Source organism: Enhydra lutris, unplaced genomic scaffold (assembly GCF_002288905.1).
Source record: "Enhydra lutris kenyoni isolate GAN:26980312 unplaced genomic scaffold, ASM228890v2 scaffoldscaffold2, whole genome shotgun sequence".
Lineage (NCBI taxonomy): Eukaryota > Metazoa > Chordata > Mammalia > Carnivora > Mustelidae > Enhydra > Enhydra lutris.
In genome coordinates, this window is record NW_019154086.1 from 25,033,452 (window position 1) to 25,177,630 (window position 144,179).

The 144,179-nt window shown below is 33.0% G+C and overlaps 1 protein-coding gene across 2 annotated transcripts; it reads left to right on the top strand.

Moving 5' to 3' along the window:
* Nucleotides 1-26,222: 26,222 nt before the first annotated feature.
* On the top strand, nt 26,223-120,086 carry LOC111149399 (sucrase-isomaltase). 2 transcript variants are annotated; one of them, XM_022506437.1, is made up of 48 exons: nt 26,223-26,340; nt 27,590-27,732; nt 32,939-33,056; nt 33,350-33,459; nt 34,392-34,543; nt 35,748-35,919; nt 37,569-37,668; nt 38,840-38,952; nt 41,533-41,658; nt 42,809-42,940; nt 43,029-43,148; nt 44,832-44,945; nt 50,264-50,348; nt 51,294-51,411; nt 53,033-53,204; nt 56,641-56,757; nt 58,701-58,855; nt 59,763-59,847; nt 60,631-60,687; nt 62,232-62,356; nt 63,995-64,083; nt 67,212-67,261; nt 67,992-68,162; nt 70,221-70,376; nt 72,024-72,031; nt 72,653-72,848; nt 75,548-75,702; nt 77,370-77,538; nt 79,323-79,419; nt 79,514-79,626; nt 79,720-79,845; nt 81,605-81,733; nt 82,463-82,573; nt 84,817-84,879; nt 88,417-88,533; nt 96,099-96,186; nt 97,105-97,243; nt 102,488-102,621; nt 103,648-103,682; nt 103,768-103,884; nt 107,051-107,199; nt 109,194-109,278; nt 109,363-109,419; nt 110,023-110,147; nt 112,979-113,067; nt 116,348-116,397; nt 116,606-116,773; nt 120,018-120,086. In XM_022506437.1, exons 1-48 carry the CDS (start codon nt 26,223-26,225, stop codon nt 120,084-120,086), a joined length of 5,487 nt encoding a protein of 1,828 aa, XP_022362145.1. The 2 variants fall into 2 exon arrangements, with proteins under 2 accessions (XP_022362145.1, XP_022362136.1); XM_022506428.1 differs by lacking the exon at nt 72,024-72,031 and having other exon boundaries at nt 72,642-72,848.
* The last annotated feature ends 24,093 nt before the right edge of the window (nt 120,087-144,179 follow it).

Consider the following 144,179-nt stretch of genomic DNA (forward strand, 5'->3'; position numbering starts at 1 on the left):
TGAAAGTAAATATTGTGACTCCTCAAAATTCTATTTGGAAAACAAAGATGTAAACATAATTATATTTTAATTACTATACTGGTACAAATAAATACTTCATTTATAGATCAGGTAGGTACATTTTTTTTCCTAACGTGATTTTCACCCCAAATACTGTATCTCTTTAGTATAAGAAGTCTTTGAGGAACAGAAATGTATGTTTATTTTTTAGAAATGTCCACTTTATGAAAACGCCCAAGGGAAACTTAACACAGAGAATGTGTTGGTTTCATAGCCCTAAATTATAACTGAAAATAAATTTATTGGTTTGTATACCAATTTCTGACAAAAAGCTATACTGAATGCAGATGATTCCATCTTTTTTTTTTTTTTGTAAGATTTTCTTTATTCATTTGAGAGAAAAAGAGAGAGAATATGAGAAAGCACAAACTGGAGAGAGGAGTAAAGGGAGAGGGAGAATCAGGTTCCCCACTGAGCAGGGAGTCTGACCCTGGGCTTGATCCCATTATCCCGGGATCATGACCTGAGCTGAAGGCAGACTGCTTAACTGACTGAACCACCTAGACTCCCTGATGGTTCCATCTTCTTAGAGATTTTTATTTAGCAGTTATTATTAGGCACCATATTTATATTCAATCCTTGTTCATAAGACAAGTTGTGTCATTGAAATGTGAATACCATGAAGATTGATATAATCACGTTTCATTCATGATTAATTATTTTTAGGTTGCTGAAATAATTTTAAGATTAGGGAACTAGTATATATACATATATATTTATTTTTTATGTCTATTAATAACTTTGACTATTTCCTAGTTTAACACAAATTCTTTATATTTCTCTTTTTCATAATAAAGTTACTTGACTCAATGTAATATTTTAGGCATCTTTCCTATCTAATAATTAGTTGAATATATATATTCTAATGAATTTGTTTTCTAGCATACTTGCCTCATATTCTCCCAAAATGTCTGTTTTAAAAGAGAAGAAAAAATACTCTGGTTTCTCTTCAGATCGCATAAATCTTTCGCCTTTTAAAAGAGAAGAAAAAATTGATTGCTATGTAAGAAGAAAAATTCAGATCTAGAATCTGAGTACTTGAATTTTTTTTTTTTAACACACACACACACACACACACACACACACACACGAAATTTTTTGGGCTATATGTGGTTGAATTATTGCCACTCAACTCTATCAACCCTTCACTTCTGAGATGAAAAAAACAAAAAACATAAAACAAGACATGCACAGGAGAGTGGAATTCAGTTACATTCTTGTCAGCTCATTTACTCTTGCAAGAAGTTATCAAGGAACCATCTTTCAGCTGACGATTCAAGTACATGAAAAAGAAAACCACTGGAGGTGCTTCTTGGGGAGTGTAACCAATGTCATTGCCAATTAATTCTCTTCAAGTGGAGAATTTAGTGAGGCATTGATACTCTGAGAATGCATACAGTTTTTTTCAATTTAGTAAATACAGAGAGTATCCTATTTTAAGACTGAAAATGTAGTCCTGATAATATGAACTAAAGTAAATTTTCTGGTTATAAATGATTTCTGTTTCCAGACAACTAAACCATTTTAAAAGACCCCAAATAACATTTTGTTTTTTAGATTCAATACTTTTATTACTGGGATTTTGTACATATTCACATTTGAAAACACAATTGTTTTACTGAAATTCATTGAGCGTCAGATTGAGGGAAATCTTTGCAACTTTGATCATACCTAAGGGTATCCTGATTATAGGAAACTTATACTTTGTTGTAACTAATAAGAGAACTTTTTTTTTCCATTTTCCACTATTTTTATTTAAAAGAGTGGGTAAAATTTAGGAAAATACCCAAATGCAGTAGTTGCACAAACATGGCTTTACCAACAGAAATAACAATGCTGCTCAAACTAAATTGAAAGTTATTGTCCAGTAGCATTTGGTATCTCAGTTTATGATTGCTCAGAATGTTTTTTCATCTAGTGATACCCAGAGGTGTAGATTGTAATACACAAGTGGTTTGGGGTGTCAATACTTATCAAAAGGTGTAGTTGGGTCAAAAATTGAAAACAGGAAAGTTAGGCATTCTAAAATATATACTTGGATTAAGGCAGATAAGCAAAAATTTAGTTTTTGAAATGTCATGAGGTTTTTATATTATTTATGGATTAAGATTAATTATATTAAACTTTTTCATTTTTTCATTCAGCGTATACTGAGGAGAAGTAGAAAAAACAAACCAATGAATCTCATTGCCTTAGAAAATCTAAACAATGTGATGTGACTTTGATTACCTTAGTCCTACACAAAAATGCATCTGAAATAAATACATCTATACTTTAAGTATAAGAAATTGGTGTAAACTTCCTGAACATATGGCTTTATTTTATCTAATAAACACTGGAAAATACATAATTCTGATTTCATTTGGTATAGGCTACAAGAGAACATAGAACAAATTTTATGGTCATTGATCTTAAATATTCAGGGAATTTGACATTATCATCAATCCTGATTTATTCTAATTATATTTATTGTCTTATTGCCATTCACTAATTGTAAAAATTATATTCTGTGATGTTTTATAGATTTATATAAGATCTCTTAAGTTCTTTTGTTATTACTGAGAGAGTTATACATAACAAATAAATAGGGCTACTTGCTAATGTATTCAGTGATATTTACTGAGTATTTACTATTTGATGGGCCACAAGCTAACTAGTATGAGGCCATATTCTAAGTGGTTTGGAACATTGAAGGATTCTTAGTAAGTCTATTGGCAACTGTATGCAAATATTTATAAAACAAATTAGAAAATAAAGACATGAGAGAAGATCATAAGGTATCATATGGAGTTTCAGAAATAACAGAAATTGCTAACAGCTAGGGTAAGAAAAGAGGTGTGGAAAAGTTAAAAAAAAGTTTTCATAATAGATTATCAGACTTGAGCTCTAAGAAGTAGTAGGATTTAAATATCAGAACTGTGTTATATAGCATAAAATTCTTGTAAATAAGTTGAAGTGAGTTTATTTCTAAAAATGTTGACTTACATTTCTTACAGATAGCAGTCTGTCCAGGTTTAATAAGCTAAATGAGAGAAATAAATTTCTCCTTACAGGTTTTGGCAGGATAATCTTTCTAACAGCAGAGAGAATATATTATTTTCTTCTTTGGGGTTTTGTAGATTTTATTACTTAACTTCATCTAAAATTTATTGATTTCCTTCTATGTGACAGACATGGGGTTCTCCAGTATGAAGGATGCAAATATAAATTAAAAAAATAACCAAATGGTAAGTTACATACTATTTAGTCTTCTTTGTCTTAAATACTTTAATTAAAATAATTGAAATAAATCAGGAGGAGGGGCAGGATGGCAGAGAAGTAGGAGACCCCCTTTCAACCAGTACCCCAAAGTGAGCTAATTATCTACCAGAACAGTCTGAACACCCATTAAACTGACTGAGATGTAGGATTATACAGTTCTGGATCTCTATGGGGGCAGAAGATGCCAGTGGACAGGTGAGGTGTACTGGGAATAATCAGACTGATATCAGAGGATAAGCAGAAGGAGGAGGGAGCCACCAGAAGCAACCCACTGGAAAGTAATAACCCAATACAAAAGTGCTGTGATTGGGGACCAACATTGACTTGGAGTCTGGTTAAAAGCTCTCAAAAAGATCTAAAAGGGCAACTGGTGGAATCAGGCAGTCACAGGCACGGGCCTAAGCCCACAGACCCAGGACAGCCACAGCCGGGGACCATCCGTGCCAGAGAGACTGAGGCGGCGGAGCCTCCAGTTCCTGGTCCTGGAGCCCCCAGGGTTGTGCAGCTTGAGGGAGACTGGTGGGCGCTCTGAAGAACCACAGCCTTTTGCACTCTGTGCTCACAGTGCGACCAGGGTCTGAATCGCGTTCCCCACCAGCACCTGAGAGTGCTCCATGCAGGCACCAGCTGATGGTCTCTAGGACCGGCCAAGGGTCTGAATGCTCCCAGCACAGACTTGAAGGAACAACTCCAGACAACAGTTCTGGCAAAGGCAGCCACCAGAAGTGGGCTCCCTGGACCAGTATCACTCGTGGTTTTGGCACAGGGGTGCAGAGCACAGGGGTGCAGGTGGCTTCGGGTGACCTCTGAGGTGGTGGTGGGGATGTGCTCTGCCTGTGGGAGGTCACATGGCTCTCAGCCGAGTTTTCAGAGGGCAAGAATGTGTGTTCTGGACCATCCAGAAGGGAGAAGAATGAAGCTTCTCTCTGAAGTGGAGGTCTGGGTGCAGTTTGCTTTCCACTAAATCTTAAAAAAGCTGCAAAAAGCTGCAAAAGAAAACCTCCAGAGAACAAAAGCCTGAAAAACCGGTTTCCACAGAGCTCAGCCCCTTGAGCAGGAGGACTCAAACCCAGGCAAGACTGACTGAAAAACAACGAGGCAGACCCCTCCCCCAGAAAGCTAGTGAAAAGAATGAGAAGACAACAACAACAGGGTTTCCATAAAACTGTAAAACCCCATTACTGAATTGCTGTATGAGTTCTAGTAGTTTGGGGGTGGAGTCTTTTGGGTTTTCCATATAAAGAATCATGTCATCTGCGAAGAGAGAGAGTTTGACTTCTTCCTTGCCAATTTGGATACCTTTTATTTCTCTTTGTTGTCTGATTGCTGTTGCTAGGACTTCTAATACTATGTTGAACAAGAGTGGTGAGAGTGGGCATCCTTGTCATGTTCCTGATCTCAACGGGAAGGCTGCAAGCTTTTCCCCATTGAGGATGATATTTGCTGTAGGTTTTTCATAGATAGATTTGATGAAGTTCAGGAATGTTCCCTCTATCCCTATACTTTGAAGCGTTTTAATCAGGAATGGATGCTGGATTTTGTCAAATGCTTTTTCTGCATGAGAGGACCATGTGGTTCTTCACTCTTCTCTTATTAATTTGTTCTATCACATTGATTGATTTGCGAATGTTAAAGCATCCTTGTAGCCCAGGAATGAATCCCACCTGGTCATGGTGGAAAATCTTTTTAATGTGCTGTTGGATCCTGTTTGCTAGGATCTTGTTGAGAATCTTAGCATCCATATTCATCAGTGATATTGGTCTGAAATTCTCCTTTTTGGTAGGGTCTTTGCCTGGTTTAGGGATCAGGGTAGTGCTGGCTTCATAGAAAGAGTCTGGAGTTTTCCTTCTGCTTCAATTTTTTGAAACAGCTTCAGGAGAATACATGTTATTTCTTCTTTGAAAGTTTGGTAGAATTCCCCAGGGAATCCGTCAGGTCCTGGGCTCTTGTTTTTTGGGAGGTTTTTGATCACTGCTTCAATCTCGTTACTAGATATCGGTCTATTTAGGTTGTTGATTTCTTCCTGGTTCAATTTTTGGAGTTTATAGTTTTCCAGGAATGCATCCATTTCATCTAGGTTGCTTAGCTTATTGGCCTATAACTGTTGATAATAACTTCTGATGATTGTTTGTACTTCCTTGGTGTTAGTTGTGATCTCTCCTTTTTCATTCATAATTTTATTAATTTGGGCTTTCTCTCTTTTCTTTTGGATTAGTGTGGCCAATGGTTTGTCGTTCCCTATGACCCTGCAATTGCACTACTGGGTATTTACCCCAAAGATACAGATGTAGTGAAAAGAAGGGCCATCTGTACCCCAATGTTTATAGCAGCAATGGCCACGGTCGCCAAACTGTGGAAAGAACCAAGATGCCCTTCAACGAATGGATAAGAAAGATGTGGTCCATATACACTATGGAGTATTATGCCTCCATCAGAAAGGATGAATATCCAACTTTTGTAGCAACATGGACGGGACTGGAAGAGATTATGCTGAGTGAAATAAGTCGACTGAGAGAGTCAATTATCATATGGTTTCACTTATTTGTGGAGCATAACAAATAGCATGGAGGACATGGGGAGTTAGGAGAAGGGAGTTGGGCAAAATTGGAAGGGGAGGTGAACAAAGAGAGACTATGGACTCTGAAAAACAATCTGAAGGGTTTGAAGAGGTGGGGGGTGGGAGGTTGGGGGAACCAGGTGGTGGGTATTAGAGAGGGCACGGATTGCATGGAGCACTGGGTGTGGTGCAAAAAACAATGAATACTGTTATGCTGAAAATAAATTAAAAAAAAAGAAAAATAATAAAATAAAAAATAAAAATAAATAAAAATTTAAAAAAGATTAAAAAAAAACTAAAAAAAAAAAAAAAAAAAAAAAAACCTGTAAAACCCCAATATCAGGGGAAAACAATATATTATGCTCCAGGTATTGCCCTAAAACCTATATATTTCATAGATTTAAATTATATTTTTAATTTGTTCTCATTATTCTTGTTTTGTTTATTTTTTTAATCTACTTGCCATTACAACTAGAGGTTTAATACAACATATTCCATAATAACTTTTTAACTTGAATTTTTTTCCTACATATACTGTTTTTCTTTTTCTTTCATTTTTTAAAAATATACATATAGATATAAGCTTCAAGGTAATCCTCTCTCCCTAATCAGTACTACCCCTATATACAAACCAGTTTTAATCTCCCTTTATCTCTAGGAAGTTGAGTCCTTTAACAAAGATATCAAGACACACCCAGGAAGAATCAAAATAACCTTTCTCACCCACATGAACGATTTATAACCACCCTCTCAACTTTTTCTTCTTTCAGTGTTCCTGTGTATTTGTTTTTGTTCTGGTATTATATAAATCTTATACATATACTTGGGGTTCATTTTGTCTGGGTTCTTTTTTTCTTGTCATTTACTTTTATCTATCTTTTTTTTTTTTTGTCCATTTTTGTTTGTATAGCTTATAAATCTTACCTTTGGGGCCCATTCTGGCTGGGTCTTCTCTCTTTTCTCTCTCTCTCTCTCTCTCTTTTTTTTTTTTTTTTTCTTTCTTTTTGGTGACTAGTTATTGCTCAGAAGCATTCCAGATGCACCTTGCCTGGATCGTGGTTGATATATTCAGCTACACATCCCCTCAACCAGCTCTCACTAAAATGACTAGGAGGAGGAACACACAATAGAGGAAAAATTTAGACTCTGCCCTCTCCATCAGAGCTATTGGATATGGACATAAGCAGAATGTCAGAAAGGGAATTGAGGGTAACAATTATCCAGGCAATAACTAGGGTGGAGAAAACCATTAGTGGCCACATGGAATCAATTAGGGCAGAAGTGAAAACCACCTGGGAAGAAGTTAAAAATGCTATCAGTGAAATCCAATCTAATCTAAATGCTCTAACAGCTAGGGTAACTGAGGCAGAAGTTAGAATTAGTGATCTAGAGGATAAACTGATAGAGAAAAAGGATCAGGAGAAGGCCTAGAACAAACAGCTTAGAAGCCATGAAAACAGAATTAGGGAAATAAATGATGCCATGAAAACGTTCCAATGACAGGGGCGCCTGGGTGGCTCAGTGGGTTAAAGCCTCTGCCTTCGGCTCAGGTCATGATCCCAGGGTCCTGGGGTCGAGCCCCGCATTGGGCTCTCTGCTCAGTGGGGAGCCTGCTTCCTCCTCTCTCTCTGCCTGTCTCTCTGCCTACTTGTGATCTCTATCTGTCAAATGAATAAATAAATAAAAAAGAAAACATTCCAATGTCAGAATTGTTGGGATTCCTGAGGGGGAGGAAAAAGAAAGAAGACTAGAAGATATAATTATATCTACTAGTGGAGAACAAATTCTCCATGAATATTTTCCCATTCTGGGGATGGAACCAGTGTTCCTGTGCTAGAGGCAGAAAGATCACCCCCCAAGATCAGCAAATCTAGAAAGGCCCTGAGACAGTTGATTATAAGACTGATGGATCATAATTTTAGACAAGAGCTTTTGAGAGCAGCTAGGGAGAAGAGATACCTTACATACAGAGGAAGGTCCATCAGAATAATGTCAGACCTGTCCACACAAACCTGACAAGCCAGAAAGGGCTGGCAAAACATATTCAGGGCACTAAATGAGAAAAACATGCAGCCAAGAATACTTTATCCAGCAAGGCTGACATTCAGAATGGAAGGAGGGATACAGAGCTTCCAAGACTGGGAATGTTTAAAAGAGTATGTGACCACCAAGCCGGCACTACAAGAAATAATAAGGGGGGGTTCTATAAAAGAAGAGACAACCCAGGAGGGTCATAGAACAGAAATTGACAGAGAGAACCTATAGAAACAAGGACTTCACAGGCAACATGATGTCAATAAAAACATATCTTTAAATAATCACCCTCAATGTGAACGGCCTAAATGCTCCCATGAAATGGCACAGGGTTGCAGATAGGATAAAACGACAGGACCCATCCATATGTTGTCTACAAGAGACCCATTTGGAACCTAAGGTTACATCCACACTAAAAGTGAAGGGATGGAGAAGCATCTTTCATGCCAATGGGTCTCAAAAGAAAGCTGACATAGCAATTTTCATATCAGATAAATTAGATTGTAAACTAAAGACTGTAGTCAGAGATAAAGGACACTACATCATTCTTAAAGGGTCTATCCACCAAGAAGATCTAACAATTGTAAATATTTATGTCCCCAATATGGGAAGAGCCAAATACATAAGACAACTGTTAATCAAGATAAAGATCATATTGATATGAATAATTTAATAGTAGGGGATCTTAACATGCCACTCTCAGTCATAGACAGATCATCCAAGCAGAAAATAAATAAACAAGAGCATTGAATGACACATTGGGCCAGATGGACCTCATAAATATATACAGAACACTCTACCCTAAAACAACAGAATACTTATTCTTCTCAAGTGCACATGGAACTTTCTCCAGAATAGACCACATACTGGGTCACAAATCAGGGCTCAACTGATACCAAAAGATTGAGATTATTTCCTGCATATTCTCAGACTACAATGCTTTGAAACTGGAACTCAACCACAAGAAAAAGTTTGGAAGTAATTCAAACACTTGGAATCTAAAGACCACCTTGCTTAAGAATGTTTGGATCAACCATGAAATCAAAGAAGAACTTAAAGAATTCATGGAAACCAATGAGAATGATGACACTTCAGTCCAAAACAATGGGATACAGCAAAGGCGGTCCCAAGTGGGAAATACAGAACCACCCAAGACTCCCTCAAAAAAGTTGAAAAATCCAGAATACACCAGTTGTCTTTATACCTTCAAGAACTGGAGATTCAACAACAAATTAAGTCGACCCCACACACAAGAAGGGAAATTATCAAGATTAGAGCAGAGATCAATGAGATAGAAACTAGAGATACAGTAGAACACATCAATGAAACTAGGAGCTGGTTTTTTGAAAGAATCAATAAGATCGATAAACCACTGGCCAAACTAATCCAAAAGAAAAGAGAGAGGTTCCAAATTAATAAAATTATGAATGAAAAGGGAGAGATTGCCACCAATGCCAAGGAAATAGAAACAATTATCAAAATTATTATCAACAGTTGTATGCCAATAAGTTAAGCAACCTAGACAAAATGAATGTATTCCTGGAGACCTATAAACTTCCAAAACTGAATCAGGAAGAAATTGACAACCTGAATACACCAATATCTAGTAGTGAGATTGAAGCAGTGATAAAAAACCTCCCAAAAAACAAGAGCCCAGGACCTTATGGATTCCCTGGAGAATTCTACCAGACGTTGAAAGAAGAAACAATACCAATTCTCCTGAAGCTGTTTCAAAAGATAGAAACAGAAGGAAAACTTTCAGACTCTTTTTATGAAGCCAGCATACCCTGATCCACAAACCAGGCAAAGACCCCACCAATAAGGAGAATTTCAGACCAATATCCCTGATGAATATGGTTGCCAAGATTCTCAACAAGATCCTAGCTAATAGGATCCAACAGTACATTAAAAAGATTATCCACCATGACCTGGTGGGATTCATCCATGGGATGCAAGGGTGGTTCAACATTCGCAAATCCATCAATGTGAAAGAACAAATCAATAAGGGAAGAGAGAAGAACCATATGGTCCTCTCAATTGATGCAGAAAAAGCATTTGACAAGATACAGCATCCATTCCTGATTAAAATGATTCAAAGTATAGGAATAGAGGGAACATTCATCAACTTCATAAAATCCATCTATGAAAAATCCACAGTGAATATCAACCTCAACGGGGAAAAGCTGACAGCCTTCCCATTGAGATCAGGAACACGACAATGATGTCCACTCTTGCCACTGTTGTTCAACATAGTACTAGAAGTCCTAGCAACAGCAATTAGATAACAAAAAGAAATAAAAGATATTTAAATTGGCAAAGAAGAAGTCAAACTCTCTCTCTTCGCAGATGACATGATACTTTATATGGAAAACTCAAAACTACACCCCCCAAACAACTAGAACTCATACAGCAATTCAGTAATATGGCAAGATAATAAATCAATGTACAGAAATCAGTTGCTTTCTTATAAACTAAAAATGAAAATATAGAAAGGGAACTTAGAGAATCAATTCCATTTACTATAGCACCAAGAACCATAAGATACCTGGGAATAAAACTAAACAAAGAAGTAAAGGATCTGTACTTGAGGAACTACAGAACACTCATGAAAGAAATTGAAGAAAACATAAAAAGATGAAAGAGCATTCCATGCTCACGGATCAGAAGAGTAAACATTTGTTACAATGCCTATACTGCCTAGAGCCATCTATACTTTCAATGCCATCCCAATCAAAATTCCACTGGCATTTTTCAAAGAGCTAGAACAAACAATCCCAAAATATGTATGGAACCAGAAGAGACCCCAAATTGCTAAGGAAATGTTGAAAAAGAAAAACAAAACTGGAGGCATCATCTTGCCTGATTTCAACCTTTACTACAAAGCTGTGATCACCAGGAGAGCATGGTATTGACACAAAAACAGACATATAGACCAGTGGAACAGATTAGAGAGCCCAGATATGGACTCTCAATTCTATGGTCAAATAATCTTTGACAAAGCAGGAAAAAAATATATACAGAGGGAAAGACAGTCTCTTCATTAAATGGTACGGGGAAAACTGGATATGTGTAGAAGAATGAAACTCAACCATTTTCTTACAGCATACACAAAGATAAACTCGAAATGGAGAAAAGACCTCAATGTGAGGCAGGAATCTATCAAAATCATAGAGAACATAGGCAGTAACCTCTTTGACATCAACTAAAACAATTTCTTTCAAGATATGTCTCCAAAGGCAAAGGAAACAAAAGTGAAAATGAACTTATGGGACTTCATCAAGATCAAAAGCTTCTGCACAGCAAAGGAAACAGTCAACAAAACAAAGAAGCAACCCATGGAATGGGAGAATATATTCTCAAAATGACACTACAGACAAAGGGTTGATATCCAAGATCTGTAAGGAACTTCTGAAACTCAACACCCTACAACCAGATAATCATGTCAAAAAATGGGCAGAAGACATGAACAAACACTTCTCCAATGAAGACATATAAATGGCTAACAGACACATGGAAAAAATGGTCATCATCATTAACCATCAGGGAAATTAAAATTAAAACCACATTGAGATACCACCTTACACCAGTTAGAATGGCCAAAATCAACAAGACAGTAAACAACAAGTGTTGGAGAGGATGTGGAGAAAGGGGAACCCTCTTACACCATTGGTGGGAATGAAAGTTGGTGCAGCCACTTCAGAAAACACTGTGGAAATTCCTCAAAAAATTAAAAATCGAGCTACCCTATGACCCTGCAATTGCACTACTGGGTACCTATCCCAAAGATAGAGATGCAATGAAAAGAAGGGTCATCTGTACCCCAATGTTCAAAGCAGCAATGGTCACAGTTGCCAAATTGCAGAAAGAACCAAGATGCCCTTCAATGGACGAATGGATATAGAAGATATGATTCATATATACAATGGAATAGTATGCCTCCATCAGAAAGGATGGATACCCAACTTTTGTATCAACATGGGTGGGACTGGAAGAGATTATGCTGAGTGAAATAAGTCAAGCAGAGAAAGCCAATTATCATATGGTTTCACTTATTTGTGGAGCATAAGAAATAACACAGAGGACACGGGGAGATGGAGAGGAGAAGGAAGTTGGGGGAAATTGGAGCGAGAGAGGAACCACGAGAGAGTGGACTCTGAGAAACAAACTGAGGGTTTTGAAGGGGAGAGGGATGAGAGGTTGGGTGAGCCTGGTGGTAGGTATTATGGAGGGCACATATTGCATGGAGCACTTCGTGTGGCACATCAAAAATGGATTTTGGAACACTGAAAAAAATAATTTAAATAAATCAAATATAAAGTAATAGACAAAACATTTAATTGGCTACAACTCCAAACACAAAACACCTCAATGTCTTTCCATTGCAATTAAAATTACAAAATAAATAGAAAATAAGACTCAGTCACTTTCTTATTTTTTTTTTAATATAGAGCATGAGACACCAGAAGTTAAGAGGAGAAAGTATTAAAACAAGAAAATGAAAATCAAGCAAACAAAACCATCTGCAAAATGAAGATTCATCCTTAAAATCTACAGCATTATCATGTCCAATGATAATCAGATCCTATTGTATTTTATTTTCCAATCACTTTGCTTCTTAAATTCCATTGTAATATGTTTTGATTTGGATTACTTTCTTAAATTATGATTGGTTTTTGTTTTGAAGGATTTTTTTAAAATTTTTTTAAAAAAATTTACAAATCGTGTGTCAGAATTTGCTGCAATTGCCTAGATTATATACTCTTAGCCACTTAAGTGAGAAAAATACATTTTTAATGAATTAAAATAACATGGAATGAAATTATTTCTTTATGCCTTTCTAAGAAAAGAAGACAAGATAAAGGACACAGAAAGTCACTCTGTATATTTCTTATTTTAAAACATGTTTATATTTAAAAAATGATACTTTGATTGGTTACATTGTAGTTGTGGAACTTGGTTCTTATTCTAAATGGTAAAAGAAAAGTTAAATCAAGTTACAAGTATTCCCCATACTTTTTTTTTCTAGAATAAGAATAAATAAAACTTGATGGTTCACTTAAGAAGCTTCAAGCATATATGATTTTACCTTATTTTGAAGGTTTCAGTAAAAATATTCAAAGTAAATGTCATACCCATGACAATTTCATCACACTTCCCAGATGTATTAGCAACCTTGCATTAATGAGGGGAATATCATTTCTCTAAGAATGTAGCACAGTATTGCCAGAAAAAATGATCTCAATACATTTCCTCCTATGAACCTCAACCCTTGATATACTCTATTTTATTATTATAGTAGTATGGAGTTTGATGAAAATTAATATGTAGGAAAAAAATGTAGGTTTTAGTCAGCCATGAAGGAAACTGGAAGTTGCTAATTAAGCAAAAGCTCTATGGGAACTAGTGCCAAGGTATGGAAACCTCAACTATAGCTGATGAATTGATGGGATCTCAATGTGCACAAATCTGAGAGATAATAACTGGGGGCGCAGCCATCGAGGGCTTCCACACTATTTTTTAGTTTTACCTCCGGGAACGTGACCTTTGCATATTTTTCCCACTGAAGACCCAAGGTGGAGAGCCTAAAAAACTAAGAGCATGTGTGAAGTTAACAGTCAAGAAGCACTAAAAGACTGAGACCTTCTCATGGCATTGTAGAATTCTTCCCTTCTCCCTATACATTACCAAAAAGTTAATAAAAGACTGTTTACATTAGTGTTTTCTTTATTCTAAATACATGACATCCAGCTGTCAAGAAAAAATTATAAGAATTAATAAAAGCCAAAAAAATAAATAAAAGCCCAGTTTGAAGAAATAGAGCATGATATTCTCAAATAGAGAATCAGATATGGCAGGAATGTTGGAACTATCAGACCTGGAATATAACAAACATATTAGAAAGCTATGTCTCCAATGGATAAACCTGAAAGCATGCAAAATCATATAGATAATTGTAGAAAAGGAATGGGTAGCCTAAGGAAGAACCATAAATAATTTCTAGAGATGAAAAACACTGTAACAGAATGAAGGATGGCTTTATGGGTTTGTTGATAGGTAGTAAATGGCCCAGGCAAGAATCTCTTAGCTTGAGGGTATCCTAATAGAAACTATACAAACTGAAAAACAAGAAGAGTGTGGGGAAAAAAAGATAGAACAGGATATTCAAAAAGACTGTAGGAAAACTACAGAGGAATAACATACTCATAATGAAGGAGAAAAAAGAAAGAAAAGAACACAAGAAATATTTCAAACAATAATGGCTAGAGTTTCCCCAAATTAATGTCAGAAACTAAACCATAGATCCAGGAAGGCCATAAAACTGAGTAGAATAAGTTATCAAAAAACCCCACATCCATGAATATCATTTTCCAACTATAGGAAACTAAGAGGAAAAAAGAAACTAAACACACACACACACACAAACACACACACACACACGCTGGAAGAAGCCATGGTTTAAAAACAAATTACTTATATAGAAGCAAAGATAAGAATTACAACCAACTTCTCAGAAACAATGTAAGCAAAAAGAGAGTAGAGTGAAATATTTAAGGTGTTGAAAGTGAAGAAATTGCCAACCTTGAATTTTGTTCCAACCAAAAATTGTTGTTCAAGAGTGAAAGAAAAATGTTTTCTCAGATAAATACAAGTTGAAGGAATATGTTGAAATAGACACAACTTGCAAGAAATGCTAAAAGAAATTCTTTAGAGAGAAAGAAAATAATAAAAATCAAAAACTCAGATCTACATAAATGTTGGTAAGGAATAGGTGAAGGCAAAATAAACATTTTTCTTTTCTTTATTTTTTTAAATTTAATTCAAATTAGTTAACATATAGGATAGTCTTGGTTTTAGGAATAGAGTTCAGTGAATCGTCACTTACAAATAACACTCAGTACTTATCCCAACAAATGCCCTCTTCATTGCCCATCATCCATTTAGTCCATTCCCCACCCACCTCCACTGCAGCAAATCTCAATTTGTTCTCTATAGTTAAGAGCCTCTTCCAGTTTGTCTCCTTCTCTATTTTATCTTATTTTATTTTTCCTTCCCTTCCCTTATGTTCATCTGTTTTGTTTCTTAAATTCCACATATGATTGAAATCATACAGTATTTGTCTTTCTCTAACTGAATTATTTTGCTTAGCATAGTACACTCTAGTTCCATCCACATTGTTGTAAATGGCAAAATTTCATTCTTTTTGATGGATAAGTAATATCCTATTATACACCTCTTTATCCATTCATCAGTATATGGACAGCCAAATTAGGCTGTTGTTGATAGTGCTGCTATAAATATTGGGGTGCATGAGCCCCTTCAAATCAACATTTTTTTAATCCTTTGTATAAATACCTAGTAATGCAATTGCTGGGTCATAGTGTAGTTCTATTTTTAATGTTTTGCAGAATCTCCATAGTGGCTGCACCAGTTTGCATTCCCAACAGTGCAAAAGGGTTCCCCTTTCTCCTCACCCTCACAGACACTTGTTCTTTCCTGAGCTATTTATTTTAGTCATTCTGACAAGTATGAGGCATTATCTCATTGTGGTTTTGGTTTGTATTTCCCTGTGATCAGTGATGTTGAGCATTTTTTCACATGTCTGTTAGCCATTTATATGTCTTCTTTGGAAAATTTTCTGTTCATGTCTTTAGAAAATATTCATGGTATGATCTCAATCTTTTTGTAAGGTTGAGGCCTGATTTGTGACCCAGTATTTGTTCTGTTCTGGAGAATGTTCCACGTACACTTAAAAAAAATGGCATTCTTCTGGTTTAGGATGAAATATTCTGAATATATCTATTAAGTCCATCTGTTTCAGTGTGTCATTGAAAGATATTGTTTTCTTGATCTGCTCAGATGATCTGTCCATTCCTTTAAGTAGGGTGTTAAAGTCCCTTACTATTACTATATTATTATCAATGAGTTTCTTTAAGTTTGTTATTAATTCATTTATATATTTAGCTGCTCCCATGTTGGGAGCATAAATATTTACAATTGTTAGATCTTCTCATTTGATAGACCCCTTTATTATAATATATTTCCCTTCTTCATCTCTTATTATAGTCTTTGGTTTAAAATCTAGTTTGTGTAATATAAGTATGGCTACTCCAGCTTTCTTTTGATGTCCATTAGCATAATAGATGGTCTCCACCCCCCTCATTGTCAATCAGGAGGTGTCTCTGGGTCTAAAATGAGTATCTTATAAGCAGCATTCAGTGGGTCTTTTTTTTTTTTTTTCTTTTTAAATTCATTCTGATACCTTAGGTCTTAAAAAATTTTTTTAAAAGATTTTATTTATTTATTTGACAGAAAGAGATCACAAGTAGGAAGAAATGCAGACAGAGAGAGAGGAGGAAGAAAGCTCCCTGCATAGCAGAGAGCCCAGCATCGGGTCTGACCCAGGACACTGGGATCATGACCTGAGCCAAAGGCAGAGGCTTTAACCCAATGAGCCACCCAGGGGTCCCACCCTATGTCTTTTGATTAGAGCATTTAGTCTATTTACATTCAGAGTAATTATTGATAAGTATTAATTTAGTGTCCTTTTATTACCTGTAATTATCTGTTCCTGTAAATTATCTCTTCCCTTCCTAGCCTTTGTTGCTTTTGGCCTCTCTTTCCCACTCAAAAGATCCCCTTTAACATCTCTTGCAGAAGTGGTTTAGTGTTCACCAACTCCTTTAGTTTTTGCTTGTCTTGGAAACTCTTTATTTCTCCTTCTATTCTGAGTGACAGCCTTTTAGATAAAGTATTCCTGGCTGCATTTTTTTTTTTTTTCCATTTAGAATGTTGACTATATCCTTCTACCTTCTTCTGGCCTGCCCAGTTTCTGTGGACAGGTCTGATTCTAACCTTATGTGTCTACCCTTGTAGGTTAAGGATCTTTTGTCCCTAGCTGCTTTCAGAATTCTCTCTTTATCTTTGTATTTTGCAAGTCACACTATCGTATGTCTTGGTGTTGATTTTGTTGATTATGAGGGGAGTTCTTTATGCTTCTTGGACTTAAATGCCTATTTCCTTCTCCAGACTAGGTAAGTTCTCAGGTATAATCTGTTCAAATAAGCCTTCTGCTTCTTTTTCCCACTCTTCTGGGACTCCTATGACACAGATATTGTTGTGCTTTATGGAATTGCTGAATTTCCTAGGTCTATATTCATGATCTAAGAGTTTTCCTTTCTTCTTCTTTTCAGCTTCATTAATTTCATAATTTTATCTTCTATATCACCTATTTATTCCTCTTCTTCCACCCTCATTTTGATTTCATCCAGTCAGTTTTGCATCTTGGTTATAGCATTTTTAAATTTCACACTAACTAGCTTTTAGGTCTTTGTCTCTCTGGTGTCTTCTATGCAAGGGTTTCTCTGGTGTCTTCTATGCTTTTTCAAGACAAGCTAGTATTCTTACCACTGTTGTTCTAAATTCTTTTTCATATGTATTGTTTATATTTATTTTGAGAAAACACCTGGCTGTGATTCCTTCTTGATCTTTCTTTTGGGGAGAACTCATCCATCTTGTCATTTTGTCTAGATTTCTGTCTTTTGCATGTTACAAGAGCTTGTTATGTTTCCTGCTCCTGAGAGTAATGCTGTATTGAGAAGAGGTCATATACTATCCATGGCCTGGTGCTTCAGGAAGTGTTTTTGGCACATGCTGTGTGCATTCTGCCATTGTGTTTTGGTTGCTCTTTCCCACAAGTTATTCATCTATAGAGTTCCTCCTTGCTTGCAGTGGTGAAAGTTGGACTTTTAACTAGGTGGGCTTTAATACATTTGTTAAAATAAGCCTGATTAAAAAAAAAAAAGTTTAAAGCCTTATCCAGAAAAAGAGAAAAGGAAAAGGAACAAAAAAAGCAAACAAACAAACAAAAAACTGTAAACCAGATTACAAGGAGAAAGAAAGAAAGAAAGAAAGAAAGAAAGAAAGAAAACAAGCAAGCAAGCAAGCCTGATCTAAAAAATGAGAAAAAGAAACAAACAAATGAACAAACAACGATAAGCCTGATTCCAAAGAAAAAAGAAAAGAAGGAAAAAAAAATCCTGGTCCTATTTCTACTAGAACTGAAGCTGGTACTTTGGAGCATTCTTTGATTAGTAGACTTGGTACAGGCAGGAGACCTGTATTTTTCCTCTGGGTGAGAGACCCAATGCATTGGCTCACATTCAGACCTGCCCTGGTAAAGATGCCTCTACTGGGAGTCTGGCATTTGGTATAGTGGTTCCAGCCTCTACGGGGGGTGCTGTGTGGCTTGCTGAAATCCTACTGTGCTGGTGGGTGGGGGTGGAAAATGGCATCACCCTGCCCTCTTGTGCCAGGGGAGAGGAACTCACGTTTACTGGTGTTCAGGAAACCCTAAAAGAAAACCAAACAACCTCCCCTCCTTTATCTCAGGCTACCATCAGGTCTTTGCCCTCAACCTGTCTGTGCCTGGGTTATTGGCACATTCAGCACCACAGTACACGATCTATCTCTAGCATGGGGCTGGGATACAAAACTGCAAATCTTAAAGGAGTTGGCAAGGCATGGACCTAATCCACTGGAGGAGAGTCTTGCAGTTTGCACCAGGTGTTGTTCTGACCCAGAAAAGCAGTTGCATGGCCACACAAGTGCCTGGAGTCTATGGTGAAGCACAGTGAAAAGCTACTACCTGGTTATCTACCCTCTGCACACCTCTGTCCCTGCTTTTGAGTAGCAACTCAATGGTACCCATGGGGTTCCTTGTCATTGGAGAGGCAAAATACCATCTTCCAAATGTACCACAGGAAGGGAAATTTTCTCTCTCTGGGCAATCCAGGGGATATCCATGCCACACAGACCACTCCTATGCCTCTACTCTCCCTTTCCAGAGCAAAACTGCCTGTCTGACTTGACTTTGGCAACTGGTGTGGCCTTCTAAAACCTCAGAATTTGAGCTCCACTGCTTGCAAAAAAATTGCCGTAGTCAGTTTCTCTCAATTCCGCAGTCAATGATCTTGGGGCAGTGTTTTTCTTGTGTGATCCCCATGCACTGCTCTCTCTTCCCATCTTCTTTTTGCAAAAAGGGCTCCGTTCCCTCTGCAGCACCAGGACCTTTCTCTCCCCCAATTCATCTCTAAACCTTACAGCTGCTACATTCTCTTCATCTAAATTGTGAAGATTATTCTTTTAATCCTCAGATCAATTTCCTAGTTGTTCGAAATGATTTGCTGTTGATCTAGCTGTGTTTGAGAGACAAGGATGCCCAGAGTCTCCCTACAGCTCCACCATTTTAACTCCTCCTCCTTCTCTCATTTTATGGTACTGAGGAAGGTTAATGATAAGTAGTTCTTTTCTTGTCTGTTTCAATTATTTAGTTAAACTCTAGTTAGTTAAAATATAGTGTAACGTTAGTTTCAGGAATAGAATTCGGTGATTTATCACTTACATGTAACATTCAGTTCTTGTTAACAACAAATGCTCTCCTTAAAACCCATCATCACCCATTTAACCCATCCCCTCACCCACCTCCCTTCCTTCAACCCTCTGTTCTGTATAGTTAAAAGTCTCCTAAGGCTTGCCTCCCTCTCTCTTTTTTCCCCTATGTTTATCTGTTTTGTTCTTGTATTTCACACTGAGTGAAATCATAGTGTGTTTATCTTTACCTGACTGAATTATTTTGTTTAGCATGATAATACATGTTAGCTCCATCCAGGTTATTGCAAATGGTAAGATTTCATTCTTTCTTTTGGCTGAGTAATATCCCATTTCTTCTTTATCTAATCACCAGTAGATGGACATTTGGGTTGTTTCCATAATTTGGCAGTTGTTGATAATGTTGCTATAAACATCAGATCATGTATCACTTCGAATCAGTATTTTTGCATCTTTTGGGTAAATACCCAGTAGCACAATTGCTGGGTTACAAGGTAGTTTTATTTTTAACTTTTTGAGGAACTTCCATACTGGTTTCCAGAGTGGCTGCATCAGTTTGCACTCCCACAACAGTGTAAGAGGGTTCCTCTTTCTCTGCATCCTCGCCAACATCTGTTATTTTCTCTGTTGTTCATTTTAGCCATTCTGACTGGTGTGAGGTTGTGTCTCATTGTGGTTTTGATTTGTATTTTCCTGATGACCAGTGATGTTGAACATCTTTTCATGTGTCTATTAACAATTTGTATGTCTTCTTTGGAAATATGTGTATTTATGTCCTCTGCCGATTTCTTAACTGTATTATTTACTTTTTAGGTATTGAGTTTGATGTTCTTTAGAGATTTGGGGCACTAACCTGTGGAAATACATAGTGCCTAGCCAGAAAAGATTTAGTAAACACAAGCCCTGGATGAGACTAGTTGAAAAGCAAAGGAATATCCAGAAAACTGGGCAGTTTATGGTTTCTGGTCTGAAAACAGCCAGATTCTCATTGTGGCTCAGGGCACTCATCCAGGGAGTAAATGCATGACTTAGAAGAAACATTTCTTTGGAGGTCTGGTATTCCCTGTTTGTACTCCCTTCATGAGCACAGCTTGTTCTAGTCACAGGATACTCCCTATGCCACTGTCTTGATTATTACAGCTTCACATCCCTTCTTGTTTCTCTTATTCCCTTGTTGCATTGATAACATTCACAATAAAGGTGGAGGCAGAATCTTACTTAGGACCTTTTGCCACTAGAATATCTGGTCCCCAGGCCCTCTCCTTTCTCCTACTAAGGTGTCTGGAGTAATCTTTTCATTTACCATCTCAGGGTTTGCAGGCCAAGCCTGACACTAACCCTTTACCAGATATGTCATTTGAAAATATCTTCTCCTATTCTGTTGATTGATTTTTTGTTTTGCTGATCATCTTCCTTGCTGTGCAGAAGCTTCTTATCTTGAAGAAGTCCCAATTGTGTATTTTTACTTTTGTTTTTCTTGCCTCTGGAGACATATCTAGAAAGAAGTTGTTATGCTCAGTGTCAAGGAGGTTATTGTCTGTGTTCTCCTATAGAATTTTTATGGTTTCAAGTGTCATACTTAGATTTTTAATACATCTTGAATATGTTTTTGTGTTTGGTATAAGAAAGTGGTCCAATTTTATTCTTTTGCATGTTTCTGTCCAGTGTTCCCAACACCACTTGTTGAAGAGACTGACTTTTTCCCATTGGATATTCTTTCCTGCTTTGTCAAAGATTAATTGACCATATAATTGTGGGCTTATTTATTTTTTTCTTCAGTTCCATTGATCCGTGTGTCTGTTTTTATGCCAGTACCATACTGTCTTGATGACTACAGCTTTGTAATAGAGCTTGCTGTCCAGAATTGCCATGCCTTAATCTTTGTTTTTCTTTTTCAAGATTGCTTTGGCTATTTAGGGCCTTTTGTGGTTCAGTACTAATTTTAGGATTATTTGCTCTAGCTCTGTGAAATATGCTGTTGGTATTTGGATAGGGATTGCATTAATTGTGAAGATTGCTTTGGATAGTATAGACATTTTAACAATATTTGTTCTCCCAGTCCATAAGTGTGGAATTTTTTCCATTTCATTGTGTCATCTGCAATTTCTTTAATAAGTGTTTTAGTTTCCAGAGTACATGTCTTTCACCTCTTTGGTTAGATTTATTCCTAGGTATCTCATTGTTTTAGGTGCAATTGTAAATTGGATTATAAATTATATAACTTTTAACCCAAAGTGGATGTTTGATGTGTATGATTTAACTACCATATGTTCAAAATTCTGAAATGCACATTACAAAGTCTAAAGAGAGCAATTTCCATAAAGAGAATAGTTGAACACTAATTTCTTCTGTTTAGTAAAAGTGTCAGTCACTAAGTGTAGTTCAATGTCATTGCTAGTGTTTACAACTTTTTTGGTCTATTGCCTACCTAACTCAATTTTTGTTAATTTACTTCATGCTGTTTTAAATTTTTATACAGTTTTTATATTAAGTTAAAAAAATTAAAACTCACAATTACTTTTAGGTAAAAGCAATATGTTTTAAGTTGACACATTTTTTTCATTACTATATATAAGTTTGGTATGTGTATAATTAAATACCTTTATATTGCAGTTTTGTCCGAATTTACCTCTAAGCAATTCATGAGTACATTACTTCCCTGATCTTAAAGTTAATGAGTGGAACCAGAGTTAAGGTGGGAGGAGTATGGACCAAAGGGCGCAAAGAAAATTGTTCAAAGCAAAGGCCCTCTCACAGCACAAGACATGGAAACCTGAAAATGAAATAAAAGGCATAAAAATTTCAAATCTTGTAAAGCTTTTTAAATCAAGAGGACAAACACTTCTACACATAAAAGAAAATAAAAAAGATTATTAATTAAAACTTGACAGATTTGCAGTTTTAGTTCAAGGAGGTGAGAAACTGGAGTGTTTGATCTCACTCTTTTAGATTTTTTTTTTTTTTTTTATTTGACAGACAGAAATCAGAAGTGGGCAGAGAGGCAGGCAGAGAGAAAGGAGGAAGCAGTCTCCCCGCTGAGCAGAGAGTCTGATGCGGGGCTCGATCCCAGGACCCTGGGATCATGACCTGAGCCGAAGGCAGAGGCTTTAACACACTGAGCCACCCAGGTGCCCCTGATCTCACTCTTAAAAGAGAAAAAAAAGGTGGACAAATTGCTAATTAGTTACTTTATTTTGAACCAATCAGAAAACTTAAATTGCAGGGGAAACATCTAACTTCAGTTTTAGGGTTGATCTCATAATTGCAATATAGGTAAATATTTCTATTTCCTGTCTGAAAAGAGACTTACTCTTAAAAACATTCACAAATTTGCCCTCAGTTTCTTAGGAATATGTAGTACAGCTGGAATTTGTACCTAGGATTCTTCTATAAAATTCTTTGATCTTAAACACTACACTGACTTAAACCAGTAATGTAATTGATACTATAATTTTTACTGTATGAAATGGTGTTTAGTATATTTTTGATAACTAAATTTGTGTTCTAAATAAATATAAATAAAATGTTGATTTTATTTCTGGATTGCTTTTTTTATATATCTCTACTTTTATATTTTATTCTAATGGATTTGCTCAGTTCTTCATCCTTAAAGTTAATAATGAGACACAGGAAATAACTTTTATTTAATCATTACTTTTTATATTATCTTCTATTTTATATCTATCTTATATATATTCTACTAAATATTATCTTCTAATTGATAATTCCTGCAAATGTTTTTCAGATTCTAGCTTACCAATGTTTCTACTTTTCAATGACAGTTTTAATGTCACATAATTAGGTAAAACAATTTTCAAACAATGTCTAAATAATGAAAGAAAATTTTGAAGAAAAAAAGACAGAATAAATAAATATTTTTATGTTCTTGGACTAGTTCATAGGTACCAGAAATCAAAGACTATCTGAGGGCAGAATTATTAATTAACTTGGATTTCTAAACAGAAATATTTATGCAACTATTTTCAGGGCTAAGTCTTTTCCCACTGCATGTTTAACAGAAGTTTATTAAATACTGACAGGCTGGTGAAGATGCAATAAAAGTTTATGGGTAGCTCAGTATATAGCTGAGCAGTTTTCATGATCACTGCTTTGGGAGCCTTACCCAACTTTGGTACAACATAGTGAACAGAACAGGCTATGAAATAAGGTAAGTTGATTGATCATATTTCTTCATTTCTTTCATGTTTCCAAATAATTATTTATTATTTTAATTCATGTTAGCAATATTCCTGTTTATCAACACTTGCTTAAAATAGAAAAGATAACTTTCATTTGCCAATTTAAATATATATCTCTTGTACTAAAACAGGAGAAAACATTTTTAAATTTTTTTAAGATATGAGAATATTTTCTTTGCCCACCTCTTCATTATAATTTTTGTCAGACTTAGTTGACTCAAATCATCTTTATTTAATTTCTTCATATAGGAAAAAAGATTAAAAAATATTTTGAAATGTACAAGTACTCTAAGTATGAGTTAATATATTTTATTTAAGAAAATATATATAGGCAGAATAGAATACAACTGTTATAAAACATTTAATCTTTTCTAGCAAATCTTTTAAAGGTCAGTAATCAAGTAACCATCTAATAAACTGTTACTTATTTTGAAAATAAATATATACAAAAAGGACATCAATATATAATTTCCCCAAAAATGTTTTGCTTGAAATTACTGTGGTCAAAAATGTGATCACTGAAATTACCACCTACAGCATATGAACAATTTTAGTACTGATTGTTTATGAGTACTCACATGAGCAATTTAATTTTAATACATTAACTTTGTTCTAATTCTTCAAGGTAAAAGAAGGTTTGCTTCATAACAATATGCATTTACACTTTTAGACTTTTCTTAAAAATAGAAAGGCATAATCCTTATTGACTTCTCGATACCAAAGTAAAATAATACTTTGAGTGAGACAAACTTGTTTAAAGTTAAACATTAAATGCAATTGTGTTCTTTCTCACATAACATTGAGCAATTCAGTTTCATTTTCTTAATAGCTTCATATATCACCTGTCATTTTGATTAGATCCAGTTTACATTTAGGTTCTTTAAAGATTAGAGATGAAATAAACAGCTTAATATGTGTAATAGGAAATCATATACTGATTGGATGCTAATCTTTAAACTTTCATTCATAAAGTATATTTTTTTAAAAAGTGAGCTTGTGCTTACTTGTTGTCAGGCTCTTCACTACTTCTGAACTATATTGCATTAAGAGTATAAAAATTCTGGGATGCCTAGGTGGCACAGTTGTTTAAGTGTCAGACTCTCGGTTTTGGCTCAAATTGTGATCTCGGGTTGTGAAATTGAGTCCCTTGTGAGGCTCTGAGCTCAGAATAGGGTGCTTAAGTCTCTCTTTCCCTCTCCCTCTGCCCCTTCCTCCCACTCTCCCTCTCAATAAATAAATAAATCTTAAAAAAAATAACAATCCAATTAAGGATATTAACATATATATTAATAAGGACAATAGATATGTGGTGTGGTAAAATGGAAAAAAAGGATTGATTAACACTGCCTCTAAGAGTGGTAGGAAAGGACTCACCAAGAATATGGCATTTGAACTGGGCATAAATTAGGGCTAACTTAGAAGAGCAAATGTGGAAGGATTGAAGAAAGATTAAATAGCATGTACTTAAGAAGACATGTTACCCAAGAAAGATGTTACAGTGGTGGAGATAGGATGAAGTTATAATTCTGAAAGTACTTTGGAGATAGAACCAACAGGGCTTTTGAGTGATTGAATGTTGTAGAAAGATACAAAAGAGGGAAAGTGTTTAGGTTGGGGCAACTGTATATATGAACTATCCCAGATAATTACAGGAGAAGGTGTTAATGTGAGAGACCAAAAAAAAAAAAAAATTTAAGATCAGCAACTTATAATCATTATATTGTACACCTGAAACTAATATTATATTGTATGTTAACTAGAATTTAAATAAAAACTCCAAAAAATGAAATGAGCAATTTATTAAAGCGTTTACCATTGAAACTCTGAATTCCTATCTGGGTATATGCCATGGAATTAAGATTTGTATAAAAATCATAGAATACACAAAAGTGAGGGAAACTTGAAGAGCACAAGAGATGAGAGATATATGGTCAAAACTAAATTAAACAAGTAAAGTTTAAGATAATTACTGGAAGAAATCTTTTCCTAATCTATATTTAGGTATCCTCTGTATGCTAACTCACATAATGTTATGAGAAAATAAATACATATGTTTGATATGAGAGTTTAGTATATCATACTTATATTGTGAGGGAGGAACTTGAAGATGATTTAATTCAAATCTTTTTTTGAAGTGACAACTCCCAAATATATACTATATACCTATATCATTTTTCATAATATTTTATATCTGTATTCTCATATATTTATATTCTTTTCCACGGTATTGTTATAAGAAAGCAGTGTTAGTGTTCGAGGAACAGAATTTAAGGTAGGAAGAACTAGAACTTTTGATTTTGAGATAATAGCTTATTTCCTCTAAGGTTGAAGTTTCTAATGAGCAAAATGCGGATAACATTATCTCTTTAAAAAAATAGTGAGAGTTAGGGGACACAGGGTAGGTGTCATATTTCTTTTACTTGAGAAAGGTTCTAACATGAGAGAGCAAGGACATCTCCTTGGAGATCTTTTCTTCCCTTTATGTTTCATCTTAGTTACCTCAATAATGTGTATCATCAATTCACTCTCTTTATTAAAAATTACATGTGTTGTTTACATTTTGCCAATGTTTATTGTTTTAGATTATAAACAACTGTCTCTAGTTCTGCCTGTGTTTACTTAGGTAAAAAAAAGTGGAATGTAAATACTCTTACCATAATGACGGTGGCTTACTGTAGTTATATATTTTACATTTTAAATGTATATTTCTTTTCTTTCTTTAGATGGCAAAGAAAAAATTTACTAAATTAGAAATCTCTCTGATCGTCCTTTTTGCTATAGTTACTATAATAGCTACTGCCCTAATTGCTGTTTTAGCAACTAAGACACCTGCTGTTGAAGGTAAGTAATGTTAAAAATACTTGCATGTTATAGTTGAAGTTAAATAAAATTTACTCCATAATAGTTATGGATTTTCAAAAGTAATCTACATGAAATGAAAAATGTGAAGAAAGATTTCAAGTAAGTTACATAATTATCCCAAATCTTTCTATCCATTATATTACAGTTATTTCAATGAAGAGCTGTTCTAATTAAGCAATCTATGCACTTTGACATTAATGACCTTCCCCACATTGTGTTGTTTAAACAATTGTGAAGAGCCAAAGGATCAAGGTGTTAATGGAAGGTGAAATAATCATCTGTTTTTAGTGAGGTTTTTCTAATTAATAGGAAAACCTGGGTTTTTGCTCTGGCCTTGAAATACTTGCAAAAGTATGGGGGGCAGAGTGGAAAATCTGGGGGAATAACCTCTTTATTTTAGTCTCTCTCTCTCTCTCTTTTTTTTAAGTAAGAGAGAGAATTTGTAACAAAAACAGGTAGAGGGAAGGTGAAACAAAGCTTGAAGCATTTATCTTTCTTTCCCTGAATATTTCTGTCCTAATTTAGAGTAAATGCATACTACTCTGATCCACCTAACCTCTTTTTTCAATCATTCTTTCTGGACCAAATCAGAATTAGAAACACTGTTACAAATTACCTTCTACTCTAACAATAGTTAGTTTTCAACTGTTATTAGTCATTTGTTTTACCTGCTCCTAGTAAACTGAAAGCTCACTACATTGTGACACAATCATTTTATTTTACCCATATCTGATTGCTGGAAAGTTATTATACAGAATTGGAATTTGTTTTTCTTTGCAGTCCTTGCTTTCTCTTCTGTTCACTTCAAAGTATTGTTTTCCTCCTACTTTTCCCTTGTCTGCTCTAATTCTTGTCTCCTTCTCTATATTCCTTTCCCATCCATATATTTCCATCTTTTTCATCTATAAAACACATGTTTTCATAAATGTGGTAGAATGAACATTTTGCTTCCTTTTGAATCTACCTCAAGACCTTCTGTGAAAATATTTTGTTTTTCTGCAGAAACAGCCAATAGGGCTCTGCACAGTTTTTAAATATCATTTGGATATTTTTCTTTGGTGACTAGGACTTGAATTTGTGGGTCATTTATTAGTGTAAAACTTATTTTTATTTTTATTATATGTATAAATTCATTTGTTCTTTCAATGCAATGTATTTGTTATCCCCCAAATCTGAAAAAAAATAATTTAACACCATGTTTTATTTTACTAACCTCTTTCTTTCCTAGAAATTAGTAATTCTACTTCAACTCCACCTACCACTCGTACAACCACTGTGTATCCTGGTCCAAGTGATGCTAAATGTCCAAGTGAGCTAAATGATCGTATCAACGAGAGAATAAACTGCATTCCAGAGCAATTTCCCACACAGGTCTGCCACAAAAGACTTTAATATTTTTATGAATACACACACACACACACACACACACATATGTATATATATATAATAATTAGATTAAGATAATTGCTCAGTTTTGGAAAAATTCCATATTTTTAAGTATCTAGTAATCATTTATACTGCACTTATCTTTTTTATAGCTCCATATAAAGAGATGAGAGATAATTGAAATTGATGAGCTTGCTTTTCTGTATTTCTATTGAATAAATTGACAAGTTAATTTTTTTTTCGTTAAGCATTTTTCCATGCTTAACAAGCTATTGTTAATTTTAAAATCTTTATGAAATTCTGTCCTCGCAAATCTACTTCTTAAAAAAACCTAACCTTTGACGGTATAGAACATTTGAGAGAAAATATGAATGCTCCCTAAAATTATTTATAATGATGACATTAAGATGTGTCTGGAAAATAAAGTGATACTCATACTTTGGAAAATTATTATTATTATTTTTTAATTATTTAGTAGTTTAGGAGAGGAAGCTTAAATGAAGAAAATTAAGGGTGACTTAATAGCTTCATGTAACCCAAAGTTGACTCTTCCTTGGTCTTCATAATCTATGTGGAAATAAAGGTCAATGAGGGTTTGTGTGTGTGATTGTGTGTCTTCACATTTTATAATATCTACATATTGTATGCAATCTATAACATACTATGATATTTATATAATATAAATATATATTAATCAGTGCATTTTAAATATTATATATGTATTATAATGTAATATGCATATTCAGTATATTATGTGTTATTATATGCATGTAATATGCATATCTAATACATATTAAATCTAAAATAGACATATCTGAATCTTACTCCCTCCATTACAAGAAAAATTAACTATAAAATTTCTATTAGTCTTATCCTACCATTGTTACCTCATAGTTAACACATAATTTTCTGGTTAATTTGCTATGAAAAGTTGAAAAACAATGAGATTTTTCTTAGGACAACTTTAGGAATAGTAAGTCCTTATAGCCTACCTACTGATAAAACAGCTAGATAAATAGTGTTTACTGTGACATGTTAAGATAATTGGCCAGATATTCTCTTTAGGAAACAATGGCAGTTTAACATAAAATTCCATTAGGAACAATATGGGCTGCTAAAAGCTTAAAGGGAAACAACATTTCAAAGCCAATTGGTTAAGGTTTTGATGCCTACTATTTTTAATGTCAGCCTGTCAGGTTGCTAAATAGTGTTTTCAATGTGAAACAAATTAAACTTATGAACTTAACAAATTTCAGCTAACATGTATTTGTCATTTAAGAAAAGAAGGTGAGGGCGCCTGGGTGGCACAGTGGTTAAAGCCTCTGCCTTCGGCTCAGGTCATGATCTCAGGGTCCTGGGATCGAGTCCCGCATCGGGCTCTCTGCTCAACAGGGAGCCTGCCTCCTCCTCCTGTCTCTCTGCCTGCCTCTCTGCCTACTTGTGATCTGTCTATCAAATAAATAAAATAAATAAATAAATAAATAAATAAAGTTTAGAAAAAAAAGGTGAACTTAATTTAAGAGTAGCTGTAATTATAACCAGAGTTTATTAGTCAGCCTGGACTTCTATAATAAAATGCCAAACTGTGTGACTTAAAAAATAAGACATTTATGTTCTCAGTGCTGTGGAGGCTAGAAGTCAAGATGCCATCAAGGTTGGTTTCTAGTGAGACTTTTCCTGGCTTGTAAACAGCTGCATTCTCGTATCTTCACATGATTTTTCCTCTGTGCATGCCCAGATAGAGAGATGGAGTGTGTATGTGACCATGTCCAAAGTCTCTTCTTTTTATGAGGACACCAGTCCTATCAAATTTGCACCCCAGACCATGACTTCATTTAACCTTAATTAACCTCCTTAAATGCCCTGTCTCCAAATATAGTCACATTGGGGATTAGAGGGTTAGGGCTTCCTACATATGAATTGTGGGGGGGGGGCACAATTCAGTCAATAATACAGTCAATCCACTATATATTAATATACTTATTATTACATATATTTCTATATGCATACTCACATACATATAATAAAATAAAAAATGTAAAAAATGTGTTTTTATCTATCAAAGTTTACATCTACTGATGGCTATTTAATATGTTTTAATTTTTGTTTTTTTCAAATTAAGAAGAAAGAAAATTGAAATTCAGTCATATGTGGAATTTAAGAAACAAAACAAAAGAGCAAAGAGGGGAAAAAAAGAAAGACAAACCAAGAAACAGATTCTTAGCTATAGAGAGAGAACAGACTGATGGTTACCAGAAGGGAGGTGGGTGGAGTGATGGTTTAAATAGGTGATGGGGTTTAAGGAGGGTAATTGTGAAGAACACCAGGTGCTGTATGGAAATGTTGAATCACTATATTGTACACTTGAAACTAATATTATACTCATTGTATCTTAACTAACTGGAATTTAAACAAAATTTAAAAAATAGATTAAGAATTAAAATAATAAGGGAAAATACCAGAAATCTTGAAAAATAGGCAGAATGACTAAACATAAATAACAAGTATCAAAATCTATATGAAATAAACCAAAATTATTCATATTTTAAAAGCAGCAATGAGGATATACATTTTTGAACTAATATTTTGGTATATATATATGTAGTGGTGTGAGTGATGTCTTCCAAAAAATTCATGTCTACTTGTAGCCTTAGAATATGACTTTATTTGGAAATAGGATCTTTGCAGATGTAATTAAATGTTAAATGAGGTTATTAGGGTGGGCCTCAAATACAATGGCTGGTGTCATAAGAGAAGGGGATGACATACAGAGAACTACAGGGAAGAAAGCTGGTGTGAAGATGGAAGTAGAAATTGGAGTAAGGTATCTTCAAATCAAGAAATCCTGGATTACCAGGAACTATCAGAAGCTAGGAACAGATAAGGAAGCTGTCTTCCCTAGAGCCTTAGAGGGATTATGGTTCTGCTACACTTTGAAGTAGGATTTCTTGACTCCAGAATGGTGAGAGAATAAATTTCTGTTGATTCAGACAACCTGTTTATGGCTGTTATGCAGACCTAGGAATCCAATACAATATGTTTGGAAGAATTCCATGTAACTCCATTTTACTGTGCATTTTTTACTTAAGCAAAATATGATTGTAATTTACTTCTTTTTTCTTAACACCTTTATACCTTACAAAATCAGTATATCTACATCTAATTCTACCTTTTTGTTTTATACTAACATTTTCAAAATTCTTTTAGAAAGACTACTCTAGGGTGCCTCGGTGGCTCAGTCGGTTAAGTGTTTGCCTTTGGCTCAGTCATGATCCCAGGGTCCTGGGATCAAGTCTCACATCAGGGTCCCTACTTCTCCCTCTGCCTGCCACTCCCCCTGTTTGTGCTCTCTGTCTGTTAAATACATAAATAAAATCTTTAAAAAATAAAAAAGATAAATAAAAAGACAAAATTTTTATATAACTATCTCTTTGTAATTCTGGGAGTATTTCTATAAGTTCTATAACTAGAAGGTTAATTGCCTGATAGAAGTCACACATATTTTATATTCTGATAGATAATGACCCTCCAAAATGTCAGATCCAATTGTACTTCTATTTACAATATACATGTAAGTATGTGTATACATGTGTGTGCCTGTGTTTGTATATCTAAAGCCACTTTAATTTGACGTTAAAGTAGGAGAGAAGTTAACATGTCAGCTACTAAAAATGTAGGCTTTAAACTTCTCTTCAAGGCAAATAACCAAGAAAAAAAATCCCACAGATGTTCAAATTATGAAAGTGTGTCATACTACTAAATTCAAATATTAAGTAGATTTTTAATTATACCAATGATAAAAGACAGCATTATTATGTGGCTCCACTTTTTATATAAGCATATATAATTTTTTCCACTTCACACAATCTTTCCATACAGATCATAAAAACTACTCAAGAGTTCAGTGTTTTGCGTTATTCATTAGATGTAATGTCTACAACTAGTTGTGACACTGGGCACATGAATTAGTTTAACTAGTTTACTTAAATACTCAACTAATAAGTGTCTGGAAATAACTGCCTTAAGCACTTTATGTAGGCTTGAATTCAGGGCATGTCTTCATCTCTATAGCCTCACTTTCAGCTTGATACATAATTGATACACAAAAAATATTCCAATTCTTCTGGGTTGACTACATGACACCAGATTATAATTACTCATAGGGCAGGAACTTTTATTTATTATTTTTAAAAGATTTTATTTATTTATCTACTTGGTGGAGGGAGAGAGGAGAGGAGGGGAGAGGAAAAGAAAAGAGGGGAGAGGAGAGGAGAGGAGAGGAAAAGAGAGGAGAGGAGAGGGAGGAGCAGAATCTGCACGCTGAGGGTGGAGCCTGATCCACAACCCAGAGATCATGACCTGAACTGGAATCAAGAGTCCTGTGTTTAATCAGCTGAACCACCCAGGCACCCAGGGCAGAAACTTAAAAAAAAAAAAAAAAAAAAAAAAAAATATATATATATATATATATAGGCTTCGTAGTATATCTTGAACTCTGGGATTGTGATACCTTCAGCTTTGTTTTTGTTTCTCAAGATTACTTTGGCTTCTCTGGGTCCTTTGTGGTTCCATACAAATTGTATTATTATTTGTTCTGGGTCTGTGAAAAATATTAGTACTTTGACATGGTTGATATTGAACCTGTAGATTGCTTTGAGTAATATACTCCCCAAAATTAAAAAAGTTGGGACACCTGGGTAGCTCAGTCTGTTAAGCTTGGAACCACGTCATGATCCCAGGGTCCTGGGATGGAGTCCCACTCAGGATCCCTGCTCAGTGGGAGCCTGCCTCTCCCTCTCCCTCTCCCTCTGCCTGCTGCTCCCCCTGCTTGTGCTCTCTATCTCTGTGTCAAAAACAAAATAAATAAATAAATAAAATCTTTAAAAAAAGTAAATTTAAACAAAGAAAAACCATAGGTTTATAGTAGTGTGTATTAGCATGTTAATTGGATAAATCACAACTCAGAGCATCAATCTCTGGTAGAGTGTAATTAATTTAATTGATATTTCTGCCCAGGGAAAGGGACAAGAAAATAGGTGATATTTCAACATATTATATTCTTAAAGAAAGAAACTTGTTTTTCAAACATTTAATTCAAACATTTACTGGAATGAATGAATGTTTAAAAAATGACGACTGACACATGATGATAGTACTAATCCTACGATTCCTTCTATAAATGTTTCACCAGGCAGTTTGTGCCATGCGAGGTTGCTGCTGGAAGCCGTGGAATGACTCTACTATTCCTTGGTGCTTCTTCGCAGATAACCACGGCTATAGCGCTGACAAAGTGACAACAACAAGTACCGGTGAGAAATGTTCTATCATGGTGACCCAATATAGTATATTTTAAGTGGAAAACAAAAAATACGTTTTAAAATTTTCTTTGGAAAAATCTCTTAATAGAATCAAATGGGAAGTTTGTACACAAGAATGTTTAAATTGCTTATATCAAGGATTCATTTTTTGCATAATTATATATTCCATATAATAAAAGAAGTCATTATTCATGATAAGGGTAATATGATTATAAAATTAATTAATAATTATTAATCTTTATAAATAAAATCATCACTCATGCCAACTTTTTTCTTCCTTTAAGGACTTGAAGCCACATTAAACAGGATATCTTCACCTACGCTATTTGGAAATGATGTTTCTAGTGCTCTCTTCACAGCTCAAAATCAGACACGCAATCGTTTCAGGTTTAAGGTTTGATTTTTTATTTATAAAGAGGAGTTAATCATGAAAGGCAGCAATGAGCACTCCCTTCATATTACTCAGGCATTTTCCCTCTTAAGAAATATTTATTCCAAAGCAAAGGACTAATTGGACTAGTTATTCCATTTCCCTGAGACTGTTTACTGAAATGTAAAATAGGAAGAGTTCATCCACCAGTTATTTTTGAAGAATTTCATAATATAGTCAATGTAAAATATTAGATATAGTGTATTTAGAAGAATAAACCCTCAATAAACTTAATTAATTTTTATTATTTCAACAACAGACTATGATGAAGAATTAGTTCAAAATTTGAGAAACACATTAACTGTGCTGTATAAATGGGGCTTTTACTTACTAGTTCTTTTTACTTGTATCACTTTTATTCATGATTTTAAAGAAACCAATTCCTGCTGTTTTTTAAGCAAGTAGTTTATTTGTATGATCTTTTGGATTAGGAAGTGAAAACAACACCATATCCTTTGTATAATACTTCTTTAAAGCAATTTCACAGGGGTTAATAGGTTTTTTTTTTAGCAAAATATAAAATCTTTATGGAATTTCTAAGGGATGAACACTGAAAAGCAATAAGAGTAATTAAATTCACAAAATTATTAGTATTAAAGAATAAATATTTAGTAATAGTATCGTTAATTTCCCTGTATTTCTTAATCTATCAATAAAAATCTTTATATATTATATATATTACTTTTATAACCAATTCTATACTCTTTGACAATTGATACAATTCTGCATAAAACCATTCAACAATGTTAAAATTATGACTAAATTAATAGCTCCTCTATTAAATTATTAAATTTAGTATTTTTTATTCGGAACTTGCATTTGATCCTTATTTCAGAAATGGAAAGTGAAATAATGATTTTGAATCAAATAATGATAATTTCTTTAAATCTTTGCAGATTACTGATCCAAGTAATAGAAGATATGAAGTTCCTCATCAGTTTGTAAGAGAATTTACTGGAACTGCAGCCTCTGATACATTATATGAGGTGCAGGTTATAGAAAATCCATTTAGCATCAAAGTTATTAGAAAAAGCAATAGGAGAATTTTGTAAGTATCTTATTTTACATTTCTATAAGGTTAAATAACTGGTCAGTTTTATTCTATCATCATAGAATTAGGAAAATCTTATTTTTAAGGCATTTTCAGGAAAAATAATTTTCCTCCCCAAAGAGAGTGAGTATATATACTTTCAGAAATTATAATGGAAAAAGGGTTGTATTTCCTGTGGATGAAAACTATGAGAAGGTGAATGAAAATGTACAAATTAGGGCCAACCAAAGGTGAAGGTAAAGAGCACCACTGATAGAATTTTCGCCTTGCCTACATTTTTACATAGCTAAAACTCCTATTGTGTCCTTTCCCCATTGCTTATTATATTCTGTTGCCAGTTTATAGGATCAAATAGTTACTATTCAGAAAGGGGCTAATTCCCATAGCAATATTAAAGGACTTTGTATACACGTATGTGTGTGTGTATATACACACACACACATATGTATGAAACATGTGTATATATATATATATTAAATTAAATGTTGTATGAATGCCTACATTATGAATGTGTTTTGGGGGATATTTGTGGTAAGGGATTTAGTAATTCTTAAGACAAATGCTCTATGTCTCTAAGATGGTTAATTAAGCAGTTTTGTCAATATCAAATTTTAACAATTACTTTTCTTAAATATAGTTTAAGAATTTGCAATTAACATTATGTTAAATGATGAAAGTATTAAATACCACTTAACATTTCTTATAGTATATGTTTGATATTCATCAAATATACAGTCTTTTTCATTTTGGAAAAATCATTTTGAATTTAATCTTAATATATATGTTGGAGGTGTGAAATCCAGTATGGTACTGTATTTTGAAACTGTGTCTCTGGAGCAAGGCAGAATTGGGTTTGAAATCTGGCTCCACACTTAACAGTTTGTCACCTTAGAAAACATGAATGAATTTTTCCTAATTGTGTTATTTGTAAAATGGAATTGATAATGGTAGTTATGCTTTAAGTTTGTGATGGAGATTCAAAGAAGGAATGTGTACAAAAAGTCATATTGGTGATGATACAACAAATTGTGTCAATGGAATTAACAAATTCTGTTTATGATATAATTTGTATATTCCCAAGAAATGATTACAGCTCAAGATTGACATATTCAAAATGAAATATTCTGGATGATTACATAGCTCCTTCTTTCATAGGACATTTGTGTTTCTAGATTATTTATTTATTTATTTTATTGTTCAGGTTTGACACCAGCATTGGTCCCCTGGTATACTCTGATCAGTATTTACAGATCTCAACCAAACTTCCCAGTGAATATATCTATGGTATTGGGGAACATATTCATAAGAGATTTCGTCATGATTTAAACTGGAAAACATGGCCAATTTTTACCCGTGATCAACTTCCTGGTAATGTAAGGAACAATCTTTTTTTTTAATAAATAATATTTTTAATAAATAAACTATATTGGATCAGATGATAATTTTCATCTACTTGAAACCATAATTTATTTGATGTCAATGATACTTAATCCAGCAGCTTGTTTACTTAAGGGCTGAGGATTTACAGTAAAGTCCTAAATTAATTCAAAAAGTAACCAACGGATTTTATGAATGCTTCAATAGGTGTATCTAATTTATGAATATTTCCTTTTGATTCTGATTTTTATATTTCATCATTCCCTTTTCAGTCATTCTTATGCTTAAGCTTATCCATGGCAGGGCCCCTGGGTGATTCAGTTGGTTGAGCGTTTGAGCATCTGACTCCTGATCTCAGCTCAGGTTTTGATCTCACAGTTGTGAGTTTAAGCGCCATGTTGGGCTCTATGCTGGACATGGAGCTTACTTAAAAAACAAAAACAAAAACAAACAAACAAAAAACTATCCACAGCTAGGCATTGCACTAGAATCATTCTAAATACTAACTGTTCTATATCACTTTGTATGATATGGTCATACATATGATATGGTCTTCCTATCCATTGGACATCATATTGTACATCTATGCCTCTTTCTTCCTCTTCCATAATGTATGATCTTATCCCATAGGCTTAAATACTTGCACAGGGGAACAGTTCCCTTTGTAAGTACTGAAACATGAGGTTCTTTATCATTTGTACAATAAGTCACTAAGAGCTAATTTGAAGTTTAATTTCCCAAGAACTTCTCCCAAACTCTCACATGCAGAATTAGTCTTTACTTTCTAACCCTTTATTTATATTTTAGTATGACAATCATCTCAGGTTAGTATTTGTGTATATATTTGTTTATACTTCTAAAATATGAGATTCTTCTGGACAAAGACCCTGTCATTAAGACATTTATATTTATTGATTTATGATTGCTTTGAGTCAATTCTTAGTGACTTTATAAAAATGTCAGTGCTAATCATTTCATTCCCAAAAATGAATAAATGGATTGTTGCTTTAAAGAGCTTCATTTGATAGAGAACTACTACCAATGAATTACTAATAATGATTCTATCAATCTTTTTTTATAGCATCACTATCTGTAATGAATACTTAATAAACACTAGGTTGAGAACTTCATAACTATTTTCCATATATTCTTTCCTTTGAACTTCCATATCCAGCCAGGAACTGTTTTCTTTTACCTTTCAAGTGTATTTTCAATTGGTCTCAACTATTTCATGTACTCATTAGCTCTTCACAAACATATTGCAGAAGTTCTATGAGGATGGACATCACCTTGGAATTTCCTGAGGTGCCTCGGGCATACATGGAGCATAATGAATAAATGTGCCATTTTCTTATCATTACCTTATTAAAACATTCTCAATCATAATAAAACATAAAGATAAGTAATCTATTCATAGTCTGATGAATATATTATGTCATATATTTTATGTATTAACACATTAATCAAAATAAGTTAATTTTTTGCTATAGGGTTTCATATGTTAAGTATAGTGGAGAAAATTAGTATAGAGATATGAGAAGTAAATTACAGAAACAAATTATAATAGATAAAGGCCATTTTAAATATATAGTTTTTAAATTTTAAATATACCTCAAAAGTTAATTTTTAAATTTTTGCCTTACAGAATAATAATAATTTATATGGCCATCAAACATTCTTCATGTGCATTGAAGATAATTCTGGGAAGTCATTTGGTGTTTTCTTAATGAACAGCAATGCAATGGGTAAGAGTAATTTATCTGATAATATATTTAAATGAAGTTTAACTTGAAATGTTAGAACTGCTCTCTTATTTCAATCACAGATATTGTATGTCAGAGTAAACTCTATTGTTCATGATTTGCTATGTGAAATTATTACAAGCAGGTTTCATAGTCATTTCAAAATTCCATGACAATGGAATTTTGCATATCAGTACTTCTATTTTGGGGAGAGTGTACTGTGTTGTGAAATTCAGGTACTTTCTTTTCCCTTCAGAGCAAAACTGAAACACAACCATGAAAAGGCTTATTTCTATTTCCACAGCCTCACTTGTTAAGATAAGTTAATATACCACTACAATACAAAAGAGAAACGTCGATATAGGGAGAGAAAGAAGGAAGAATAATTTTTTAGTTTATCATAATTCAAGTAATGTAGAATATATTTTTTAAAGATTTTATTTATTCATTTGACAGACGGAGATCACCAATAGGCAGAGAGGCAGGCAGAGAGAGAAGAGGAAGCAGTCTCCCTGCTGAGCAGAGAGCCCAATGCGGGGCTGGATCCCAGGATGCTGGGATCTTGACCTGAGCCAAAGGCAGAGGCTTAACCCTCTGAGTTACCCAGGTGCCCAATGTAGAATATTTTTTAAATGTTGTGCATTCAATACTAATGTTTAACAGATAAATCAATGATAATACAAAACTACAAAATTAAACCGTGTCCCAGAAAGAACAATATGATTATCAAGGCAATTATTGTCTACATTGGGAAAAAAAAAAAAAAAAAACACTTTTATAGTTTTTTGTTTTTTTTTTTTTTTTTAGTTTTTTCTTAGATATTAACATGTGATAATATGATCTTTCAGAGAATCTTCAATTACAACAACTAATTGAAATGCAATTTTAGAAAAAAATATTTTTGTTGTAAAAGGACTGATCTCTTGCTATGCAGGGGATTCAGGGAAAGATTATGACAACATCTGTAAGAAGAAACATCTGGGATATCCTATCATAAACCTCGTATTTGGTGGCATTCTTTTTCTCCTATATTCTTCCTATTTTCAGTATCTTATTTTACCTTAATTATTTAGAAATCTGTGTAAAAATATATGGTTAATATGAAGCACTGCAATTATTTTATTACTGTGTATATTTTTATTACTTATATATGTTCTTTTAATTTTATTTGTAGAAATTTTCATCCAGCCTACTCCAATAATAACTTACAGAGTTATTGGTGGAATTCTGGACTTTTACATCTTTCTAGGAGATACACCAGAGCAAGTAGTTCAACAGTATCAAGAGGTATGTTCTACATCTATTTTATAAAATTATTTTCTACTATACATTTCTTTCATCTCATGTCTAATTTTATGTAAGCTATCTGGGCCCTCTTAGCTAAATGTATTTTTAAATCTTACCATTTTTCAGGCGTGGGTAGGTGGATTTTGTTTTTTCCAATACCATGAAGCTTATGCATATATTAAATGTCTATATTCCTGATATCAAATGGTTTCTTGCTTCTAGACAGCTGAGTTCAGGAGTTGGATTTCTTTGAAATGTTGCATAGTAAATCTTTACTTATTCATGACCTACTTTTATGGGATAAAGCAAAGGGAAGTATCTTATCTTCAAGGCTGAGGATAGGCAATGGATGTATAGGTTGTACACCCCTTTGATAAAAATCCTAAAGGCAAGTGAGTTATAAGTAAGCCTAGTGAAATTTGCTGTTAATGCACAGTAGGTAAACTCCAGGAAAATTGGATCTGATGCTTAGGCATAGAAGGGCAGATTCTGATATATAGTCTGAAGTCTTATATCTTCTGTCTAAGCAAATTTTGCTTTCCTATTAAGTAATGTGTTCATGAACCTAAGTCCAAGATGGGTCTTAGAGAGGTAACCAATCCAGTGTTTACCTTGAGACTGCTTCTAAAATATAATTCTGTATTTTTTCTATATAATTCTTTTATACAGTTGTTCTCTTGTGACTATTGGTTTATATAATTCCTGGTGTTAGTATGGAAAAGTAAGCATAAGATTTAAGGATTATTCCATTTTTTTAAAATCTTGTTTTATTGATATAGCTTTGACATACAATTCCCATTTGTTACAATGATGTTACAGGAGAGGTAATTACTGTAAAAAAACTTTCTTTAATTAGGGTCCAAAAATGTGAAATGAGAGTAGGTAGGGTTTTACACAAGTAAATAATTTACAGTGTCTAATAATTCCCAAATTGCTATTAATAAATATGAGTTTCAGAAAACCACACAAAATTTATAGTCTGTAATACTAAATCATAATTACAATGTTAGGCTGAGCTTTATGTAGACTTTGGGTATGGTTACTACAACATCTAAACAGTGGATAGCACATTTTTGAAAGAATTTGACATCAGCTTTGTGAGTTATTAGCTGGGATTGTTCTCTATTACATACTAAGTGAAGTCTGTGGTCAGCAGTAGTTGAGTTTGAGCTATGCATGATGTATGAATGCAGCATACATATAGTATAGTGGCATGCTTGCTTACATCATTTTATGAGTAGCCTTGCAGAGGCTTGAATTTGAGCAATAACATACAATTATGGTGTAGATAGAATATAGCGCAATTAATTACTGTGGCATCTAAGTGAGGTTTAAGTTATGTAGAGAGTAAGAAACTTTAATTCTTGTTTGAAGAAAAACAAATTTTTTTCTGTATAAGCTAACCCACAAGCTGTCTTAATATTTTAAAATTTAAAATTTACTTCATTTGACCAAATAGTTTTAAAAACAATGCTTATATATAAACTATAAGATAAATAATATATGAATTAATATGATATGTAATAATATTTTGTACACTTTTATTAAAAACAAATTATGTCATATACATGTATAATACACAAAGACATTTTAATTACATGTCCAAATCTTTAGTGAAATTCCGTGAAACATGAAGTGTTTATGAAATGAGTTTAAAAATGTTAATTTTTTTAGTTTTGATACTAATTTATTTTTAAAATAAATTTAATGTTTAATGAGTAGATTATAACCCAATATAAGTAATTTTTTTAAATGTTACATTGTGGTTTTTTAGACATATGTGATAGAGAAATCATGAAATATACATATATGCACCTAATTAAAAAAACATGCCACTAAAGCTTATATTACAAGCTTTATATAACCTAATACTCAGTGAAAATAATTACTATTAGTTACACCCATATTTCCATATGTAAAATCGTATCCTTTGTTAGGATGACACACTGGTATGCTGTTGCTGGTGTGCACTGAGCACCACATTCTTTGCGTCACAGAGAGTGAGAGGAGAAGAGACTCTATTTGGCCCATGGGGGAGAAGCCCTGCATGTGAATGACATAAGTGTACTTGATAAATTAAGTGGCTTGGAGACTTATGGAACATATTTTATTAATATTTAAAAATATTAATATTTTGAAAAGGAGAAAAATAAGCACGAAAATATAAGGGGATATAAATTATCTAGTTTTAAACATTTTTTCTAACATGAGGACCATTCATTCACTCATTCATTCATTCTGTTGCTACAGGAAGTGAGAGTGTGCTGGGACAATTTTCTTTTTCTCTTTGATGCTATTTTTATATTCTCTTTTTTAACTTTCCATGCTGGGAAAAATATACCTTTGCAAATGCTGCTTTCTTAAGAGCTAACTTTCTAATTTTTCAACACAAAATAAAGGTGAGTGACAAAACAAAGTTCTAACAGAATATGCAGGACACAGAATTCAGGTAACACTAAATCTTTGTTCAAAATATGTAATTTAACTTAAGTAAATACTAGTGATAACAAGATAAGAATCATATTAATAACAATTTTAATGCTCTTTATTAAAATTAATCAAATATCCATTTACTTCAAGCTCATTGGACGACCAGCAATGCCAGCATATTGGAGTCTTGGATTCCAACTGAGTCGCTGGAATTATAAGTCACTTGATGTACTGAAAGAAGTGGTACAAAGAAACCGGGATGCTGGCATACCATTTGTAAGTGGGATGAAGGGTTTGTGGGAATATACACCAAGTTAAATATTATCACACAATAATAAATGTATGGATTACTAAGCTGCATTTTAATGATAAAGCATTTTTCAAATCCATACATAAGACCAGGTCTTATTGAAATTCTAAGAACTGATTATGAGTTATACTAGAACAGAATACATAGTTAACTGTGAACATCACATTCAGTTTTTTAATATAGACTGTTTTTTACAGACGATAGACTTTTAAAGGTAAAAAATACTTAGGGGCATCTTGGTGGCTCAGTTGGTTAAGTGTCAGACTCCTGTTTTCAGATCAGGTCCTGATCTCATAACTGTGGGATTGAGCCCCATGTCAGCCTCTGTGCTCCATACGGGGTCGGCTTCAGAGTCTCTCCCTTCCCCAAATAAACAAACAAAAATCTTTAAAAAAATTTAAAGTATTTTACATAATATGTTTGTTTTCTTTTCTTTTCTTTTTTTTTTAAAGATTTTATTTATTTGAGAGAGAGTGAGAGAGAGAGAGAGAATGAGGGGGAGGAGGGTCAGAGGGAGAGGCAGATTCTCTGCTTAGTAGGGAGTCTGACAACTTGGGACTCCATCCTGAGACTCCAGGACCATGACCTGAGTAGAAGGCAGAATGCTTAATTGAATGAGCCATCTAGGTGCCCCTTTGTTTTGTTTTCTATACAATGATTCCCATATGTAAAACATAGTAATTATCCAGTGACCATCACTGAAACAAGTGTGAATAATTATTTAATGCTTTTGTACTTTAGAACTAGAAAAATTACTTTTTTTTAAAGATTTTATTTATTTATCTGATAGAGATTACAAGTAGTCAGAGAGGCAGGCAGAGAGAGAGGAGGAAGCAGGCTCCCTGCTGAGCAGAGAGCCTGATGTGGGTCTTGATCCCAGGACCCTGAGATCATGACCTGAGCCGAAGGCAGAGGCTTTAACCCACTGAGGCACCCAGGCGCCCCTAGAAAAATTACTTTTATAAATAATTACAACACCGTTTTTAATGAAATAGAAGGGATCTAAGTACATTTACTTTTTAATCAATAAATTTATAATACTAATTCATTGGACTTAAAGGTTGAAGTTATTAGAGTTCTTTACTACTTATTAAAATATACTCTACTTAATTTCAGGATACACAGGTCACTGATATTGACTATATGGAAGCCAAAAAAGACTTTACTTATGATAAAGTTACATTTCAGGGGCTCCCTGAATTTGTTCAAGATTTACATAACCATGGACAGAAATATGTCATCATCTTGGTAATAACATTATATATTTAATATGTTTTTAATATTTACACTTCTGTAACTTAATAGATTTTCTATAGTTTCTTCTTTCTATTATTAGGACCCTGCAATTTCAATAGATAAGCTTACCAATGGAGCAGCATATGAGACCTATGATAGGGGAAATGCAAAAAATGTGTGGGTAAATGAATCAGATGGGACTACAGCAGTTATTGGAGAGGTAAATTATGATATTCATTAAAGTTGTATTGTTACGATTTTCTGTTGTGCAATGTTTTTATAAGAGTGTGTGTGTGTGTGTGTGTGTGTGTGCGCGTAGTTGGTTTCAAATCTGGACTTGGTATTTTAATCATGTAAAAAAATTTTAGACAGGAAATATTTCAATGATCTCCAAAACAGTTCTTGTAAGAGAAGGCAGGTAATTTTCTGTGCTATATATAATTAAAACAAAACTAACAAAATATAATTTAGATTACAAAAATTCTAATAATTTGAGGTAAATTAGTTGCTTATATAAATTGAGTACTTTTATGTTGGGTATTAAAGTTTATGATTTATGTTTAATCCTCACAATAAAATAATTAGGTAGATAGATTAGAATTATTACTTTATAGGTGAAAAAGTGAATTTGAAAAAGGCCTAGTAACTTTCCTGATGTCACGAAGCTAATAAAAACAGAGTTAGGAAACAGATTATATCCCAAATGCATAATTTTAACCAGAATAAACATTCTTTTGGAGACAACCTTATAAAATATATCAAAAACTGTAAGGTCTAGATATATTGACTTGGTAATTTCACTTCTGTAATTTAATCAAAGGAAATAAAATAAGAGATAATGTCAATTTATAAAAAAACATGTGTATTATAGCATTATTTACAATAATGAAGAATATCCTAATCACATTCTATTACATTCATCAAAGTAAAAATTTCTGATGAAAGTCTTATTCAAATAATTATGAGCTCCATCAGGAGATAAAAGCTGAATTTCTTCCTCATAATGCCTACTAATATCTTACAGAATATACTTTATTAAGATCTGCTCCATTTGATATGGGTGGATCAGTTAGTCAATATGCATAATTTGTATATAAAACAGTATGATTTATTTCAGTTCATCTGAAATTGAATTTCTCTTGCCTATCATTATTTTAAGTAATAAGTAGACAATTTGAAGAAGCATAAATCATAAAGAGACAACATAGTATGTATAGTGTTTAATAGCATGGACTCAGATATGTTATTGCTGTGTTTGAATTCCTTCTGTGTCATATATTAGTGGTGTGATCTTAAATGTATTTAATTTCTCTGTTTATCACTCCTTTCACCTGTAAGGTGGGTTTAATTATAGTAAATAACTCATCTGTAAAGTGATGATTAAAACATAATGCCTCTTTTCTACAGTTTTAGTAAAGATTAAATGAGCTAATAATTATATAAATGATTGGAACAAATGCCATATTCTCATTTATTAAAAAAATAAATATACAAAGACTTTTTTACTTGAATTTCTTGGAAACAAATGTCTTTGGAAATTAAATAGTATGCTTTCTTTTATCAAACAATGAATATATTACATAATTTTTATTTGTTTTTAACCTAAACTATTAGGATGCTGAGAAAAAAACTTAGTTGCAGTCAAAAGAGCAGCCTCTTTCCATGCTGTTATATTTTTGCCTTTTTAAATGCTTTATGGTCTCTCTCTACTGTCACTTAAATGCATTTTAAAGCAGGCCTAAGATTATTATAAATATAGATGGTACATGGATCACAGGTACCTAAAGAAGTTCAGTATTGTAACTTTAATATTTTTTACTATTTTGCACCCATTAACTTTGAATTATTACTTACTTATTTTTCTTTTTTCATATGTATATATGTGAATGATCTATTCTTTTAGGTATGGCCAGGATTAACAGTATTCCCTGATTTTACTAATCCGAGCTGCATAGATTGGTGGGCAGATGAGTGCAACATTTTCTATCAAGAAGTGAAATATGATGGACTTTGGATTGTAAGTAGCTATTTTAAGCAATTTTGGAAACTTAACAGAAATATTTTTCTATAAAATAATTGTTAATTTGACAAGGTAGAGTTTGTTATGTATTTTTTTTTAAGATTTTATTTATTTATTTGACAGAGAGAGATCACAAGTAGGTAGACAGGCAGGCAGAGAGAGAGAGGAGAAAGCAGGCTCCCTGCCAAGCAGAGAGGTCAATGCGGGACTCGATCCCAGGACCCTGAGATCATGACCTGAGCCAAAGGCAGAGGCCCAACCCACCTAGCCACCCAGGCGCCCCTAGTTTGTTATGTATTGAACATGAAATAAAAACAAAATATTTTTCTAGCATGTATAAATTCATATCTGTTGTGTTTCTGAGTTAGAAAAGAATTAAAACTAAAAACTGTAAATTGAGAGTTTTCTTCTTCAGTAACACACTGAAGAATCAATTTCATTTTTGTCACTAAGGTGCTATATTTTTATGATTCATAATTTATGTTTGAAAGCAATAAGATTTGGAGATAAGTAGTGCAATTCTAAAAATATTTATTTTGGTCTACAGTATTCAAGCGATTACAGCAATATGGACTATAATAATAAATAAGCACTCAGCCTTTGGACACTTTTTTTTTTTTAATTCATGGGATATAATGAAGCAAAATTGTAATAGGCTAAGTGTATTATCACAAGATAAACAACAACAGCAACAACCAAAATCCTAGGTTTCTGGTAAAGTTATTAAAGGAAATGCTAATGTTTAAAAGTTTCTTTGAATGAAGTTTTATCTCTATAACTATTGATTGCTTGCTTCTGGGTTTATTTTATAGAATGATACTGAATGATAGTCAATGATTTAGTGGCGTGATCCCAGGATTCTGTGTTTCAGGAAAAAAAAAAAAAGTCTAATAAACCTAAACACAGATATCATCAGGGTTTTTGTTCAAAGGTATTATAACTGCACAGAATTTTGGAAGGAGGTAATGGATGTCCTAGGGATAACTATACTTTTCTTTGGTTATTTGGTTACACAATATCTCTACTTTCATGAATAGCTCATTTTTATTCAATGATTATTTTTTAAATCAGTTACTTAGTTTACAAGTGGTTACTTTGCACCATCAATACATCAGGTACGTTGTGGAGAATACAAAGAGGAAAATGATGTTTTCAGCTAACAACATGGAACTGAGTTAGAGGTTAGCATAATCCTCAGAATTATTTATGATGAATAGAATGAAGATGGAGAGGCTTTAGTTATTTGACACAAAATTAGTGAGATCACAATAATACCTAGCTGCAGATAGAAATAACAAAACTTTGCATTCCATTCTGAAGTTTTTTTCTTTTTTTAAGTTTTGTTTTTAATTCCAGTCCTAATTTCAATGTATTATATAAATTAAAAGTTTCTGGGTTTTTTTTTATTTGTTTGTTTTATTTTGTTATTGTTTTTGTTTTTGCTTAGGAAACAGTTTGAGTCCATTAGAGAAGAGCTACAGCATAAATGACACTTTAGGAATAGTAAAAGAGAATCTGACTGTGCTGTACATAGAGAATACTTCATTTCCTATATCCACTGAAGACACACACTCGATTCATCATCAAAGAGAGGGAGGGGATGGGACGAGGAAGAGCATCTGAGAATAGCAGAATTGTTCTCATACTAATACATAAACATTTGACTAAGCTTAAAAAAACAAAACACATGGTAACCAGTATGATTTCAAAGCTCACTAATCACTGAATTAATTTATATGATGCATAAGCAGTGGTTATACCACTTTCAGCTCTTACTTGAATAACTGCCAAATCCTACTGCTAAATTGTGTCCTTAATTCTTTCACTTTCTTCAGATTATTTCTTCTGATAGAATGAACATACAGTAAAAAAGAATTGTTATTTAACTGCTGAAATTTTATTTTTAGGTCAAATTTTAAAATAGTGTTAAAGTTTTCTTGATTTCTAATTTAAAGTCCAAGCTAATGTTTTGAATTTAAAGTTTAAATATTAAAATCACTTCAGAAAATGGTATGAGCTCAACAGTCATTGAAAAATAGATTTTTGCATATAAGTGTATACTTGAATTATCTTTTTGCATACAAACATAAACTTGAATTATCTTTTTTTGCATCATTCTTGAAAAAATCCAATACTTGAGAAATAAGAGCCTAATGCATTGGGTATAATTAAGACTGAAGCTGTGATTTCAAAATAAAAGCATTAATCAATATTTTTAAAATTCAAAGATCTTTTTTTCTGAATAAATATACACATTGTAATGGTCATGTTATGATTTCATTCTTAAAAATCTAATAAACGGAATTCTTCCATAAAGAAGCTCAGTAATTTTATACATAGTACTAGGAAACTTGAAATTTGATAAGAAGATGTATTCCAACAATTCATATATCCAAATAACTGGGGCTTATTTGATTATGTTCTCTCTACATTTTATAGGAATATTACAATAATTGAGTTATTTTAAAAATTATTTGAAAAATTTGGCTATTTTTATTTAGATTGAGTTCACATGTGGAGCTATGAAATGCCAACAGATTTTTAAAAAATATTTTATTTATTTATTTGACAGAGATCACAAGTAGGCAGAGAGGCAGGCAGAGAGAGAGGGGGAAGCAGGCTCCCTGCTAAGCAGAGAGTCGGATGAGGGGCTCGATCCAAGGATGCTGGGATCATGACCTGAGCCAAAGGCAGAGGCTTTAATCCACTGAGCCACGCAGGCGCCCCAAGATTTTTTAAAAGTTTTTATTAGCCACCAAACATTTATATGCAATTTTCAAATGACTTTAAAGAAAACCTTCATAAATATCCCTAAAAATGCTGTTGACAATTCCTAGGAATAGTCATTACTTGATTTGGGATAATTTGAATGACACTTGAATATCTATAGGTGTACTTATTACTGTCAATTCATTGAGGCCTTTTCCGCATACCTTCCACTGCTTTGAATGTGCAGGTTGTAATGTTAAAAATACTAATTGAGTTTATTTTTACATGATATTAAATACATGTAGCATCACTCAAATAATGTGTGTAAGTTAGAGAAAAATGTTTCCAGAATTTTCAAAAATACATATATACAATATACATTAAAGAGATACAAATAAATTCTATTACATTATGTGTAGTATGTTTAATATATTCATAATAAAATTTTGCCAAGTTGACAGGATTTTTTTTTTGAAAGATTTTATTTATTTATTTGACAGACAGAAATCACAAGTAGGCAGAAAGGCAGGCAGAGAGAGAGAGAGAGAGAGAGAGAGGAGGAAGCAGGCTCCCTGCTGAGCAGAGAACCCGATGCGGGACTTGATCCCAGGACCCCGAGATCATGACCTGAGCCAAAGGCAGGGGCTTAACCCACTGAGCCACAGGTGCACCCTTGACAGGATATTTTAAAAATAAATAATCAAATGGCAAATATTTTATTTGTTGTAAAATATGGTTAAAATCATAAAAGTTTTTATTTTTTTTCCTTAGTAGTTTAATATATTTGGTTTTTTGAGTACACAAGACTCCCTTTATATTGTGAACTGGTGAAATAATATATTTTATTTAATCTTGTTTACATGGTTGTATGTTGAAACAGATATTTTATTTATTTTTATTTTTTAAAGTTTTTATTTAAATTCTACTTAGTGAACATAGGGTGTAATATTGATGATTAAACAAATATTTTTGATCAATTTTCATTTGAAATAAATTAATTTTTCTTAAAATTGTTTATTACATTTTGTAAATATTGTCTATTTGGAGTGAATCCTAGAAGATCTTGTGAATTTTATTACAAATTTGCAAATACATAATTCAAATAGAAAAACATAAATTTCATAGTAAATATTTTGCCTCTTATTTTCTCAAGAATAATTATATACAAAAGGAGTTAAACAATTTAGAAAGAGTCTTAAAGTTTAAAATAATGCAACTCAATTCCCAATTATGAATTTCAGCAGTTGAAGTTGTTTTTAAATTTAATGTAATTCATGGATTTGTGAAGAAAATACACTTAAGTTCACCTAAAATTATTGGCCGTGTAACCATAGTTTCTCTTTGTATTAGTTTTACTGGACATAGGAAAACAAAAGTGAATATTATATCCCAGGTAATTTCAATAAAATAACCCCAATGCTTTAGAATAACTACATAAATTTTCTTCTTTATTATTATTAGGAAAATATTTGGGGAATGGAAACATTTACCTTTTAATATCTGTTACCACAATGAGAAATTTATTTTGTTCCTCCCTTGAACAACCTTAATTTTTCACATTAATTCCATCTAAGCATGATGTGAATGGCAGAAGGGAAGAGTAATGAAGAAAATATATTTCTTCTGAGGAAAATAAAATTAACAAGGGACTTGACTGAGTGTGAAGCTGTGTGAGAGCAGAGACTGCATATCACACAGATGTGGAAAATACACTTCAAAAATGTGTAGGAGTGTCTGGGTGGCTCAGTGGGTTAAGCCTCTGCCTTCAGCTCAGGTCATGATTTCAGGGACCTGGGATTGAGCCTGGCATCTGGCTCTCTGCACAGCGGGGAGTCTGCTCTCCTCCCCCCCCCCCCACCGGCTTCTCTGCCTGCCTCTCTGCCTACTTGTGATCTCTGTCAAGTAAATAAATAAAATCTTTTAAAAAAATGTGTAGAAGTCCTTCAATGCATTAACAGAGGAGAAGAAATTCATAATTTCTTGAGTCTGTGTAGTGTGATAAATGATTTTATATACATTATCTGTTTCATTCAAATGCTTTATTTAAAATTACAGTCAGAGAACTAGTATGTGACAAGACAATATTGGAGCCTCAGTTTGCATAGCAAAAAAAAAAAAAAAAATCTGTGAACACAACTTGGCCTCCAAGAGATGTTTAGGTTACTGGTTCTTATAATGTGGTCCAGCTGCCTTAGGGTTCATTGAGATTCATTAAGGTTTTAACTATTTTCATTAGAATACCAAAATGCTATTTACCTTGTTTTACTTTTATTCTCTTCTGAGAGTATAGGAATTGAGGAGTATGCAAAATGTGCTGTGCCTAGTAGTCAGCAAAGCACATCATAGAAATTAGATAAATGTCCACTGAGATGAGCAACCATGTTGGATAAATGAATGTGCTAGAAATATGGACAATGGTGGACTCAGTGAGAAGACTGATATAACTATTTAGAGAAGACAGTTGCTTAATACTTACAATTATTGTTTTATAAGTATAATTAAAACTAGGTAAATTAAAAACATTTTGGTTGTATACAACCCCTGAATCCCATCTAAGATACTTCTGTTATTACTTAAAGTCTGCTGTTCATATTATATCCATTCAGGACATGAATGAAGTTTCCAGCTTTGTTCATGGTTCAAAGAATGGATGTGAAAGCAACAAACTAAATTATCCACCTTTTACTCCTGGTAAGTTTTATTTTGTTATTTATTTACCATTAGCTGAGAATAATTTTCCTTGTTGACTGGTAAATCCTAGCATATATTTCTAAATCACAAATTTTGATACAATCTTGAGACCCTGAAATCAATGTTTTTTGTTGGTTTGTTTGTTTTTGTTTTACTTTTGGACCTAAATTTTTATACTTAAGAAAAGGAATATGATTTTAAATTTTGGTATAGCATATTGACTTTTTTATCACTGATAAACTGCCCATGATTAAAAAATTAATGAAAGCAAACGAAATTTGTTTGAAATTACAATATAAGTGATCAGATTCTTTCTGTGGGCACTATGCTGTAAGTCTATGTAGTTTTTAGAAATAACCTAATGTGAATAGTTACATCTCACATATTCTAAAAAATGGGTTTTTCACCATTAAAAATAAGCAAAAAATATTAACCAAAGGAAGGGATTTGCTCTTAGGGCAATAGCAGTAAGTACATTTGAAGAAAGATGACAATAATTATGGAAGTATCACATATGCCTGCAAATGAAAGCACAATAAAAACTTTTCTGAAAAGCAGAGATTTACATGGTTTGTAATTGTGAAAGATATATATGTGTATAAGTTAAATTTTAAATGAACTAAGCAATAAAGCTTTAAAATGTGTGTATATTTATATAATGTATAATACAAATGGGTATGCATATATCTATATATTTAAATGTATTTTTTCTATGGGTTTATTTAGTACTATAATTTGGAAACCAAATATTTGTTACTTTAAAGTGCAAACCTTACAGTTAATTAACAGGAATAGAGGGTGGAGACCTAATTAGAACTTATCTTCAATTGTCTTTCATTTTTTTTCAAACTAAATATCATCTTACATAGCACATAATTTAAGGATTATGAAGTTCACAATGGCAAAATGTGTCTTAAAATAATTTCTTATATATTTTTTTCTAAGATATTCTTGACAAACTCCTGTATTCCAAAACAATTTGCATGGACACTGTGCTATACTGGGGGAAGCATTATGATGTTCACAGCCTCTATGGGTACAGCATGGCTATCGCCACAGAGAAGTAGGTGCAATTTCATTCAGAAACCTCTTTCATATTTAATGTGTAGAAATATATGTTATAATTTCCTAATATAGTTGGAAAATAATGAGAATAAGAAAACAAAGAAGGATAGTATTTTCATGGTAAAAAATTAGGGCATTAAAAACACCAGTATCTTACTAAACTTCATGAATGTGGATCTTAGTTAATCAAGAACTACGTGATGTATGTGTTTAACTGTGATTCTTTTTTATTTTTATTTTATTTATTTATTTATTTATTTATTTTTAAAGATTTTATTTATTTACTTGACAGAGAGAGATCACAAGTAGACGGAGAGGCAGGCAGAGAGAGAGAGAGAGAGGGAAGCAGGCTCCCTGCTGAGCAGAGAGCCTGATGCGGGACTCGATCCCAGGGACCTGAGATCATGACCTGAGCCGAAGGCAGCGGCTTAACCCACTGAGCCACCCAGGCGCCCTGTGATTCTTTTTTAATTCATAGATTTAAATTATGCTTCAAAGTTTTGACTCAGTTCGTTATCTCTGAATATAATGGTTTTCTAAACATGAACTTCACAATTGGCATAGGAGAGAGGTGTTTCTAAATAAGTCTTTATTTTTCAAAATCAAAGGTTTCAATTAAAATGTAGTTTTCTAGGTAGTATCTCCCAAAGTAATTTTTCTAAGGCACTGTGTCACTTGTATATAAAAAAGAAACAAGTTTAAAAAAAAAGAAAGGGGACGATCATAACTTGATTGCCTACGATTTTCCAAGCATTATATAAAGACCTGTAATGCAATTGCCAATAAAACCCAGATCTTGATCTCAATACATTTTAAATTTTCTCATAATTAAGTAAACATGATCAAGTTTAATTCAAACCTACATTTGTCTAATCCAAAACATGCCATGATATTATACACTTTTATACACTGTCTTCATAGTGTTTACTTTACTTTTAAACTCAGTAGATCATTACATATTGAAGTGTATAAATATATAAATTCTAGAAACAAAAAGCAATACTATAGTTCAATATTGTAAAGATAATAATATAGAATAGCCACTTTAAGATAACATTATATTTTTACTAAGGTAGTCTGGATAATCTTATCTACTAAATCAAACACTTGTATCTTTTCTTGAATATTTCCCATTAATGGAAAAAATTATCATTAATACTCCAATTCCAGTAGAGGTGAGATGAATAATACTAGTGGTTGTGGATGGTAAGCTTCAGGAAACAAACTAAAATGCCTCTCAAATATATAACGGTTATCCCAACATCACATGCTATTATTTGAAAATACAGATATTAATATATCATCAACATTACTGTGTCACAAAAAGTCATACAGAGTTCAAATTCAGTTTATGAAATCTTATGTTATACAGGGATTTCAATGAGTATAGACTCATATATATGTTAAAAACAAATGTTGAATGGATACAAAAAACATGTTCATTTAATTTGATAAAGAAAACCAAAGTCTGAACCACTTCTAATAGATTTCCTTTCTCTGTTTGATTGCAATATTTACATAAATAAATATTGACAGATAAATAAAAATTGGTATGAAAGATTGATAAAATATTTATATTTATATAAAAATAAATCTTATTAATTTACTTTTATTTTTAGAGCCATAGAAAAAGTTTTTCACAATAAGAGAAGCTTTATTCTCACCCGGTCAACTTTTGCTGGATCTGGACGTTATGCTGCACATTGGTTAGGAGATAATACTGCTTCATGGGAACAAATGGAATGGTCTATTGCAGGAATGCTGGAGTTCAACTTGTTTGGAATACCATTGGTAAGGAATTTCATACAGTGTTATTTATAAAATATGTGAATTACTCTTTTGTAATATTATCATCTTAATGATTTTCAATATAATGACTAAGGTATATTGCAGGAAAAGTTCAATCCTTATTCTTAGGGAATTTATAAGAAAAATTAGAATTAGAAATTAGAAAAATTAGAATTTATAAGAAAAATAAGAAAAAATTAGAATTTATAAGAAAAAAATTAGAATTATAAGAAAATGACTATAGTATTCAAGCCATTAAAATGAGAAAACAGAATAAATAAAATTCAAGTAAATCAAAAAAATACATATAAGAAATATCAATATAAACAGAGCATAGAAAAAGCTTACAAATATATATAATGTACCAGATAAGATGGTAGGGAAAAATCCAAATACATTAGTAAAAAAAGTAAATGTCAAATGTCTAAATATATTTAAAATACTAGATTGTCAGTTTACGTTAAAAAACAATAAAGCTATTTCCTCTATTTAAAAGATAGTAAAATAAAAGATAAAAAATGAAGAGGAAGTCTCAAGATTTTAAGAACAGAAAAAATGTATGCTAGACAACTCTAAATATAAAAAATCTGATATTTCTAAATCAAGCAAAAAAAGTATGCCATGTTGATATTCAACACCAAAGAAGGCTACTACATAAAAAGAAATAATGTAAAATGTGTTAGGAAATTACAGTGATCACTTATTCTTTCTTTCGTATACACAAAACAAAATGAAAACCAAAAACCAACCGAACAAAAACCACAACAAAAACTTCACACATCCACACACACACAGAGACTCTTGACTTTGGAAATTAAAAAACACATTATCAAATGATTTGTGAGTCAAAAAATAAACTGAATGGAAATGGGGGGGGGAATCCTTGGAACCGAATGCTCACAATTATGCTTCATATCAAAACTGTGGGATATCTGCTTAGATTAAAAACAAAGATATGCTGAATATTAATGAGTAAAGTGAATTAAGAAAATGGAAAAAAGAAAAACAGAATAAACCTAAAGAAAGAAATAGGCAATTAAAATAAGAGAAGAGATTAAGGCCATGAAAACAAAGTTTCTAGAGAAAAATTAACAAAATGAAATTACAAAGGCGATTTGAAAATTTAAATAAAATAGAGCATTTTCAGTAGTTTTGTCTGAAAAAGAAGAAAAACATAAGCAATCTTATAATGTATTTTAAGATAAGGTGTTATTTATTATAGCAAGTAATTAATATAAAATATCTAGGAGTAAATATTAAAACTAAATGTAAGATTTTTTAAAGAAAATTTTAAATAACTAAATAAATATATGTCATGTTCATAGATAATAAGACTTAGCATATTATAAATACACATTTTCCCCAAACTATATCCAGGTTCAGTGATATTCCAATTTAAACTATAAAGTGAATTTGGGGAGCATCAAAGATTACTTAAACTTCATTTGGAAGACAATGCAAGTAGAAAAGAGCATAAGGATTTACCCTATCTGATAAAGTAGTCATAAACACAATGATATTTGTCTCTGTATATTCAAATAGAATAATATGGCAAAATAAGATACAGGCCCATGCATTAATGAAATACAATTACTGATAGCACTATCACTATAGATCATTGAGGAAGTATCAAATATTCATATGAAAAATTGATTACCCATTTAAAAAGAAACGGGTCCATGCCTCACACCCTACACAAAAATCAGTCTCAGATGGATTAAAGACTTATGTGTGAAAAGTAAACCTTAGATATATTAGAAGAAAATATGAATAATTCTGTGATGTTAGGTTAGGGGAATAATTTCTTAAACAGATCACAGAAGGCACAAATAATAAAGAAACAAATTTGACTACAACAAAGTGAAAAAAAAAATTTGTTCATTAAAAGACTATTTTAGGGGTACCTGGGTGGCTGAGTGGTTTAGAGCTTCTGCCTTTAGCTTAGGTCATGATCCCAGGGTCCTGGGATAGAGCCACCCATCAGGCATCAGGCTCTCTGCTCAGCAGGGAGCCTGCCTCCCCCCAGCCCGGCTCTCTGCCTACTTGTTATCTCTGTCTGTCAAATAAATAAATAAAATCTTTTATAAAGTTATTTTAAATAGACAGTAAATGAATAATACTCAATTTAAAATACCTACTAGAAACCTGTAGAAGGTAAAAACAATAGAAAATTAGGAAAGGATATAAATAGGTAATTCTGTAGGAAGAGAAACCCATATGGACTCAGTAAAAATATGAAAAAGTTCTCAACTTCCATAGTAATCAGAGGAATGCAAGTAAAAAGTTTGGGAAAAAAATATATATTTTTTAAAGTCTGAAAATAACAGTAATTGGGAAGAAACGGAATAATGGAAATTTTCATGTACTGTCATTGTGTTTACAAATGGTTACAACCAGTTTTGATTAAACAATGTGTATTTCCAATAAGCCAAGAAAATAATCTTGAAAATATTTATATATATAATACCATAGAAGAATAGTTAAGTTTTTTTTTTTTAATATTCACAAAGAAACCTATATATAAAACTTAACAGGAGCATTTTTCATAGTTATGAGATCCTATATTATAGGGAACTAGATGTTTACATTTAACACAAGTGAATCTCATAAAAATAATGTTTTGAGAAAAAAATGAAATGCTGTGTCATTCATACAATATGCCATTTACATAAAGTTAATAAATATATAACATAATACTATATATTGTTTATGGGTACTTACATACTATTTAGGAAAAAAAATAAATGTTTGTAAAAATTTAAATGAATATAAACAACCAAATTGAGAATAGTAGTTTTTGGGGCGCCTGAGTGGGTCAGTGAGTTAAGCCTCTGCCTTAGGCTCGGGTCATGTTCTCAGGGTCCTGCTCAGCAGGGAGCCTGCTTCCCCCTCTCTCTCTGCCTGGCTCTCTGCCTACTTGTGATCTCTCTCTCTCTGTCAAATAAATAAACAAAATATTAAAAAAAAAAAAAAGAAAAGAATAGTAGTTTTTTTGGAGGGTTCTTGAAGGAAGAAGAATGAAATTTTATATGACTGCATGTTAGGCAACATTTTTTACTATTTTACTATTATAGTAATATATTATAAAAGAAAAAAAATCATGGGGTGATTCATTGATTAAGAAATAACACATTTTAATAATATAATTTCACATTGTATATTGAGTTAACAATGATTAGATCAAAGGAAGAAAGTACATAAGACTAACAATGTATAAAGAGGCAATGAAAAAAAGTGTAAAATAATGTAAAAAAAAGTGTAAAATAATTCCATAACAAAAATGGAAAATATAAAAGTATGTTAAGGAGGAATACATGAAGATAGTCAAACAAAAAGATTGCTAAATAATGTAAATTAATCTGTTGAGGCATAAAATGTGATGCTCTGGGCAAATTTGAGTCTCTTTACCCTATGAATAATAGATATATTTGTTACTTAGGTTGGAGCGGACATCTGTGGGTTTGTGGCTAATACCACAGAAGAGCTTTGCAGAAGGTGGATGCAACTTGGGGCATTTTATCCATTTTCCAGGAACCATAATGGTGATATATATGAGGTAAATGCCTCTTGTTCTCCATGTTTTTAAATAAGACCTAATTCTAGTTTTAGCAATGTACTTAAATTTATATCCATAGAAGATATAGTCTGAAAGTTTGCAGCATAAAGAAGAGTTAGAAGTCCTCTTCTCAAGGCATATGTTTTATGTATTAAAAAATGGTGAAATAAGGAAATCATGAAAGGGAATGATGTCACACCATAAATATTTTATTTAAGCCTAAAGCATTTACAAGTGTGTTACATCACTTTAAAATAATTTAATATTAAAATTAAGCCAAAACTTTTTTGAGTCCTGATTCTAACAATTTAAGTTCCAAGTAACTTTCATAAAAAATATAATGTAATATTAAGGATTTCCAGCTTTTGTTCTATTAAAGAAACACAAGAAATTCAAGAGACTTGAAAAGTAGTTTGAGTGCAGAATCGTTGTATAATAAATAAAACTGAACTGATATGTTGGGAAAAATTAAACTAACATGCATCTGAACTAGTGGGAGCAGAAGTACAAGGACATTCTGAGCTGTTCTACTACCCCTATGAATTCGGCATGTTCTGGGCTCTCAGAGACATATTTCTCAGAGGAAATGAGGAAATTAGGTGAAACCATTAAATCGATTAAGTGCATGTTGGTTGAGAAATTATTCACTGTTCACACACTGGTTACATATAGAGGCATTAATTCTGTTTGAGAAGAGTTTTGATTAAACAATGGGCAGAGCTCTACCTGGAAGGAGGCATAACAGAACAGTAGTAAAAGGTATAAATTGGGGATTAGTCTTTTCCTAATCCACCTGAATGGTGCTTTCAAGAAATTTGTGCTCATGGAAAATGCTGATATGAATTACATTACACTGTGTGTTCATTTAAGTCTCCCAAAAGCAGATGCCAAGACAAATATGTTAGAGATTTATTGGTGAAATACTTGTGAAAGGATAAAGGGGAGGGAGCAGGAAAAAATGAAGAAAGCCTTCATATCACAATCTGAATCTGATGAAGATGAAGGCAAGGAAGGAGGGTTTTCAGGGAGAATAACATACTGCAGCCCAATTCTAAGGGTTTTCACTCAGTGGTGGTGAGTCCTCAAGGCAAAGTTGAGCATTGGAAATGTCCTGTATATTTCAGGAATGGGTCTGAATAGTACCCCACCATGCTCATTGATTAGCTACAGGCAACCAAAGGGAAATATCTTCAGGATAAAATGATGATGAATCCAGGGAGGCAGGAGATGGTACCTTCAGTTAATTTTGCTACCCATTGAGGGAGATCCACTGATCCAGCTTGGGCTCAGCAGGAAGGCTGTGCTTCAAGTTACAAGCCTTTGTGCTGGCCAGGCAGCCTGTTCCCTGTATCTCTGGGCCAGTAGACTACGTACCTGGGCTTTTTCTTCTAATGGCAACAACAAGGCACAAGGCAGCAAGTCCCCAGGCAATCACATTTTAAGCCTTTACATGAATGTGTCACATGTACTAAGATTCCACTGCGCGGAGTATATCATTCACTTGAGCACAAAGTTAAGAGGTGGGGAAGTACACTCCACCTTTAGTGGTAGCAACTGCAGAATTACACAGTGAAGGTTGTGTGTACAAGGGAACATGAACATTGGAGGCAATAATTCAATCTACCACAAATAATATAGATAAAAAATTCTTTGTTAAAATATATCTTCATCTCTAACTATAGGTAACTATATGTAAATGAAAAATGTAAAATGTAAATGAAAGATGTCTAGTATAAAAGAGTTTAATTAAAACATACATCCAAATGAAAACATAAAAAATAAAAATACTTATATACTTTGGTGAAGAAAGTGGAACAATTTCAAATTTTTATAAACAAGCTAAAATATATGCGATTTGCTTTTCAAATAGATTAAATGCATCTCCTTCAATTTTCATTCATTATTTTAGCTTTTTTATTTCAATGTCTCTTTTTATTCCATAGCATCAGGATCCAGCATTTTTTGGGCAGAATTCTCTTTTGGTTAATTCATCAAGGCATTATTTGAATATTCGCTATACATTATTACCTTTCCTCTATACTCTGTTTTACAAAGCCCATATGTTTGGAGAAACTGTAGCAAGGCCAGTTCTTCATGAGTGAGTACCATGCTGAGGAATTTTAATTTTTCAAACTATTTTCAGATATATATTGAAAAATTAATGGAGAGTAATTATGATGTCAAATAGATTTGACAAATTATGATGTCAAATAGAGAGTAATTATGATGTCAAATGATTTATATAAAGCATTTGGTGAACTATGGAATGATGCAGTAAATAAATATAATTAATTTAATGATTGGAGAAGATTAAACTAGAAATGTGGGAATTGAATAGAACTTAGGCTGTATTAAGGAAATTATATTAGTATGCTTTAACACGCAGTTACTGAAGACATGTTAAGTATGTATTGTCAAAATCATCTAACTGTAGATCAAGAGTATGGTATTGTTACAGAGCAATTAATTGTTTTTGTCTTTGTATATCTTGAGCAAATCAGGACCTTTCCCCAAGAAATGACTTGAAGACCCTTTCAAATCAGGTTAAAACAGGAATTTATAATGAAAAATTTAAAGGGAAGAAAGTAGAATATGAAAGATTTCTGGTACTTTACAAATTTATCTTAGAGAAATTGTATTAAACAGAATACTTATTTATTATAAATAATAAGTAACCTTGTCAAATAAATAAAATCTTTAAAAAAAATAAGTAACCTTATCATCTCTGATAAATTTTTTTGAGCCCAGTTGAACTAATTTCCTCCCCTTTTCCCTCCTTTTTTCTCTCTTTCCCTTCCTTCCTTCCTTACTTCTTTCTTGAGTGTCAGATGAACTATAAGGATATAAGAACCATAGTTCAAAATGAGATGTGAAACGAGTAAAATTAAAGCTAATAATCATTCCCATGAAAAAACTGAAATGATAAACCAAACAGAGAATTTGGATAAACTTATTTTTTATCTTTATATTGTAAATTGTCATTACAAAGCAAATTGTCATTTTAGGTTTTATGAGGATATGAATACCTGGAGTGAGGACACTCAGTTCTTATGGGGCCCCGCATTACTTATTACTCCTGTCTTGAAAGAGGTAGGTTTTACAATTTTAATTAATTTATTGCTTTTAAAGGATACCTTGTAACCAAATTCACACAAAATTATAAAAAAGACTTAGTAATAAATGTTACTCTACCTGACTGTTTCAAACTGATAAATGTTGAATTCTAAAATGTAGAAGAAATTCTGAAAAATTATAAAAATGTTAAGTAGATATATGTTTTTCAAATATATAATATGTAATTGCAGAGAAGAAAATTATGTAAAATTAATATTCTTCTAAAAAAGAAAGCTTTATTTATGGAACCAAAATCAATCTTATAGTAATAACAATGAATTCTCATTTTATTAGACATAGACATATCTCAATAGACATTGAAGTTTTGTTAAATTGTAAATAAAGGGGAACTGGAAAGCCAGCTGATCATATGAAAATATTAAATATTAAGTATTAAAAATATAATAGAGTGAGATTTTTGGGTTTTACCTATTATTTAGGAGTCTCTAAAGCCCATGGAAATATACAGAAATGAATGTGTACACATTTGCAATTACCATGTAGATTATAACAATACAAATGCTTTTTTTAATTTGCTACTTAAATTAATTTCAACTTCACTTTTGATGTGATTTATATTATTATATAAAACTAGTAAAATAGCCTTTTGATTATTATTTATAGGAAGTATTGTAGTGGAAGAGTACAAAGGAAGCTTTTTTCTTAACTATTAAAACCCAATTTACTATTTGATATGAGACTTTTCTGATAAGTATTAAAGAAATAAAAAGAAATAAAAATTATCTTGCTTTATTTTAGGGAGCCGATACAGTGAGTGCATACATCCCTAATGCTACTTGGTATGATTATGAAACTGTAAGTAACCTTAATATAGTAATAGACTGACAAGTATTATACTGTCAAACATCTTTATGTGGAAACTTAATTCCCAACACATAGCATATCTGTTTTCAGCATTTTTGTTATCATTATAAAAAAAAGAATAATTCCAATTTGAATAATCTGCAAAATTTGTGCAGGTATACATGTTTTGTTGCATATGAGCAAGTATATGTTTCTTGCATGTGATTAATATAAAGTTACATTCTTTAGTATAAAGTTATATTACTCATTTTTAAATTGTGGAAATAAAACTCAGGAGTGATTTTAGGAAGGAGTGATGACTTATTTTGATGTTTTTCCTACTTTGTATATTTATCTTATTGGCAGAAGAATTGAGTATTGAGCTAGTGGTAACCAATTTTTTTTTTTTTTTATATGGCACATTCAAATGTTTGGGAAAGATTTTCATTTCAACCTTGAAAAGACAACATTGTAACATTCATATGCAACATATTTTTTTATTGACTAAGACCTTTGAGAAGTATTTATTTTAAAAGGCATTATTTTGCATATCACTTATATTTTTATAGAAACAATGATTTTTATTTTATTTTATTTTACTTTTAAAAAAATATTTTATTTGGGCACCTGGGTGGATTAGTCATTAAGCATCTGCCTTCAGCACTGGTCATGATCCCAGAGTCCTGGGATCAAGCCCACATCCGGCTCCTAGCTCCACGGAAAGCCTGCATCTCCTTGTCCCACTCCCCCTGCTTGTATTTCCTTTCTTGTTGTGTTTCTCCTTGTCAAATAAATAAATAAAATATTTTCAAAAATATTTTATTTATTTATTCAAGAGAGAAAATGAAAGGGAGAGAGAGAGAGAGCAGGAGTAGGGAGAGAGGCAGAGGGAGAGGGAGAAGTAGACTCCCGGCTGAGCAGGGATGCCAACTCGGGGCTTGATTCCGGGACCCTGAGATCATGACCTGAGCCAGAGGCAGATGCTTAACCCTCTGAGCCACCCCGATGCCCTGAAACAATGATTTTTAAAAGCTTTTTAAAGGGGCTCCTGGGTGGCTCAGGGGGTTAAAGCCTCTGCCTTCAGCCCTGGTCATGATCCCAGGGCCCTGGGATTGAGCTCCACATTGGTCTCTCTGCTCAGCAGGGAGCCTGCTTCCTCCTCTCTCTGCCTGCCTCTCTGCCTACTTGTGATCTTTATCTGTCAAATAAATGAATAACATCTTTAAAAGCTTTTTAAAGATACACTTAATTTTAAACCAAAACAAAGAATAAAAACAGGACTAATTAAGAATGTTAATTATTGTAAAGAGGAAATTGATTTGTCTAAATTGATTTTTAATTTTTTTGAAAAAGTGAATCTATTTTTCTCCTGCTTTGTTCAGTAAACTGAAAAATAAGAATTTTTTTCAAAGTTAGAAAAGAGCATATTAATATTCATTTAGATGACATGAATTTCTCACAGTAAAAATTATTTCTATATGTAAAATTGAATTCTTATGAAATGGGATTAATGTCTTCACTAATATTAAAAAATCTTTTTAACTTCCAAATATTAGGGTGCAAAGAGGCCATGGAAAAAACAGCAAGTTAATATGTACCTTCCAGGAGACAAAATAGGATTACATCTTAGAGGAGGTTATATTATCCCCATTCAACAACCTGATGTAACTACAACTGCAAGGTAAAATGAAAAATCATTAACTGAAATCTGAAATATAATTCAAGTTTTAATTAATATTTTATTTAGAATCAAAGATTACTGTTTAGTTTTTTCACCAGAAGATATTTGATGTATGAAGGGGATTCTTAAATATAATCATGTATAAAAATATTCAAATTAGGTAGCATTATTACAAATTCTTTTATTTAAAAAATGAAAGTAATTAGATCATAATTTTTTGGTATGCCAAAAATGTGCTGACATTCTCTATAGGACATATATAATTAAAGTTAGTTGCTCATTCTTAATAAAAATATGAAAAAGTAAAGTAAGTTACATAATTGTTGATAGTGTCAGTTATATACTTGGATTATCAATACATAAATGTCACAATGTTTTTCTTTCTGCTAAAATGTTTTACTTTAAATGATAAATGAAGTGGATAATTTTGTTTAGGGAAAGAATGAGACAGAAACTAAATTGTTCAGTAGGAATAACTTGCAGAAATATTTAGGAGAAAAGAGGAAACTTGAAAATTCTTGTGCTCCATCTAGCAGCATTCATTCTGGGTACAAGAGCACAGAAGTGGTTATATTGAATGCACAAATTCCCCCATATTCTGTTAACACCCCAAGGGATAGTTATATTCTATTTCTTATCCTGCTGTGTTTTCTTCATAACATTAAGAATATATGGAATTATATTGTGTACTTTATCGTGTATGTAATGTGTCCACTCCCTTTATAAACTCCATTAAAGGAGGGACTTGGCTTTTTCCTGCTGTACTCCCCAAGCCAATAGTAAATGTCCGGCCCATGATATGCTCTCTATTTTCGCTAAATATTTATTGAAGGAACAAATACATGAATGAATGAATGTGTGCTAGTAACTTCATTATTTTGGCATTATATAATTGATTATTTTCAGACTGTAACTGTTCTGTGACTGTGTTCTCCAAAAAATTAGTTATATTCTGGAGCTGTATTGAACCAGAGCAGCATATACTTTGGTGAGCATGCAGGATGGAATATATTCTATATAGAGCAGTTGCCTGGACTCAACTGCTCTATATAGAATATATTCTATATAGAGAGAATATATTCTATATATCTGCCTCAGGCTCTTCCTAGATTTAAAAACCTACAGGAACAGAGAAAATTGTATTCATCATGTCTCATTTCTCATAATAGAATTAGCCTCATCTGTAAGGTTAATAGATACTCTACTAAGCAGTAAAATGTGTTTATATTGTACCTTTCTCTATTATGTATATAAGATGTAGCCTTGATAAATTGCAAGGTAGAGTTAATTGAGATGTGCAAATATATGTTAAATGTATTCTGCATTCATAAAGTATATTTAAATTTTCTTGCTTGAATTGAAATATCATTATACTGTTTCAATTTTGTTGGTATCTTGCCTCCAAGAAGTTCCACATTATATTTATTAAATTTATTTCTTTCATTTATTTTATAAGTATATAAATTATTTCTTTCATGGAAAAATAATAAATATAGACATGAATTTCATTGATATCAATATTATCACATGAATGCAGGACATCTACAGATCTGCTGGGTTGAAATTGACTTATTTGTAAGATATTTTACTATTATAAATTTATTTTGAATTACATATACGCCCAAACTTATTTAACAGCCGAAAGAAGCCTCTAGGACTTATAGTTGCATTAGATGAAGATAACACAGCAAAAGGAGACTTTTTCTGGGATGATGGAGAAACGAAAAGTAAGTTTCAATGTGATAGACTTTTAAAAGGTTCATTTTGATGATGGGACAATTTGCCTTTTTACTGATATAACATTGCATCTATTTAAAAAATGTCACAAGTTTTATTTTTTAATTCCTATTTTTATCTATCTTAAGTATTAGGTTACTTTGTGAAATTAAAATCATTATTTAAATTATAAATATTGAATGACAATATTTTTGTAGGTTCATTGTAAAAGTTTTTGACATGTATAGATATCTTTATTAGATTCTTTTAATTAGAGTAGTTAATAAATTCACAAATATGCAAATTTTATCATATTTTCAACTCTCTTAAGTGATTGTAGTAGTTAAAAACTAAAATTTTATTACTGTAAAAAAAACCCTAACATTTAAAATTTTGTTTAATTAATGTTAAAATAATTAAATTATTATTTACTTTAATTAATAGTGTACTTAATTTTATTTCATAAGCCCCAAATTTGAGGATTCAGTACCCAGGAGAATAAAAAAAGCCATTTTTTTTCTAATATGTAATTATGCCATACTAAATTTATCTGTTTAGATTTAGTTAATTAAAATTACCCTCATAAATTTGTTAGGTTTTTTTAAACCTATTTTTTTAATAGAAGATTCTTAGGTATTTGTTTTGTATTTGTATGTACAAAAAATTATAGGTTAGTTTATATTTTAGCTCACTACTTCTCAGATGTACTAAAGACTATCCCGTATGTCTTTGTATGTGTATGGAACATCTAAATATCTCTAAACTCACTTCAAGAAATAGTCTATGCATTGGTGTGCCCTCCAATAAATTGAAAATATGGAATCTATTAAAAAATTCATGTTTTTAAAGGCTTATTTGTGAAAATATAGATCACCATGATATATCCGCTTCACCTACAGTCTTCCCTTGTCAGTTGATTTCATCTCTCCAAAATGCCAAAAACTTTATTTGGCCATTTTTTCTCACAGCCTAGGAATTTCTCTTAGTTCTACCTTCACCTGGGTTCTCTTGTCAGTTCATCACTGTCATTACTATCTTTCATTTTAATACTTATAATAGCTCCTTGACTGGTCCGTCTGTAGTTCTTGTTGAACCCCTTTTACATTCTATTTACAATCCAGTAGGTGCAGTAATCCTTTTATTTATTTATTTATTTATTTAAAAATTTATTTATTTTTATTAATATATAATGTATTATTTATGTCAGGGGTACAGGTCTGTGATTCATCATTCTTACACAGTTCCCAGCACTCACCATAGTACATACGATCCCCAATGTCCATCACACAGCCACCCCATCTACTTCAGCAACCCTCAGTTTGTTTCCTGACATAAAGTTATCTTATTGTTTGTCTCCCTCTCTCCTTTTGTCTTATTTCATGGAGTAATCCTTTTAAAATATGATTCAAATCACTACACTTCTGCTCAAAACCTTCTAATTATTTTATATTTTATTCAGTTAGAAGTCATAGTCTTTACCAGGACCTAGACCACTCACCATGATCTGTATTTTTGCATGTATGTGTGCACACACACATTTATCCACTACTGCTCTCCTTTTCTCATTTTACTCTAACACCGGCCTTCTTGCTCTGTTTCAAATACCTTAGAACCTGAGCATACTGGGGTGAGCTTTTCCATGAGAATATGTTCCAAACATTTATCACACAGAGGTTCCTTAAGATTGGATTCCTGCTGAATTAAATTATTTGTGATCATCAATTCAAGAATGCTGTTGAGATCATACTTGCATTGATAGCATGTGGGGCTTGATTTTAAGGTTATTCTTATTCCTCAAATTATATAAATATACCCAAATATATTTCTTTCTATATAAAAAATATATATTGATAATTTACTTTCATCTAGGAAAATGTTTAAAAATATGGAGATACGATTAATCAGTGATCAAATATGGTATTTCTATAGTTATGTGCTTTGAAAAGTTAAAATCAAAATTTTCTAAACAATCAATCTGTAAGTAAACAAATGAACAGTAAAATGACCTTCAATTCATGGTATGATTTTTATTTCATTAATTAGGATTAAAATTTTAGGCAAATTAATATTGTTGAAAATATATATATAAATTCTCAGATTCCTTTTACTTTTTTCACTGTCTTTCAAATTATTTTAGCCATAATCTTCAGTTTCTCTGTTAAAGAAACATGTTAATAAAAAGCTCTCTTACTTAAACAGTGTAGAAAATCATTGTCTTCTTCCACTTTCCTTATTAAAGTTTATTTCTGTCTTTAACATATCTCCAGGTTCACCTTATTTCCTCTAACAATGAAAAAAATTAAAGGTGCAAAATAAAATTGTGATGTGCCATATCTTCTAAAGATAAACTTAATGTTACATGGTTTACTAGAAAGAGATAAAATATTTTTCAATAATGAATCTACAATTATGTACATTTTATTGTAAGTTTTTTTCCTCTTAATTTCCAGGAATATTTAATCCATCTTTGAAAAATTAAGCTAGGCACATATATATTCATTACCTTTACTTACTGGGATAATAAACTATTAAGATTCTTTTGCATATAAGTGTTAAAGACTTTAATTTGAAAAGATAAACTTTTTCATTTGCTTCATTAATAAACAATATTTTTTAAAATAATTTTTAAGGGGTGACTGGGTGGCTCAGTGGGTTAAGCCTCTGCCTTCAGCTCAGGTCATGATCTCAGGGTCCTTGAATCAAGTTCCGCATCAGACTATCTGCTCAGCAGGGAGTCTGCTTCCCCCCTCTCTCTCTGCTTGCCTCTCTGCCTACCTATGATCTGAATCAAATAAATTAATTTAATTAAAAATAATTTTTTAAAAAAGATTATTTATTTGAAAGAGAGAGACTACATGCGAGTATGTGCAAGTAGGGGAAAGGGCAGAAGGAGAGGGAGGAGAGAAGTGGACTCCCCACTGAGCACAGAGCCTGACCGAGGGCTCAGTCTCAGAACCCTGAGATCATGACCTGAGCTGAAGCCAAGAGTGGGACGCTTAACCAACTGAGCCACTCAGGTGCCCATTAACAGTACCTTTTATTTTAAATTTCTTAAGAGTTGCATAACCATAAAAATAGAGAAATTAGCAATAAAGAATTATATTTTGATCTGATAACTCTGTTTTTTCCCCCATTTTAGATACCATACAAAATGGCAACTACATTTTATATACTTTTTCAGTTTCTAATGTAAGTATTCTCTTTGGACACACAGCTGAACATGTATCTTGCTAATGTCTGCGTTATGCCTTTATCATGGATTTCTTTTGGAAGGATGCTTACATTTACCTTCAGATTTCAACAGAAAGAAATTAAATAAATTGTTAAATTTTAAATTTAAGTTGTTACATTATAAATACATTGTTATCTTAAATTTTTGTATTTAAATGTAATGGATAAGTTTGTGATGATGAAATTGATGCACAAAAATCTTCAAACATCTTAAATGGGTATGTCTGGTTTAAGCAGCGGGACCTAGGAAAATAATGTCAACATATTTGAAAATGCTTTACTATATCAGTCACAACAATAATTGTTATGGATTTTGAGTGAGGATGAAAAATCTACACATAAGGCTAAATTTTAATAATTAATAGCAATAGTTTTTGTAGATGTTGGATTTCTTCATATATTCTTTGTTGTCAAAGCTGTTATTCCTCATCAACATTAATGCTAGAATGAGAAGAGATATATATGAGTTGCATCATGGGTAATTCAGGTTATCTTTGAAAATAAATTTTATGACATATACACAAATAATGAAGAGTCGTTAATGAGTATATCTACATATGTTACTTAGATTTGGAGAACTGGTGGGAATGGAGGGATAGTGATTGGTTCTTTGTTTTATACCTGTATTATTTCAGGTTTTATCCATTGACCTTCTACTTAATATATATTTTTATATACTTCTTTTCAGAAAAAATTAGATATTTTATGCACACATTCATCATACCAGGAAGGAACCACTTTAGCTTTTGAGACTATAAAAATCCTTGGGTTGACAGACTCTGTTACACAAGTTACAGTGGTGGAAGATAATCAGCCAATAAAAGATCACTACAATTTTACTTATACTGCTTCTGACCAGGTAAATTAAAAATTTTAAAATATTTTAGCTGTCATATATTCTCACATTTAACATTATGTAACCATTCAGTCTCTGGTTTTGTGACATTTTTTTCTTCATATTACTTTTTCTCCCCCCTTTTGCTATTAATATTCCATTTTAGGTCATTCTCATTTCAGATATCAACATTAAAAGGACTCTTTGCTACTTCTCTTTATTTCATTTTATCTTGGATATCACTTATATACATCTTCTTAATATTTTTTTATGGTATTTCCTACCCTGAACTTGAACTTACTCACCTGTTGCATATAATAAATTTTCTAAATTCTTTAGCTTCTCGTTTAGTACTCTTTAAGATATTGATTGAATCCCTTTCTTCACTCATTCCCTCTGCTTCTCCTTTCAAGAACTATCACTATCCTTGATATATCTTGTATTTTTTTATTTGAAATTTTGTTTACACTCTTTGTTTCTAAGGAAATTGTAATTTTTGTCTCTTTTAAGTTGTGTTCCAGAGAGGCACCTGGCTGTCTCAGTAAGGAGAGCATGTAGGATCCTTGGTCTCAGGGTTGTGAGTTTGAGCCCCATGTTGGGTATAGAGATTACTTCAAAATAAAATCTCAAGATGTGTACTATGGAGGGAAAAGGAGTCTTAGGATAGGGCTTGAATTTCAGCCTTGCAATGTGTACATTTAAAGATATCAAATTAATTTATTATCTCGGTTTCCTTATCTATAAAATGTAACACTTAAATTGTTGCTTTGGGTAATAAATTACTGTACTTAAAATATAGATCACAATAATTTAAAGCATTGAAATTATTTTTATTGACTTTTTTCCCACCATTCATATATACCCTAAATTATTGCTAACATCAGCATAAATTCTAAATTACTTGAGATATAGAATATTCCCTTAAAGTATTTTTTTTTCTAATTCCTAAACCTCTGGTCCAGAGTTCTTCCATCCACAATTTTTATAAAAATATGTATTGGCTAATTATTTTTATTTAGTAAATATACTATAATTTTGTATATTCCTAGGACTATAATAATTAATTAATATAAATTAAATAATACAGGCTTATTGAGAACTTTATGACTAACAGAGATTACAAAAAGTATAAAACAAAAATCATTTTATTTGTTTTTTGCAATTTTAACTTATTTCTGTGTTTGTATTTATGCTTATGTAAGATTTACACAGACTTTAATAGATACCCCTTATTAATTCTGCTGTGCTTAGACTGATCTTTATATGAATTTTCAGTCCTGCATGTAGAGGTATGAAAGTAAGTTGATATCAAAAAGTAAGCTAATGAAGATGGAAGTCTGGGATAAATTTTGCCTATAGTACTCTCAAGGTATATAGACAACAAACTTAACTTTGCAATATCCTAATAATAAAAATCATTATGTGTTAGAATACACACACACACACACACACACGCACATACATCACACCATGTTTTGCATCATGCCATGTTATCTCCTAACTAGTCCCTCAAAGATTGTAAGTGGTGTCTCAAATTAGAGACGTAATTGAAGAAATAGGTATTTCCCACTTCTGACTCTGGGGTCCTCTATATAAACCTAAGTCATTAATTTCCCTCCCTTGAGGGAACTAATATTTATTTCACACTTAATCTGCCCTAGGCATTGTGTTAAGTGCTTTAAATTTCATTTGTCATTCTTCCTGTATAGCAACCCCCTGTAGTAGAAGCAATCACCCCCATTTCACAGGTGGAGGAAATGGAAGATAATAAAGGATAGGCAATTGTCCCAAAGAAGCATAAGCATTAAATGGCAGAACTGAGATCAGAACTCATGCCTGGATTTAGCAATAATGCTTTTCATTGGTATTCTATGATTTCTCATACTTTTTTTTTGTCTTGAAGTTGTAGCCATTTCAGTGGCATGACATATTTTCTCCTTTCTTATCTGTTCTTTAAGTATCCTATTAAAATACCAATGATTTGATTTGAAGAATTGCTGTGGTTGCTGCATTTTATAAATGTTAAGTACTTTTAAGTCATCTAGTTTTCACAAATATTTTTTAATATTTCTTCGTCTTCAGAAACTCCTAATTTACGATCTCAACTTTAACCTTGGAAGGAACTTTACCGTTCAATGGCATCAAAATTACTCAGTAAATGAAAGGTTTAATTGTTATCCAGATGCAGACCCTGCAACTAAAGAAAAGTGTGAAGCACGTGGCTGTTTATGGGAAACGGTACTAAGAATTTTATTATAATTCATAGCATGGCTTTTACATAAATATCTCAATGTAAGCATTATGTATTACAATTTTAATTCTATAGCATAAGAACTAAATTCATCTAGAGAAACATTTGGAATTTGAAATTAGGCCTTTGACAGACAATTTATTTATTTTTTATTTTATTTCTTTTAAAGATTTTATTTATTTATTTGACAGAGAGCGAGAGATCACAAGTAGGCAGAGTGGCAGGCAGAGAGGGGGAAGTAGGCTCCCCACTGAACAGAGAGCCAGATGCAGGACTCCATATCAGGACTCTGAGATCATGACCTGAGCTGAAGGCAGAGGCTTAACCCACTGAGACACCCGGATGCCCTGACAATTTATTTATTTATTTATTTATTAAAGATTTTATTTATTTATAAATAAATAGATAGAGATCACAAGTAGGCAGAGAGAGAGGAGGAAGGAGGCAGACTCCCTGCTGAGCAGAGAGTCCGATGTGGGGCTCCATCCCAGGACCCTGGGAATATGACCTGAGCCGAAGGCAGAGGCTTTAACCCAGTGAGCCACGCAGGCACCCCCGGACAATTTATTTTTATCTTAATTAATTCTCTGAAGACATAGTTTAGTAAATGCCAGACTAAATGGTTGTGTAAGTTGCTTTCCAAGCACTTTAGATAGTGTGCCTTACTTAGCTTAATAAAGTGTGCCCATTTCACTATTTGTTGAAAACTCATATTAGATATTGACTATGGCTGACTAGCTTAATTTACTAAGGCCAGTCTTTCAAAAGCATTGTCTCAAGATATTAAAACTTCTGAAATTAATGGGCTGTGTATTAGTTCCAATAAGGGGTAATTTCTAGCCAGTTGTTTTGATCATCCATTCAACAGAATGATGATTTAGTTAAACAAGACACAGTTTATTTTTCCCTACAAAAAAGAGGCTCATGTCTGATATACTGGCCTCTCAATGTCATAAAAGTTTTATGTTTACCATTTCTTTTTTATCCTCAAGTTTGTATTATGTCTTCTGTCATTATGTATTCATTCCAGGCCCAAAGGTGGGAGGAGGAAAGACATCCTATTTTAATCAGCTTATACCCTTTTCTTTTAAGGAGGATTTGGGGGTCATATATAACTTCCTCAAAAGAGACTGGGACAAGTTAGATGAGCACATTGCTTCTCCCAGAGATATAATAATTTAATAAATAAGAAAGATGGGAGAATGGACTATAGCAAGGCAACTAGCCCTTAATGCCACCATTTATCGTTCTTTTTCTTAGATATTAGCTTCCACTTATATATAAACCAATCAGTTTTGATCTTTGGCCATAGTTGCTATTTAAATACTGGTCAGGATGTAATTGACCAGTATTAGGATCAGTCATGAGATAGGAATGATATAATTTCATTATAAGTAAAAGAAAAGAACTTTATTTATTTACTTATTTATTTTAAGATTTTATTTATTTATTTGACAGAGAGAGATCACAGGTAGGCAGACAGACAGGCAAAGAGAGAGGGGAAGCAGGCGCTCTGCTGAGCAGAGAGCCAAATGCTGGACTCGATCCCAGGATTCCTCCCAGGACTCTGAGATCACAACCTGAGCGAAGGCAGAGGTTTAACCTGCTGAGCCACCCAGGCTCCCCAAGAAAAGAACTTTAAGTACAGGCCCTTCTGAGGGTTGTTGTAGAGCCATTTTACATACAAAAGGCAATAGTCAGTATGAAGAATAAGAATAAGCATGGAATCAAGATTTATGAGTAATATACTTAATTTTTTTAAAAGATTTTATTTATTTATTTGACAGACAGAGATCACAACTAGGCAGAGAGGCAGGCAGAGAGAGAGGAGAAAGTAGGCTCCCTGCTGAGGAGAGAGCCTGATGCGGGGCTCGATCCCAGGACCCTGATATCATGACCTGAGCCAAAGGCAGAGGCTTTAACCCACTGGGCCACCCAGGCACCCTGTAATATACTTAATTTTTGCAAAGACCATAGAATCATTCTATATTCTGTTGAAAAGCTATGACATTTGATTCTTTTCCTCTACTGGTCTATCTTTAGAGTCAAAATATAAATATTATATATAAGATTTTAGTGTACAATATTTTAGGTTGCATAATAATTTGTGTTATGATTATAATTTTATTTTATAGTTAAATAATAAAATTGATAAGCTATGCAACATGTGATTAAATATGTCTACCTTTTTTAAAGAGTTCAATATTACAATGTTTACAATTTCTGGCAATGAACATGTATTCTGTTTTTAGGTTCCTCTTAGCTCCCAAGCACCTGATTGTTACTTTCCTAGACAATACAACCCTTATTTGGTGAGTTCGACTCGGTATTCATCAACGGGTATAACAACTGACCTACAGCTGAATCCTACAAGAGCTCAAATAAAGCTACCTTCTGACCCCATCTCAACTCTTCGTGTGGAGGTGAAATATCACAAAAATGATATGCTGCAGTTTAAGGTATGTTTGATATAAACTATCCCAATGAATGACTCATCTCTCAAGACAAAAGATTCCGAATAATTTAGATACTTCAGTTTTATGATATTAAGGATTAGTAACTGAATTGTAGACATTTTGATTTTATAAAAATAAAGGTTTTTTTCCCCTACACAGCTCATACCTACGTGCACCATAAATAAAGCTTCTTACTTTTGCAATTTTGTGTATAATTAAACATGTAGTGGTGATTTAAAAAAAATCAAATTCTTGCTAAATATATAAGTTACTTAGAATCAGACTGTGTTTTTTGTTACATTAAGATAAACAAAGCACGGATGCCTGCTGGCTCAGTTGGTTAAGCATCAGCCTTAGGCTCAAGTCATGATCCCAGGATGCTGAGATTGAGCCCCAGGTCAGGCTCCTTGCTCATCAGGGAGTCTGCTTCTCCCCCCTTCCTCTTTCTCTGTCCCCTGTTTGTACTCTCTCTCTCATATAAATAAATAATCTTAAAAATAAACAAAACAGGATACTATTTCCATTATTTTTAAATAACAGCCTGAATTTTCTGACCAGTGCAGTAGACATAAAAAGAAAAAAAAATTCTTTCAACAGTACACTTAGCAGTTAGTTTTTAATTGAAGTATAGCTGACATACAATGTTACATTGGTTTGAGGTGCACAAGATAGTAATCCAACAAGTCTATACTTTATGCTATGCTCACTACAAGTGTAGCTACCACCTGTTATCGTATAACCTTATTAGAAAATTATTGACTACATTCCCTAAGCTGTAGCTCTCATCCCCCTAATGTATTCATTCTATAACTGGAAGCCTATATCTCCCACGCCCCTTCACTCACTTTGCCCATACCTCCACCCCTCTCCTCTGGCAACAGTTTGTTCTCATTTTACTTAAGAACTCCAAGGGAATCCATTACAAAAACTATTAAAAATGATAAGAAGATCAGAAAAATGACTGGATGTAAAATAATATCCAAAAAATATATGTTATCATTCACCATTTAATAATAGAAATGGAGGCAAATCCCATTATCAAAATCTAGAGAGAAAAACAATCAAAGAAACAACAAAAATATCAAAAATCATAGGAGCAAATTGACTGTTTATAAGAAAAGGCTTAAAAAATGTTGACAGTTTTTGTTTTGTTTCTTTAAGATTTATTTATTTATCTGAGAGAGAGCCTATTGAGTGAGGTCAGGGAGGGGGCAGAGGGAGAGAAAGTCTTGAACAGATGTCCTGCTGAGTGGGAAGCCAGATGCAGGGTTGATCTTAGGACCCTGAGGTCTCCGCTGACCTGAGCCCAAACCGAGTCAGACACCCAGGCAATTGTGCTACCCAGAAGCCCCCCAGAAAAGTGTTGGTAGATTTTAAATAAGTATATTAAAAAATAAGCAAATTTAAAAAAATCTTAAGTAAGCCTAACTCTTTTAAAGTTAATTCATTTTCTTTAAGTTCATCTGGAGAAGTAAACATTTGGCTATGGCAATAATTAAAATTCATGAAAAGAAGAGATGATAAAACTTATGCAATTGAAACAATATGAAACTGCATCCAGAAATACCTGACAGTTTATTGAAAAAAGATGACAAAAAATATGTGTGTGTGTGTGTGTGAAAGATGTGCTTGTATATATACAATATCAATCAAACATAAGCACAGAAAAAAAATTAGATACATTTTTGTCTTATATCTGCCTAGTAAAAACCTTTCAAACCATAGATACGATGGTATAAACCCCACAGATGAAAATCTATATATTTTCTTACATGAAAATTTAACATATTTCAACATCAACAAACACTATAAACAATTAGAAGAAAAGCAAAAAATGGTTAAGTATTTGCCACATACATGACAAAAAGCAAGAAATTTCAATTTACACAGTATTGCCACATACATGACAAAAAGCAAGAAATTTCAATTTACACAACCAAGAAAAATAGTAAGTCTCCAGAAGCAAACATTTAACAGAAGACATAAAAATTAGAGATAAAAATATTAAAATACTTATATTAGTTGAAAATAAAAGGAACAAAAAGAAAATTTTAAAAATGGGAAACCAAAATGTTGAATATCATGTAGAAAAAGGTTCATCCTTATCAGCAAAGAAATACATGACAGTTAGAAAAATAAATGCTTTTAGTTTAACATAAAATAGTAGTAGGATATACATTTTGGTAAGAACATTAATTAGTAAACTACTTATGGAAAATAGATATCAAGGACCCTACACATTTTAGTACACTCTTTGTGACCTATCACTTCTAAGAAATGTATTTAAAAAATAAAGAAATGAATAAACATAAATAACCATTCACATTCATTGTAGGATCATAAATGTGATAAAAAATACTGAAACAACTTCTGAGTCTAACAATGAAGTGGTAAATAATTTTGTGTATCTATATATGAGAACATTTAGCTCCAAAAGTTTTTTGAAGCTTTCTTTTGTATGGAAAAATTGATGACAAAAAGTGATAAAATATAATTCATAACTTGATCTCATTACATGTGTATGTGGATTTCTATATAGATATATGATCCATGGATACAGAATTGAGAATTATATAAATAAGAATTATAATATTCTTGTCTGATCAATTACTTAAATTATTTAATGATTATTTACATGATATTTCAGCAATAAGAGAGAATAAGAGAGAAAGGTTTTTATTTTCATTATTTCTCTGCACTAGATTTATGATCCCCAAAATAAGAGATATGAAGTTCCAGTACCTTTAAACATTCCAACCACACCAACAAGTACTTATGAAAACAGACTTTATGATGTTGAAATCAAAGAAAATCCTTTTGGCATCCAGATTCGAAGGAGAAGTACAGGAAAAGTTATGTAAGTCATTGAATTATTTGATATGAGGAATATTTTGATTTTAAGTTAGAGGGCAAGTTAGATTATTTTCACTGTGCTAGAGTATTAGCCATCACACTAAAAATGTTTTAATTTTATTAAATAACTTGACCTGTTTTAACATTTTAAAACTGAACAATTATCATACTCATGGGACTATCACTAAGGATTAGTAAAATTTCATCTTCATCTTGGATGTGATTGATTTCATTATTATCATGCTCTTTCTTCTAATCAAGTTGAGAACTAAAACCAAGACTCCTCTTGAAAAGTCTATTAGCAAAAAAAAGTAGTTGGAAATATGTTATGTAAATATTTAATTAGAAATTAATTGAAATTGAAATTTATTAGTTCTGAAATCTGATAAAGTTAATACTATCTCTGCCAGGTAATGATGAAAGGTAATTGATACACATACATCTCTCAGTATTTTTAGGTTACAATGAATAAACATATAAAAAATTATTTTTGTTTTAGTAAGCAGTAGAGCTTTGTAGACAAACTGTAGTATATTAAAAGATACTTTCATGTAATTTAAGCTTACCATGAGACTTTTTAGAAGATGTTGTCAGGATATTTTCAGGTATTGTCAGGATGGATACAAATAATGAAGAAAATTATGTCTGTATTGCTTTAAAAATTTTGTTGTTATGATAATATTTTTGTTTCAGAGAATAAGAAGTGAAGTCATTTTGTAAAAAAATTCTGGTGCAGTGGCATTATATATTTTTATTTGGAAAGCATTATTTTTCATAAATACTTCTCCAAAATCCTTAAGATAAAAATTTGAATACATCCTAAATTCTTTGTAATTCGTATGTTTTTTTTTTCTTCCAACTTCAATTTCTTTTCTTCCTCTTTTATATTCTTGCAAATGACTAGAAAAACAATACATTCTCTGTAACACATTACTTCAGGATTTATTTTAAAACACCCATTTTTATAAATACAAAATAAAGGAAGAAAAGATTGGGAGTAGTAATTAGGGAGAGCTTGCAATTAAAATATTCATCATGGGACACCTGGGTGGCTCAGTCTGTTAAACATCTGCCTTTGGCTGAGGTCATGATCCCAGGGTCCTGGGATGGCATCGGGCAGTGGGCTTCTTGCTCTGTGGGGAGTCTGCTTCTCCCTCTGCCTGCCATTCCCCATGTTTGTGCTCTCTCTCACTCTCTCTCTGTGTCAAATAAATAAAATCGTAAAAAAAAAATCCACCATGCCTTATAGTTTATTTTGATACTGATTTCATCTTAATCCATATGTAGAAAAAGTTTACCGTGATTATCTCAAGGGAACAGGAAAACACAGGACTTTCAGTTTCTGGGACATATATTACTTCTAGGCCAATATTATTTATAACTTCATATTAATTTTATTTTAAAAAAGCAACATATATCTAAAGATAAACCATAATCATATTCATCTATAATTTATTTTACTAATAATGCCAAATAAATGAAACACATTTTAGATACTCTTTAACTTAGTCAAAAGAAAAATGTATTGGGATATTATTTTCATTTGGTATTTGAGTACAATAGGTACATAGAGAAAAATATTACTGGTTTTCAGATCACCTAAGAAAGAATTACCATTAGTATTTGTGGTAATACTTTGTATTTATTAGAATTGTTTTCTTTTCTTTTCAGTTGGGATTCTCACCTGCCTGGATTTGCTTTTAATAACCAGTTTATTCAAATATCTACTCGCCTGCCATCAGAATATATATATGGTTTTGGGGAAATGGAACATACAGCATTTAAGAGAGACCTGAACTGGCATACTTGGGGAATGTTTACAAGGGACCAACCCCCTGGTGTAGGTATCAATATTTGACTACTCCGTGAGTCAACTAAGACCATGATTAGGATCTCGGCCACTTTTCTGTAGGTCTAAACTTGAGTACTGAAGTAATAATGACAAAAGGCCCTAGACCTGTGATAGTGATTTTCTAAAAAGCAAACAAAAAGCTATCTTAAATTACAGGTGAAAGCAGAAGATTGGATGGATAACATCCTTGATTACAGTGATAGATCAAATATTCAGATTCAGAATCCCCTGCCAAATCTACTTTTATTCACAGCTTTTAGAAATAATTGACCAGGGTTCTCTTTGAAAAAAAATTTTTTTGCTTCTTTGATATTGATTTGATGCTAAATTTTTCCTTTATGATACCCAGCTACAGGTGTGCATTTTTATGAGGCCATACTGCTAAATACATCTTTAGAAACGTTTTTATATGCTTATATCACTTTTCCCAATGTTTTGTCTTATTAATGGAGTACACTTCATGAATAATTCATTGCACAACTAATATTAATTATAATTATTCCTATAGTATATCATGCAAAAACACATTTTAATAAAATAGTAATTCATTTTGATTTTTTACACATGACATATCTAAAGGATATATTCAGTATAAGATTATAAATGTATATACTATTGCAATGACTTTTTATTGTTAGGTGCTCAAACAACTTTTATTTGTATCATAATTGTTCAAACTTGGATTATGAAGTCTGCTTTTCATTTGTATCAACTTGAAAGTATGTTTTACAAAATGTATTTCTTTAAAACTATGCAACAATGTATTGACATTATTAGGTTAATATAATTCTTGACTCAAAATATAAATCTTCTTCCACATGCTGATCAAATACTGACATACAGTGTGAGTCAAAGAGGTCAGTTTTGTGTGTGTGTATGTGTGTGTTGTTTTTTTAGAGAGAACACAAGCAAGAGTGGGGAGGAGGTGGGGCAGAGTGAGAGGTAGAGAAAGAACCCCAAGCAGACTCCACACTCAGGACAGAGCCTGATACGGGGCTCTATCTCAAGGCCCTGAGATTGATCTGAGCCAAAATCAAGAGTGAGAGGTTTAACAGACTGAGCCACACAGGTGCCCCTAAAATTGTCAGTTTGATTAGGGGTCATCAACTTAAAAGTTTTGTGACTTTTGAGAAGTCATTTCATGAACCTGAGTATAGGTTTTTTATTCCAAAAAATGAAAAGATCTAGTTGAAAATGAAATTAAATGTTTATAAACTATTGTGTAAACAAGATATCATTTAAAATATCATATAATATTATATAAACTTAGGTATTACCATATAAGATCTCAAGAGGTTTGAATATTTTCAACATTTCTAGGACTTTTTTTATTGAAAAAGAAGTGCCAATTTATAAATGAATTAAGATACACTTGTAGAAAGAAACCCAACTACACCAATACCAATGGTTTTTTACATCAGTTAATATGACAGAATTTGTGGGTGTTACAAATTTGTACATTCATTTGTATGCTCTAAAGCAGTGATGGTTCAAATAATAAAGAAATTTTTTCTAAAGGAGAAATATTTTAATTTAAGCATAGTTTAAAACTTTAAGCAAAGTTTTAAAACTTTTAAGCATAGTTTTAAGCATTAAAACTATGCTTAATTTAAGCATAGTTCTGTTCCTTTAAAGAAGGAACCTTTAAATTCATATAGCCTCAATCTTACAATGCATTTGAATATTACCTTCACAAAATTCATATGCTATTATTGTTTAAATATTATGCTATTATTACTTAAATATAAATTATATTTAATTTTTTATTTTAGTATAAACTTAATTCCTACGGATTTCATCCCTATTACATGGCTCTGGAAGATGAAGGCTATGCTCATGGAATTCTCTTACTTAACAGCAATGCAATGGGTAAAACAGTCATTTGTTGAATTTCTTGTATTTTATATTACTCTTCAGTAAACTAATACATAGATAAAAATGTAATCATATTTTGGATTTCCAGACGTTACATTTCAGCCAACTCCTGCTCTGACTTACCGTATAATTGGAGGAATCTTGGACTTTTATATGTTTTTGGGCCCAACTCCAGAAATTGCAACACAACAATACCATGAAGTATGACTGTACTTTTTTTTTTTAAGTTTTCTTTGTGATATAAAGTAACTCTCTTAGTTCACAAATAACTTTTTTTTTTTTTTCCTCCCAAAGGTAATTGGTCGACCTGTCATGCCACCTTACTGGGCTTTGGGATTCCAATTATGTCGTTATGGGTACAGAAATACTTCAGAAGTTGAGCAAGTATATAATGATATGGTGGCTGCTCAGATCCCCTATGTATGTATATCCATTTTAAAAACAGTGTTAAATGTTTTATCTATAAAAGCAAAATGAAATAAGTATGCATACTTTAAAATTAGTCATTTGGCAATAATTCTTTGTTTTTATTAGTAGCACCTAATGACATGGTTATGAGATTTTTATAAAGTGTCTTTATTAGATGAAGGAAAAGGGATAATACCATTCCTTTTTCTCCTTTCTCTCTGGTTCCATGGCCCCGAGTTGTACTAAACAACTCACTATGCACTTGTTTTTTTCTCCTAAACTTTGGGTTGCTTAAGTAATCAGATGTATTTCCCATATTTTTTTATATGAGAATTAGAGTCCACAGAAACCTACTTCATCAACTGAAGTGACAAATTACAGAGAAGAAATTAGAGATGAAACTTAGTGATTTTTGCCCTGAAATTGGTGATAGTAGTAATGTTGGAACACAGAATTGGAGCACTTGCAAAATATCCTTTTCCTACAATATTCAGGAAACTAAATATTACTGAGTATCCAGAAATAATCATCCCTGTGATTTCATTTTTTAACAAGATTCAGGAATCCCAGGGGTCATTCTAGGAGAACTTAAAACAGTGAATTCCAGAATACTTGGTATATAAGAACTCATTCTAAGAAGAAAGAGAAGGGCCTCATTATAAGACATTGGTACATATAGTAGAATCAAGTATGTGATTTTTTAATACATTATTATGAGGAAATTAATTCTATAAATAGATGATACAGAAATATATAAGTGATTTTTTTTATAAAAAGGGAGGTTGTTTTTTATAAAAAGGGAGGTTATTAGGTCCGTTATATCAGCCGTCCTTTTTATAACACCTAGAAGAAGAAATTGAGTTAATGTCTATTAAAGAAAATAATTTAAAAATTTGTTATTTAGATCTAAACAATGTCATGAAAAGTCAAACATTTATTAGTTTAAACATATTTGTAAATGTCATACATTTATTAAACATATTTGTAAATACTTTAAGCAATAGTTTGGTTATTTAAGCTTGGTTTCTAATTCTAAAAAGACTTTGGTAGATAATAAAAGAATCTTTTTAAATTAATCTTTTTTTTTTAAAGATTTTATTTATTTATTTGTCAGAGAGAGAGAGACAGAGAGTACAGGCAGGCAGAGTGGCAGCAGAGGCAGAGGGAGAAGTAGGCTCCCTGCTATGCAAGGAGCCTGATGTGGGACTCGATCCCAGGACTGTGGGATCATGACCTGAGACGCTTAAACAACTAAGCCACCCAGGCGTCCCAATAAAAGAATCTTTTAATTGATGGATTTACCAATAATTCTTTTTTCCTTTTTGGCAATATTAAAGTTATCTGAAATTACTCCCATTGGCTTTATGTTTCCCGAAATAGAAAAACAGCTATTTCTGTATATATTGTACAACATTCCAAATTGCATTTAACATAATTTCATAGCCTCACAAATCCTTTACTCCTGTGTCTTCCTATTTCCTTTGGGAATTACGTAACAAAAGATATTGATCTGAAAGAATTTTTAGAAATCAAAATTGTTAAGTGAACTCTTAGCAAACAGAACGTTTGTATTAACTTGCTTATAGACTATTTTGGATCTTTATATACTAGTTTTATTTGTTGAACATTGTGTTACTTGATTAATTCTCTTTAGGATTAAGTGAAGAGGCATTTAAACTTTCATATTGCTATTACTTTTATACGATGACAGAATGAGATGCACTGACCCCTGTGATTCTTACCCCACTGCCACAATCTTTATATCTTTCAGGATGTTCAATATACAGACATTGATTACATGGAAAGGCAACTAGACTTTACAATTGATGAAAACTTCCGTGACCTTCCTCAGTTTGTTGACAAAATAAGAGAGGAAGGAATGAGATACATTATTATCCTGGTCAGTATTTATATTTTATCTGAGTCTTATTATCTTGATTTCATTAATATTTCTCTCCTAGAATGAAGTGGGAGGGAGGTGTTTCAAAATAGGAAGACTATGACTTTCAATTCTTCCTAAATCTAAAACTTTCTTCCTTTAAGACTTTTATTTACATGGGCTGCTACCAAGCTACTTTTACAGTTTGATATATCCTTAGAGATCTAAGACTGAATCTGGAAGTCGAAGACAAGCTGTCTTCTAATAATCACTGAAGCTACAAACTAACCTCAATTTATAGAAGCTATCACGAAGTTATGATGGATTTTCCATTTCTATACAATTCTCAAATCATTCTATGGGATTGCTTCTTACGCTTGTCATGTTTAAAAATTTGACTTCAGGTTAGTGATTCACTGGGGAGAATATTTTATCAATACATTAAAGGAAGCAAGCTAGGCAGCCAGTAATCCCAGTGGGAGAAATAAAAACAAAACAAAAAAATGTTAGTAATCTCTCTTGAAATCACAGCCAGTACATTTTTGGAAGTTCTTAAAATTTCCTTCCAAGGAATTTAGAGGACACTCTAGCTAGAACACTGAAATTTATACTGTCAGTCTATTTGCCAGTCTGTGTGAGAGCACAGTAAAATGATAATGTAGTCATGGAAAATTTTGTTTCATAACTGTGACCTAAGTGGTCATACTTTTACTCCAGAGTTACCTGGTGCATATTTCATTTTAATTTTAGGATCCAGCAATTTCAGGAAATGAAACAAAGCCTTACCCTGCATTTGAAAGAGGAATGGAGAAAGATGTTTTTGTCAAATGGCCTAATACCAGTGATATTTGTTGGGCAAAGGTACTGAATTGATATCTTGAAATAAAATAAGTATAGAATGTTACTTCACTAAAAGTTTCTATTGAGTAAAAATAAGACTTAAAGACATATTCAGAAGGAGAGATATAGAATAAAGAAATGTAATGATTGAATACCTAATAAAATAATATATAATTTGATTTCAACTTAAATTATTAGAAACAGAATTTATGTATTTGTATGTTTGTTTCTATTTGTTTCATTTTAAATTTTTAAATTGCATTTATTAGAATGTCTTTGTGTATTATAGAACAGGGAAAGCTGATACATATATTTTTTCAATATGTAATTTTTTTGCATTTTTTAAAATTTTAATTTACTTTTTAAATTTCTTTTCAGTGTTCTTTTGTGTATTATAAAATTAAGATTAATAAGATGGTTGTTCATTATTCTACACTGCAAGTCATTTAAATGTTTGTACTTCTTTCATTAATAAAAAAGACAATTTTTAGGGGCGCCTGGGTGGCTCAGTGGGTTAAGCCTCTGCCGTTGGCTCAGGTCATGATCTCAGGGTCCTGGGATCGAGCCCCGCATTGGGCTCTCTGCTCAGCAGGGAGCCTGCTTCCCTCCTCTGTCTCTCTCTGCCTGCCTCTCTGCCTACTTGTGATCTCTCTCTCTCTCTATCAAATAAATAAAATCTTAAAAAAAATAAAATAAAAATTAAAAAGACAATTTTTAAGAGCCATACTTATATTCCTGACTTGAACAAGGATTATAATTTATTGTATTTCATTTAAACAACAATATTCAGACCTGGGTATATTGACGTATTATAGAAAAATCCTGATTTGGCTTACTTATAAAAGAACAAACAAAAAATCCAATAGTCTTAACTAGAATGAAAAACAAAACAGAATTCCGTTGTGGGAGACATGATGAAATATAATATAGAATCCTTTTTTCTTCTTGGACCCAAAATAGCATATTAGTGATAACAGTGGTAAAATTCACACATGACCTCTAGATTACTTAAATATTGTATCAATGCCTATTTCTTGGTTTTGATGATTGTAGAGAGGTTATAAATTTGTTAATGTTACAGAATAAAGGATATAAAAAAAAAAACCTCTAGGTATAATGTTTGTAGCTTTTCTGTGAGTCAAAATATTTCAAAACTAAAAATTAACATAAAATAGAAAAATCCTATGATAAACTTAATGACAAATCATAACATTTTAAGAAACATGAAAGTATAGAGTATGGCATATTGACCATAGAAAGGTTTTTGTTTTTTTTCCTTTGTTTGTATTACCTTCTCATTCTAAATGTCTATACATTTTCTCAGATTTCTATCTTCTTTTCCATTCCTTTAGTGAAATATTCCCCATCCACAACTAATCTCTTGTAGGTAATTAGTCCTTGGGAATTAAGTACATTTTTTTTATATGGAACTATGTAGGTTTTACAACATAGATTCAAATTCTCAGAGCTTTCAGCATGATTGAATTTGGTCTCAAGTTGTGTGTTTCTGTGGTTGAGTAGAGGAAAACATTAGTAGGTGGGAAAGCAGGGATAGGGATGAGGATATGGAGACACAGAGAGGAGTATTTAGTACTAATTGAGAAAACAAAGAAGATGTTTGCCTTAGCATGGCATCATCCAACTCAGATCTTCAATTCCTTTTAAATAAAAATATTTATTGTTTTCAGATTTTAATGCTGGAATAATTATAGAAACAGTTTTAATATACCACATGAAATTAAATTTAGTATGTGTCTTCATATTCTTTTTTTTTAAGCTTTTATTTATTTATTTGAGAGAGAGAGAGAGGGAGAAGGAGAGCATGAGAGGGAAGAAGGTTAGAGGGAGAAGCAGACTCCCCACAAAGCTGGGACTCTGATGCGATACTCGATCCCAGAACTCCAGGCTCATGACCTGAGCCAAAAGCAGTTGCTTAACCAACTGAGCCACCTAGGTGCCCCCTTCATATTATTTCTGAGTAGAACTCCTGGTTACATACATTGGTTTTAATATCACTACCTACTACTAATATTTGGCATATTAAAGAGGAAATTAATATGAAATATGAGAATGGTTTGCAAATGTTACATTTACCAAAACACAAACTGAAAAAAACAATTGAAAAAATTACTGGTCTGGGGATCTCAAGATATAATAATATATGCCTCTAGAACCCTAAGAACCCTATTATACTTTATTTACAACATAGTCATACTATACTGAAATTATTTTCAATGATTTTCCTATTTTTTCTTTCTCTGTAGGTTTGGCCAGATTTGCCCAATATAACAATAGATGAAAATCTAACGGAAGATGAAGCTGTTAATGTAAGTTTATATTGACTGATTACATAACAAAGAAATTCAGCACTTGGATTTAATGATCACTTTGACCAATAATTCAATTTGAGTATTTTCTTCAAAAAACTGATGGCTTATTTTTAAATTTTCTATACCAGACCATATTTAAATCATATGGTACTTCTATTTTTAACTCTTTGAGGAATATCTATGCAGTTTTCCTAGGTGGCTGCACCCCTTCACATTCTCACCAACAGTGCAAAAGGATTCCAATTTCTCCATATCCTTTCCATAACTTTTTGTCTTTGTTTTTGGATAATAACCATCTTAACAGGTGTGAAGTGATATCTCATTGTGTTTTTTGCATTTCCCTGAGGATAAGTGAATATAGGCATCTTTTCATCTACTTGTTGGCTATCTGTATGCATTCTCCAGAGAAATGTCTGTCAAGACTTTGCCTATATTTTAAGCATGTTATTAGGGTTCTTTCTCTTTCTTTCTTTCTTTCTTTCTTTCTTTCTTTCTTTCTTTCTTTCTTTCTTTCATTGAGTTGTAAGACTTTTTAATATACTTTGGAGATTCACACATAATCTGATATATGGTGTTTAAATATTTTCTCTTATTCTGTGGATTACCTTTCTCTTTGTTGCTTGTTTCCTTTGCTGTGAAGAAACTTTTTTGTTTGATGTAGTCACCTGTTTACTTTTGCTTTTGTTGGCTGTGTTTTTGGTGTCATATTTATAAAATCTTTGCCAAGACCAATGTCATGAAGCTTTTTCCCTTTGGTTTCTCCAAGAAGTTTTTTCAATTTCATGTGTTACATTTAAGACTTTACTCCATTTTGAGTTGATTTTTGTGTTATGATGTAAGATAAGGGTCCAATTTCATTTTTCTGCATATGTATATTGTTTTTCCAGTACCATTTGTTGAAGACACTATCCTTTTTCCATTGTGTATTTTTGGCACCCTTGTCAATGATCAGTTGACTATATATGTATGGATTGATTTATATGTTCTCTATTTGGCACCATTAGTCTATGTGTGTTTTTGTGCTGGTATCATACTGTTTTTGTTACTGTGGCTTTGGAGTATATTTTGAAATCAGGATGTGTGATTCCTCGAATTTTGCTCTAATTTTTCAAGATGATTTTGGCTATTCAAGGTCTTTGTAATTCCAAATGAATTGTAGAATTGTTTTTATATTTCTGTAAAAGATGGAATTGGGGTTTTGATAGAGGTTGCATTAAATCTACAGATTGCTTTGGGTAGTTAAGACATTTTCACAATATTAATTCTTCCAATCCATGAATGTGGAATGCCTTTCTATTTGTCTGCATCTTCTTCAATATCTTTCAGCAAAGTTTTCTAATTTCCAGTGTACAAGTCTTCCACCTCCTTACTTTTATTCCAAAATACTTTATTATCTGGGTTGCTGTTGTGAATTGAATTATTTTCCTAATTTACTTTTCTGATAGTTCCTTGTTAGTGTATAAAAATGCAACTGATATTTGCATATTGATTTTACATTCCATAAATTTATTTAATTTATTAATTCTAACAATGTGTGTGTATGTACATGTGTGTGGGATAGAGAGAGAGAAACAGTTTTTTTTCTGAATGAGCATGATATTAGCTGGGGTGTTTAATATATCATCTTTATTATGAGGTATTTCTTTCTATTCCTAATTTGTTGGGAGTTTTTAAGTTTTCAAGTTCTATCCATGTCATTGGAAATGGCAAGATTTCATTCTTTCTGATATCTGAGGAATATTCCATTGTATATGTACATCATCTCTTCTTTATCCATTCATTTTCAATGGACATTTGGGCTCTTTCCATATTCTGGTAATTGTGGAGATTGCTGTTATAAATGTTTGGGTACATGTTTCCCCTTGAATCACTGTGTTTGTACCCTTTGGATAAATACCATGTAGTGCAATTGGTGGGTCATATGGTTGTTCTAGTTTCAGTTTTTTAAGGAACCTCCATACTGTTTTCGGAGTGGCTGCACCAGTTTGCATTCCCAACAACAGTGTAAGAGGGCTCCCTTTTCTCTGCATCCTTGACAACATCTGTTGTTTCCTAACTTGTTAATTTTAGCCATTCTGACTAGGGTGAGGTGATATCTCATTGTGGTTTTGATTTGTAGTTCCTGATACCAAGTGATGTTGAAAATCTTTTCATGTATCTGCTGGTCACTTGTATGTCTTCTTTGGAGAAATGTCTGTTCATGTATTCTGGCCATTTCTTGACTGGATTTTTGGTTTTTGGGGTGCTGAGTTTGGTAAGTTCTTTATATATTTTGGACACTAGCTCTTTATCTGGTGAGACATTTGCAAATATCTTCTCCCATTCCATAGGCTGCCTTTTATTTTGTTGACTGTTTCCTTTGCTGTGCAAAAGCTTTTTATCTTGATGAAGTCTCAATAGTTCATTTTTGCTTTTGTTTCTCTTGCCTTTGGAGATATGCCTAGCAAGAAGGTGCTGTGCTTGTGTTCTCCTCCAGGATTTTTGATGGATTCTAGTTTCACATTTAGGTCTTTCATCTATTTTAAATTTATTTTTTTGTGTATGGTGTGAGAAAGTAGTCCAAATTCATTCTTCTGCAAGTGACTGTACAATTTTCCCCACACCATTAGTTGAAAAGACTGTTTCCCCCCCACCCCACTGGATATTATTTCCTGCTTTGCTAAAGATTAGTTGACCATAGAATTGAAGGTCCATTTCCAGGTTCTCTATTCCATTCCATTGATCTATAGGTCTTTTTGTGCCAGTACCATATGTGTTTTGTAAATCCCTATGTTCCCTAACCTTTTCATTTTCTCTATACACTGGTAAGACTATTCTGGAAGTTATTACATAGACTTAAAGTGTGACAGGAAAGCATGCAAGTGATGCCATGTTTTTCAGACAATTTATTTATTTACAGAAGGTCAATCATTTGTTAGCACACAGAATTTGATCTCAGAATATATATAGGTAGGCTAGGCTGACAAGTAAAGAATTTTTTGGTAAGGAAAGAAGTAAATAATTTCTTCTCTGCTGAGGTGGGAAGGGCTAGGTGTGAGAGAGAAAGGCAAATGGTTGGGGTAGTAAAGGAATATAGTGATCCTAGAAGGGCAGAAAGCTGGATAAACAATTTTTTAAATCCAATTAAACAGACTAAACCAAGGCCTTTTCCTTTCCTATCATGCTCCACAAAAGTAAATATGCATTATAGGACTCTCAGGATACAAAGGAAAAAATTCCCTACTAGTCTAAGAAGCACCAAAAATATATATCTGTGTTTTGTGAACCTTTTTTTTTTTTTTTGACAATCTGTAAGGACCCCAAGGCTTCTCCCTTCTGTCGCCATGTATATTTCTCTCTCTCTCTCTTTCTTTCTTTTTTTTTTTAAATTTTTTACTCTTCATTGTTTTGGTTAGAGAAACATAATAAAGATGCATGCAATTAAATTTGGGATCAGGTTGCCTTCATTATCACCTGTGCACAGCTTGTGAATCTGACAGGTAAATGTCTTAGACATGCATGGTCTCTCTTCTGACTTTCTACATGTTTTTACAGGCCTCCAGAGCTCATGTAGCTTTTCCAGACTTTTTCAGGAATGCCACAGCAGAGTGGTGGGCAAGAGAAATTATAGATTTCTACAATAACCAGATGATGTTTGATGGTTTGTGGATTGTAAGTAAATGTAAAGCAATATATATTTTAAGTTATTATTGATTTATTTATTATGTAGTTATTATTTAGAATTCTTGCTAGATTCTAATAATTCCAACAAAGTATTTTTTTAAAAATATCCCACTCGTTTTTCCATAGAAAGGAAAGGCCTTTCCATATTCATAGAACTGTAAAATACAGTGATAGCAATTCATTTTATATATATAGCTGCTATTTTCTGAAGTTTCAGCTTCACCAGGGAACCAGAAAAATATCTCTTTATAACTTATTTAAATGCTTATAAACATTTATTTTATTTTTATTCAATGTAGGAATGAATCTCATGTAACTGTCAGTCATTAGTACAAGAAATCGTAATTTCTTACAAACGTAGCAAATTACTTTTCAAACAATCTCCTAATTTTAGATGTAACTTTAAAATGTTGGTAGTAAGAGGGGGAGGAGCTAAAATGGTGGCATATTGGGAGGACTTTAGGCTTGCCTCATCCTTCAAACACAACTTGATAGATATCAAATCATTCTGAATACCCAAGAAATTGATCTGAGGACTGACAGAACAAACTGTACAACTAGAGGTAGAGAAGAGGCCACATTGTGGAAGGTAGGAGGTGCAGAGATGTGGTTTGGGGGAGAAACAATCACAGGTGCTGTTGATGGGAGGGAGCTTTGGTTTCTGAGAGAGACAAAACAGAAAGGAGCATACAGGATCACACAAGAACACTTTCCCAAAGCCATTGGCCAGAAAAATTAGAAGGTTTGATTTCCATGAGTTTTTGCAACCAGCAGGGCTCAAAGACTGGAGTTTTAGAGGTCCACAGTGTGTCTGGGATAGAATCCTAAGAGTGCTGACCTGTCCCTGGAGAAAAGTCAGGCAGATAACCATGAGGCAGATGGTGAGATCTCAGGATTGCCTAAGATCCACTGGGAGAGGCTGTTCTTTCTTCTTGGAACACATTTGAGAAGGGTGATATTGCCTCTCTGAGGACATAAGAGCTGGCAGGCACCATTTACCCCCCCTGCCCCTCAATATAGCACAGGGATACCTGCTAAGTGTGGCCAGCCCAGACACTGACTGTTTAGTATGTTTAGCTCCAAATCCCATGCTCCTCCTTCTGGTGCAGCTGCCCTTCTGGGTTAAACTTGCATTGACCCCAGCCCTTTGAGACCATCCCTGAGAAGACTAGTGTAGGTACCCACCACAACAGGATCCTAAAGTTTGGAGTTTTAAAAGTCGGTCATCCAGGCTGCAATAGAGCCCAAAGTGCACTGTGCTTCTCCAGGCAGGCAAGAACCCAGACACAGATAGTATGGAAACAACAATTTAAAAAATGCTTAGAACACATGAGGAGAAATTGTTCGCTCTTCCAAGAGGGTCTCCCTGACAGCAGAGGGGAGCAGAACTCCCCTCTCTAGGGACAAAGGAATTGGCTGGTGCTAATTCCCTGCCCTGCCCCTCAGCATAAACTAACCTCAGTAAATAGCACAGTGCCAACTATGACTGCTTACATTGCTTACACCAAGTCCTACCCCCTCTGCATTCCACCGGTACTGCTTTTCTTGGGCAAGTTTGCCTAAGGACCAATGCAGTGGGCCCCTCCCCCAGAAGACCAGCACAAACCCCTGCCTGCATCATGTCTATTGACCATAGATTTCTGTAAAGTTTCAGTTCTAATGGAAATACCATCAGGTCTCTTTTTACAAGCAGATCAACTCACCTAGTTAAAACTCACCACAATCTGGGCGAGGTCTAAACATTCCCCACTGCAGGCAAGGAAAAACTCCACAGAGAACTGACTTGAGGGATAGAGCAGCCATAACACAGCAGCAAAGTGTATGCAGCATACACCAAAGACACTTCCTGAACACAAGACCTTGGACATTATATGATTTCTTTTTCATAAATCTGTTATTCTTAGGAACAGGAAACATAACAGACTATCATAAAACACAGAATAAGACAGAAAGCTAGACAAAATGACAAAATGGAGAAATTCATCCCAAAAAGAAAGAACAACAAAGGCTTAGGGCCAGGGGTCTAATCAAAACATACAAATAATATGTCTAATCCAGAATTTAAAGCAACAATAAAAGGATACTAGCTGGGCTTGAGAAAAGAATAAAAGACATCAGGGACAACTATACCTCAGAGATAAAAGAGCTAAAAACCAATCAGGCTGAAATTAAAAATGCAATAACTGAGATTCAAAACCAACTGGATGTAATGACCACAAGTTGGAAGAAACAGAGGAATGAATAAGTGATATGGGATATAATATTATGAAAAATAATGAAGCTGAAAAGAAGAGGGAAAGAAAAGTATTGGATCATGAAAGTAGACTTAGGGAACTCAGTGACTCTATGGTATATAATAACATTTGTATCATAGGAGTCACAGAAGAAGACAAAAAAAGGAGGCAGGTTTATTTGAGGAAATTATAGCTGAAAACTTCTCTAATCTATGAAGCAAAAGGACTTCTAAATTCCAGGAGGCATAGAGAATTCCCATCAAAATCAACAAAAACCAGCTAGCACCAAAACATAGCATAGTAAAATTTGCAAAATACACAGATAAGGAAAGAATCTTGAAAGCAGCAAGAGAAAAAAGAGTCCTTAACCTACAAGGGAAGACAAATAAGGTTTGCAACAAATCTACCCATAGAAACTCGGCAGGCCAGAAAAGAGTGGTATAATATATTCAATGTGCTGAATGGGAAAAATCTGCCCCTGAAAATATTCTATCCAGCAAGACTGTCGTTCAGAATAGAAAGAGAGATAAAGAGTTTCCCAAACAAAAATTAGAGGAGTTTGTGACCACTAAATCAGCCCTGTAAGAAATATCAAAAGGGGTTTGAATGGGAAAGATGAAAAGCAACAAAGACTAGAGAGGTCCTGAAAAAATCTCCAGAAACAATGACGAAATAAGTAATAAAATTGCACTAAATTCACATCTATCAGTAATTACTCTGTAAATGGACTAAGTGCTCCAATCAAAAGACATTGGGTGTCAAAATGAATAAAAAACAAGACCCAGCGAAACCTGGGTGGCTCAGTGGGTTGAGACTCTGCCTTCAGCTCAGGTCATGATCCCAGGGTCCAGGGATAGAGCCCTGCATTGGGCTTTCTGCTTGGCAGGGAGCCTGCTTTTCCCTCTCCCTCTCTGCCTGTCTCTCTGCCTACTTGTGATCTCTCTCTGTCAAATAAATAAATAAAATATTAAAACAAACAAACAAACAAACAAAACAAGACCCATCTATATGCTAGCTGGATTTTAGAATTAAAGACATCTGCAGATTGAAAGTGAGGGGATGAAGAAATATTTATTATGAAAATGAGCATAAGAAGAAAACCAGAGTAGCCATACTTATATCAGACAAACTAAACTATAAATCAAAGACTGTAAGAAGAGATGAGGAGGGGCATTACATCATAATAAAACAATTCATCCAACAAGATGATCTAACAACTGTAAATACTTGTACCCGCAACTTGGGAACATCCATATATATAAAACAATAACAAACATAAAGGAACTCATTGATAATAATACAATAATAGTAAGGGACTTTAACACCCCACTTACAGCAATGGACAGATCATCTAAGTAGAAAACCAACAAAGAAATGGTTTTGAATGACACCCTTGACCAGATGAACATAACAGTTATATTCAGAACATTTTATCCTAAAGCAGCAGAACACACATTCTTTTTAAGTGCACATGGGATATTCTCCAGAATAGATCACATATTAGGTCACAAAGCAAGCCTCAACAAGTACAAAAAGATTAAGATCATACCATGGATATTTTCAGACAACAACACTATGAAACTTGAAGTCAACCACAAGGAAAAAAAAAATGGGAAGACCACAAATACAGGGAGGACAAAGAACATCTTGCTAAATAATGATAGGTCAACCAGGAAATTAAAGAATAAATAAACAAAAAATACATGGAAACAAATGAAAATGAAAAGAAGATTGTCTAAAAGCTTTGGGATGCAGCAAAAGTGGTCATAAAAGGAAAAGTATATAGCAATACAAACCTACTTCAAGGAGCAAAAAATGTCTCAAATATAAACCTAACCTTACACCTACAGGAGCTAGAAAAAGAAAAACAATAAAGCCTAAAGCCAACAGAAGAAGGGAAATAATAAATATTAGAGCAGAAATAAATAATATAAAAACGAACAAACAAATTAAAAAAAAAAAAACTCACAGAAGAACAGATCGATGAAACCAGGAGCTGGTTCTTTGAAAAAAATAATAAAATTGGTAAACCAGACTTATTAAAAAGAAAAGACAAAGGACTCAAATAAGTAATATCACAAATGAGAGAGGAAAAACAACAACCAACAGAACAATACCACAGAAGTGTAATTATAAGAGACAATAATTACATGAGAAATTATATGTCAACAAATTGGACAATTTGGAAGAAATGGATAAATTCCTAGAAAGAAATAAAGTATTAAAACTGAAACAGGAAGAAATAGAAATCTTGAAAAGACTGATAACCAGCAAAGAAATTGAATCAGTAATCAAAAATCTCCCAACAAACAAGAGTCCAGGGCCAGGTGGCTTCCCAGGAGAATTTTACCAAGCATTTAAAGAAGAATATCTATTCTTCTGAAGCTATTCCAAAAAACAGAAATGGAAGAAAAACTTCCAAACTCATTCTATGAGGTGAGGATTACCTTGATTTCAAAACCAGACAAAGACCCTGCTAAAAATGAAAATTACAGACCAATATCCCTGATGAACATGGATGCAAAATTCGCAACAAAATATTAGTAAATTGAATCCAATAGTACATTAAGAGAATCATCCACTGTGATCATGTGGGAAATATTCTTGGGTTGCAAGGGTGGTTCAATATTCACAAATCAATCAATGTGTTACACCACATTGATAAAGAAAGGATAAGAACCATATGATTCTCCCCAGAGATGCAGGAAAAAAACATTAACAAAGTATAACATCCGTTCTTGATAAAGACCCTCAACAAAGTAGGGATAGAGGTAAAATACCTCAACATCATAAAGACCATATAAGAAAAATCCATAGCCAATAACATCCCCAATGAACAAAAACTGAGAGTTATTCCTTTAAGGTCAGAAATAAAGCAGTGATATCCACTTTCACCACTTTTATTTAATATACTACTGGAAGCCCTAGCCTCAGGAGTAAGATTAAAAAGAAGTAAAAGGCATCCAAACTGGCAAAGAGGAAGTCAAACTTTTACCCTTTGCAGATGACTTCATACTCTATGTAGAAAACCTGAGAGACTTCATCAAAAAATTACTAAAACTTATTCATGAATTCAATAAAGTCACAGGATACAAAAACAAGGTACAGGAATCTGTTGCATTTCTGTGCACAAATAATGAAGCAGAAGAAAGAGAAATCAAGGAATCAAACCCATTTATAATTGCACCAAAAACCATAAGATACCTAGGAATAAACCTAACCAAAGAGATAAAAGATCTGTACTCTGAAAACTATAGAAAACTTTTGAAAGAAACTGAAGAAGACACAAAAAAATGGAAAAGACATTTCCTGCTCATGGATTGGAGGAACAAATTTTAAAATATCTATACTTCCAAAAGCAATCTGCAGTTTTAAAGCAATCCCTATCAAAATAACACCAATGTATTTCACAGAACTAGAACAAACAATCCTAAATTTATATGGAACAAGAAAAGACCTCAAACAGCCAGAAGAATGTTGAAAAATAGAGCCAAAGACGGTGGCATCAAAATTCTGGACTTCAAGCTATTATAAAGCTGTAGTTATCAAAACAGTATGGTACTGGCACAAAAACAGACTCTTAGATCAATAAAACAGAAGAAAACCCAGAAATGGACACGCAAATACATGATCAACTAATCTTTGACAAAATAAGAAAGAATATCTAATGGAAAAAGCCACTGTCTTCAACAAATGAAATTGTGAAAAATGGACAGCAAAATGCAGAATGAAACTTGACCACTTTCTTACACCATGTACAAAAATAAATTCAAAATGGATGAAAGACATAAATGTGAGACAGGAAGCCATCAAAATTCTAGAGGAGAATGCAAACAGCAACCTGTTTTACATAGCAACTTCTTACTTGAAGCAAAGGAAACATAGCAACTTCTTACTTGAAGCAAAAATGAACTATTGGGACTTCATCAAGATAAAAAGCATCTGAACAGCAAAGTAAACAATCAACAAAACTAGAAGGCAGCCTATGGAATAAGAGAAGATATTTGCAAATGTCTCATCAGATAAAGGGCTAGTATCCAAAATATATAACAAAGTTACCGAACTCTACACCCCAAAAACAAATAACCCTGTTGAGAAATGGGCAGAAGACACAGACATTTTTCCAAAGAGACAAACAAATGGCTAACAGACACATGAAAAGATACTCAACATCACTTGGTATCAGGAAACAACAAATCAAAACCACAATGAGATACTACTTCACACCTGTCAGAATGTCTAAAATTAGCAACATAGGAAAGAACAGGTGTTGGTGAGGATGTGGAAAAAAGGGAACCCTATTACACTGTTGGTGGGAATTCAAACTGGTGCACCCACGCTGGGAAACAGTATAAGAGTCCTCAAAAAGTTAAAAAATAGACCTATCTTATGATCCAGCAATTGCATTACTAAGTATTTACCCAAAGGATACAAAAATACTGATTTGAAGGGATACATGCACTCAAATATTTATAACTCCATTATCAACAATAGCCAAATAATGGAAAGAGCCCAGTTGTGCATTGGCTGATGAATGGATAAAGTGGAATATTACTCAGCCACAAAGAAAAAAATGAAATCTTGTCATTGACAAAAACACGAATGTAACTAGAGACTATTATGCTAAGTGAAATAAGGCAGGCAGAGAAAGACAAATACCATATGATTTCACTCATATGTGAAATTTAAGAAATGTAACGGATGAATATGTGGGAAAAAAGAGAGGCTAACCATAAGACTTCACTGCAAAGAGCAAACTTAGGGTCACTGGAGGGCAGGTGGGCAGAGGGATGGTTTAAATGGGTGATGACTATTAAGGAGGGCATTTGTGATGAGCACTCGTGTTGTAGTTGAGTTATGGGTCACTAAATTCTACACTTAAAAAATAGAAGTAAAAAAAAATGAAATAAATATTCTGTTTGTAAACTGTATTTTCTGATTTTAGAAAATCACATAAAATTGCTTTTTTGAAAAAAACAGTTGATTGAAGGCTCTAGGGCAGGAGTGGAGAGAAGGACACGGGAGAATATACACATTATAATTTAATTTTATGTCTAGAAAACAGAAAATTTACTTTTTATTTATATTCTATCTATAGAGAAATATAGGGCATTTTGTGTTTTACAAAAGGGGTCATGAAATGTAAAAAAAAAAAACAAAACAGATAAATTAAATCTTTTAGTATTGAGATGCCTTATATTTTTGCTCCTTAGAATAGTGAATGTGCTCAAATATGCTTCTTTAATTTACTGGCTCTCTGAATTATTTCCTTTGAGAATATATGTTCTAAATTTTTTAATTCACTCTTCTCTCTTTAAGGACATGAATGAACCATCAAGTTTTGTACATGGAACAGTTAGCAATCAATGCCGAAATAAAGAGTTAAATTATCCACCTTATTTCCCAGGTACAATATTATTGCTATACCTTTGATGTTATTGGTATTTATTAATCTGGTTTATATACCTTATAATGTAGGGAATAGGTTTCACATTTGTAATTCCCACTAACCGTCTACACATTGAATCATAACTCAACCCATTACCAAAACTATTTAACATTATTTTTAGAAGAAAAATCAAGAAACATGTTTTATTTATATGAACATACTCCTAACTAAGCATGCTTAAAATTGTTACTTTGAGTTTCTTGAGAATCTTCTCAGATTTGAAAATTCTCAATAATTCTTAAAATTAAAAAAATAAACTTTTATGGAGTTTTCTTTTTAAATTTTTCTTCATTAGGAAAAAAATGAGAGAATACTTATAACATTTCTTTGGTTGTCCCTGACCCAGATAAAAGGGGTCCAGTCACTCAATATTCATCCTCATACTCTCATGTTCATAAACTGTTGACACCTAAAGTTATGGCAAAGCTCTGAAAAAAATGCATCTTTATTTGAGAAAAAGTGGATCAAAAAATAGTGCTGTTATAGCACTTGTCCAGTTCTTACCCCCAGGGCTTTGTGTTTCCAAATGGACTTTTAATAAAAGTCTATTTAATCAGTATGTCTCAAAATATAGTAGACTTTTAGGAATACCTTTTTTTCAGGTTTTTATTAATTCATGTTAATTGGTAACATTTTTGTTGCTGAGTACACTAAAATTTTTCATGTTTTTCAGTCACAATTGTAACTATAGTCACTTACAGTTGCAGATTTTTTCATTTTTAATTCGCAGAGATGAAGTGTGCAAATGATTAAAAATCGATATTATTTTAAAACAGTGATTAATGCTTTTGCCACAAGAATTTATAGATATGATTTACATATTTGCATGCAGGGTACTTTATAATATATTGACATTTTTCCATTGATTCTCCCCAGAACTCACAAAAAGAACTAATGGATTACATTTCAGAACTATGTGTATGGAAACCGAGCAGATTCTTAGTGATGGATCATCTGTTTTGCATTACGATGTTCATAATCTATATGGATGGTCACAAATGAAACCTAGTTATGAGTAAGCAATGTTCATAATTATCCTTTTTGACTCTTTATTATCTTCTAGATATTAGATTTAATGTTTTACCTACTTCAAGAGTTTTTCCTTGCTGACCTTATCTGGTAGCACTTTCCTTCCCAATGTTGTCTGTAACTTACTTTGTCTTTTATGGCACTTAGAATTATTGTGTTTCTCTCTCTATCTCTTTTTCTTTCTCTTCATTTATATCATTTTATCATTGTTTTAAATTTTCATCCCATTCCAAAAGCAATTCTGAACAATGTTATTTTATTCCTCACTAGCTCATAGTAGCACAGTGATTAATAAATAATAGGTGCTCAATAAATCATTATGAATGAATAAATGAGTAAAAAATATATAATTGATGTCATTAATTAAGACATTAAAGTTTGGTTAAATCTGTTGTTTAAATCCATTATAACCAATAGAATATGTGTAAGTGAACTTGATTTAATGTCCACAATAAACAAACTTTTATGTGAGGCCAGTGATGATGGAACACAAAGCATTCTTTGAATATCAAGTCTTCATTAGCACTGTCCAGTAAGACATTTTTTTTGTAATGATAGAAATGTCTTATAATTCTGGTTTGTCCAATATGGTATCTACTATCCATATAAGGCTGTTGAACAATATGGCTAGTGTGACTCAGAAATGGAATTTTATTGTATTTTATTTTTTAAGATTTTATTTATTTATATAATTGAGAAAGAGTGCAAGTGGAAGGAGGGGCATAAGGAGAGGGCGAGAGAGAGAATCTCAAGGTGATTTACGGGTATGGACCCTGATGTGGGGCTTACTTAATTCATGACCCTGAGATTATGACCTGAGCTAAAGTCAAGAGTTGGATGCTTAACCAACTGAGTCACCCAGTCATCCCCAGATATGGAATTTTAAATTTTTTTAATTGTAACAAATTTAAATTTAAGTTAAATAGTCCCATGTGGCCAGTGTACACCATATCACACAGTGCAACTCTAGGTCAATGGCTCTTAACTACACAGTATAATCACCTGGAGATTTTTTTAAAAATGTATTGATTTAATTGGTTTGTAGTATACCTAAGATCTGAATTTTAAAAAATTTTCCAGGTGATTCCAATGAGCATGTAGGTCTAGTGTATGACTGGAGTTGGTAAAAGAATGAAAAGCATTTTGGAGTAAAGTGTATGGGTAATATTTCCTCAGTTAGTGAAACATGCTTATCTTAGCACCATACTTCTCAACCTAAAAGAGGTGAATTATTTAAGATATTATTCCATGAATGTATGACCACAGATTTGTTCAACAAATTCTAATGTAGGGACACTAAAATCATGTAGAAAGACTATGAAATGTAATTTTTAAGAGTAAACACATTGATCTTCCATAGTTTTGTTTTTTTTTTTTTTTTTAATTGGGACAAATCTTTCTTTAAATTTATCCTACTGGTACATAGTTTTGGAGCACAGTTATTCTCACATTTTGTCCTCAGCTAACCAAATTTTATCATAAAAATACAGATATTAAAAAGAACAAAATTACTGAGAATTGACTGATAATCTTGGTGGCAAAATTTACACATTTTGAGATGAAACTATGTAGTTTAAGGGAAATTGAAAAATCATTTCTTCACTGAGATAATAAATTGAACTTCTGGAACACATTTCATGGTTCTAACACACTGTGGGATGCTTAATAAATTTAAGGAAATGTAGGTAAATTTCTAAATAGTTAATATACAAAGTTATTTAGGAAAATTTAGGGATATGTAAAATATATTTTACTCTTAAATAACAAACATTATGAGAAAGAGATCGATACAATCTTCCAAAGAACATTTTTTTAATTTAAAGTCATAATATACATTTCTTTAATAGTATTAATTTTGCTCCTATTCATAAATTTTTCAGTAAAAGTTTCAACCACATTTGTTATTTAAATTATACAGAGTAATAAATTTTAAATGTTGAGTTATATAATAGCTCAATTTACACATAGCCCTAGACTTTCATGTTTTAGATATTTTCTTGATATTTAATTTTTTCAGTTACATTAGAAAAAAATGTTGAACTTTCAGAAATTTCAGAGATTAAATATAGTCTATATCTTTAAAACCCTTGACAAATGTAAAAGAACAATATATAAATTACATTTACATTGAAGTGAAGGATGGATAGTAAGGACTTTTTATTAATCATTGGAGAAAAGTGAAAGGATTGAAAACAAATTTTTTTTTCTTCAAGTTATCCAAACTATAGCATTTTATCGTTCCTCTTTTTTTTTTTTTTTTTTTTTTTTTTTTTGATATAGTCTGTGTCTTTCAAAACTGGTGCAGGTTTAACATGCAACTAGTTTTTGCTACTGTCCTCTTCACTAAACATGTCACAAACAAGAAAAAACAAGGAAAGAATACAACGAATGGACTCAGAAACAGGAGATAAATAATCAGCTTAAGAAACTGCAGTTTTAGAGGAAGGACCTTGGATATCAGTGGCAAATGAAGTTTCCATACAAAAACTTTCAGCCTTCAGTAGCTCTCTTTCTCTTATTTAAAATTCAATGTTGAACTGAAACAAAGTCTATGCTTCTAATGTAAGAATAAGTACACTATAAAAACTACTTCAAATTGTGTGTTTAAATTCCAAACAATTATCCACGTATTTTATATCTATATATTCTGTATTTTCAACTTCAACAATACTTTGAGTGCCTTTACAGATTATTATATATTTCTCATGAGAGGGGATGTAGAAAAAACAAAATCTTTATCTCCGTCTGGAAAAAAAGGAGGTTTGGTGTTAAATATGTGATTTTTAAGTAAATCCCCCAGATTTTTGTAATCATAATTTTGAATGGAATAAAAAAATCAATAGATACAATTTATTTTCTCAGATATTCCTAAAGACATTTTTTCCCAAAAATTTAAGATATTTTTAGAAGTTTTTAAATTCTTTTAAAAAATGCCAATGGAGGCAACTATAAACACAGAATAAAAATACTTCCATAACACAACATTAAAATCCTTTCTATGTTAGATTTTGCAAAATCAACTGGTAACAGAGGACAAGCTGTCCTACAGGTGAAAAGTGTTTCTTAAAATTAAGCTATATTCATTATGACTAAACTATTTGTAAAGTTGGAACATGTCAAAAATATTTGGAAAATATTTATAGTGGTGGGACTTTTAAATTATATCTCTAGTCAAGTGATTTCTCAAAAGTTTTGTTCCCTAATATTCTCCAAATGGTTACAGAGGAGATTCTTCTAATGTAACAGGTCCTTAAGAGAAAATTATTATGAAAATAATTAACAAAATTCTTCTCAACTAGAAATCTAGCAAAGCATATGTTCAGTTATTGATTTAAAGCCTCAGTAAAAAAAAATGTTGCATACAGCAGGAAAAAAAGAAATTCTTTAAGAATGTATATTTCATGGGGCCACCTGGGTGTCTCAGTAAGTTAAGCATCTGCCTTCTTCTCATGTCATGATCCCAGGACCCTGGGATCGAGCCCCATGTAGGGCTCTCCGCTCAGCAGAAGCTTGCTTCTCTCTCTCCCTGGCTTTCCCCCTGCTTGTACTCTCTCTCTCTCTCACTGTCAAATAAATAAATAAAATCCTTTTTTTTTTTAAGATTTTGTTTATTTATTTGACAGACAGAGATTACAAGTAGGCAGAGAGGCAGACAGAGAGAGAGGGGGAAGCAGGCTCCGCACTGAGCAAAGAGCCTGATGTGGGGCTCGATCCCAGAACCCTGAGAGCATGACCTGACCCTGAGATCATGACCTGAGCCAAATATATATTTCTTGAATGTGAATATATTAGGAATTTGGGACCTTTATCTTTATAAATAGTTTTTGTATTAGTTAATTAAAATTAATTTTGTTTGCAAATGAACTAACCTTAGAATATACATTTTCACATATATTTTTAGATTGATCATCAGTTTTTTATTCTCTATATAATCATTCATTTCTTGTTAAATGTCAGCAAATATACATGATGTATGTTAAATATATTAATGTTCCTAAATAGACTATATCCTCATATTTATGGTAGAAAATGAAGCAATGAAAATAGTTTTCTTATATGATCTTTTTAAAGATGGACATATCATGCAAGTAGGAAATTTTAAATTAGCAAGTACAATGTGGTCTTTATTATTAATAGATGGTTAAATTTTTCATCCTACATCTATTGAAAACACTTTTAGTTTCCTATAATTTTGACTTGATATATTCATTAATACAAAAATGTCTTGAGCTTCTAGTTTATCCCAAGCACTGTGTTAGGTGCAAAAAGTACAAAGATTAAGACATTATCTCTAACTTCAAGAATCTCAAGATCTCACTGAAGAAACTTTATGTATAAAGAAATCAGGACAAACACTGTGGTCCAAAATGATTGTGAAGTGTGCCTAATTAGCTATTTGAAGTATTTTTTTCCTGAGTAGTTCTGTAGTCCTTATTCATATGCAATTTATTTTAAATAATATAAAAATAAACACTTTACTTCCATTAATATTGAGATATTTTCTACTTCAGATGCTTTTATAGTATCACACAGAAAGAGATGCAGATAATATAAAATAATACATTATTATATATATTTTTTAGCACTAGACTATGTTTTAAAATGAATAGTAAGTCATTGAAGTCTCTTCAAAGACTGAGTAAGGGTAAAAAGAAAAAAAATATGAGGTAATTTGTAAAATTCATTCTCTTGAAATCTGGCTTTGGTTAGATTCTGTACTTGGAATAGAACAACTAGTTTTATTTTAAACACCCAAAAAACCTTGCTCACTTTAATCTACCTTCTCTAAAACAGAGAGTATTGTGGCAAAGAGTCTCAGTAGAGTGATATGGAGATTAAGTGTTGACAAGTTACAATTGAGAAGTATTGGAACAATCAATAGTTAGAGCCAAGACCTTTATTCAAGAGAACACAGTTAAATAGAATAAAATGAGGTCATTAAAAAAAAAAAAACTTAAGCTATAATTATTTAGTTGATTTAATAACTTCAGTAGTTGACTTAACTTGTATTCATTGAACAAAGAAACAAAGGCTACTTAGGCATGTCAGTCTAGTAAATGTTGGAAGGGAAAGAGCAAGTTTTAGTAACAGACAACAAAAACACCACAAACATACACACACACACACACACACACACACACACACACACACTTTTTTTTTTTTTTAATGAGGTGTTCATAAATAGAAATATCGGGGAATACCTTATGTGAAAACTCTCCATCTATCTTAGTGCATTGCAGAAGACAACTGGCAAAAGAGGAATTGTTATTTCTCGTTCCACATATCCTACTGGTGGACAATGGGGAGGACATTGGCTTGGAGACAACTATGCACAATGGGACAATTTGGACAAATCAATCATTGGTATGTGAGTCACCATCTATATCATTACTCTATTGAGTTTTCTTTTAGGTATTCACTTTTGCAGGAACTAGGTATTCACTTTCGCAGGTATTCACTTTTGCAGGTACTAGTTCGATATACCTTATAAGTTCTTTTGAGAAACATACTTTTTACATCATATTTTATGACAAACAGCATGATGAAAAGAGAGTGAACTAGAAAGTAGGATCTGGGATGCGTTATAGAAACTAATGACATCTACCTAGTTTATTTTGAGGAAATAATTTCATTCTTTTTGGTCTCAGTTCCCTGGGAAAGGTCAGGAACTGGGAAGGATAACATCTAGAGCTAAGAATAGAAATGGGTAGAAATTCTAGATTCTAGGGAATAAGAATACTCATAGATGCTAAAGAATGGAACACTTCAAGCCAAATTTTTAAGGAGTCTTTTGACAATAGTTGGGTAAATAGTAAATAAGACATTATTATTTTAAAGGGGAAATGGATAATTTTCTGTTTGAGATCTAGTTTTAAAAATTCTTTTACTGTTTATATTAGGATTCAAGGAAAACAATCAGTGTTTTACAAATACTACTTTGAAAGGAGAGCTGGGATATTGCATGAATCCTATATTACTGAAGAGGTCTCAGATGATTTTATTTAATAAGGATGATTTTTTTTTCCAAATGATGAGAGCTGTGGTTAAATAATTACATAGATAGCTATTTATTAAAAAAAATTAAACCGAGGAAAATACTACCACTTTTTTCTCATACTATAATGTACTTATAACCATTTTGTGCTCTAAATGTACCACCTTGAAAGTCACAAAGAAGCATAGTGTCTTATTTTTATAAATGTCATTAACATATAACATAAAAAACTTGAATAGTGTAAGAGGAAATGATAGAAAGGTATATTAATAATCTGAAAACTGTATCATTGGATTAGGTTATTAGAAATAAGACATCTTTATAAATAGAAAAAAAATCAAATATCAAAATATATGCAAAAGTAGCTTTCTAAGATTTTTCCTGATTTTTTTTAGGTATGATGGAATTTAGTCTCTTTGGAATCTCATATGTAAGTGTTTCTATTCCTTTTGTCTTTATAATTTATAAAGATTAAGAAACAAACCATTAAAATTAAACATCACAATATATTTTAGACTGGAGCAGATATTTGTGGTTTCTTCAACAATTCAGAATATGAGCTCTGTGCCCGCTGGATGCATCTTGGAGCATTTTATCCGTACTCAAGAAATCACAACACTGCTTTTACTAGGGTATGTAGTTACTACATTTACTCTCATTCCTTTCCCCCTACTAACTTTGGAAGTTTTTAAATAGAATTCACCCTCTACACTACAGTGGAAGGGAGGGAAAACTGAACGGGAAGAAATCAGAGGAGACAAACCATGAGAGACTCTGGACTCAGGAAAACTGAGCATTACAGATGGGAGTGGGAGGATGGGGTAACAAGGTGATGGGTATTAGGGAGGGCACATGTTGTGATGTGCACTGGGTCTTATACACAATTAATGAATCATTGAACACTACATCAAAAACTAATGATGTACCATATGTTAGCTAATTAAATATAATAATAATAAACAAAAATAATCACAAATAAAAAAAGAATTCACCCTATCAGGCTGATTTTCAATGCATACTTTGTATGAACCTCTTTACATTTACTTAGGGCATCTGAGCTCATTGCTTTCAGAATTTCCTGATTTGGGTTACTTTATACTTTGGAGTTTAGAACTTGGTTAGCTGACATACTTACTGCTGTTCTGCATAATTTTGGAATAGTCAGGGGAGAAAAAAACCTGCTTCTTGAACTTCTTTCAACTGAGACAAAACAATTAAAAAAACAGCTTCAAACTAAATTATCAGGGAAAAGTCATTTGAAATACTAGTATCAGTGTATGAAAATGAGCAGATTTAAAAGGCAAATGTTAAGACAATGAGTTGAAAAACTGAGAAAAAAAAGAAAAAGGAAGTATGAGAGCTAATTCTTGTGTTGTGGCACAACTCTCCATGTTACTAAATTGTCTGAAAGAAATTTTTGGAAAAGAGAGGTGACAATATTAAAAGTTATGGAAATGTATGAAAATTAGAGGCAATATCTAATTAAGTGCTAAATTTTGTGATATTGACTTATAGTGAAGTGCAGAAAAAAGACGAATTATCAAAATGCACCTCATGGAAGAGTTGCAGACAGAGCTGGTCTTTGAAGGATGGGTTCTAGCAGTAGTAACTGAGTGGTGGAGGTTATCACATGCTATGAAATCTTTGTGTCCATCCTGGGAAATGTTAGAGGGAAGGATATATTTTAGAAAATGAAAATAAAAATGAAAATCTGTATAAGGATAGAAGGCAGTATGGGACTACATTTTGGAAGAAAGTTTGGCAATAACATAACTTGTTGGAATAAGAATAACAGGAAAACTTGCTGTCAGTAATGCAATTTAAGAAGCTGTAACATTGGAAGAGTGAAATGAATCAATAAAAGCCTGCACAGGGATTTATTCAACAAGTATTTATTAAGAGTCTACCATTTAATATTTACAAAGTCCCTGCCCCATGATTTATATAATGTAGGCAGGATAGAGATAATAGGCAAATAAGTATATGTAAGTGTGTATGTATAGCCAGATATAAATAAATGCATACGAGGGAAAATAGTGAAAGCTAAGGTGATAGGGATTTATGAGGACTCAGTTTTAGAAGTAGTGCTTAGGAAGATCCTCTTGCTTGAAATGACTTAAGCTTTAGAGTGGAGACTTGAGTGAGGCACAGCAACCAAAATCAATATAAGGATACGGGAGAGAATTCAGGTAGAGAGTGTAAGTGAAAATCTCCAAGATGGGAAGTGGCTGGAGTTTTGGAGAAGATGAAATGGAGGAAGGAAAAACTGAGGAAGTATTTTTAAATAAAAATCTATGGAACAGAAGCCTCAACTTAAGTTCAATTATGACGTAGTATAATTGAATTTAGGGATGCATAGTTTAGAATTAAGTTCTTCTGTATTGTTAAAATTGAAATAATGTCAGCGAGGTCAATAAGTAACAGGTATGATTTTTACCTCTTTTTGACTTTGGAATTAGTAACAACAGGATCAGTTACAGTTTACTAGTTTTTGAACCACTTTACTTTCAAGGTTTTGCCTATTTTAACATTATTTTCCATGTAACAATGGTAACAGTCATCATTCAAGCTTTCTTACTACCAAAATCTAAAAAAAGTTGGCATCTGTATGGATATGGCACAGTTCTTAATACCATCATTCCTATTGATACCAGCAAAAAACATTGAAAGTATTGCCCCCTGGAGTTATGTGGCAGCCTGTTTTTTCCCTAGTACAAATTAAAATGTAAAATACAAATCACTTTCCCTACTATTTCTTAACCAGTAAGTGCAACGTGTTTTTGTTTGTTTGTTTGTTTTTGTTTTTGTTTTTTCGTTTTTTGTTTTTTTGGGGTTTTTTTGAGAGAAAGAGCGAGCTGTGCAAGTGGGGGGAGGGGCAAAGGGAGAGAGACAGAGTATTAAGCAGGCAACATGCTCAGCGCAGAGTCTAATGGGGGGCTCCATCCCTTGACTCTGAGGTCATGACCTGAGCCCAATCAAGAGTTGGAGGCTTGGATTCCCTGTGTGACTCAGTCGGTTACGTATCTGCCTTTGGCTCAGGTCGCGATCCCAGGGTCCTGGGATTGAGCCCCATAGGGCTCTGTGCTTAGCAAAGAACCTATTTCTCCCTTTCCATCTGATCCTCCCTCTACTCATGCTCTCGCTCTGTCAAATAAATATATAAAATCTTTATTAAAAAAAAAAGTTGGATGCTTAACTGACTAAGTCACCCAGGTGCCACACAACATTTTGAACAGGTTTTAATCTTTGCAGTGTCAATTTTCGTTTTTACCTTGAGTGCATATTCCAGAGGAGACTAGGGCATGCCCTTCTTTCTTATTCAGAGTTAATTAGGTCCTCTCTTTCTCCTATTCTATTAATTCTTTCATATCATATTTTATCCATTTCTCATGAGAACACACAATGTGGGGGGGTCACCAAAATGAGCTCTGCATGTCTATTTCAATCTGCTTTTGTACAGCATTTCATTTCTTTTCTAGTCTTTTCATCTCTACACTGATTATCACCATGATTGACAATGTATTTGCTACCTATTCAAATATGAACTGCTCTTTACATATGTTCATCTAAACTGAATCAAGCTATTTGCATTTTTTAATTAAAATATTATGTTCTTTCTTCATCATATGAGATAGAAATATTACTGCATAAGAGTTTTGTGATATTTGTGAAGAAATTATATACCACATGCAATGGATGAATATTATTTTCTACTTTTTATTCTCCAAACATGTATTTGAAAATTATGATTTAAACAAGGACAAGAGCTTATGACTATTTCATTCTGCTTTGTTTCAGAGACAAGATCCTGCTTCCTGGAATGCAACTTTTTCTGAAATGTCAAGGAATATTCTAAATATTAGATACACTTTATTGCCTTACTTCTATACACAGATGCATGAAATTCATGCTCATGGGGGCACTGTTATTCGACCCCTTTTGCATGAGTAAGTGCAAATTCTTTTTTTTTTTTTGCCAAAAGGGGACAGATTTCATTTAATTTACTCAATAATCTCATAAAGTGTAGAATATTTGAAATTGGAAATGTTTTCATTGCTATTTTAATATAAATTTTGGGTTAATAAACATTTACATAAATAAATATTAATAAACAGGGTGGTATTAAAATGAAACATTAATCAGTTATTAAAAAGTAATACTTTTTTATAATTACTATATACCTAGTGTTTAGATTTACATACCCTATTATATTGAATATTTTAAAAATGGAGGCAAGTAATATTATCTCTACACAATGATTTGATTAATTGAAGTTCATAACAATTAAGTAAATCTACCATATATATGTATGCCTAACTGAAGAAAATCATCTCACCTTTTCTTGGAGATGTGTTATAGAATACCCTAGAACAGTTCTAGTATTTTGCTTAGAAAATTGTTTTGGATTCACTCCTTAAAGCTTAAACTGATATATGATCAAATCTTAAAATTCTGTTCTACTAGCGTAGTTGTAAAAATTGTAGCCTGTCCCATTTTTAAGGCAAATACAAGCTAACTCTTATTGTTTATGTCACACACACACATACATACTATATTACCAGAGTAATTGAGTGAGGTGATTTGTTAGATGGCACAATTGATAAATCAGTAAAAATACACAGCATATATTTACTAAATTAAATAATAGTATGCAAGGCAAAATGACAAAAGTAATAGGTTGATCAATATGCCATCTGTTCTGATAACAGGATCTTAAACAATAACAGATTTTCCTAAATTTGTATTATCCATCAGTTACTTTGTTAATTTATCTACCATAATCCATTCTTTATTTCTGGTAAATTTCTATTAATATCTGCCTCTATTATTTCCACAGTTTCCCCCTTTGTCTTCTCCCTATTAACTTCCCAGAAGAGTCAGAGTATAAGCTCTAAACTGAATCCCCAACCAGAAACATTATTATTAACTCTGCAGACTCTTGTCCTACTGAGAACATCTCGGCCCTTTATCCCATGGAAAGTCCAGGAAGCAGTAAATTCAGCAGTCCACCTTGGCATGAATCTGTTTGTAGAAGAGTGAAACAACAGCAAAAGAACAAACAAATTAAAATGTGCAGTTCTGTTTCAGTTAGAGAAAAAAATGTGGACATTTAATAGTGACTATTTTGGAACTATGAAGAACAGATTTTGGTGTTTCCAAACATTTGTACCTGAAATTCAGAAATACATTAAATGCACTATTCAGTGAGCTCTAATTTAAGTAAGAGAAGCAAAATCTTTTTTTATTCTTTCGCTCATTTCTATTTCTTTCTTTCTTTTCTTTCTTACTATGAACTCTGGGAAGCAAAATTTTTTTTAAATTACCGAATCAAGATTTTTTTTTAAGATTTTTTTTTTAATTCATTTGGCAGAGAGAGCTAGCGAGAGAGAGAGAGGGAGAGAGCACAAGCAGGAGAAGTGGCAGGGAGAGGGAGAAGCAGGCTTCCTGCCAAACAGGGAGGCTGATAAGGGCTCCATCCCAGGACCTTGGGATCATGACCTGAGCTGAAGGCAGACAATTAACCGGCTGAGCCACCCAGGCACCCCCCTGAATCAAGATTTCGTATAGCACACTTTCCTCACAATTCTCTTCCAGAGTATTTATAACTTTTGTTTCCTAGTTTGTTGAACTTCTACAAGGTAAAGTTAATATTTGTACCTCTGTGAATTCTCTTCAAAGATTTCTCATTCAGTTGGCCTTACAGAAATTCTCTGTATTTTGTCAGGAAGTTTGGTTATAGTCTACATTAACTTATAAAATATTGTACTACTTATTGAACATTAAATCTCAAATGATAAAATTGTTTTTGATTTGTTTATAGTTTGGTTTTCACTTCAGTCCATGAAAGTCTATACAGCAAAATGTGATTTGAATAATTATTTTATGATATTCAGGAGAAATGAAGTTCTTTGACTTAATTATTTGTGAATATTCTGTCAAGGTTCTTTAATGACAAGATAACATGGGATATATTCAAGCAGTTCTTGTGGGGCCCAGCATTTCTGGTTACTGCTGTGTTGGAACCTGTAAGTCCATCATATATTTTTGTTCACAAAATGTTATTTTCCTTGACCTATATTTTTTTAATGACTGTTATCTTTAAATTCCAGAGTGTTAAGACTGTAGTAGGCTACGTTCCTGATGCCCGGTGGTTTGATTATCATACGGTAAGTGGTTAGGGAATTCTGGGGAATTGACTAAAAACATATAAGTAACAGTTTTATACTAGCCTTTTCATTGGTGACATATTTGGTTTACTTTACACTTAAAAAGGTAAGATATTTCTTGCTAATTATAGCTGTATCGAATTAACACACAGTGAAAGAGAGTTAATTTATTCTGCCATAGTTTATTATGGAGTCATTGATTTATTTTACTGAATAAACATAACATTGTACACAAGAAGGTCATTGTCCTGTATCAATATGCAAAATTACCATTAAAGGTTATATAGTCCTTCTAAGAATAATGTATATGACAAGCCAGGAATAACTTTTGTGACCCTTGAAAACCCACACATTTTCTGCATGAGAGTATCACAAAAACAAATGGTGGTGAATTACTTTCAAAGCTCTTAATAACTAAGAACTAAGTATATACTTTAAGTAACATGATTTCCCAAATACGTGTTTGAGTTTTTATTAATTTTTGTATGTGTATCAATTGATATACTTACACCAGTATTTTTGTTTGATACATCAAACACCAATATTGCTGATGATTCCATTTCTTACCACTTATGTTCTTCCTTCCAACCTCCTCATTTCCAGGGCCAAGATATTGGTGTCAGACGGCAGTTTCATGAATTTTATACTCCTTTAGATACAATAAACCTACATGTCCGTGGTGGTCACATCCTACCATGTCAGGAGTCTGATAAAAACACATTTCACAGGTAAGTGAACTATTTACAAGAGCTCAGATTAAATTTTGAGATATGTCCTGCTAGAATTGTCAAGAACTGGGAAGGTTCTGAGATTTTACTCTATTTCCAAGTGAACAAGTTTGTCTGCCACAGTGTCATGGATGTTGGGTAAGAGACAAACGTCTTTCTTATTCGTGGCATAGCAAGAGATTTGAATTTCATGTTTGCTTCAGTTTTCCTTGTCCTTGTCCTTCCTTGTCCTTCCTTGTCCCTGAAGTCCCATGGGGATTACCTGGGGTGGACTAGGCCTAGACAGAAACTGCACATGTAGGAGATTGTGTCATAGCTATGGAACTCCAGGCTTAGGTACTCAGCCCTTTATAATGGGCTGTAAGCAAACCTCTTCATTGTTTGCTTTTAATGGGATTTATTATACCGGCCAGTAAAATTTTTTTAAAATTAATTTAAAAACAAACAATGCCCTATCTTCCAATACTGTTTGCTTTAAAAACATCCATTAAAATATAATTCAGGGGCACCAGGGTGGCTCAGTCAGTTGGGTATCCAACTCTTGATTTCTCCTGGGGTCATGATCTCAGGGTCGTGGGATCAAGCCCCACACAGGGCTCTGTGCTCATCAGAGAGTCTGCTTGAGATTCTCTTTCTCCCTCTCCCTTTGTACATCCCTACCCGTATGCAAGATATGAAGATATTTGAGACTCATGAAAAATTGTCTTCCAACATGATATTCCTTCTAATAGTAAGAAAGTTCCCCAGATCAAAATACCAACTAAAACTTCATGTCTTCTGTATAAATATGCAAAGATATTGACAAATGAATCTCTTGTATTTTGAGTGGCTGCCTTATCTAAGTACTCATTTTTGATGCTTCCGACATGTGGAAAGAAATATTACTTACTTCATTGAAACATGATTTCTTAAATGAACTTTCTATAAACTTTAAGCAAATATTGCTCAGAGGACTTCCCTTTCCTTCCACTTTTTCCCTTCCCCTTTTCTACTTCCCTCTGTCAGTCCTGTGAAATATTTCCAGACTCACTCTAGTCTATGAAAATGTAGATATCCATTGACAATATCACTGCTTCTTCAAACTACAGGTACACTGCTGCCCACAGAAGAATCAGACCTGTTTTTTAGCAGCCTCATCCCATATAAAGATGAAAGATAATTCATATTAATTCATATTTTCTAGAAATTAACATTCATAACTGATGATCTGGCTAAGACCTTCTCTTCTTTGACCTAGGACCCTTACCTGGTATTCTCTCCCTCTCACTCAGCATTATATCCAATCTACCAAGGATCATGGCTCTACTCTGTTTTATGTGACTGATGTAAAAGTGAATCCTTTTACCATAGTGTCTATTTCCATTGTCTAAATTCCTGCTTACACATTCAGATTTGGGAACTCAGTCTTGATTCTTCTCTTCTCATGCTGCATCCACTCATTTGGTGACCTACATGCTGACAGCCCTATTTGGCATGCATGGACTTTTTCTATCTCCTAGAACAATCCAGATCCATTTCTTTCAATACTCTACCCTGATATTAATTTAAGAGGAGAAAAACAATTATATCTGAGAAATGAGGGCTTCACGGAGGAGAAAATTTATAAATTGGACCTCAAAGAATCCTTTTGTTATAAGGGACAAGTAGAGAGGCCAGTGTGTGTGTGTGTGTGTGTGTGTGTGTGTGTGTGCGCGCGTGTGTGCGTGTGTGTGTGTGTGTGTGTGTGTGTGTTTAGAGGGGTACAGTAAATAGGTTATTAGGGCTAGGTATATAGATAAGTATATAGATAGATACAGGTATATATAGATAGATATAAATTGTGAAACACTTTTTAATCTTAAGTTTTAAATATGTTGGAAAATTGTGAGTTAAACCAGATTTTTAATGTTGCTAATATATATTCACCTCTTACCCCTGTTTAACTATGAACTTGAAATATATACATTACATGTAAATATATGTATGTATTCATGCTGAGACATAATAATGTCTTTACCAAGTTGCTGTAGAGATTTGAACTCTAATGTTCTGGATATTTTAGGGCAGTACATGGCAGTACAACTTTCAACATTTGTGATTGGGAAAGACAATTATATCTAAGCATACTTTGTCTGATAAATCCTTCCTTAAAAATATGAGGCTGTCAAACCAAATCATTTGTACAGTTAGCAAGGAAGCACATCTTAGTTCATAGATGGGTCTGTGTAGGCACCAGCTTGAGATGTATTGCCCATTTCAAGGATAGAAATTATAACTTTCATGCTACTCTTCACATTCTTATTAATAATTTCCAATGATAACTCAGTGATTTATGTATGGAAATGCAAGAAAAGCTTAAATTATAACAGACAAAAAACACTATTAGTATATGCTATAGTAGCATATATAATAGTGTATATTAATATAATAAATGCTAATTAATATATAGTGTAATTATATTAAATTAATATTAAATATAAATATATAAATATTCATGTTTAATGGTCAGTGGCCAGATTAGCAGAGAGAATACTAAATAAGTATATCAATTAACTTAATATGGTTTAAACCATTATAAATGAAGCCCCTTTTGATCTTTTAAGTAGGTGATCTTTTGAGATCAAAAGGCAAGCATATTTTCTGTTAAATATGAAGGATTTTATGGTTTATGTCATTCCCAGTAACTCATTATTAAGGGCATGCATTTCATTTTCTCTGTTGAAAACAGTTTGTATTCTCCTTGTTAATATTCTTACTTATTTTCCTTTGGTTGTTCATATGGCTGCTATATCATAACTAAAGATCTGGTATTCTATAAACATAGGTAAAATTATATATATATTTTTTTTTAGTCGACAAAATTACATGAAGCTCATTGTTGCTGCAGATAATAATCAGACGGCACAGGGATCTCTGTTTTGGGATGATGGAGAGAGTATCGGTGAGTGTTCCATTTAATAGATAATGTAATTGATGGCATACATATTATCTCACATTACTTTTATGTTATCTATTTTTGTACCTTGGAAGCTGAATGAAAGGCTAATAATATTATCCAGAGCTAAAGTAGCTTAATAATTAGCTAAATCAACTTTTAAAACGTAGTGTTCTAAACATCAAAGACATTCCTCTTACCCTAAATGTTGCTAATCCCTACGGGAAATGTCTGAATAACTAAGAAACATGTATAGACAGAGAATGTATATTGATCATTTGTTACTCCCAGAAAGTAACTCATGACATTCACATGAGAGACATTCAGTACGTGTGAGGTCACCCGAACTGAAACGCCACATTCCATGTGCACATGGCAATGCATAAAGGGTGCCTCTAAAACATGAGATAGCCTAGAAACAAAACTCGACTTTGGTCTCTGTACTTCATGCCTATTTGTCTTTTTAATTCAATATTATTTACATGAAGAGTTTAAGGATTTAAACTTAGATCTATGTTTACTCTATAGTCATAGGGTAATATGAGTTATAAAGTCGTTTCTTAAGACCAGACAGAACTGCTAGGCTCCCAGCCCTGTGTGCTTTGCTGACCATTGTCACAGAATCACTTAGGGTAGTTTATTGAAGATGCAGATCCTGAGGACCAGTTAATCTCCATTAATTTGGGGAGAAGCCCAGGTATCACCTTCAAGTGATTAGTATGCTGTTAAGTAAACACTAGTTGTGGATTAGGGTTGTTGACTGTCATTAACAGTGTCACTCTACTAGATGGGAGTTCTGAACATTCTCTTCAAACAAACATCAGTCATAAAAACTACCATCCGTGTGGAGCTGATGTTCTGACAGGGCAGTTCAGTGCAATGAAAATAAGCTATCTTCAGAAGAGAGATCTTTCATTACTAGCCAAGACATGTATTTTTCAACTTTTTAGGTATATCATAGTTAATATTTTGCAACCCTAAGAAATGGGTATCAATTTATTAGTAAATAAAGTATATTGGAAGGTTGATACAAGAATCATATGAATCAATCAAAGCAAGACTCTTAAAAACAAAACAAAACAAAATTTTCCTAGTATCTTGTGATTTAAGGTGAAGAATCAACTGCTATCAATTAAAACCCTATGTTTTTAGAGTCCTGACCTTTGTTAACATGTCAACTGGGGTTCTACAAGTTTGCAGTCTTTCTCACCTGCGCCCAGCAGGCTGCACTTTAAATTTGCCTACAGTTTTCCAGGGTTGTAAAGTTGAGATATGATTTGCATTCTTGTCTTAGAAACTTTGAATTTATGTACCTATCCAATAAATTAGTTCATTTGAACAGCAAGGGAGACAATGCTTCTCTTAGAAATTTTACTCCTGGTCTTCCTATCAAACTAAGATACAGATGAAAGAACTTGGTATGACCTTTACCCTATTAAAGTTTCATGGCAGATTTTATTTTTTAATCACTGGAAAGAAGCAACATACTTCAAATATTTATTTATAATCTCTCTATGTAAGCATATAAAATTATTCTGGCCAATTATATTTGTTTTTTTTAATTGTATCTGACAAACTCAGTATATTTGTTGTAATTCAGTATGAAGATTTCAGATAATTCCTTGAAATTTCTTGAATAAACAGCAACAACAATATATAACAAATGCTTCAGCAGGTCAGACTCTCCAAAGAAGTGTTCTCTCTCAGCAAGCCTATCAATCTAGTTAATAGGCATGGAACTATTTCCTCCTCTAAGTATATTCACATTTTATAAAATACTATTTGCTGACATATTTTTTTCTCTCAAAGAAAATCAAAGATAAAATACAGCAGTTCCCCCTTATCCATGGTTTTGGTTTCTGCATTTTCAGTTACCCACGGAAAACCCTGGTCTAGAAACAGACGATCCTCCCTCTTATAGTGTGAGGAGATCAGTTGTAGTCTTAACGCTGCATCTCCATGTCCAAGTCCTTCATCTTACTTCATCTCCTCACCTAGGCATTTTATTATCTCCCATCATCACAACAAGAATAAGCATAGCACAGTAAGCTATCTTGAGAGTGAGAGACCACATTCACATAACTTTTATTACAGTATATTGTTATAGTTGTTCTATTTTATTATTAGTTACTTTTAATCTCTTTCTGTGCCTAATTTATAAATTAAACTGTATCAGAGATAAGTATTACAGGAAAAATCTTAGTATATACAGGGCTTGGGGATCTTAGAGTGTATACCCCTACATAAAGGGAGACTATTGTAAAATTATCTCAAAATTTGTGTATATTAAATAAAGTTTGACCATTCTACCTAATAAAGTTGTAGATTAGGCAAAATTAGTTACAGATTAAGCAGTTTTAAAAATAATTATTTAACAAAATGCTGGCATGTATAAGTTTGAAAAGGAAAGTAAAATTTGTTACTTTTTTAATGTTATTTTAACACTTGTTTCAGTCATGCATTTAATTTACTTTTGCCTTTCTACCTTACCTATGCTTGTTTTGTTTTACATATAAACACAGTCTTAGAATTCAGGGAAATTTGGACTTTATTCCAGATTTTGTTAATAATTAGTCGACTCACTTTCAGCCATTTATTTAACCTCTCTGGAGCTCACATTCCTCTTCAACCATGAGAACAATAAAAGGACATACCTCTTAGAGCAGTGTGATAAAGTACTTAAAAGTTGACAAATAGTAAGCACTTAAATTTTAGCTGTTAAATTATTTTAAAAATTGATTTTAAATATGGTAAAATTATAATTAGGTAAAGAAATGAATATAAACCCCATGTTTTATCAGTTTGATTTCAATAGATCTCTAATAATCCCCAGCAATTGAATATTTTTGCCAAATGACACTAGAGTAAGTTTCCATCATGTTCATTTTGCTTTATAAATATTATTATATTGTCAGTCATTGAAATGGCCTGTAAGTGTCCACCAATATCACCACCCAATTCTGTTTATTCGTATACTTTTTTCACCCTGCCAGAGCCATGTTTAGGTGATTTTAGACCTGTCACCCTTTAGCGTTACTCTCCAACAAATAAATACACACACACCAACCTGCCCTTTTCTTCTAGGACCCTCTCTGGGGACTCATCCTTCATATTAAAGTGCTCCTTGGACAGTTTTTGAACAAGTTAAATAAACTTAGAGAAAAATTAGATATGCATTGATGGTATTTGATACACTTTATACTAGGAAATAGAACCAAGCTATTCTAGTTTTTATTATTTTTCTTCTTTGGAAATATAAATATATTATCTTTTTGTCTCTCTACAGACACCTATGAAAAAGGCTTATATTTCTTGGCACAATTCAATTTAAATAAGGTATGTCAGTTAAATAATATTTGAAGTTTTATTCCATATTTTATATTTACATATTTTACATTTTTGTATAACATACCTCATTTTAAAAATATGAATAAAAATTTGCTGTACTATGAAATACATTTTGGTTAACAGATGTATGCTTTAAAAGATTTAATTGCTTTTGAAGGTGAAGGTTTAAATTACTTCTTTGTCTTTGTCTTTATAGAATACCTTGACAAGCACTATACTGAAAAATGGTTACATAAACAAAAATGAAATGAGGCTTGGATTCATCAACATATGGGGGAAAGGAAAGACTGCTGTTAATGAGGTTATTCTTATATATAATGGAAATAGAGAAGTAGTTAAATTTAGTGAAGACTTAGACAAGGAGGTAAGTGATATAAGAAAAAAAATGGAGTTTTTAAAACATCTATATGGATGTCTTCTATTTCCTAACCCTAATGAAACATAATTATGGGTCACCTATCACCTCTGTTGTTTATTTATTTTCCTTAAACTTCCAAATTAATCTCCATATTATCATCCATAGTAACCTGTCATATGAATCAATCTAGTGGCACCTGTGTGACAATTTTCCTGATGTAATCAAAGCAAGATTCAATTTACATTAAGCCTCCCAGTCATTGTTATCCCTGTAAGGTAAAATGCCTCATTTTTTTTTAATATAAAATGTCTACATTTAGTATTTAATACACCTTGGATAAAATATGTTTGGAAATCCTTGTAAGATTAATAGAATTGTCTATTGGCACTTGAATAATTTGACATACAGGTATACAAGGATATAATTCATACGTTAAACAAGGTGTTGGAATTTTTATGTTAAATTTCCATTGCTACCAGTAGTTAGTTCTTTTATTTTGGACAAATAATTTTAAGCCTTCTTTTTCTTTCAAATTCAGTAAGAATATGCAAGTGAACAGTCTCTTCAGCTCCTTCCAATTCTAAATTCTGGAATCCATGTCCCAAAAAGGTGGATTTCAAAGAACATATATTCTAGTCAACAGCTAACTGTTAGAAATGATCCAAGTACAAGGCTCTGGCTCTAATACTAAAATTGTGTGTGTGTATTACCTGTTAGTGTTAGAGCTGAATAAAAATAACTAGCCATTAATCAACAAGTACTTCCAATACCTAACTTAAAAACGGTCGGTTATTTGACTGACTTCAACTTAAGAAAATAATGGTTGTGTCTTGGGCCACAGTATTATGTCCTCACAGAATTTTACAAAGGTGAGAGGTAAATGGCACCTGGAAGATCATTCTATCCACTTGAAACTTAATACTGCCCTATTGTTACTGGTGTTTTGTAGGCAAGTGTTAGTTCCCCTTTAATGTAGAACTATGTTCTAATTGCTATTTTGGCATCAAAATTCTCTTATTTCTTTAAGTTATATCAAGGTTGGAAAATTAGAGTTTTGTATACTTAATGTCCTTCCTTGGTAAAATAAAAGTTGATAACTCAGTGCCTCACCCCCATTTTTCTTCTTTTTAAAATTTCACTGATTTCTAAAATTACAAAGTAAGGGAATCACTGATTTAAGCCAATGGTCTCATGTGGCAGACCAAGAAACTGAGTCCTTCAGAGGGAAAGTTATTTCTCCAGGAATAGATAGTCAATGGTTACCTATCACAATTAGCAATCAGTGTTTTTGAACTGCCCAATGTTCAATCGGATTAAAAAGGACAATTTGACATATATATTTTCTTGCTCCTTATTTAGTACTACATTGGTAAAAATAAAGTTCGTAATTTTTACTATAAAAATAAACACTAAGGTGAACAATGTCAAATAAGATATTTTAAACATATCAAGTATTATTTTAAGTTCATTTTAACCAGATGCTTGGTATAAAAACACATAATTTATGAAGAAAGTTCATTCCACATAATTTATAAAGAAAGTTCATTCCACTGCTTCCAAACACATTCACAAAGAATTTTAAATATTAAGAAGGAATTTTTACAATATTTTATTACCTCATTGATTCCAAAAGTAGATATTATTTTTAACTACTAACAATTGAGCCGTTCCTTCTAAATTCATTTAATAGAACAAATACTTATGAGTACCTAGGGATTCAAACTTTATAGATACATGCTAAAAGTAGAGAGTGGTCAGTTTCTTTCTTTATTCTGTTGACCTTCTCCATCAGTGTGGGAATTATATGCAAATCGTGATTTAATTACTTTATTAATGCAATTTTATTTTTTTTTTTAAGATTTTATTTATTTATTTGACAGACAGAGATCACAAGTAGGCAGAGAGGCAGGCAGAGAGAGAGGGGGAAGCAGGCTCTCCGCTGAGCAGAGAGATGTGGGGCTCAATCCCAGGACCCTGGGATTGTGACCTGAGCTGAAGGTAGAGGCTTTAACCCACTGAGCCACCCAGGCACCCCATTTTATTTTATTTTTTGAAAATATTGTATTTACTTATTTGATAGAGGGAGAGCATGAGCAGGGGGAAGGGGAGGGGGAGAGGGACAAGAAGACTCCCCACTGAGCAGGGAGCCTGATGGTGTCCTCAATCCCAGGACCCCAAGATGAAATGACCTGAGTGGAAGCCAGACACTTAACTGACTGAGCCACCCAGGCACCTCTCTATCAATACAATTTTAAAAACATTTTCCTAGCAACAATTATGTTTTGTTACCTCTTGTACAGGTATTAGAAGCTATCTGATGTACTTGTTCCTTTTCACTTTTGATATATATATAAAAAAAAAAAAAACTAGGTTAGGTTTTGGTGTTAAGATGGATCAGTTTCAAATCTGGCAAATATACATTTTTAAAAATTATTTAATTTTACCTTTTAAACTCTTCTATTATACAGTGTGGGAAATAAATCCTAGAATTTTGTGTTTTAGTGAAGAATATGTTTTATAAAGCCGCTAGGTGAGTACCTGGTTTTCAGTAAGCAGTAAAGGAATGTGGATTGTCTTCCTCTTCTCTTGCATATTTGATGATTGAATCTAAATTTTCTGAGCTAAGACACAGAAAAATCATGTAATGTGTTGGAGAAAAAGCAGTGGTAAGGTCTAATGAAATCATCATATCATAAAAATATTACAGACGATTGGCTAGAGCTGCTCAGTAACCTCCATAATTAGTCCCTACATAGTCTAATTGAGATTCTGTCCAGTGAAAGAAAGTAACACAACAGAACTGAAATTATTGTGCATCCTAAAGCATTTTGGGATTGACACAAAAGAAAGCATATTTCCAGTCTAATTTTTGTGTATAAATATGTCCTAATATTTGAGGGCAGGAAGCATAGAGATTTATGTAATAGAATTATAAATAATTCCATGTTTAGGAATATAGAGAAAGAATAAAATAATAGAAATCAAGATAATTGGTAAATAGTTTTAGTTTTTCACAGTCTTTTAACAACCATTCCACCTCTCTGGGATTTATTTTTACCTGTATTATGAGTGGGTTGGGTGACATTATTACTGAAATAGTTATGAACATTCTAGAATAAAAACTCATCAAAAAAAGAGAAACAAAGACTTCTATTAGAGAAAATTTATACATGGAAATAGTCTTTGTTAAAAAAACAAAAAAAAATCTTGCTCTGATTAAACAATAATTACCATTTTGCTTTCTTTTCAGATATTAAATATTGATATGACAGTGAATAATGTTACTCTAGATGAACCAATACAAATCAGCTGGTCATGAAGATCATCATCAATTCCAGTTGTCAAGGGATAGTAACACCTGGATTTAAGTTTCTCTGTACTTACAGTTTTCCCTTTTTGTTGGTTTCTCATATCGTATAAAATATGAACTTCATAACATCTATCTAAACTTATTCCACAGTGTACAATAATACTAATACTAATTTTATGTTAATGTGTTCTGGATCTAATTTTTAACATATTTTTTAGGATTTAAAGAGTTCTAGTTAATTTGCTAAGTATCAGCCAAAACTGCAAACCAGTTACTAAATATATACATGTGTCACTAAGACATAATTAAAACAGGTGTTTTTTAAATGAATTTTTTGTGTAATTGTATACCATATTTTCTTCAAAGTTTAGTAAATTTAAGTCATGTAACAATACTTGTCATCAGATTTAATTACTTCTTAGTATGTACATGTAATTAAAAAACAGAAAATAAAATGCATATAAGTATAGAAAGTGTACATTTCTCTTTATTTTCCAAAAATAAATTGTCCTAGTTTAGATTGCTGTAACAAATTTTCATAGACTGAGTAGCCTAGGCAATAAACATTTATTTCTTATCATTCTAGAGGTTTGGAAGCCCTGAATAAGGTGCTAGCAGATTTGGTGTCTCGTAAGGACCCTCTTTCTGGTTTTGCAGATGGCCATTTTCTCTTTGTATCTTCACATGGTGAAGGGCAGAAAGAAAAGGCACAAGCTCCATGATGTCTCTTCTTATAAGCACTAATCCTGTTCATGGGGGTTTCACTCTCATGACCTAATTACTTCCCAAATGTGTCATCTCCAAGAGCTATCATACGAGAGATTAGAGGTCCAGCCAAAGAATTTTGGAGGGACTCAAGCATTCAGTCCATAACAGAAATCCAAATTTCTTTTTTTTTTTTTTAAAGATTTTATTTATTTATTTGACAGACAGCGATCACAAGTAGGCAGAGAGGCAGACAGATAGAGAGAGAGGTGGAAGCAAGCTCCCTGCAGAGCACAGAGCCCGATGTGGGGCTCGATCCCAGGACACTGGGACTATGACCTGAGCCGAAGGCAGAGGCTTTAACCCACTGAGCCACCCAGGTGCCCCTCCAAATTTCTTTTTTAGCTTTGTTTTATGTACTGGAAAACAAAACAAAACAAAACAAAACAAAAAAACATTAGCTTTTATTCTATTTACTTGGTTAAATAAACCATTCTAGCACATTCATGTAGGTTGGAAGGCTCTAAATCATGGTCTAAAATAGTATTCATTTTTTTTTAAACTCTTAGGTTTCTTTGAATTTACTTAAGTAATATCTGTAACTTGATATAATTCTTTTCTAATTAAAATTTTAAAAATATCATAATGGAATCCTTAGGACAACTCATAGCTCAGAATACAAGGACTGGTGAAACAATAATAAAGATAATGATAGTTATTATTTAAAAAAAGACAAGAAATAGTAAGTGTTGATGAAGATGTGGAGAAAAGAGAATACTTGTGCTCTATTGCTGGGAATGTGAATTGGTGTAGTCACTATGGAAAACAATATAGAGGTTCCTCAAAAAATTTAAAATAAAACTACAATAAGATACAGCAATTCTATTTCTGCTTATTTATCTTTTTTTAAAGACTTTATTTGAGAGAGAGAGAGAATGAGAGAGAGCATGAGAGAGAGCATGAGAGAGGTCAGTTGGAGAAGCAGACTCCCTGCTGAGCAGGGAGCCTGATGTGGGACTCGATCCTGGGACTCCAGGACCATGACCTGAGCCGAAGGCAGTTGCTTAACCAACTGAGTCATCCAGGTGCCCCTCTGCTTATTTATCTTAAGAAAACAAAAATATTAACTCAAATATATATATACACTCCATGTTCATTGTAGCACTATTTACAATAGCCAGGATATGGAAACAATTTAAGTGTCAATTGATGGATGAATGGATAAAGAAATTGTGATATATACACACCACAGAATATTAGTCAACAATGAAAAAACAATGAAATCTTATTTGCCATTTTTTTGGCAACATGGTCGGACCTCAAGGACATTATACTAAATAAAATAAATCATACAGAGAAAGACAAATATCATATAATTTCTTTCATGAGGACCTTAAAAAAAGCCAAACACACAAAAAAATTCATAGATGTAGTGAGCAGATTGATGGTTGCCAGAGGTGGGGGACAACTGGGGGGATGAGAGAAATGGGAAAGGAGGGTCAAAAGGTTAAAGAAAAGAAAAATGTTAGAATACTATTATTATGGAATATTTAAGAAAATTCATAACTCAGGTTACAAGGACCAGGGAAAACAACAATAATGATAATAATGGCAATAATAATAATAACAACAAAAAAGTAAATTAAGTTTACTGTGAAGAAATAGAAATTGAGGAGAATTTACAAACAGAATATAAATTATAAAATCAGGTGCTGCCAAGGAATCCAGTCACCAAGGATGAGATTATAAATGAGCATAGCCATTTCTGAATGGCAATCATGTAGTGTTCAGTAAAATTAAATTTGTGTATCCCTTTCAACTCAGAGTTCCAACCCTGAGATACTTTTACAGAGGTGCACAAAGTGGTACATACAAGCATATTGGCTGCTTGTTGTTGAAAAGAAAAAAAAAGAAATCATGGACTGCTATCAGCTTGGAGTTGGTTTGGAGCTCTAAAAAATAAGCCATGATGTTTTTCTACTGAAAATAAACGTTTCCACAGATACCCAACCACAGTGGAGCAAGATAAAAACAAGACTACTCCATAATCATTTTTGAGGATAGAAAACAATAAAAACACTCTCTAAGTCACAAAAATACCCAACACCTGTTTACCTGCTTCTCTGGACAAATATGAGTGATTTGCTTTTTTTTTTTTTTTTTTTTTTTTTTAATCAACTGCGGCTGTAGTCCTGTTCCAAACCTTCCACCTCCTAGAGAAAAAAAAAAATGCAGTAATATAAAAGGCATCACTTTTGACTGTGGTTAACAAAGAAGAGGAGATAATGTCTGTCCTACTAGAGTTCTCGGTGACGATACTCTCTAGGGATCCTTAGTCACTTTGCAAGAAGAAATTTTGACTGCATGATGAAACCAGTCAAAATATGTTAGCTTTAAATATAAAACTAACTTGTGTAATGTAACTATTACTCCAGCAATTATTCTCAATGTCATATTTCATATATGAGGTTGTGTAGGCTTCCAGGTATACATTTTAAGAGGGAATGATAAGTTACTTGCAGCTGTTCATCTCATAAAAATGAGATGCCTACATTTGTCTCTCCTAAACAACCTGAGGCCATCTATGCTTCTGTTCTGTACCACTGCTGTTTTACCTTATAATATCCTCCACAGACATTAACTTTCTCCTGTCTGGACAAGGAGGAACCGATTTACTCTGGGAAACTTCAGGATATCAAAACAACTTTTCCCACAGTAGTTTTCTAGTGCTTTGTAACAAATTATCACAAATCTAGCAGTTTAAAGGAATTCAGTTTTATAATTTCATAGTTTCCAAGAGTCCGGAGGTGGGTCCTGGCTTAGTTGGCTCCTCTGCTCAGGTCTCACAAGGCTGAAATCAAGAGGTTGGCTGCGTTACGTTCTCATCCTGAGACTAGACTGAGAAAGAATTATTTCCAAGCTCACTTGGGCTGTTGCCAAAATTCATTTTCTTCCACCAGCAGGACCGAGGACCTGCTTTTTTTTTTTTTTTGTGATGGCCGGCTATAGGCTACCCTCAGCTTTTAGATATTACCCTCACTTCCCAGTGACTACCCACAGTTCCTTACTATGCATGCATCCTTTACATTGCCACTTAACTTAGTGCAGCAAGGAGAGTCTCTGGAGCAAGTCTGCTAGTAAAGGTGGGGTCTAGTGTGACATACCATAATCAAGGAAATTATGTCTCATCAACTTGCCATAGTCCACTAATTAGAATAACTGACATGCCCTGTCCCTATCAAGGGTAGGAAATTACACAAAAGTGTGAATTCTAGAAAGTGATGCTTATGGAAGTCATCTGAAATTTTGCCTGCTACACTCCTAGAGGTACCCATGTGCCAAACAGAATGTTATCAAACTGAGACAAGTAAGAATCCACTATGGATTTAAAAACCATACACAAAAGACAAGTATGTCTATACCCAACAAACTATTATAAGCTCTATGATAATCAGTTAACAAGTATCTACTCAGCACTAATTATACATAAAACTGTATAAGACATCATGTTGGCATTTGGAACCAAATTTCAGGTGAAGACAGAAACTTAACATGTACTGACAATCAGTTCTTCACTGCTTAGAAAGCCAGCACATATCATTGACACTAAAAAAAAAAAAAAATGTTCAAAGTGAGTATCCTGCAATTGAAAACTGTTTCACGGTGCTGTGAAGTGTGTAAACCTGGTGATTCACAGACCTGTACCTCTGGGGCTAATAATACATTTTATGTTAATAAAAAATTAAAAATTAAAAAAAAAACTGCTTCACAGGATATATCATATGTTCAAATTATGATTATTTATCTACTTAAAATAACTTTATTTGGTTAATGTTCTTGCCAGTGAGATAATATACAAAATACAGAGAAGTATTGATGAATGATTTAGAAATGCAGCTGCCAACAGAGCCCTGGCTTTTCTGTAAAGTCTTCTCCAGAAAGAGGAAGATTTATCAGGTTAAATCTTCTACCCTGTCTTCATTTCATCCATATTAGTTACAGTTTATGTGACTTATGCATTTAGCTACCTAAGGAATATAAAATTGTGAGCCAAACAGATGAGTTTATTTTTTTAATCTTTTTTTTTTAAACAGATGAGTTTAAATTCAGCTTCCAACATTTAATGGTGTGACATGTAGTGGGTGGTATCTGCTGCATAATCTTGGCTATCTTTATTGTTCTTAAGTAGTGACTAATGGTTGTGTTTCAAAACATACAAGTTATAAAGTAGAAACTACATGACATTCACTATTTTCCCTAGTGATTCACAAAATCAATGTTGTAAATCTGATTCAAGGGGCTAAGAAGATTAATTTGGTGTTTACATAAAGGAGACTTACTTTGTAGTAATCCAAAATAAAATAACCAATATATTAAAAAGCCTTATATTTGATATTTCAAATCCTTCTCCAGTCTATTATCTCCCCTCTATTCTTGTTCAAGTCCCCATCGTTTCTAATCTGGAAACAATTTTTTAGAGCTTCCTAAATATCTTTTCTTGCTTCTCCCCTCATCTCCTCCAATCTTTTCCAATTACCATACAATATAGTAAAAGTCTAAACTACAAATATAATTTTATTTTCTTGATCACACTTCTCCAGTGATTCCCTTCAAATAAAATCCCAAACTCTTACTGTTATATGCAAGGTTCCAACTGAAAGTTTAAAAGAATGTAAAGTTCTACTAAAGAACAGACAAAGCTTTGAGGTGCCTGGATGGCTCCGTGGGTTAAGCCTCTGCCTTCAGCTCAGGTCATGATCTCAGGGTCCTTGGACTGGGCTCTCTGCTCAGCCAGGAGCCTGCTTTCTTCTCTCTCTGTCTGCCTCTCTGCCTACTTGTTATCTCTCTCTGTCAAATAAATACATAAAAAATCTTTAAAAAAATAACAGACAGAAATTAAACATTTTGGAAAGAAATACCTTATTTTTTATAAAGAAGTTTAATTTCAACTTAATCTCTCACACTCACTGTGTTTCTTCCTCCCTCACTACTCAGAATTCTGTTTCTTTATGCCTTATTCTCTTAACAAATTCCTGTTATGTTATAGTTAAGTTTCACTGTCAAATTAATGGGCATGATTTTCTACTCCTTGAAGCAAAATTAATTCTCTCTTTATCCATGTTCCAATAGCACTTCCTGTATTACATTAATTTGAAATTGAAATTGGCTCCACACTGGACATGGAGATGGCTTGGGATTCTCTCTCTCCCTCTCCCTCCGCCCCTCCCCATCCCACTCAATGTCTTTCTCAAAAAAAAAATAATAATAATAAAATAAAATAATAAAATAAAAAATAGATAAAAGACTTCAGCAATGTTTCACCAAAGGATGTATATGGATGGCAAAGAAGCACTTGTAAAGATGCCCAACATCATTAATCGTTAGGGAAACGCATTTAAAACTAAATGAGATACCATGACACACTTATTAGAATAACAAAATTTAAAACTAACAACATCAAGTACAGACAAGAATGAAGAGCAACCACAACTCTTAAACATTGATGTTGAGAAGGCAAAATGGTATAGATACTTTGGAAAGCAGTTTGGGGTTTTTTTAAAAGTTGAGTGTTCACCTATCATGTGACCCAGCAAACTCTTACATATTTATCCAAGCTAAATTAAGACTTGTGTGCACAGGAAAGCCTATATGGAAATGTTACAGTGACTTTATTCATAATTGCCAAAGTCTGGAAAACACCCAAATATACCTCTACTATATGATACATAAATCAATTATGTGTACATTAAAAAAGAAATAAATGACTAAGACTTGTAAAATCATGGAAGAAACTCTAATGCATTATATTAAGTATAGGAACTCAAACAAATTCATATTATTTAAAATTCATTTATTTGAAATTCTGCTAAAGCAAAGCTGAGACAAAGGACAGACCAAAGTTGTCAGGGACATGAGGAGGGGGAAGGAGTTGATTACAAAGAGACACAGGGAATTACTTTGGGGCAATGAAATTGTTCTATATCCTTATTTTTGTGACAGTTACATGGAGGTATATATTTCTGAGAAGTTGCAAACTGCATACTTAAAAAGGTAGATTTTACTATAAAATTTAAAAACTCCATATACAAAAGTAAATATGTAATACAAACCCAAGCATATAAAGATACAAAAGCAGGCAAAACCAATCAATTAGTGATAGAAGCCATGATAGTGCTAAACTTTGTGGGGATTGTGACAAGAAGGATATAAATGTGGGTTTTGGGTGCTGGTAATGTTCTTTTGCTTGGGAAAATTTTAGTTCCAAAGGTGACTTAGTTTTGTGGAAATTATTTTAGTTCTACATTTAGCTTTTTATTTGTATTTATATATATGCCTGTCAATAGTTAACTTTAAAAATTGAAGGACTTCACAGATGAGATAATTAGAAACATGTTTGATGGTTTTGATTTAGTTCCTATATTTTATTTCTCTTTAAAATTATTTATTTATTTATTTAGAGATAGAGTGTGAACAAGGGGAAGGGCAAAAGGAGAGGGAGAGGGAGAATCTCCAGCAGACTCCACACTGAGCATGAAGACCCACACGGGCTCAGTTCTCACTACCCTGAGATCATGACCTGAGCCAAAATTGATTTGGACGCCCAACTGACTGAGCTACCCAGAAACCCCCTGGTATTATATTTTTAAACAAGTCTCTGTCTCATGTGAAAAAGGCTTTATCCATAAGTCTACATAACCAGAACTGTTATATCTAGGACAAGGATTATTTCCAAATATGTTGGTGTTTTCAGGTCATAGTCTTATGCTGGTCTCATTCATGATTCTTTGTCTTGATGATCTTATCCATTCTTTCAGTTTCAGTATTCTCTCAATGATATCAACTATCATATCCGTTATCTCCCACACATTTTTCTGCTCAGTCCAAAACTCAAATTTGAATCTGCTTTTGGGACATATTTTTTATTATTTATTTAATGCACCTTTATATAGTAATATGGCTTGAAAATAAAAAGCACATAACTTGTGAAATTTCTCTCTCAAATACCTGGCACTATTTATTCATTCCCTCCCCAATCAATGTATTAGCTTTTTTATAAACTATTCTGGATATTTTATATATATATAGAAACACATTTGTTTATACACCCTTTTTCCACTTCCACCATCTTTTAAGTTACACAAGTGGTCAGACTGGTAGGTACTTTGTTCTTCTCAAACTCACACAATTAAAATTTGAACACATAACATAAAAGAGAAAGATGTTTACAGGACACAGAGCACATACATTCCCACATTTCTCCCCCGAAACACCCTTCCTAACTTTATTTCATTGAATGGGTCACAGTTCTTTTCTCAGATATTTGAAAACCTTGATGCCATTTTTTGTCTACAATCTCTTCCAACTCACCCCTCCAGCCTTGTCTGTATTTTTTTTCCTTCTGTACTACAGTATTTGCCAGTCTTGTCCCTTCTTTTCTTTGCAATAACTAGCACCTATCTCATCTCCTCAAACTTTATATCATTAAAATACTTCTTTTGTAATAGCTTTCAATCTCTCAACCCTATAATCTACCATGATCACCACCTCAGAAAAATTGTTCCCAAATTTAACTTTCATGATTCTGTTTCCTTCTCAGCATGCTTGAAAGTTTTTCTTTTTTTTTTCTTTTGCCAACACAGGTAAAGTCAATATTCTTAGTCTACTCTGAAAGATTTTCTGCAAACCAAGGACAAACTTGGTATAGTAAGTTAAGAACTTTTTGAAGTCAGAATCCCTGTTTTGGCATTGGTATTACACAATGACAGTTGTATGATCATAGGCTATCTTAATAGTTAAAACCTTTACTTTGTATGAGATACTCATAAATCCTAATTTTTCTCCATTAATAATTAATAGGTATGTAATATCATCATCCTTATTTTATAAATGAGGAAAGCAAGGAACATAAAGTTAAATAACTTGCCCAAGGTCATATATATATTGTAAATACTGGAGATAAAATCCATCTGACTCTAGATACCATACTCTATACCAGTACATTGTTTAGCCTTGGTTAACCTTACCAATTCTCATTTTCCTCTCCTTACTCATGACTTGCATGTTCCAACTTCTCTCTATATTAGTTGGTTTCAGTCCCAAAGGAAACCATGGTGCTTGTTGTCCATTGGTTTGTTCATCACCCCAACATCTCGTGATTAAAAAAAAAAAATAGTATCTCATGGTTTTATGAGCCTACATTGGGTGTGCCATGTGGTGCCCAGATATAGATTAGAACATGAGTCATTTGAAGGCTCGATTGACTGGAAATCCAAGATGACACCTTCACTTACTTGTGGTGTCTCATTATTCTTCCTCATGGATGACTTATAATTCAGTTGCTTGGATTTCTTATGTGGAAGCTCAGAGCTCCAAGAGACAGGAAGTGATACAATTAGTAAAAACAGTCACAGAACAGATTTAAGGAGGTTAAGAAATACAGTTTTTCCATGGAGGGGTGGCAAATTGGTAAGCTACCAGAACTGTGAGTTTTATGTTCTTTCTTCCAGCTTCTCCTTTCTGTTGTTTGCCTCATTGCTGGCATTGAAAAACTTCATTGCCTTCTTAGTATTCCTTTTACTGGGATTTATATTGAGGAGAAATTGTATAGGGCATTATATATATTAAGCAAGATTCCATTATTAGCAAGATAATTTGTATTCTAATTATCTGTTAGTAATCTTCCTAAGTAATTTGAAGTTAAAAACATGAGAATGACACACACACAAAGAAAAGAGGCAACCATGTGGAAATTAAGTCTGAGCTGTATAAATATTGTGCACATTTCTGTTTCCTCCTTCATACACAGCATGAAATTAAATCATATCTAATGTATTTTCCTCTGATTACTGGGACACTCAAATGGCTAGTCTTCATGTGACATAAATAGAAATAGCAGTTGGGAAATTGATAGATTAGGAAAAAAGAGATGGAATTTTTAATAAGTAAAAAATGAGACAATGGTTTTTGTTTGTTTGCTTGCATAGATTTCAGAAAGTCATGCTAGGTGAGAAGAAATCCAAGAATAAGGAGAGGAAAACTAATCTGTATCATACTGTCCATAGGGAACATAATATGTTTGACTTAGTCTATGTGAAGTTCATGTTTTCACCTACAACAAAGATGTAAGAGCAGATGGACACTCTGCACTGACGACTCTCCCTTGGACTTCTTTTGGTTCAACTAGGTAGGAAATATGGAGACTCATGTTTTGAGCAGGTGACAAATTGCAGAGGAGATTGAGGTGCTTTTGTATTTGGGTCATTTCAGTTTTTTATAGATGTATGTTTCAAAATTAATATTATTAATTATTATAATTAATTATCTTATTTGATCACATATGTTCTGCTTTTCAATATACAACTCTTAGATTTCAGAGATTGACGTGATCAGCTAATAAATAAATAAATCCTCTTGTAATCTCTCTTGAGAGCACATGTATTATCTTATGGTTACTGAGTACTATGGTTTGTAGTTACTTATTGATAGGTTTCATTTTTATATGCTCCAAATACATCTTTAGTTTTCTCTCAAAATTTAAATATTTTTCTCCTTACATTTTCTCCTAGTGAAATTGTACTTTCTGTTCCAAGTCCTTAATTAAAGTTTGAACAATTTTTTGAAATGTGTTCTTTTTCTTTTAATTTTTTTTAAGATTTTATTTATTTGACAGAGAGAGAGAGATCACAAGTAGGCAGAGAGGCAAGCAGAGAGAGAGAGGGCAGGAAGCAGACTCCCTGCGGAGCAGAGAGCCCGATGCGGGGCTCGATCCCAGGACCCTGAGATCATAACCTGAGCCGAAGGCGGAGGCTTTAACCCACTGAGCCACCCAGGCGCCCCTGAAATGTGTTCTTTAATAAAATAATTTTCCTTCTGCTTCTTGTCTGATTTTATTGCTCCTTCTCATAGTCTTAGGTATTTCAATAATTCTAGATATTCTCTAGCTGGATATAGGTGTGTTCACTTTTAAACTCAGCATATTGTGTACAAACTGAAATTATCAATCTTTCACTCAATTAATTATTCCCTTAGTCACTTGGGCTTCCTGACTTATGTTCCTGCCAAATGCCTGGTTAAGCTTTTCCTCCAATAACATATGTTATTCATGCTCTTTAACGTCACTTTAGTAAATATTCTAAGTCTCTTTGATGCAGCTTTTTGTTTACTATGGGGTTGCATATTGGTTTACTTTTGATATGAATATTAACAGTATGTAGTGAAACACTTTACTTTTAAAGGGGAGAAGGGTAGGAGGAATGGGGTGGCTGGGTGATGGACATTGGGGAGTGTATATGCTATGGTGAGTGCTGTGAATTGTGCAAGACTGATGAATCATAGACTTGTACCCCTAAAACAAATAATACATTATATGTTAACAAAAATTTAAATAATAGATAAATAAAAATGAGACTACAATAAAATAGGTTAAGTGGAAAAGAACACACATATTCCTGTACTTTGGTCCCACTATCACTGTGATCTTTTTGCTTATTATCAGTAGGTATTTCATTTCTTATTAGTAAGTTTAAAAAATATAGTGCGCTTGGGTAATATTCATACTTGAAATGCATAAATATGATATAATATGCAAAAAAGTCACAATCATAATAGGTGATAGTTCTTTGGAAAAATAATTTTCTTGAAATATAATGAGATTCAATAGCATTTACCTATTTTTATATTCCCTTATATTCCCTCTGGTGTATTTAGTTAAAATGTGAAACTTATTATCAACATATAAAGTCATTGTAATGCAAACCTTGAGAATATGAAAATAAAATTGTGTCTAAAATCAATATGTGATACTGCAGAGCAAAAATTGTAAATTAATCTTAGAAATATTCCACATCCCTCAAAGGCTCACTGTTTATTTTTTCCTGTCACAGATCTTTGCCTCACCTCCTGACATTTCTCTGAGTCTTAGCACATTCCATCTTCACAGTCATCAGATGCCCAGATTTCCAACTTCTCCTCAATATTTCCTCAGCACATTTTGTTGTCCCCGGTTGAAGCCTGGTTGATCCCTGATGACACCACTTCTCTGCTTGTCTATTGTTCCAGCTTAAGGCCAGGTCCTATCTGTGGCTTCATATCTATTTATTCAAATCCTTCTTTTTTAGCAGCTCCTTGGACATCTCACACATATCAAATGCAAATTTTTCAAAACTAACTTCATAAGTTTGCACACTTCCCCAACTCCACTCTAACTGCCAAACTAGCTCTTCATCTAATCCTAATTTCAGAATAGGACCCCAGCACTCATCCAATAGTTCATGCCAATTTAAATTTGGGTGTCATCTTTGACAGTGGCTTCTCTTTTATATCTAAGCTCTAATGTGTCACCAAATCCTAATTCTAGGTCCTAAATCATTCTTGACTCTGTCTCCTGCTTTTTTTATCTCTCTTACTACCATCATAGTATAAGCCATTGTCTATGTTCTTCTGAAACACCCTAATAACTCACTAACTATTCAGCCTTCTTCATTTTCCTCAATTCTTGTCCTCTATCTATTCTCTTGGTAGAAGTCAAAGTGATTTTTTTTAAAGATTTTATTTATTTATTTGACACAAAGAGAGAGATATCAGAAGTAGGCAAAGAAGCAGGCAGAGCGAGAGATGAAAGCAGGCTCCCTGCTGAACAGAGAGCCGGACGGGGGCTCAATCCCAGGACCCTGAGATCATGACCTGAGTGGAAAGCAGAGGCTTTACCAACTGAGCCACCCAGGCACCCCCAAAGTGATTTTTAATAAAAACACAAATGCACTTATATTACCACCATGCTATCATTATCACCACCTATCATTACCTTCCGTTTACTTTTAGGGTAGTAATAAAGACAACATGAGCCCAGGAATCTTTCTGATTTGGTATCAGTTTAGTTCTCCATACTTACATTGTGTCAAGCTCTCCTTCACTCTCCCTGCTCCAGTTATACTCACCTTCTTTGTGTTCCTAGAAATTCCATGCTTTTTCCCTCTTGAGACATTTTAACATACTCTTCCCTTTGGACATAACTTGTTCTCCAGGTAATAGCACATCTAGCTTCCTCACATCCTTCAGGTCTTTGACAAGCATCAGACTCTCGGTGAGTTTGCACCATACCCCTGCACTCTGTATCCCTCTCCCATGGTTCATATTCAACTCTTATTGCCATAAAACACACTATATATTTTATATATTATATGTATCCATGTATTACCTGGCCTCCCTTACTCCAGAATGAGAGCTCTTAGAGAGCGCAGCTTTCTTATTTGCTCATTGCCTTATCCCTTACTCGTGGAAGGTTGCCTGTCAGTGATAGGCATTCAATAAATGGTTTTGGAGGAATTAGCTGATCTTATTTAACTCCCTGACAACACTCAAAATTTGTATTTTTACCTCTATTTTTAAAATGAGGACACTGACTGACAAGGTCAGGCAGCAGAAAAGTGACAGAACAGGGATTAGAATCTCAGTTGTTTGGTTACTAAACATTCTGATATGATGATGCCCTCATATGTACTTGCATGAATCAGGAAAATAAAGTGTTTCTTCTAACAGACTGGTTATTTTACATTGGCATTTCTGGGACACACCATTTCCCCATTTCTATTTTAAATTATGTATCTTACAAGGAAACAGGAATCGGTATTATTTACCTTGACACTGATGGGTTTCTACATTTAACTAGTCACATATGAGGTAAAATTTAGCTGACCTGAGGAGCATTCTTACCCCTGAAACATCAAAATACAGGAAATATTTGCATCTGACACACTGAAAATATGGATGCTTCCTTTTTCAGTGCAACACATCCTAATAGGTGTAAATTGGTTTAAAATGGGATTCAGAAATGTTCTTTATCTCTTCGAATATTGTTAACTTTTAAAATAGACTTTTCTTTAACAGGAACATAATTTTCCTTGCTAGAAATTATGGTATGAAATTAAAACTTTAGAAACTGCATGCTACATTCTATATTTATAATAGTGAAATCCTGACAAAACATTGCCACAGACAGCTACCATCATGAGATCTACCACAACAAAAGCATTATTTTTTGGAAAAAGTTGCTATATTTTCCCACATATAAGATCACAAAAATCAGAGAGTCTTCCAGTTAAAAATTGGATTATCTGAGTAGTCCCGATGTAATCATGAGGATCCTTGTAACTAAAAAAGGGAGTCAGAAAAGAGTGATTTGATAGGCCATTTTTGGCTTTGAAGATGGAAGAAGGGCTCAAAACAAGAAATACAAGAAATTTTTGGAAGGTAAAAAAAGTAAGAAAACTTATTTTCACCTGACGCCTCCAGAAAGAGCCTTCTGGACATGTTGATTTTAGCTGGTAAGGCTCATTTGAGACCTCTGAGCTCCAGAACTTTAAAATAATAAGTTTGTATCATTTTAATACTCTGAGTTTAAGTTTATAATATTTTGTTACAGCAGATGCAAATAACTAACACACTAATATTTAAGGTCACGGAGAACTGTTATTTTCATATACAGAACTTTCAAATCTATACACAATATTTTAGAGTAGAAATGTTAATAATGTATATATCTAGAGTTAAATCTGTAACTTTGACCCAGGAAGATGTCTAATGGCTACGGGCAGAATTCTGCATGTACTTTCTGAAGGTGTCCATGCATTAGTCCTTAGCTGTCCTTATCCCTTAGCTGGAATAATGACTTGTCTCCTAGATTCTTTGTCTAATACAAGCTCTTCTAAAAGGAATTCTTTGACAAGAAAGTCTGGGAAATGTTTACAGGCCAAATGCCCCTGTGGTGAGAGTTTATAAAGGCAGGCACGAATTGAATATCAATAGACATTATTGGGAATATTAGCTGTATGACTATGGGCAAATAATGTAATTATTTTCATCTGTAAAGAGGGGTTAATAATAATATCTACTTTGTGGATTTGCATGGATTAAAGAAAATGATCTTTGGAAATAATTTCAAGGAAATCTGATACAGAGAAGGAGCTTAATATAGCTTAGCTGTTCTTGTTTTAATTTCAGAAGAAAATATTAAAATAGTAATGAATCCAAGAATAAGATAGATATGGATTTAAATTCTGATTATTGTATCACTCACTAGTTCTAGACATTTGCTAAATTATTTAATCCCCTAGCCTTTCTTTCTGTCAGCTATAAGATGTAGACCCATTCACCTATGAAATAAAACATGGCTGGCACATTAAGTGATCAATATGTTGAAGCCAATGTTATCAATAATTATTATCACAAGTAATATATTTAAACTGAATACATATCATCTGATTAAACAAATCAATTTGTTTTGTCCTTCATTAAATGAAAGCTGAATAGAAATATGAAATGTAAAACAGGACATGTGATTACATTTTAAGTCTAGCTTTATCTTGAAAAGGGACATTAAAATAAATAATTAATGAAGAATGTTTTTCTCCCTACTCCCATTTCAATAAAAAACTACTTCATATTTTAACTCAATTGACTTGAAACTTGGACTTTCTACTTTAATGCATGATAAAAGCATACCTTAAAGCAAATCATCTTTAGAATGCCTCTATAATATATAAAGATTTTAGAAAGGGTTTTTGTTATTTTTAATTGTCTGCTATTTAAGTAAATACACTACATTGCCGTTTTTTTTTTTTAAGATTTTTTTATTTACTTGACAGACAGAGATCACAAGTAGGCAAAGAGGCAGGAAGGAGGAGGGGGGAGCAGACTCCCTGCTGAGCAGAAAGCCAGATGCAGGGCTTGATCCCAGGACCCTGGGATCATGACCTGAGCCAAAGGCAGAGGCTTAACCCACTGAGCCACCCAGGCACCCCTGCATTGCCGTTTTTAAAATCACAGCAGAAAATTAGAGAGAAAAATTCTAAGTTATCCAAAGCATACCACCCAAAAATGACTGTCATTTACATTTGATGACCACTTTTCTAGAAATCTCAATATGTATATGTACATAGATACCCCAAAACTGTTTTTTATAGAATATTTAATTTTCAGTGTTAGTGTTGCAGCATAAAAACTCCAGTAGCTTTTATATCCTACTTTCTGTTCTTATTACACATTTTATAACTAGTACTATCTTAGAAAAATGTATAGTCTTGTAATTATAGGAATTACCACACCACAGTTTTATTTGAAATTATCATTTTAAACGATTCTGTTTAGATTGTCATTAGGAAGGTGTTAGAAAAGAGAAGATTGCGTTTTTTATTCTATAAAAAGAAAAAAAATCTTTTTTCCTTGAACTTTGATTTTACCTTCAAATGACCAGAAGACTAGTTTTCCTAGCACAATACAGTGTGTGTGTGTATGTGTGTGTGTGTGTGTGTGTGTGTGTATTTTCAGAGAGGGATTTTTAAAATTTTTATCTTTATTAAGAACCAAATATTTGTAAGCCCAAACCAGGATTCAAATTTCCAAATTTTATATATACAAATTATCAAAAAAATCTTTAGGTAATACCTTTCAGCCTCACATAAAGATTAATGAGGGAGCAGACACACATGTAGAAGAGAGAAACCACATTGAATTTTTGATGCTGTGTCATAAGCTAAACTCAATTCCTACATAAATGCCTCCCTTCCACATATAAGACTTCCAGCATGTGTATGATTGAATTTGTTCTACTGCAAAGTTGCAAATTACCATGCCATAGACTTTTCCAGTCATTCATGAATTGTCCAAACCAAGAATGTAAATGAAAGTTTTTATGGCATTTCATTACAGATATTTATATTTGGACTTCTGGCCTGATTTCAAGAAGTTGCTTTGAATTATTTAAAGAAAGTTATAATTCTGACTTTTCAGACTGCTTGAGAAAAATAAATTCACTCTTTTGGTGACTTGATAAAAATCTTTCTCCTGACTTTGCAAGACTGTTGGGCAGGTTCTGGTGTTTGGATAGTTCAAGGCAACCTTTACTTGTGGCTACACATAATGATTTCTCTGAATCACCATGAGCGAAGTGACCAACTTTTTTCTTACTAGAGATCTCAAAAATGTTTATTTAAATTTTAAGAATATGAACCATCAGACAAATTTATTATTGTACTTGAGAATAAACTCTGCTAGCTCCGGGATTAATAATATCTGGATGTTTTGAGTTTTTATAAACCGTTTTGACATAGTTGCTCTACATTTTACTTTGCAGAAATGAGAATTTCAGTGGTATAAAGAATTGCAGCACACAGATGTTCAATTGCCAGGAGCTGAGCATCAAAAGGAACAGCAGCAGTAGAGAAAAGCTGGCTCAGCAAATGCTTATGTGATTTTCCTGTGTGGCTTGGTAACTGGAAGATGGTGGTACCATCAACTAAAATATTGAGATGTTGAAGTAAGAAAGCACGGGGGATTTTTTTTTTCTTTTTTTGCACTATTTTATTTTTTAATTTTTTTTAAATTTTATTTTGTTTTTTCAGTGTTCCAAAATTCATTGTTTAAGCACCACACCCAGTGCTCCATGCAATATGTGCCCTCCTTAATACCCACCACCAGGCCCTCCTAGCCCCCCACCCCCTCCCTCCAAATCCCTCAATTTGTTCCTCAGAATCCACAGTCTCTCATGGTTTATCTCCCCCTCCAATTTCCCCCAACTCACTTCTCTCCTTCACCCAATGTCCTCTGTGTTATTCCTTATACTCCAAAAGTAAGTGAAACCATATGATAATTGACTCTTTCTGCTTGACTTATTTCACTCAGCATAATCTTTTCCAGTCCCATCCATGTTGATACAAAAGTTGGGTATTCATCCTTTCCGATGGAGGCATAATATCCACTGTAGATATGGACCATATCTTCTTTATCCATTCATCTGTTGAAGGGCATCTTGGCTCTTTCCACAGGTTGGTGACTGTGGCTATTACTTCTTTGAACATTAGGGTACAGATGGACTTCTTTTCACTACATCTGTATCTTTGGGGTAAATACCCAGTAGTGCAATTGCAGAGTCACAGTGTAGCTCCATTTTTAATTTCTTAAGGAATCTCACACTGTTTTCCAAAGTGGCTGCGCCAACTTGCATTCCCACCAACAGTGTAAGAGGGTTCAACAGGGGGGAATTTCGGGACGTATAGGAAGAGCTACTGGGCAGTACAGTCAACAGGTATTTGGTAAAGTTAGCATTTTTTTTTTTTTAATGTGCAAGGAATGAGAGAATCAGGTAGAAAGTGATCAAGCATCTTGCCCAAAGTCCTTCAGCTATAGGAAGTGAAGTTAAATATTTAAACTCACCTTTTTTTTTTTTTTTCTCAAAAGTCAGTATTTTGGGACGCCTGGGTGGCTCAGTTGGTTAAGCAGCTGCCTTCGGCTCAGGTCATGATCCCAGCGTCCTGGGATCGAGTCTCATGTTGGGCTCCTTGCTCATCAGGGAGCCTGCTTCTCCCTCTGCCTGCCATTCTGTCTGCCTGTGCTTGCTCTCTCTCCCTCTCTCTCTCTGACAAATAAATAAATAAAATCTTTAAAAAAAAAAAAAGTCAGTATTTTACTCAGTATACTGGTTAAAATTATATGTGTAAATGAAATAATCACTGAAGGGCATGTAATAAGGAAAGCAATGGGATAAAGATAGAATTCTGGAAAAGATGAACATTTAATAATTGGGAAAGGAAAAGAAACTTTTGAAGATCATTCAGGATTGGTCTGGTTGTTATAAAAAACAGAGGCAGTGATATCCTGAAGTCAAAGACAGTAAATGAACCTGGTGGTAGGTACTATGGAGGGCATGTATTGCATGGAGCACTGGGTGTGGTGCATAAACAATGAAATCTGGAACATTGAAAAGAAATAAAATAAAATAAAAACAAATAGTAAACACTCTCAAGTTGAAATGAGAAAAAGTCATCAGAGAGGTGCAGGAATCAAGAAAACAAAACATTTCATCCAACTTAAATAATGGAATGGTATACTTAGTTAAAAAAATAATAAAAAAGTGGTCTAAGATCTAAAAATGCAATCTAGTCCCAGTAGTACCATTAACTTCTCTGAGTCTCAGCATTTTCAAATCCCAAATGAGCAGTGTATAGACAAAAACACTCTGGTCATCCTTATCAAATTTGTAATAACACAGGAAGAATTCAAGACATCTCTTTAGAGAAAGTATAAATTTTATATTTAATTTTGTTAAGGAACAGGAGAACTATTAAAATATATGAGTTACTATCTTAACTTCAAGCTAGAACTATTTTATAGCCGACCTCAGATTGTTAACTTCTTCTTTTACTTTGTGTAGTTAATTTATTTCAATAAAAATATACCATTTGTACTGTAATGCTAATTTACCAAATTAAAAAAAGAGGAATATTTAAAGAAATTCTGATGAAGAAAAAGGAAAAAATAATTAAAATTTCCAGAGACATACTCCATTTTCCTTTCCTTTCTTTCTTTCTTTCTTTCTTTCTTTCTTTCTTTCTTTCTTTCTTTCTTTCAAGATTTTATTTATTTATTTGACAGAGATAGATCACAAGCAGGCAGAGAGGCAGGCAGAGAGAGAGGGGGAAGCAGGCTCCCTGCTGAGCAGAGAGCCCGATGTGAAGCTCGATCCCAGGACCCTGAGATCATGACCTGAGCTGAAGGCAGAGGCTTTAACCCACTGAGCCACCCAGGCGCCCTCTTTTTTTTTTTTTTTTTTTTTGACAGAGAGAGATCACAAGCAGGCAGAGAGGAAGAAGCAGGCTCCCTGCTGAGCAGAGAGCCTGATGTGGGGCTCGATCCCAGGATACTGGGATCATGACCTGAGCCTAAGGCAGAGACTTTAACCCACTGAGCCACCCAGGCACCCCCATTTTTCTTTTTGTTGGTTTGTTTGCTTAGGCGATTTCTTTCCTTTGTTTATTATGTTAGCAATATTTTCTTCATGAGGTTTACTTTGTGCTACATAACAAATGCTTACAAGAAATAGATGTAGGTTACATAAGTTTATAAAATTTCAGTAGTATTGAGTACCGCTAGTTAGCAAACACTGAGTGATAATTAGATTACTCATTCATATTGAAAAAGGGTTGAAAATAAAATGGGTATCCCATGGGAGGACATTAATTTCAGTATCTGTCATGTTAAAGATAAGGTTTTACAATTAAAGTAACATAATCATTCCATATATTGTGTCTTACATGCAATAAAATCTTATACAGAGTTGAATTAGATATAGAGGATCTATTTCTTAAAATAGTTAAGGTCCAGCACTGAATTTTGGTGCAAATCAACAAAATCTTATCTTATTTTTTCTTTTCTCTTTTCTTTTTTTAATTTTTTTATTTTTTTTCTTTTCTTCAAAGAAAATTAAGGTGACTATAAATTTTGTTATCTGCTTAAAATAACTGGAAAAGGGTATATAGAGTTTCGAGGCAGTGTGTGACATATTTTTTCCCCTTACTTTTGTGGTAAAAATATGCAGCTCTCTCATAAACAGCATTATCAAAGAATATGAAAAAAAATATTTAGCCATATTAAGGAAGTTAATAGGTGATATATCTATAAAATTCAAAATTTTAATTCAAAAAGAGTAACCAGTACTAATAGACTGCCTGAATGCAGATTAAGGCTGAAGAGATGTTATAACACCATGGTTTGGGGAAGCAAGTGGTTAAAAGGTTAGAATGTATAGAAAAGCAGATATTAAAACTCAAAAAGGATTAAAAATGGTAATTTGAGATTATTTTATTTATAAAGAATTACTAAAATTTGGGGGAGGGAAAATGGTGATTGAGCTTGATGTATGTGAATGCTTTTCATAAGGAATCTGTGAAAATTGATAAAAAACATATATATCACAGGACGACAAATATATAAATTGGAGGAGAGGATATAAGTAGTTTTCTTCTCCCCAGTGAAAACATTAGTCCTATAATTTTAGGAGACAGCTCTGCCTTGATCTCTGGCTGGTTGAGGCAGCCTAGGACTCCTTATCTGGAAGAAATACTATGTATCCCATTCTTCCTGGGCCTTCCCTTTTTAATTTTTTTAAACTTTTTAAAAATTTTAAGTAGACTCTTCACCCAGAGTGGAGCTCATCTCTGAGCTTGAACTCACAACACTGAGATTAAGATTTTAGCTTAGATGAAGAGTCAGATGATAAACCCATTGAGCCTCACAGGCACCCCCAGGACCTTCTAATTAAAGCTTGAATTACTCAATTCTTTTATCCCCATAATGTTTCTTGCCATCACTAGCCTTCTTATACATTCTAGTTAAACTTTATAATACTTTGTTGGTTGGGGTTCTTAACTGTGGTTTATTGTTTGTCAGGAACAGAGTGAGCCTCTGTTCCACAGGCTTTAGGTTAAGTGCCCTTTCTACTCTTTTGGACTGGTTTAGCCTTGTTTCCTCAAATATAAGGATCCAATAAATGATATTATTATGGGTTGAAGTGTGTTCCCCAAAACAGATATGCTGAAGAACTACCCCCCATACATTTAAATTATGATATTATTTGGAAATATGGTCTTTATAGAAATAATCAAATTAAAATGAGGTTGTCGGGCAAATGAAAAAGGAAAGAAAGAGAGAGAGAGAAACCAAAAACAAATTCTTAACTATAGAGAATAGTTACCAGGAAGTGGGTGGGGGATTGTGAAGTAGGTGAAGGGGATTAAAAGTACACTTATCTTGATGAGCACTGAGTAATATATAGGAAGTGTTGAATCACTATATTGTATACTTGAAACTAACATAACATTGTATGTTAAGACATAAATAAATAAATAAATAAATAAATAAATAAATAAAATTTAAATGGAGGTCATTAGGATGGAACATAAAATGTATGACTGGTGTCCTTATCAAAAGGGGAATTTGGACACAGAAATGTGCATGCACACAGAGGTTAAGACTATCAGAAGAGCCAGAGGGAGAAGGTGATCTGAAGAAGAAGGCTGAGACTGGAGTATGAATCTACAAACCAAGGGACAGAGATTGACAGCAAATGACTAGCAGGTAGGAGAGATCTGTAGAACAGAGATTTGCCCTCTCAGCCTATCAATACCTTGATTTTGGATTTCTAGCTACCAGAGCCCTGAGGCAACAAGTTTCTGTTCTAAGTAACTTAGTTTGTTATAGCTGCCCTAGGAAAGGAATACAATGTATTTTTAAGAAGTAGGTAGGCATCATGACTTTCAGAACTAACAGTTTATTTTGGCGCTCTCACTACTCTTTCCATGCCTGCATTAATCATTTAGATTATAACATTTGATTACATTTTTTATTATTTTGGAAATAGGATCTAGGAATCAGTGGCTTTTGGTAGCTGCTATAAATCATAGAAGGTAATGTTGTATGTAAATCACATGTTAATTATAACTTATTTCTCAGTTATTGTTGTCCACAAGTCTTACTCAGTTATCAGAAAATATTTTGAGGGCCTACTATGTTCAACATTGTACTAAAGCTTGGAATGGTGAAATACTCCTTCTTCCTTGTGTAGAATTGATGAGACAGAACACAATATCTGAATTTTTATATTTATGCAAATACCACAAAAGGAATCTCCCATTATCCCTAATGCTACTTAGAATGTACCAGAAATTCATCTCAGTGGAGTAGTCTGCATCCATTCATTCCACTTTTTTTTTTTAATTTTAATTTCCTGGTAGGTAGGAATTAATTTATTTTAAGTTTCTGGCAAGCAGATCAGAAATACACATTTTCTGAATCAGGTCATATTTACATCTTCCATCATTTATAAGATAGTTTCCTATAGTTTTGCATACCATTTTTTTGTATAAATTTTTATGCCAGGGAAAAACAGAAAAGGAATCATGTACTTTTGGCTACAGGAATCTGGGTGGCAGTGGACAGTTGAAGAACAGAAACTGGGAGGTAAACACAAAAAGGAAGAGAACTGATGCCTGCTGGTACAGTCAAAATATCAAAACTTGTTTCTTCCCATAGTTCTTCTAGTATTTTCCTTGGGCTTCTTTTACCATTTACTAGGCAAAGAATGAAAGAATAAGAAGTGGAAGATTTGCTTAAGTATCCCAAGAGCTAAAAAATATAACTGTGTCATAAAATGATTCTACTCCGATTTACATATGAAGCATTAGTGGGAAATATATAGTGGTAGTTACATATAATTTCATAATATATGTTATAAGTACAGTATTTAGGATATTGTAATCCTGTTGCTTAAAAACATTTAGCAGATCATTAATTACTTTCATTTAAATTCTAAATGTTCAGCAGAACTTACTAATTCTAGTAACTTTTTGTTGATTCTTTGGCATTTTCTACTTAGGCATTATGTCTTCTGCTAACAAAGGCAATTTTATTTCCTTTGCAATCTATATAATTTGTTCCTTTTTCTTTTCCTTCCTTATTGCATTTGCTGGAACTTACAATATGATATTAAATGACAGTGGTGAGTACAGACATCCATACCCTCTTCCTGATGTTAGTAAAAAAGATCTATCTTCTCAACATTAGATGTGACATTCCTTGCAAGTTTTTTTTTTCCTTTTAAGTGTTTCTTATGAAGTTGAAAGTGCTCCCCCCATAACTAGTTTTCTGAGAATTTTTATCATGAGTGGGTGTTAAATAGATTCTACAGTTTTTACACCAATTTTGTTTACAAATGTATGTAAACATAAAAATATTTTATCTCTAAATATGTTTAATTCCGGTTTTAAGTGATAAGTTTGACTATCAGTTGAGAACAGTTGTATAAAAAGTTCAATTTCTAAGCTTTGCAACATTACGTCTAAGTTTCAGGGTATTTTATGGTATGAGGGTAGCTCAGTCTGATAATAGATGCCATCTATTCCTTTAGCCATCAGCTCAGTCATCTAATTTCCTTTGGTTTTGACTGAGGATAGTCTTTTCCTCAGCATCCTTTATTCCTCTCTTTTTGGCCTATTGAATTCTGGCCAGTTTCTGCTACAGTTTTCTATACTTGAGGATATGGGAATTTTTCTGTTCCTTTCAGTTCACACTGGGGAATAGGAAAAGTATATAAGTTTCTCTTAGGCCATATTCTAAATACAACTATTTCTTGAAGTTTTCTTGAGAATCTGTAGGGCAAGCCACCAGACTGGAAATTAGCACAGTATTTCTATACTACAGTCTGGAGATAGAAAGAAAGAATGTCTTCTCCAGTAGAACTATTTTAACTCTTAAGTCTCAATCCAGTATTTGAATTATTGGATGAGGTCCACCTGCTTATCAAGGGTGATCTCCCTTACATAATGTCAACCAATTGTAAATGTTAGTCACAGCTATAAAATACCTTCACAGTGACATCCAGACTAGATGCTGCATGAAGTGTTTGACCAAAACTACCGGCACCGTAGTCTAGCCAAGTTGACACATAAATTTCACCATCAAACCTCATACAAATTTTTCATAAACTTACCTACAATCTTTTTCTTTTTTAAAAGGTTTATTTATTAGAGGGGGGAAGGGCAGAGGGAGAGGAAGAGAGAGCATCTCAAA

Excerpts from the sequence above, each read along its gene's own strand:
- LOC111149399 (XM_022506428.1), top strand. The coding sequence starts at position 26,223 with ATGGCAAAGAAAAAATTTACTAAATTAGAAATCTCTCTGATCGTCCTT. Across the intron at positions 41,659-42,808 it reads GGGATGCTGGCATACCATTT|GATACACAGGTCACTGATAT; the intron begins GTAAGTGGGATG and ends ACTTAATTTCAG. Across the intron at positions 97,244-102,487 it reads CAAATGAAACCTAGTTATGA|TGCATTGCAGAAGACAACTG; the intron begins GTAAGCAATGTT and ends CATCTATCTTAG.